Source organism: Eublepharis macularius, chromosome 3, assembly GCF_028583425.1.
Source record: "Eublepharis macularius isolate TG4126 chromosome 3, MPM_Emac_v1.0, whole genome shotgun sequence".
In the NCBI taxonomy this organism is placed as follows: Eukaryota; Metazoa; Chordata; class Lepidosauria; order Squamata; family Eublepharidae; genus Eublepharis; species Eublepharis macularius.
In genome coordinates, this window is record NC_072792.1 from 24153181 (window position 1) to 24266214 (window position 113034).

At 43.0% G+C, this 113034-nt stretch overlaps 1 protein-coding gene across 5 annotated transcripts; it reads left to right on the plus strand.

The window, feature by feature from the left end:
* The first annotated feature begins 21730 nt into the window (after positions 1-21730).
* On the plus strand, positions 21731-103849 carry SCEL (sciellin). 5 transcript variants are annotated; one of them, XM_054974300.1, is made up of 25 exons: positions 21731-21858; positions 41321-41386; positions 48795-48912; positions 52928-52990; positions 55481-55549; positions 57273-57341; positions 58928-58987; positions 60425-60493; positions 67088-67144; positions 68283-68321; positions 69529-69597; positions 77194-77262; positions 80965-81024; positions 82085-82138; positions 83236-83295; positions 84403-84456; positions 85485-85538; positions 89871-89927; positions 91251-91313; positions 93483-93569; positions 95501-95569; positions 97473-97547; positions 98364-98472; positions 100350-100452; positions 101279-103849. In XM_054974300.1, exons 2-25 carry the CDS (start codon positions 41344-41346, stop codon positions 101293-101295), a joined length of 1587 nt encoding a protein of 528 aa, XP_054830275.1. In that variant the 5' UTR covers positions 21731-21858; positions 41321-41343; the 3' UTR covers positions 101296-103849. The 5 variants fall into 5 exon arrangements, with proteins under 5 accessions (XP_054830275.1, XP_054830277.1, XP_054830276.1 ...); XM_054974302.1 differs by having other exon boundaries at positions 83239-83295; XM_054974301.1 differs by having other exon boundaries at positions 80968-81024.
* Positions 103850-113034: the final 9185 nt, after the last annotated feature.

Below are 113034 nucleotides of genomic sequence, written 5' to 3' on the forward strand. Positions count from 1 at the left end.
TCATTGTTTGGGTTCTACCTTTAGCTGGCTTTCTTTGCAAGAGTTAGGTTAGATTGGAGATGGTATTAGATAACAATGTCCTGCTTGCATAAGGTGTAACTTAGAGGTTAAAAATCTTGCAATGTCTTTGAAATATAAAACCAGTTCTCACTGTAATAGAAAAAAAATTGAGACTAAGGCCTGAAGGCTTGGCTCATTTTCTGTCCAGTCTTCTGTTGGAATTTGGCCACACGACTTCAATGTCACTTTGCCTAAATGGTGGTAAACCAGAAACTAAAGGGATGGTTGGCTTGTTTTTTTGGTACTCAAGTCCAATGTTACTGAGAAGATTTCCACTGAAAATACCTCGGATATTATCCAGCCAAATAAAAGCAAGTTTAGGTTTATTTCTGGTTCAAGTTCAGCCAAATTCTCCGGTTCCGTTTTGTTCAGCTACTAATTCTAATTCTAATTCTAAAAAGTGATTCAGACATTCTGAATCAGTTTCAGACTGGCTTAGGCGTGCTTCATGAAAAATGAAGTATAACTGCAAAATGGGCAGGAAAAGGGAGCTGTATTTTAAACTGGATGGGGGAATCCTATTTAGTAGTATTCAGCAATTCTAACTTGCTTTATTAAACAATTATTATTATTATTATTTTATTTCATGTAATATTTTTACCAGGGAAATGGAGATGCTATGTGAATTTTCTGCCCTGGCTACCAAAATGTCTTGAGCTGCCTTTGTCCTATAGATTGTGTCTGGGGTATCTTTTTCATTCTGATGTGTGTGTGTATGTGTGTTTTGGCAAGATGTCAGTCAGTAGCACTGGTGTAATATCAAGTTCTGTTCATTCCAGCTGTGAAGGATGAGTCATATTTAATCAGCGCCTGCCAGTTAAGTACTCTGGGTAGTGCCTTCCCCCTCCTCCATGCTAGCTGGTCTGAATTCAAAGCAATGACTGCCCCTCCCTTACCCTCCCCTTCCAGGGCTTTTCACCTGTTTAAAATTTAGCTTTCCTGTCAGAACCAATTATTCAGTTAATCAATTGAAGCTTTACATCATTTTTAATAAAGATTATATTTAATAAGAACATATAAGCAAAAGATTTTTTTGAAAATTGACAGAGAGGGAGTCGTCTGCATGCACAGTCAGACACAAAGAGTTATTTTTTTTCCCGTGTTTTAAGTACATTAGTAAGAAACCCATAATCAGGGCTAGGCAAGTGCCGAAACCCTTGCAATGGCTGCCTGTGAAGATGTTGGCATGCTAGCAAATAAAATGTGAGCAGGAAGATAGAGGTCGTTTCTACACGTCCTTAAAGGGACAGCCCACTCACTGAATGTTGGTGGTTTTTCTCCTTCGCTTCACATGCCTCTGATATCAAAGCGGCAGCATGCTGTTTGGCTTCCATTTTTTCTGTGCCTTTTTGGCAATGCAGGAATGTGTGGGAAATTGCGTTCTCAGAAAAGGCGCCAAAAATGGAAGCCAAATAGCCTGCTAACGCTTTGGTATTGAAGGCATGTGAAGTGAAGGAGAAAAACCACCCGTGTTCAGTGAGTTGGCTGTTACTTTAAGGATGTGTGGAAATGGCCAGACACTCTGCGACAATCTGAGCCCCAGAGGCACTGCCCGAATCTCAGGGGCTCATCTTGTTCCTTGAGTGGAGAACTGGCCCTGTGTCCCAAGCAAAATGGTGTGACAGGCTCTGCTTGGTGTATGTGGTGGGGTACTTACTTCTACTGTAAGTAAAGAAATATCTCTGGGCACACAGAGACGGCCATTTGCCAGGTGGTAGCATAGACCAAAGGACTCCAACCTTTTAAATTTTGAGGACAGATCCTGAGCACTACCACAAAATTACTGACTAGGTGGGAGGAGGTAAGACCAGTCACAAAGTTAATGCCGTGAAGGGTGAGTCCAATTACATAATGTTGGGAAGTTCCACAACAGTAAGGAGGCTCCAAGCCAAGTGTCCATCTACGATGGAGGCAATTTGTTTCCAAAATGGGTGTTCCTTGCAGACACAAAGAACCCCTCCTGGGTTCTTCTGAAGCCTCTTCTACTCCAATGAAGTATAAGAGAGCTAAGTTTGGCTCTTTTCTTTGGGGAAGACACAAGTGGGTCCCTATTCATCCAGGAGCCCACAGGCATCATGTTGAGGATCCCTGGCATATACACAGAACCATGCGGTCAGTTGGCCTGCCAGATGATGAGGACATTCTTACTGTCTCCCTGCTTCCTTGGATTTTTGATCAAGTGGAGAACTGTGATATGATTCTCCATGCTACTTGGCACTAGGGATGCCCACTGCAGATTGCAGAATTTCTGAAGAGGTGGCGGAGTCAGCGGGGATGTGATGCCGTACAGTCTACCTTCTAAATTTGCCATTTCCTCCAAGGAAACTGTAGTCTGGAAACCGGTTGTAATTCTGGGAGGATTCCATGCCACAACGGGAGATTGGCAACCCTGCTTTGCACAACGATACAGGCTTACAAAGTAGTCACATGCACATTGGGTGAAATTAGCATTGAACAAACAGTTCTCGTATTTTAAACAAACAAAAGGAATTCACCTTTTAAATCTGATAGCAATGTTTCAGTGGTTGTTTTTCATGAATCCATTATTTAAGAAACATTTACTTCCATCCCATGTTTTGTCTTAGTCCAGGTACAAGATAGCAACTCCCTAGGGAACGGCGTGCTTCTTTCAATTGCCTCCAATATGCTTTTGATCTTGAACAAATGCCATTTTTGCAGTGCTTATTGAAAGGATGGATTGGAAAAGGGAGGGTGGGGGACTGATGTCATCAAAACAGTGTGCTCAGAATCGTTATGTTGGTACTGCGCTCATTCTCAAGAGAAAAGGGTCAGCCTGCAGAGAAAGTGCCTCATTAGCTGACAATGAAGAAATGCCTGCAGCAGTTGGCCAGCGTATTCAGACTGCCGACTCCTACCAGCCATTTAAAATCCCATGTGATTCTCAAATGCTATTTTAAGAGAGGGTTTTCTGAGATCTTAAACTCGCGCATTAGGAGGAGACTCAGCCTTAATATTCTGGAAGTTTTTAAAAAACAGAGCTTGTAGGGCTTAAGCTGTTACCTGGCATTGATACAGAAAGAATCAAAATCAGCATAGCATAACAACAGATAAGAGAGATGCTTTAGCAGACCAATGGCCCAACTAGTACCACATCTTTTTTCCCCCATGGCAGCCAATCAGTTTCCCTGGAAATGATATCATCAGCAGCGCACCTTTGTTCAGACAGACACCGCCTTCCAACATTGAAGCTCTTTTAGCCATGATAGCTAACAGTCTAATCTCAGTTTAAAGCCATCACTATATCCTGTGGCAGTGAGTTCCACAAGATAAGTGATTGTGCACTGTGGTTATGAGTGCTGATTATGAATTAACAAGCAACAAAGCCCCTTGTGGGAAAAAATACAATGGGCTCTAGAAAGGGGAGGGCAGGCAGGTGGGCATTCCCGCCTCCTCTGTCACTGATCCCATCCAGATGAAGGTGGGCGGGTGGGCATGGCCACCTCCTCTGTGCCTGATCCTGGCCAGGTGAATGGGGTGCAGGCATTGCCACCTGCTTTGCTTCTGATCCCAGCTTGGTGAAGGTGGAGGGCAGGTATTGCCCCCTGCTCCACACTTGATCCCAGCTGGATGAAAGGTGGGCAGGCATTGCAATCTGCTCCGTTCCTGATCCCAGCTGGGTGAATGTGGTGGGCAGGCATTACCACCTGCTTTGCTCCTGATCTGAGCTGGGTGAAGGGCAGGCGAGCTTTGCCACCTGGTGTGCTCCAGATCCCAGCTGGATGAAGGTGGGGTGTGGGCATTGCCACCTATTCCGCTCTTGATCCCAGCAGGGTGAAGGTGGGAGGTGGGCATTGCCACCTGCTCCACTCCTGATTGCAGCTGAGTGAAGGTGGAGGATGGGCACTGCCACTTGCTTTGCTCCTGATCCCAGCTGGGTGAAGGTGGAGGACAGGCATTGCCACCTGCTCCACTACTTATCCCACCTGGGTGATGGTGGGGTGTGGGCATTGCCACCTGCTTTGCTTCTGATCTGAACTGGGTGAAGCCAGGGGAGCGGGCATTGCCACCTGGTCTGCACTTAATCCCAGCAGGGTGAAGGCTGGGGCTGGGCATTGCCACCTGCTTTGCTCCTGATCCCAGCTGGGTGAAGGTGGATGGCAGGAATTTCCCCCTGCTCCACTCCTGTTCCCAGGTGGTGAAGGCAAGGGGCAGGCATTGCCATCTGCTCTGCTCCTGATCCCAGCTGGGTCAATGTGGGGAGTAGGCATTGCCACCTGCTCCACAACTCATGGACTTCCTGCCATGGTGCATTCTCTGGATTTCTGGCCGCCTAATCTGGGCTTCCCTTGACCCGTGTGGCGATGTCACTTCCTGAGGACAGCCTCCACAAAGTAAGTGCTAGGCTCCCAGTCTCCCGCCAGGGGACTCAAGGGACCTGGGAACCCTACTTTCAGCTGTGCATTTCAACAGTGGCAACGTTCTTTGTTTCTTTACATTTCTTAAAGCAGTTTAATGCTGTTTCTGTGCCTCTGTCTTGTTTTGTTATTGACAATTCTTAAACTGTTGTTTTTTATGGCTTTATGACTTGAGAAATTCCTGAAGATTCAGGGGTGATGCCTGAGGAAAGTGGAGTTAGGGAGGGGACAGAACTCAACGGGGATGTGATGTAACGGAATCTGCCCTCCAAAGCTGCCATTTCTTCCAGTGGAACTGATCTCTGTAGCCGGGAGATCGGCTGTAATTCTGGAGAAATCCAGACCCCACCAGGAGGTTGGCAATACTCATTGTTTTTACTTTGTGAGGCATCTAGAGCAGATCTCTGGACAGGCACCATATAAAGATTCCAAATAAATCCATAAACAATCTCCAGAAAGCTCAGGGTCTCTTGTGGCTGTAATATGATAACAATATATTATAAAATATCAAAATTGGGGCTGCTAAATGGCCATAAAAATTGGCCTGGACTGTTCTTGTGCCTTTTACAATATATGCAGGAATTAGAATACTATGACATACATCTGCTAGTTGCTGCAAATTAAACACCTGTTAAATTAAGGGATAGTTCGAAAGCTGACAACCCTAATTGAAAAACAAACAAGGAGTGACTTACAGTCCAAACTGTCCAATCTTAAGCAGTTACACCCTTCTAAGTCCACTGAAGTCTTAGAAAGGTGTCACTGGATTGCACTGCTAAAAAAAGCCTAGTCCAAATATCTAAAGGAAGATTCATGTAATTATCACTGCATTAATGGTAATTAAAGAAAAATAACACCTTTTTTGTAGGGAACATCCTGGATTTTAAAACCAGCACAAAATCCCTTAATTAATAGCTCCTCCCTGTCATTAATAGATTCCGTGGCTGAGCAAAGCACCCAATTTCATTTCCAGAAGCTGCTAAAGAGGTTTCCTGGTGATGAGGAACCATGAGTAAGAAAGGATTTTATTTTTCTTCCTTTGCTTCCATCTAGTGGTTTAGTTAGTAAATTATACTAAGTGGTGACTCATGTAGTTTGTATGAATCTGAGAAACAATGATATTGTTGCTGTTTTGTTGACATTGTCTCCTTTCATCAATAACTTTTGATTTATAAGTAGAGGTGTTCAAAAACAATCTATCTTTAGCAGACCACAATTCAAGTTCTGGTCAGGAGGGAATAATTCCATGGTAATAACAGAGTCCTAGAATTGAAAGATTCTGCAGTCCGACACGCTAGTCTAGGGGTGGGTGGTTCCCCAGTGTGGTGCCAGTTGGTGCCATGACACCTTTCCTGGCATCTTCCAAGTGGTTCTAGAAAGTTTACAAAGCCACGTGCGGCTTTTTGAATTTTCTGAAGTTTGTGACATAATGCAGTCAGTGGTTTTATGTAAAGTACTTTGCCTGTGCAAATGGGAGGGTGAAATTCTAAAAACACAAGGGGGTTGAATTTTGACTAAACACAATTGTGCTGCATGGCTAAAACACTTAATGCATCTAATTGGAACTTCTATTGAAGTTGTCAGATCTTTCCGGTTTACATGTATTTTTATAACAATAACATCACTACTATGGATGTATGCTTCGGGTTTCCAATTCAGGTTTTTAACCCAAATCAGGCCCGATTTGGAAAGATTTGGGATTCCCGAATCAGCCCCAGCATTGCTGAGTCAATTCGGGAATCCTGAAGCAAAGCTTTCTGAAGCGATTCGTATTGCTTTGGGAAGCTTTGGGCAAAGCGGCAGCAGAAGCACCCACAGCACTTTTCTAGAAAAGTTTCAAACTTCCTCCTCTGCCATTTTTTCTCCCAATGGGAGGGGGAGGAGGCAACCCCCTCCTCCCCCTCCCATCAGGTGAAAAAAGCAGCAGGGCAGGAAGTTTAAAGTTACAGTTTTCTTGCTGTTTGCAAGCCATCAGGTGAAAAAAAGTGGCAGGGTGAGAAGTCTGAGCTTTGAAAGCTACACTTGCAAGCACCAAGAAAAGTGTTCCTTTGAGCTTCAGTGTGCTCCATAAAGATTCCCAAATCTTTACGGCGCATACTGAAGCAGTTTAAACACCCGAATCGGGTTAATCCGAATTGTTTTCCTGCTTCAGGTAAACCCAAAGCAGGAAACCCGAATCTTTTTCGGTTGCTCACCCCTAATCACTATATTGAATTTTTCTTCACTTTTCAAAAATCATTTTATGTTCCTATACAAATCGGGCCAGAATCACTCTCTAACTGTACATTTGTGCAAGGAGCTCTTGCTGTCAGCTCTTCAGCACCAGCTGTCTTTGTGACAACTGATATAGTGCACGTTAAAAATGGCTGGGCTCACGAGAGGGCTCATATAAAGGAGAAGGATTCACCCCCTTTTTTGTAAGTGTGTTAGATACCTGAAAAATGAAAGTAGATACTGCCAGAGAAGGGTTTCTTAGCTAGCTCAATAAGTATACTTATTTTATGTGTACGCAAAAAACTTTTTGTAAACAATATGATACTTTTAAAAGGCACCCTGTTAAAACAGAGCTTCTGCTTGAAATGTTGAAGATCTACTATCAGAGTTCATACAGATGAAGCTGCTTTATACCAGATTAGACCACTGGTCTATCAAAGTCATTACTGTCTACTCGGACTGGCAACGGCTCTCCACGGTTTCAGGTTACGGTCTTTTTATCACCTTTTTAACTGAAGATGCCAGGGATTGAACTTGTGACCTTCTGCATGCAAAGAAGACACTCTTTCACTGAGCCACAGACCCTTCCCACATAACCTCACTCCCTGATATTTTGTGGTTGGCTCAGTGTCTGCTAGCAGCCATTTTGTGGTTGGCTTCGCCTCCCATGGCAGCCATTTTGGGGTTGAGCCCCTACCAACCAGTGTCAGAATTCCAAAGGTGCCTGGAAGCTGGTAAAGGTTGGGGACCCTTGTCATAAGCAATCCAGGAAATCCAAAGCTGGAACATCCCTGACAGAGGGCTGTCCATTCTCTCCTTAAAGACCGCCAGCAAGGGAAAGACCAATCCCATCCCAGGTAATTGGTTCTATTGTTGAACCTCTCTAACCATTAGGAAATCATGTTCAGTGAAAATCTATTGTTACAACTTTTAGTGCATTCCAAAGCAGAGTTATGCCCTTCTAAGCCTATTGAAGTAAATGGGCTTAAAAGGGTGTAACTCCACCTTAGGGAGATGTTATTATGACAGGTTTAGGTCCTCACTGCAGGTTATGTTTTTCCTGGGGTTGTCTCCAGATTGGTTTGCGGGACCAATTTTCTGACCTGAAATGGCCTCAGGAAACTGTTATTTGCTGCACTGGACAAACAGAATATGTAACAGCCTGTCAGTACTTGTGGAGCCTCCAGTGGGGCAAATAGTGGCTCCCTGAGGGTGTTTCAGGTAGGCAATATGGCACGGGCAGTGGTCTAAACTCCCGATCCCTGTGTGCCATGGTCCCAATCCATATTGGGTCCACATGTACCTGGGAAGTATGGAACTCCAGCATGTGTCTCTTGGGTGAATTAGGTATGTTCCCAGAGAAAACACAACATGTAGTTAGAGAATAGTCTTGCCCATAGGGCCAGAGAACATGGCTGTTTTCACATGCGCCCCAGGAGATCACACAAACTCACAGCATGAAGCGTCTTCCTCGCATGATCTCCCAGCACGATCCCCTTTAATGGCCCGATGACATCAGAAAAAGTGCCATTAAACAGGATTGTGTCGGGAAATCGCGCTAGGAAGAGACACTTTTATGCCATGAGTTTCGTGCGATCTTCTGGGCACGTGGCCATGTGAAAACGGCCCATGTCTTCTTCCATGTAACAGCAGTTCAGGTATCTGAAAATCTTAGTTACCTGTCCTCTAAATGTAATTCCTTCAACTTGTGGGATTTCATTTAGCATACTGTATCAAGAAAGCTAGGCTGCTCCCCGTTTTACAAAGGCGCCTCTGGATCTTGTCCTGGTGACCTCCCTGGTGTTTTCTTTCTTGGAGGCTGTTACTTTTGCTGGTAATTCACAAGCGACAAGTCATTCAACATATGACAGACAAGTTAATTTTTAGTGTTACAAGTCTAACACTGTGAGTTGCATAGCTGCCAATTTGCTTCTGGGCTAAATTCAGAGTGCTGATTATTACCTTTAACATGGTTTATGCCACTGGCCTGTCTAGGATACCAGAGGGTGCGACTTCTTTCATATGTATCTTCCCACTCATTCAGAATTGCATGTAAGGACAGGTATGATATCTCAATGGTGGCCTGCAGGCCTTGGGAGCAGCGGCCCATTGAGATCTGGAAGGCCCATAAAAAAAAGTCCCCCCCCCCCCTAAAGTTTATTCAGCCTTTGGAGGAGATTTATTTTGTGTACAGGTGACCATAATTTTGGCTCAGTTGTGGTTTTCCTGTTTATGGTTATTAGTATCTAGGGTCTTTTAAACTGTGACTGCATTCTTGATTTAATGTTCTCTTGTTTTATAATATACCTTGGGAATACTGTAGAAATTCTCTAAAAAAGAATGAAACATCATTGCTCGAGTTGCTGTCCAGTGTTATTCTCCAAAATTCTCTTCTATTTGGTGGAAGCATTACCTTCTTTCATTTGGTTGAAGCATAAAATGTCTGTGCTGCCAGGTCTGGTTTCAGTAAGTAACTGTACCTAACATTCATTTTATCCCAAAAACTGACATTCAGGCTGATTCCGCACACATTGGATAATGCACTTCCAATCCTCTTTAGAGATCATTTGGAACTGAATTTTTCAAGTATGAAACAAAAAATCCACTTCCAAACGATAGCTAAAGTGCATTGAAAGTGCATTATCCAACGTGTGTGGAATCAGCCTCAGTTTAATCTTCTGCACAGTGGTCCTTGTCCCTCCAATAAAGAGTTGATGAAAAATATGGGATTGTTCCTAAGGAACAAGTGATTATTTCCCTTGGAGAGGAATATTATAAGAACTGGCCAGTTGCAGCAGTCTACTCTTTAAATGCAAAATATTGTTTTCAAAAGTAAATTTCATTGCACCGAGGTGTAACGAAAGACTAATATCCGGTGTATGTGCTAAACTTCAAGAGTATCAAGCTATTAGATGAAAGAAGCAGTTTGGAATACATGTTTCCTGGTAACAGAGAATTATACAACAGTGGCTCATTCTAAAGTAAAATGCAGGTGTGGGCAAGACACAGTTCATTTCATTGGCATTCATAGTTGTTTTATGTGGGGAGTAGGAGAAAATGAATTAAACGTTGTGTCTTAAGCTTGACAGTAAAATGCACTTGAACCTGTTTTACCCCTCCCAATTTTTACCACTCCCTGAGAAACACGCACCACTAATAGCAAGCTGAAAATCAAGAAAAACCAATCCGGGTGATTTATCCTACAACATGCTGCGGGGATTTCAATACACACCCAAGCCAGTCATGTCATTAAGCTACCGAGGATGAGATTTTTCTCGTCATCCAATCTAAAACAGAAGGTTGATTAAGCACTCAAGAACAACTTAGGAGGAAGCTTTTGAGAACAAACTGAGAGTTAAGGGTCTTTTCACGTGGCCGTCCGCTGCTTCAGATCAGCTCCAAACAAGATCTAACCTTTGTGCAATGTGGATTCAGCAATGTGGCAAGATGGCAATCAAACACTGCACTCTCTGCAGAAGCCTGAAATTATTTCTCATGACTGCATATACCCAACTGCTGTATTGCCGTAAGTTTGCTGAGTGGGGTGATGGTGTTTTGATTTGGAACGGGTCACAATAAACCAAACGATCCCTCCTTCCCGCTGGAAAACAGCTTGTTTCTCTCTCCCCTATACCAAGACCAGTTCTAAAATTTGGAGCACATCGTATGCCCAATGCTGTCTTCAGAAGCGTGACAAGATGAAAATCCCTCACCAATCCCCTTGAGAATCCCTGGACCCTGCTTCATCTCATAGAATCATAGAATCACAGAGTTGGAAGGGGCCATACAGACCATCTAGTCCAACCTTCTGCCCAGTGCAGGATCAGCCTAAAGCATCTCTGACAAGTATTCATCCAGCCTCTTCTTGAAAACTGCCAATGAGAGTGAGCTCACCACCTCCCTAGGCATCTCAGTCCCCCGCCATTCCAATTCATTCCATTCCATTCTTGCAAGGGGCTGTGGCTCATTGGTAGTGTGCCTGCCATAAGGTCCCAGATCCATTCCCTGGCATCTCCAGGTAAAGGACTTTGGGTAGAAGATGTTGGGAAAGATCCTTCCATGTTTGAGATTGTAGAGAGAGACTGCCAGTTAGAACGTTGAAGAAGATCTTGTCCCTTTAATAGAAGTGGTCTTCATACATAACTTGCTATAGCAGCAGTGGCAGTAGCAGCACAGAAATCTCTCTGAAGGCTGCCATATGAGGCCTCCATCCCTCCTTCCCCAGTGCTGTGGACCCTGACACGTGTATTTTTCCCTGGTCTCACCAGAGTTGTTACTACAGGACGAACACTGGAGAAACACCATTTCCCAGGGCCCCTCTCTGCCATAACCACTGCTGCCATCACAGCCAGATAAGCAGGGAGGCAGACAAGCAGGAGTTTTTCTGCCAGTGCAGATTGCCATCTGAGCCTGCAAAGAACTCTTGGGGCTGTAACGCTCACCTTAAATTGGAACTGCTGTAGCCTGGTAATTGCAGACTTCCATAGCTCTATGAGTATAGAGAGCACATTTCCACTGGGGCGTAGTTCACCCAAGCAAAATACACTTTGAGGACATAAACACAGCTGTATTCATTTCAAGGTAATGTTCGGACTCGTACTGCAGGCTTTGAACATGTAACCGGAAGATAGAGGATTAACAATGAGACATTGGGAATTCAATGTCTTTGAAAAATTGGGACTGTGATGGGATTTAAGCCACCCTCCCCAGCCATTTCCCCAATATGAAATGGTGCCACGGATGCTGCTATTTGCCTCACTGGGATATGCAGATACTAATGCGGGCACCTGTATGCTTGCTCAGTGGGGCGAATAGCAGATCCTTGGGGCTGTTTCACATTGGGAAAATGGCACAGGGGAAAGACTCAGACCTCTCTCCCTTGGTGACCTGTGTAGTTTGGTGTAGTAGTTAAGAGCAGCAGGACTCTAATCTGGAGAGCCGGGTTTGATCCCCCACTCCTCCGCTTGAAGACAGCTGGGTGACCTTAGGTCAGTCACAGCTCTCTGAGAGCTCTCTCAGCCCCACCCACCTCACAGGATGATTGTTGTGGGGATAATAATAACACTCACTTTATAAACCACTCTGAGTGGGCGTTAAGTTGTCCTGAAGGGTGGTATATAAATCAAATGTTATTATTATACGTAGTTTTTCAAGAAAACAAATCTCTGGGAGCTCTGTTCACAGAATTACCGGTGTCATTTCTTGTGGAGTCTTCAGGCGAGTATTCAGCCTGGGTACCACCATCCAGCTCTGGCTAAAGCAGAGTAGTTCAGGAAGACCACCCACAGAAGTGAGCAGGTGGGCAGGCAAGACTGTCACATCCAAGAGGCCAGACCCAGAACTAGAGAACTGGATCTGAGTCAAAAGATCATATAGGGTTAGGAATAAGAGGCAACAGAGTAGCAGGTAACAGGAACAAAAAGTGAAGGATTCTCAGAATCTGGAATTTGCTGTCATGCCAAATAATTGATTAGTTGGATAAAAATCTGGGGCCTTGTATTAACCCAGTTGGTAAGGAAGAAGAGAAGGTAGATACAGATGAATATGGTCATACATCCTACTATATAAAAGGCAAGCTGTATTGGCGACAACTCACTTTTTATCCTTGCGCAGGCACATTGCTGACTACTTTGGCCTTGAGGCTGCTGCAAAGTGCCCGCTTGCTGCCAGGCGGGGGCCCACTGAATCAGCTGCCTAAACATTCCTCCTGTCTCCCTTCAGTGCCCTCCTGCTCCGGCCTCCAGGCTGCTGAGAAGCACCTGCTTGCCACCAGGAGGAGGCCTGCTGTATCAGTTTTCTATAGCCTGTTGTATTTTTTTCACAAAACAGGCATTGTGTCTGGTATAAGATATTAAGATATGGATAATCTGGGGTTGGTGTCCCAATTCTCTTTCTTCTCACAGTTAACCTAGAGTTAAACTGCCACCCTAGGCATTGACAAGTTGGCTCAAGCAGCATCCTATAGTATTACTACAGGGAGAGCTACAGCAGCAACATGGGATGCCAAAGAGAAGACATTCAATAAGCTTTGCTGATTTCTCTTACATTAAAGTGTACTTATGGACTCCTCTGAAAAATCAGGCTATGAATTACTCTACTAAAAAAAATTATTACAGGGTTAAACCATTCCTTAACGTACCGGTGGGCTTACTTCTTGTACACTGCAGGTGAGGTAGAAAGCTCCCATCATGTTAAAAAAAAACTCCCTATTAATAGAATATTAGATATCAGGGAGAATTATTCTAGCCCCCCCCCCCAAGTTAACAGTGAATAAGAATTATTTTTGTAAGGGAGTATACAGATGTGTGAAGCTTCCTATTGGCAGTCCCACAGACCTGGTATATTTACTAATGATTGGCTTTTGCGTAAACTGGCTGTATACATGTATGCATTTCTGTTCAGGAAGAGATATTTCCCAGCATTATGTTAGATATTTTGGTACTTTCCAGTTTTAGAACAACCCAGGGAATATTCCAATTATGAACCCACCTGATTTTAGGAGTCTTGATTTCTGAAAATGTCCAAAACCAACTTTCTCATGAAATGGATGCCTACAAAACTATTCATGAGATAGGGAAGTGCATGCATAACAGATAAAAGTTGGCTCTGTGCACTAATTTGTTCCATTAAAAAGTCATTTGTATAAACCCACCCTATATTTTGATGCCTAAATCTAGATTTGGGTGTAGCAGGTTAGACAAAGCCATTTTGAACTATGTTCTGCAAAAGCAGTAATCAAAATGGCAGTGTCTGGATATCCTCATCACTGTATGTGCATATTCATTTTGGCATATGCTAAGAAATGGCAGTACTTAATTATTTAACCCAGTTTTCTAATTGTCTATGAATTAATAAAAATGATTTACATCTCTGTTTGACTGAGGGAAGTCCTCCTTACTCCCTTAACTTGTGTCCTGTATAAACAAAGGGTTGGATGCAGAGATACATGAGTGGAATAGAGATTGTTTATTTATTTATTTATTTATTTGCTATTTTTTATCCCAACCTTCCTCCACGGAAATCATGATGGCATATATCAGTCTCCCTCCCCCATTTTACCCACACAACAATACTGTGAGGTAGATCAAGATGGGTAGCCGTGTTAGTCTGTCCAGAGCAGTAGAAAAGGGCAAGAGTCCACCAGTACCTATAAGACTGGCAAAATTTGTGGTAGGATATGAGTACTGATTCACAAAAGCTCACACCCTATCACAAATTCTGTTAATCTTATAGGTGCTACTGGACTCTTGCTCTTTTCTGCTGTGAGGTAGGTTAGGGTGAGAGAGTATGACTGGCCCAAAGTCATCCAGCAAGCTTCCATGGAAGAATGGGCAGGCAATAGCTCAAGGGCTGAAGCAACACATAGGGCTCCGATAGAATCTTTAATAAACTAATAATGTGTATAAACAGTGATAGAATGTTCAACAGATAGTTTGCATAAATTCATTTAAGGCTGTTTCCATACGCCCTTAAAGGGACGGCACACAAATGGAATGCTGGCAACGTCTCCGTTTGCAAAACAGATGTGGGCCGTTTGGCTTCCATTTTTTGGCGTCTTCTCTGGGACTGTGGAAAGTGCATCCCCCCCAAAACAGCGCTGAAAAAATGGAAGCCAAACAGCCCACAATAGTTTTGCAAACAGAGATGTCTGGATTCATGAGGAAAAGCCACCAGCATTCGGTGAGTGGGCCATCCCTTTAAAGGCCTGTGGAAATGGCCTAACTTGGGTTTTAAGTTGTAGCAGAAGAAATACTACGCCCTATGAATACAGAACAGATACGCTTTCACTTAGCGGAAGCAGACGGTGAAAAATAATTTTAGCTCTTTCATTTGCTCAATGTCTGTTGCGTACTCTGAAATCTCCCCTGGCTTCCAATACATTGACATGAGTGTCAGCAAAATACTTAAATGTCCGGCTGATTTGTCCCCCCCACCCCACCCCGCTTTCCATTATCAGGGCTATTTGCTGAAACGGAGGCATTCGAATGCTATCTTGCAATTCTCAAAAAGACTCGAAATTCCTGCTGCCTCTGAACTAAGGCCAGTTGAATTTGATGTATTAGCATGGATTCCCTGGAGTTTTGCTGCACACAAGCATTTCCACCTGTGGTGCAAGACTTTTTTGTTTTCTCCCTCTTGTGGCAGCCAGAAATGTCTCCCCAAATTTTATTCTAGGGAACAGGGAGCCTTCAAGAAGAGGATTTCATGGGGCATTTCAGTCTGTTGTGGGAGGGGGGAGGTGAGAAATGCATGCCCTGCAGGTGGAAGGCTTTGCAAAACTCCAGAGGGTCCAAGCCAAGAGCTGCTATAAAAATTCAACAAATTTCAACAAATATCTGGGGTTCAGTGAGCACGGATAGCAGCCACAGCAAACATATCACTCCAGCTTACTGTTTTCAGTACTCAGTACGTGAACTTTGCTGCAACTTGTGGGAATAGTATGCATTGCCAAATGCCTTTTGACTGTCTCTCAAGGCTTTCTTGGCATCTGAGGTATGTGTTTGCCAAACTGCAGCCACTCTCTCTCTGTTCTCTCTTGTATGTACTAAGGTGTGGCTGTGATCATGCCATTGCTGCATACCTGAAACTAAAAGGCTAGCATACCTCTCTCAAGACAGCGCTGCAGAAAATAAATTAGTTCCTAGGATGAAGCAGCAGGCTCCAAACTTTTGCTAATCATAGGCTTCACTCAGGATTGGTTTGGAATTGATGAGCTTTCTCACTAAGCATCCAGAGAAAGTGTGTCTATTTCCTGACAGTTCTGACCCAACTTGTAAAGTTAGTTTGCACTAGAGATGGGCATGAACCAGAAAAAACCCGAATTTCATGAACCACGAACCACGAACTTTCACAGACCTGCCCTTGGTTCACGAACCAGTTCGGTTGGTTCATGAAAACATCACATCCAGGTCAGAAAATAATCACTTCCAGGCCAGAAAAAGGTCACTTCTGGGCCAGCAGAAGGTATTCAGGAAGTCTATCCCCTGTTGCCTAGGAAACTGATTGATTGGAACCAGGCTGTCTGCAGTGACGAACCAAAAAACGAACCAAACGAACCAGCCTAAAGTTCATGGCGGTTTGTGAGAAATGGGATCTGATGAACCGCTGGTTCATAAACCATGAACCGACCTGGTTCATGCTTAATTTTGGTTCGTATTTCAGTTTGTGCCCATCTCTAGTTTGCACACACTAATAGTGCTATAGTGTATGTGAATGTTAGGTGTATTGCTACCTGGAAACTGAAGGTTTGGTTTCAGCTGCCCCCCCAATCACCCCTGAGGGCCAAACTAGATGTGCAGGTTTTTAAAGAGCTGGGTCTGGGTTCCTCAGATGTAATTTGGGTTCCCTACAGCCACACAACAGCTGTGAGGAATGGCTCTAAAAAATAAAGGTGACCCCATTTGGCCTCAGAATACTGCCATGGGGGGGAGGGCTCCTCTCCCCCCCAGCCATTTTCCATTGCTGAAATAGTGCAGGGGGGGGAAAGCTATTTTCTTATTTTTGCTGCTCCATGTGCACAGAATACTCCATGCCTAGTTTGGCCATTAGCATCAGCTGCAGCAGAAAGCCAGGTGGAAACTGAAACATAGAATCCTAGATTTGAGAGGAGATTTACAGGCCACTTAGTCTAATCCCTTGCTCAGTGCACAAAGTCCAAATGACAATATTCCCAATAGATGGCTGTCCACTCCAGACTGCTTGGAAAATCTCCAGCAAGGGAGGTTGCACAGCTCCCCTAGGTAATTGGTTTCATTCTCAAACTGTTCTTACTGTTAGGAAGTTCCTCAGACAAAATCTATCCTCTTATGACTTCCTTTAGATCTAGCGATTCCCTCCCTCAAATAAACTCTCCAGGAAAAAAAAAACGAATGGAGTTTTAAATATGGATGTGAAACAATAACTGTATTTGCAAGGAACAATCCAGACTCAAGTAGTGACAACAGTCTCCAAATAAAAGACTACTTGGCCAGTGGTCTGATGAAAGCAATCAACAAGAGTAGCATTAAAAACTTAAAAAAAATATGCACCTAAAAAACACATAATTTTGGACTTCAGCTCATTTCACAGCAATTAACTGGTCTTTTGTCGAGAGTAAGGGCTGCACATTAAAGAATTTCTGTGCATGCATCTACAGAACGTTGGATGCTTGGTCTACTGAACACTGGCTGTGCTTACTCAGTAGTCTCCTTGAATGTTCTGAAACAGAAACGCTGCTCATGTTCAGCGACAGCGTTCAGTTTGTAATCCCGCTGAACATTACTGACTGATCAAATTTGTGTCCTTGGCCAGGTAATTATCCATTTCAGCAACATCACTCTTTGGAAAAAGGTAAACAACACGCTTTTATTTACTGAACTTGAGTTAATTCACAATTCAGAATAGACCCCTAACCCCCTGGGCTGAATACAGACATGGAATTCTTATCTCACGACAGATGCTAATTTTTTGCGTTTTCTCCCCTACTTTACAAAAGCTGGTTACATTTATATTGTACCTTTCCATCCTGACTCCCTTCTTTGCAACACCCTTCTCACCTGATTGGGATATAAGGGTTCAGGGATGTCCTCTCCTACGTGTGTCTGACAAAGGAATGTCGACTTTCTAAAGCTTTTATGCTGGAATTTTGGCGGGTCTTTAAGGTGCCCTGCCACAAACCCACGCCCAACTCAGGCTTAGGCTGACCTTCCCCTACCCTGAGGTAAAACTTCTCCTCTTTAAGCCTGTGAAGCTGTATACTGGGCTGGGAAGCCTCTGGTAGCATGGTTGATGTTAAGCTTCAACTTTCCTTCTTGTCCCACCCTTAAGGATTATTAAAAATGGTTACCCAGCCAAGTCTTACTAGGGGGCAGATCAGGGGTTTGCGCTTCCCTTTAGCAGAAACTGGCACACAATGCTTGGGGAGGTTCAAAAGGTAACAGAAGGTTTATTTACAGAAGGTTAAAATCAAAAGGCAGGTAAGCAGGTGTTTGAATTGAAGAAACAGAAAGGTTTTTGTACAGGAACTTCACTGGTGTGAGGGACAAAACACTTGGTTTAACACTAGATTGCTGACTTCTTTCAGAGGTTGACACTGCTTCACAGATGTTCTACTTTCAAAGCACAGACACAGCACGACTTTCCCTCCTCTCCAGACTTAAGAGTGCTCCACTGAGACAAACCCTTGCTAGATACTGGGCAGACATAACCCTGTTCCTGGCACTGAAGGGGAGACCCCTCTCTACCCACTTCCTTGGCCCTCTGTAATTCCCAGATCTCTCAAGTCTAAGCAGGAGTTAGTGCTGGCTTTCCCCACTTTAGTCCTAGGACTAAAAGTGTTTCACAAACATTACTTCCTCTCACAGAGGATTCTCTGGCTGACCCTCTCTGGTCTAAAGCCAGGCTCCAACTCCCTTCCACTCTCTTGTTTACCCTCCAACTCCAACTGGCAGCTTCCCCAACATTCCATCCCCAACTGCCAGTTCAGGCTAGCCCCATGGGGGACGGGAAAGGAAACGTCAATCATACTTTCACTTCTGGAAATCTCAGCATCTGAAGCTGAGTCCATCACATGCCCCTAGACTAAGATCTTGCTCTTCTACTGCAGATCAACATGGCCACTTACCTGAAACGCTTTTATTTACTGCTGCTTTTTCAGTTCTGCTAATTGTTCGTAGCTTCTTAGCATCCTATCATCATTCCAAGAATATAGTCGGAGTATTTATTATTCCCTTTGTATCCTGCCAGATCTGCCAGTCCCCTGAAGAACTTAGGGCAAAATACATTCCTTCCCCCCTCTCCATTTTAGCTTCACATATACTCTGTGAAATAGATTAGGTTGAAAAATAGTGATGATTTAAAGTCATCCAATGACTCCACACGCTGTTCTCCTGTCCTGAAATGGTCCATGTTGGGAAAAGCCATGTATCCAACTGGCAGAACAAAGACCTCCCCTCCAGACCTTTGCTGATCAGGAAAACAGCACTGAGGAAGGATTAAGCCTCTTCTCCATAATTCAAACTGAGTATTGCAGACATGTGAATCGAGGAAAACCTACATCTCATGCACCACTGTTATTCAAAGATGGGGACCCCGGATCCAATCTGTGATCTCTGTAACGTGCGAATCCCTGTTTGCATATGGGAAGGCTGAAGTTCTGCCTCTAGATGACATCTGCAGTTACATGACAATGAACAACAATCATTGTTTGCTCAACTCAGCCCAACAGATCCATCATGGAAGAGGAAGAAAGGAAGCGCAACACAAAAGACCAAAGAATGTCAAAATAATTTTAAAAATATTAGACAAAAACCCAGGTAGAGTTCATGACAAAGATCCACATGTCCTCTGGCACATGATGTTTTATCTAAGGCCTGGTTCATGCATGAAGAACAAGGTGGTAGAACAGAGCGCACTACTGTAGGTGGAGAATCATATTGGGGTACAGCATTTCTCCTCGCTGTGCTGATTTTATATGTAGATTCAATTGAGCCTTCGGAGCTGGAATCCATCACCTGCAGTCTGAAATGCTGTGGCCCATGTGACCAGCTCAGAGTTTGGACACCTCTCTGACGTTGCATTCTTTTTCATGCTTGAACCAGGGCCGTTTCCACACTACTTACCTTCATCCAGAACGCTGCGGAACATCGCGAAAAAACACGGAAGATAGCGTCTTCTCGCGTGAGTTTTGCGTGATGTCATGCAAAACTCACACGAGAAGACACTATCTTCCACTTTTTTTTGCGACGTTCTGCAGCGTTCCAGATGAAGGTAAGTAGTGTGGAAATGGCCCAGGTATCAATTGATATCCTGATAATGAGAAAAGGGAATTTTTGCCATTTGTGGCTTTGGTTATCTTTGTAGCATGGTGACCTGGTGGCTTTAGGAGGAAATGATGGCCAGAACGTCTCAGAGAGGGGGAATCCTGCATTTCACATATTTATTTGAACAGAGGCGGTCTTAGTCAATGGATAATAGAGGTAGTTGTACCGGGCCCCATTCTTGGGGAAAGGGGGCTCGATTGCCCAAAGCCCCACCCTCAGTCAAGAGTAAGCAATAGTTCGGTACACAGTTGCAAAGTAGCTCTGCTGTGAAGCCTCAGGCAAGACATTCTATCACAGTGTCAAGTTTCCATTTATAATATGGGGATAATTATGCTGACCTGGATAACAAAGTTGTTGTAATGGTCACTGATATAAAGTATGTGAAGTGTTTGGAATAGTTAAGAAAAGAGCAACAAAAGTTCTCAGTATTTGTTCTTTATATATAGCGACTGCAACTCTCAAGTTTTATTTATTTTTTAGTTTTCTTTGTTCTATAGGGTCAGGATAGGAAAGATCCCATTTGGTTTTCAAAACTTACTCTGTGAGGTAAGTTAGGGCTAGTGACTTCTCAAGGCCACTCCATGAGCTTCATAGTTGAGCAGGAATTTGAACCTGGCTTTCCCACATTCAGTTTCTTCTGGAGCTTTTCCATCTGCTTTCAAGAAGACTACAACAAACATACTTTAATACTGTATTTTAGAGTGAATTTTCCTTCACAATTTCTCTTACTCCTGCTCAGGGCTTTTTTTCTGGGAAAAGAGGTGGTGGAACTCAGTGGGTTGCCCTCAGAGAAAATGGTCACATGGCTGGTGGCCCCGCCCCCTGATCTCCAGACAGAGGGGAGTTTAGATTGCCCTCGAGAGCAATCTCAACTCCCCTCTGTCTGGAGATCAGGGGGCGGGGCCACCAGCCATGTGACCATTTTCAAGAGGTTCCGGAACTCCGTTCCCCCACATTCCCCCTGAAAAAAAGCCCTGCTCCTGCTTGATTTCAGTGCTGAGCTGAAACTGAAGGCAGTGCAGTTGGTGAACATGTTCAGTACCTGTAAAATTTGCTCCTGGTATTCCCCCCACCTCGGGGGGGGGTCACAATATAAGGCAGGAGGAGGAGTGTCCCAACACTGCAATTAGGGTTGCCAACTCCAGCTTGAGAAATGCCTAGAGATTTGGGGCTGGAGCCAGTGGGGAGGTCCAAATCTGGGGAGGGGGAGAGAACTCAGCAGGGATTGAAGCCATGCCCTCCAAAGTTGCCATTTCCCTCGTCTTTCTCTTTTAATAACTGATATCAGATGGGCTACATGATAACATCATGGGTGCCAGGAAGAAGATGGCTGATTTTGAAACAAAATGGGGCTGACCCTGCAGGTTACTGAAGTAAACTGGTAGGAAAAAAGCAAGGAGTATTTGGGGGAAGCAGAATATTTCAGGAGCTAATGAAAGCCCCACTTTTTGTTTTACACCCAAAATATTTTTCCTCAGTCTTGCAGTTTAGGCCTAGTCTAGACCTGTAGTAGGATGATGTGACAAGGGAGGTGGTACAATGGACTGTACCACTTCAGACTGTATGAGAGACTTCATTTTTCCAAACTCCTTGATGTTAATAATTCCATTTAAGTGGAAAGCTGGTACTAAAAGGGTTGGCTAAAGGCTTTCTCTCTGATGTCACATTTATTTGTAGGGATTTTGTTTTACATGAGGGGGACATTAACTGGACAGGACCAAAAAAGATCTTGTCCCTTTAACAGAAATGAAATGAGTGGAGATAAATAGGCTTTTCATGGCATGAAGTTAAATAACATCCCTTGGTAATTGCTTGCAGATCAAACTGATACTAAAAGGGCAGCTAGAGGGACCGGTTTAAAAGCTGGCTACCCTAGGGAGCATTAAGGTGTTCTTTCCACCCCGAAGTGGTATAGCACATTCCATCACCTAAAGATTCTACCACTCCATTCTGTTGCACCTTTAGACTAGAAATTAGACGTACCTATCCTTTAAAAAACGCACTATACATATTAAAGCCAGAAGGCAAGCATATCGCACAATGACTGTTCTAGGGTCAGACATGTTTTGCAAAACATATTTTTTTAAAAAAGATGACAACCTGTTCCTTTTTCTTTGTTGTCGTTCTCTCTGCCCCATTCTGGCTGTGTATTATAAGAAAGATATGAAGCAAGTACCAGAGTACAAAAAAACTTGCAAGTGGATTTTAACTGAATTGGTATGTGTGGAAGGTGAACTCCCTCTTCCACACCTCCCTTCTCCTCCCTGAGTGACTCAGCCTCTGGTGAAGAAGCTGGGAAGCTGTTAAGACTCTCAGATGGAGAACGATATCACACTCCTGTAAGCTGAACTGCACAGCTGAAATACCAGGGGCCAGTTTCTAGAGTTTCTCATTCATGGTATAAAAAGGTAAGCACTGACAATACATGTTGGGAATATTTATATGAAAAATGATTCCGAAGTCATATTTTTATCTACAGGAACAAACTCGAAACATTGGAGGGAGGGGGCGTTTTAACTTTATGATTTTCTCAGTGTTCTGTTTTATATACCACACTTGTGGGAGGGAGCATACATTCTGAAAAACTTTCAAAAAGAGCATTGTAAATCACAATTGACTTTTGAGAAACTTGTTTGTATAATTCAGTTAGCTTTGTCTTAAATTACTTCCCTAGAAGTATTTGAGGGGTGTTTAAAAAAATTAAATAATAGTCTTAAGGTTCATTCAGCTTAGAAGGAGAAGCGTGTACAGATATACCGAGGAGGGGCTCCCCTGCTTATGGGCCAATTTTTTAAAAACCCAGTAGTCATTTAAAAAAATGTATGTGAAACAAAGGAAGCAAAACTATTTGGGAATGGACTGTTGTTATGATGTTGTTAACTGTTGTTATGATGTTGTTGCAATAAACAACATGTATTTTAATAAGGAGGTGTTTCTTTGTTAATAATTAAGAATTGTACCAAAATTGCACTGTGCAATTAACTTTTGTTTAGTGTTTAAGGGAAAAGAGAATTTGCACTGATCAAAACTGCAACAGAACAACTCTCTGGTTCCATACTACTACTGACAATTTTAGCTATTAATTTGTTTGAAAAGAATCTTCTCCACCCTAAACCTGAAAAACTAGTTCTAGCAGATTGCAGTCAGTGCTATGAATAGATAAGTGATTTTAAGTTTTACACATTTGTGCTCAGTAGTCGAAGCTTCTGTTTTGTATTTGTGATCTTCACCTACGAATGGGATATGAAAGGGCTAACTTGTCCCACAGAAGTAACTGCAGAATCAAAATACAATGCCAATCTGGAAAAATACCATTTATATCACTGAAAGCCTTTTTTCTTCTATTTCTCTGCTCCTTTTATTGGGGCTTTTAATCTCATTGATAAAATAAAAAATACTTTAAAAAAGAAAGCTTGTAAAACTGGATTGACCCCTGAGGATCTGTTTCGGTTTTGAAATATGAACCAAAGGGGGAGAGGGCACCAGAAGAAAATAATGGTCAGCTAGTAAGGTACAATGTTTATTTAATAGAAAATTCTCAGTACATTTCATTGATTATCTTCTGGGACAATTTATTTAACAGTTAAATAAACACAAATTGTATTTCCTTCTAGTAAGACCTAGAGGAGCTTTGCCTCTAGAAGTAACACATGTCTGTTTAATTTTTAAAATAAATCTCCCTGAAGATCAGTGAATTGCCTTTGGCATTTTATATAAAATAACCATTATACATTACTGGCTCTGCCGTTTGGGTATATTTTTATTATTCTAAAATATGCACCGGATACCATTTAAATATTGTTTTGACCAATGCACAATGAGGATTTTAAAATTCTGTTCACTGGACCAAGGAAGATGGGAGAGGCTTAGACCTGTGTGTCCAGCCTAGGTCACTGCTGATTATTTATAAAATTGGATGGAGGACAACAACAGGAGAGAGCTTGATAGCAGAGGGAATGCTGAACTTTTCCACTACTTTTGAGCACCCCAGCCTGCTGCCAGCCCCTCCCCATGTTCTCCTCCTAGTTGATCTCTGAGATCAGAAGGCATTTCAGCTGGGAGAAAAACAGCTGGGAAACAGCAATTTCAGGGGACTGCGTGGGTAGGGAAAAGATACAGTAACCCACTGGAATCTCTGCCTTGATGTGCTAAGTCACCCTGTAATTTGGCCCTCTTTCTACAATGGGAGATTTGGGACCAACAAGAATATCACAAACCAGCATGTAAGCTTTTGAGCTCTCCAGAACTCTTCATCAGATTGAGTTCCACCCCCCCCCCCAAAAAAAATGGTGGGGCCGGGATAAGCTTTTTCAGGTTAAGGTGGAAAGACCACAGCTCTGTAGCTTAGAGTCTTAAAATGAAAGGCCTGGGGACCTTTCTGGCATTTCTTAAAAAATCTCATGCTTTCATTAAAAAAACTGAACAAGTGAGCTGTAGCTCACAAAAGCTCATACCCTACCGCAAATTCTGTTAGTTTTATAGGTGCTACTGGACTCTTGCTCTTTTCTATTGCTGCAGGCAGACTAACACAGCTACCCATCTTGATCTGCTTTCATAAAACTGACCCCCCCATCCCATATAAAATTTTGTTGATGCTGAACATTGAACCTGATGAGGAGTTATGGAGAACTTGAAAGCTTGCAGATGGTTCTGTGTTATTTTCATTGGTCCTAATAAGAGGCATTACATTTGATTTTGGAATTTTTCTTTGGGTAAGGTTGCCAATTGGCCAGGAGAGAGATCTCCTGTCCTTTTAAATGAGTCTTAATATGTGGAAATGAAGCTTTTCATGGTATGGAGGAAAATATCAAATGGTAAATAATGTCGCATTAATCCTATATTAAAGGGACAGGACTTTTTTTTTACTTCCTGACAGTGAGCAATCATAAATTACTATTTGAGTTTTTTTTTTTAAAGAAAGCATTTCTCAGGAATATGGCTGACTTTTGTATTAAGTACTCTAACTAATTTGGTAAGAATAGTCCCCAATCAAGCATATTTTTGAGGAACCATCACCAAAAAATGACAAAAAGTATATTGCACTACTGCACTTTTCAAAGTGTTGTCATTTCCAGCCTTAGGTAGCTGGTGGGCTGGGCAGAATGCAAAAACAGCTCTGTATTTGCTTAAGCCCACCCTCCCCAGCTTTACAGAAAGTTGCCTCTCAGGAGCGAAAGTGGCTGCTTTCCCTTCTCTCTCAAAAGGATCTGTTGGTAGCAGGTGAGAGAAGTTGTGCAAAAAGGCATGAAGTCTGTAGTAAGCGTACCCAGTGCCCATTTCTGTCCTGCTGGGTCCTTTCATTGGCAGAAATGCAGCCCTCTATCATCCATAAAGACATCTGAGAGTAGAGGAAATGTTGGTCTAAGGATATCCCCAAAGATCCTTTCAGCAGGAAAGGCAAATTGGACTCTTGGAGACAAATCCTCTCTGCCCCACAGCAACTATTTCAATGGCCAAGCACACAAGGGGGCGTGGGGTTAGCATGGGGGTCATATTCTATAGCATCTAATGGAAGAGAAAATCCAATAATCTCCTAAATGGTTACATATTTTTGAACCATTAGGTTTGGTCCTCATAAATGAAAATGTACTTTTGTATATGGCACCATTTCTAACAGCTTCCAGTACAGGTTTTATAAATTTTACGTAATCACCACCAAGGCTATGTGCCACTGTAACCAGATCTTATCTCTAGCAGCTTGATTTTTCCACTAGTTTGGCCTGTAGTGCTTGACCTGAGCTGACTTTACCTGCTCCAAGTTCATGGTGAACCCTAATTCCATATACCTGTCACCATGAGCTAAATATCTGCTTTTGGCACCTCATTACAAAATGCCTTAAATGTGTTTTTGATTACTAAGTTTTGCAGATAGCTTTTTGCAGATAAGTTTCTCCTTTCCTCTACATTTTCTTACAAGTCAGTACATAGTTGCTGCTCCCATATTGCTGTATGGTACCATCAGGGGCGGTGCAAGGGTTTGCGGTGCTCACGGCCAGCTGGGCGCCCCCCCCGCACCAGCCTGCGTGATGACGTCACATGTGACATCACACGTGACGTCATCATGGGAGCGTGCACGTGCGCGCACACGCCGCCACCGCTGGCCCGATCACTGCAGCGGGAGGCCTCCAAGCTCTCCCGCTTGGTTGCCTGTGCCACCGCAGATGCCTGCCTGCGGTGGCTGCACCCGGCTGGGGGCTTGTGCTGGCGGTGGCGGCGCAGGGCAGGAGGGATAGGAGGCTGCTGCTTTGTGGTGCACATTCCCGCTCCCACCCCCCGCGTCTCCTCCGGCGCTCCCTCCAGCACCCCACGCCTGAGGCCACCGCCTACCTGGCCTCTATGAGCACTCCGGCCCTGGGTACCATCTACAAACAATCAAAATACTGACATAATACTGGCCGTTTCCACACAGCTTACCTTTTGCCGGAACACAGCGTCTTCATGCACAAAATCGCGCCAGGAAGACACTGTTATCGCACAATTTCGCACGAGAACATGTTGTTATCACGCAATTTTGCACGAGAGCACGCTGTGTTCCGGCAAAAAGTAAACCATGTGGAAACAGCCACTGTCTATACTGATAAGAACTGGGATAAGGTATTAGCAAGATTCGGGTCCAGCAGCATTGGTGATTTCAGGTGCCTGCTGGTGGAAGGCAATCTCCTGGTGGTTTAACTGCTTGCCTCCCTGTTGCTGGCAGTTTTAGGCCACACAGAGATTTCCCACCACCGGCAGGCACCCTGGGAACATGCACGGTGCATGCGCTCCCTATGGCCGTGACAACACCACTTCTGGAAGTGACATTGTTGTGCTGTCTGCAGGAGTGCTCCTGTGCTTTGTGTGCTCCTGAGATTCTTTGAAAATCAGCCCCACAGAGAGTGCGGGAGCACTCCCATGGCCGGCATGATGACATCACTTCCCAGAAGTGACATCATCACACAAGTGCCAAGAAAGCACACACACTTTGCAAGCATGTGAAACTAAGCACACGGAAGGCACGAGATAAGTACCAGGTCTGCACTCCCCTCTGCTGGGAGGGTAAGGGGACCTGGCAAGCCTAAGTAGCACCTTAAAGACCAACTACATTTCCAAGGTGTACGTCAAAGCTCTTGAAATAGGAGAAAATAGGGGATGGTATTTTTACTTTGGTCAGTGTGCATTGGAGGACAGGAATCCTGTATGTTTAATAGCTGTGTAGAAGAGGGAATTATATTGCAGAGGTGGGAAAAGCTGCACCTGCTGAAATCCCCCTTTTAGGGTTGCCAAACTCCAGGAGGTGGCTGGAGATTGCACCTGATCTTCAGGCCACAGAGATCAGTTCCCCCTGAGAAAATGGCTGCTCTGGAGGGTGGACTCTATGGCAATTGCACCCTGCTGAGGTCCCTCCCCTCCCCAAGCCCCACCCTCTCCAGGCTTTACCTGGATACTAATACACAAACGCCTTTCATGCACAAGCACGCATGACAGTAACTGCTCCTTTATACTTTGTGATTGCTCTAAGCCCATAAGAAAGGTCCTGTTATTTCTATTTCCAATTAGATTATTGGCATATAGGTTGCAAGAGCCATAATGCCCCCCTGGCTACACCTCCATAGAAACCTTAGGCCAACAATGTATATTGTAACAAAAAAGTATCATTGAAGAAACTGCATTAGCACGAGACTTCAGTCATAGATGTTCTCCATGATTACTGACTCAATATTGACCTTGCTGTAAAACGGTTGCATCCAATGGGAATAACTAGTCAAGAATAATAATTATTATATTCGATAGTAAGCGGATGGCTCATGCCAATTGCAAAAGCAACAAAACCGGGACATCCTCAGTCAAAGTTTTCCATATGCTCAGGTTGAATTGAAATCTTGCCCTCAAGTCATAGTTAACTTATGGCGACCCCTGGTGGGGTTTTCATGGCAAGAGACTAACAGAGGTGGGTTGCCAGTGCCACTGCCTGGCTCTGCAACCCTGGTCTTCGTTCGAGGTCTCCCATCGAATTACTAACCAACACTGACCCGGCTTAGCTTCTGATATCTGATGAGATCAGGCTCTCCTGGGATATCCAGGTCAAGGCTTAGATTACTCTGCAGAAAATGTAACTTTGTAAATTGCCTCCCCCCAATCTCCTGCCCCTAAATCTTGATGAGGACTGAACATTCTCTAGGACAGAGGTCTCCAACCTTTGTGAGCCTGCAGATAATTTCGGAATTTTGAGAGAGGGTGGTGAGCGTCACCCCAAAATGGCTGCCACAGGAAGTGAAGTCAAACCCAAATGACTGCCACAGGAGGTGGAGCCAAATATAATGCCTCCCTCCTCACTTTGCAAAAGAATCACAGGAGGGGAATAAAAAGAAATGAAGGGAAAGGAAAGAGAAAGAGAAGAGGGGAATAAAAAGAAGGAAAGCCAGAAGGGGGAATGGAACCACAAGCCTGGATGACTCGTTAGGCTTCCCAGGTGTCCTCTAGTGGTGGGCAAACACCCAAAAGTTTGCTCCTTTGCCTGCCAACAGCTGGCAATCAGCAGGAGGTGCAAGCCATGTGGCGATCACCCACCACCAGCATGTGGAACATGCTCTCCGGGCAGGGCGTGATGATGTCACTTCCTCAGGTGTTGACCATAGGAATGCTCCTGCTCTTCACGGGAGGGCTATTTTGGTCACAAACAGGCTGATTCTCAAAGAATTGGCCCTGTGCAGTGTGGGAACATTCCACAGCTAGTGTGATGATGTTGTTGCACAGTGGCCAGGAGTATGTGCGTGTAAAGCACATGCAAAGGACAAAGCCCAGTAAGGGTACCCCTTCTCTCACTGGTTGCCAGGGCGACCTGGCAAGGCTATTCCTACTCTTCTTGATCCTCCAATGACTGCTGCTGCTATTGTATCCATGGAAAGCGCTTTCGTTTGAATTAGGGCAGCCAATAACAGAGGCCATGCCCACTTTCTGAAAAGCATGAGGGTTCAGGGGGAAGAACTGGCAGGTGCCACAGCATCCATAGGCTCCACATTGGAGAATGATGCCCTATGCAGTACAAAATACTGAAAGCAGTTGCAAGACAGAGACAGGAAAGCAGTGGGAGACAAGAAAATTAACTTGCTCAAGCTCTTGAGAGTTTATAAAATCCTTGAAAGGGAGAATTGAGCTTCTGTAAGAAAATTGCCTAATTGTTTATTTCCAACCTGTCCTCGATTTCTGGTGGACCTCCAACCTGTTCCTACTAATAGCAAAGTTGATGGTCTGTCATGAAGACATTGTAATTACAGAATTGATACGAGTTTATACATATTAAGGGAATTCCTCAGGAATGTAAAAAAGCATTTGTAACCACCACCACCCCTCAAGTCCTCATGAACTTGCTCCGTGGTCTCTAGGAGCCCTGGAACGCTAAGGGCAGTTGAGCATTTAAAGAAAAAAGAGAGGGATGGGAGACGGAAACGCAACCCATCTCCTAAAAGCTAGCAGGATCCTTAGAGAGGAGATCTGGGTTGAAGAAATGTCCCAATCCTGATTCCTCACAGAGCCTCAGATTGTAAAAAAAATAAATTTTGTAGGGAAAAGAGCCTTCATAAACAGAATATCTGGCCTCAGACAAAGAAGGAACTAGTCTTTCTGTGATTTGCACATTTGTAGAAACATTCACAAATGCAGGGCTTTTTTTTCTGGGGAAACAGGTAGTGGAATTCAGGGTAGCGGTTGCCAGCACCTGGGGCAACTCCCCACAGGAGGTGGCTACCCTCTTGGGACTGCGTGATGATGTCACTTCTGTAAAGTGGCATCATCGTGCAGGGTTCCACAGACAAGGGCTCTTTAAATTTTAAACCCCCGTGCTTCAGCTGCATGGCAGGGACTTCCCACCCAGACAGCCCAAGCAAACTGGTATGGCAAGCTGAGGCAAGCCGGTGGGGTTTAAATACGGTGCAGCAGCATGGAAAGAGGAATTTAAACCCCAGCTTCAGCTGCTTGGGGGGGACTTCCCACCCAGACAGCCCAAGCTGCGCAGTGGCACAGAAAGGGGCATTTAAACTCCGGCTTCAGCAGCTTGGTGGGGACTTCTCTGCCAGGCAGCCCAACCAAGCTGGGGGGGGGGGGTTTAAGGGTGCCTTTCTGTGCCGCTTCAAAGCAGCATGGAAAGGGGCATTTAAACCCTGGCTTTTTTTCCGCCTCGGGTTTCCCGAAGCATGTGATTATTTTGGAGAGGTGCCGGAATGCCATTCCACTGCGTTCTGGCTGAAAAAAAGCCATGCTGTAATGGCTAAACCAGAAATACACACTTCCTGGGGATTTGTATATCTTGTTACCTTTAAAAAGCTGGATCAGCTCCACATGATTGCAGTGAGAGCACTAGCGCTACACCAGTGTTTCTTGCAGCAAACATGAAGCATGTGGGTGCTATATATATATGTGTGCTAGTATATCCATCTACATACGGGAACATGTGCCTAAACAGCTCTTGCAGACCCATTTACATGGGTGATGGAGATGTGTGTACACCAGTGTAAGGACCCTAAATATTGCATGCTTAATGCAGAAAACATTGATGTGACACCAGTATTGATTAATGCCTGCAATTGTTTCTGTTTCAAGTTCAGTAATTTATAAATGGAGATCACTGTTATGATTCCTTTCTTTGTTCGGGGGCTCCTGCCAATGCACTCTACAGTGTCCTAAATCTGCAAGGGACTGAACTCTGTCTGAACTCCTTCTGCCTTTCCTTCTGGCTTTAACCCTTCAAAGTATTTCCAGCAGAGTCCTGTTTTTGCCACTGTGAAGAGAAAATGACAGCCAACAGGGAGACCTGTGGATCATGCCTTTCCCGGGGTGCAATCTCTCTGAAACTTGGGGGTCTTCAGAGAACAGCGAGGATTATGTCCCCTGCAAATTTGATGGGTATTGGACATTGGGACGGTCAGTTGGTAACCCCTCAAAGTAGCTGCCAGCAGACACTGCTGTTTTTGCCAGGACAGGGCCCTTTAAACTATCAGCTGGCAGGCGGCAGGGGGGAATCCTAAAGGGCCAGGTAAGTGGGTTTGAGGGGAGGGGGCTAAGTGGGGTTGGGGTTGGGGGTGGTTCTGACCCCCACGAACAACGAACAATGAACACGTCTGGGAACAGTTCATGTTCGTCCGCGTTCATTGTTCATTGTCCGTGGATGGCAACGAACGACGAACAGGGTGTTCAGGGTTTTTTTTTCTGTTCATGCCCATGTCTAGCATTGACTCAACCACTGCTTCTTCCTGCAAATTGGCAGCAGTGTGGGAAGAGACAAATTGGTGAGCTGGTACCAATTAGCACTGCCAATGAAAGATCTGAGCCAAGCAGCACCTGAGGCACTGGCAAAGTTTCTGGGACTTGGCTTGGCTTGCTCCTGACCAGGGGAGAACTGGGAGCAAAAACAGTCCACGAAAAGGACCCCACCATCCCAAGGAGGGAGGGAGAAAGAACAGCCTGTCTGCCCAGCCTGCCCCATGCTGTGTGCGTCTTGCCCAGGTGCTGCCTTCCTGCATGGGGCTCAGGTGCCACCTTCCCCATGCTGCCCTTCTCACCACCGGGCTGGCCTAGCTCAGGTACGGGTGGCAGGCCTTCGGTCCACCTGGCATGTCCCGGTGCCCATAATGGCCAGGCTGTCCTTGCTCTTGACCACTAGTAGCCTTTTGGAGCAGGGAAACTTATACAGGAAGTTTCCCTGTATAAGTTACTTGGCCATTCTGTCAATGTGAGGTGAAAATATGGTATGCTTGCCTGGCATCCTGCTATATCAGGAGGCCTCCCCCTGGCAAGCTCTCTTTCCCGCCACTGCTCAGAGTGGTGGCTGGAGAAAATTTTTAATAAACTGCAACACCACTGACGATGCTATATCATTTCCAAGTAAAACCCCAAAGGGACAAAGGGTGGCTCTAGGAATCTCCGGAAACTCACTGGTAACATCATCAACATCTGCACTCCGCATGTCCCCAACCCACCTCTCCCACTGCACAACATGCACAGCATGAAGGAAAAGCATGAAGGAGATGTGGAACTGTGGCAGCCCCATGTCTCTGCTAATGTCTTGTTCTGCCCCTTGGCATCTATGTTTTCAAAGGCTTTAGCAAATTAATAATAAAGGTTGGATTTAAAAGCCACCTCAGAGGAAGGGCAGATAAAAATGTGATAGGTAGACAGAAATATTCTGCAAATGCCGAAACCTGACCAGATCTATCCCACTGATGAAAGAGCAGGAGTAAAGTGCAGGAAAAGGTTACTCCCAGAACAAACAGGTTTTTAACCTGGGATGCAGACAAAGTTCTGGTCTAGCAAGTCCAAAACACTCAAGGAAAGTTTAGGAACCGTGCAGAATATATAAAGAGTAAGAGAGGGGGCACAAGAGACAGGATGGGAGAGGGGATTAAGAAAAATACTGAAGGAAGTCTGCAAGACACTACGAAGGTTAGGATGTCTAGACTGTTTGAGGACTAAAAAATATGTACGTATATGGGGCCTGTTCAGATTAGGGTTGGAGGGGACCTCAGCAGGGTATACTGTAGGCTTGCTTGGTCCCTTTACCCTCCCAGTGGGAGGGGGGGCCCAGCACTCACCTTTTAATCCTCCTCAGGTACACACTCACACTCCCAGCCCGGCAATGTCATTTCTGGGAGACATATCATTGTGCGGGCCTCGGGAGTGTTAAAGCAGGTACTCTGGGCCTGTCATTCCCCACCCCCACCCCCGCCAGACGATGAGTTGGTGTCATCATTCCTGTACATCCTCTACTTTCCCATAAAACCCATTCAGTTCCCTGGTTTAAACTCAGCAGTCTTTTCCATTCTTAACTCCATTTCAGAGGCAGGTACTTGGTTAAAACATCTACAAAATACTCCTGCAATCTGAGTGCAAGTTTGGGCAAATACATAGTGAAACTGGTTCAAGTTATGGGAGAAAAAGTATGTCCGTAAATATCTGGGACATCTTTGTAAAGAGTAGCACCATTTCCTGCTAAGTGTAGCTGTAAAAGAATTTTAAGATGCAAACAAATTACTCCTGTATTCTTAAATATGATAAGTTAAAACTGCAGTATAAAATGTTGGAAACATTTAAAAGATGGGCCAAATTATCCTCCAGATTTGGTGGATGTACCTTTATCTGCTAAGAAATTTTGTAGCAATATTCAGTGGCTGAATGAATTTAGTCTAGATCCACTGCTTTGTCTGTAACCCACATTAACCCACATTAATGGTGCAAGTCGGAGATGATCCCGAATCAAAGGAGGGCGGGTTTTCCCTGGGAGAGCCTGGTTCTGAAGTATAGCTAGGAACCAGTGAGGTAGCCACGTTCGGGAGGCTTTCTTGTTAGCTCCTGCCCGTTTTGCCCTGCTTGTTGGGAACATACCCTGTGTTAGATCTGCCTGTTTGCAACTGTTTTTCTCCATCTCTTTGACTATTCCCATATTTTGTTAATAAAACCCATTGCTTTATCCTGCTTGGGTCCTCACGCCATGAGTTTGGTTCTATGTTTGGCAGTGACCTGCCAGTAAAGAGTGTTAAAGCGGGTACTCTGGGCCCACCTTCATCAAGACCACTTGAACCAGTATGGAGGCAACTGGAAAGGCATTTGCCTGCTCTGGGGACTGTTGGGAGTGGATGTGGTGGGTAGAGCAGGAAGGCTTCTTGGAGGGGTTGCCCCAATCATGACAACCCCCTTTATGGGTCCTTCCCTCTATCAAGTGCACAGAAAACACACAAAAAGCACAGGGGAGAAATGGTACAGTAAGCCATACCGTGTTAGGGGTGGAATATTTGGGTGTTACATTTGGGGGGAGAAATCTCAACATAAGATTCATCTCATTATGATGTTGTACGCCCTTCATTTCAGGGCACAAGTGAAGGGTGAACTTGATAGTTTTAGTGTTATAGTGAAGAGGTAAATTTGTTTAAACTGGAGTTGTTTTAAAATAAGAGATGCTGATTGCAAATCTGTGCCTATAGTGGTCAAGTTGGAGTCCATCTTTAGCTGTCCAATCAACTGGGACTCGTATCATAAAAATGTATGAGCTTCTGTTGGTTGTGTTAAAGGACAGAATAAAATACTACCATATATAATTAGCAACTGATTTCAGATATCCCAAGATTTAGAAGTGGCAAATATGTGTAAGAATGTCCTGAAGGCTTAAAAAAAGTTTGGAAGAGGGCCTTTTTTGATTGAGGAAGGGCTAGGGAGGAAGGCGGTGTTTAATCCTTTGCCACAAGCTGTTTTGTTCTCCAAATTTCTCCTCAAGCGACTTTCTCTCTTATGAGGTTCCAGATATTTGTAGAACTGATGTTTAGAACTGACGAGAAAACATCAAGAAGAGCAATATTGTAAATAGTTGAAAGTTGTTTTGTGTGTTTTGTTTAAAAACTTGAAAATTTAAAATTTGTAAAATGTATCATCGTAACTTATCAATAAGTATCTTGTAACTTATCGATAAAGTTCTTTGAAAAAATGAACAGATGAGAAAAAAAGATTGTGGGGCGACGGAACAAAATGGTTAGAGAGGAGAAGATTAAATGCTGTTTTTTTTCCTGCTGCTTCTCTAGTATAAATCCCTCCCTCTCCTACCAAGACTTCTTTTCATTCTACCAAGACTTCTTTTCATTCTACCAAGACTTCTTTTCATTCTAAAAAAACCTGGCTTTGAGACATTTTAACGTGCATTTGGATGTAATGTGTATCTTGTCCCTGATTCTTCCTTGCACTTCACAAGGCATACATGCCCATTGGGCTCAATGAATTTCCCAGGAATCAGTTGTGTAATCTGAGATTATGCGTTTTGGACAGGGCAAATATACCAGATGGGGAGGGAAAGTATAGTCCTCTCTTCCCCAGCTTTTTCCCACACCTGAGGAAGTGACGGAGAGTTGTCTCATCCCTGGGTCAGTTACAGTCATTTCCAGCTTTCTTCACATTCAACTTGCCATCCAAAGGGCAAATGTACACCCCATTTTTTTTCCATTACTGGCTCATTCATCAGAATATGAAAATTGTTATGTTACTTCTACATGACTCAAGAAAATGAAATTTAGTTCTGGACACCCTGATAACTACATAAATCTGAACCAGGGACTTTCGTCTTTAAGATACCACGGGAATCTTGTTTTGTGATGTGGACATCTGTATATCTCTTCCTCCAAACATGGGATTGAAAGTGTACCCCAAAAATGTATAATGTGTTTCTACACTATGTAGAAAGTTCAGATTTGATACACGTGTTGTCCAAGAATCATAGGTCTGAACACTCTATTTATGTATTTATTTATTTACACAATTTATAATCTGCCTTTTTGTCCAGTTAAGGACACCAAAGCAGGATCGCCCTTACACAGAGAGGGGTCAGCTCCTTTCCTGTTCTCCTTCCCACATGTGTACATTGTAAAAAGGTCTTAACAAATCTGGGTATTGGGTTCTGGCAGCAACAGCCTGCTAGACAGAGATGCCATGTGCCTACTAATACCGGGCAATCTCCTAGCAATCTCTTCCTTTGCCCACTGATCACCAGTTGATCAGTAGGAAGAGTCAGGCCCAGAAAATGGGGAGTTGAGTGCTCTGCAGTGCCCCACAATGATGTCATTTCCAGTGCGACCCAGAAGCAACAGTGTCATATTGGAGCTGATTCTTTAGGAATCAGCCCAAAACATTCCACAGGAAGTGACATCATTGCAGGGTGCCACGGGGTGTGTAAATGACCCAGCGACCCCTCCCCCATCCCAACACTCACCACTACTAAGGTCCTGCTCTACATTACACCATGCCAATGAATGGTTTGTATTCAAAAATAAATGAAAAGGACAAGAATGCTGTAAATGTTTATATTGGCCGTTTCCAGACAGCTTACCTGCACCTGGGACGTCGCGCCACGTTTCGGATCGTGCTGGGGAAAATGCGAAATATCGCGTTTTCTTGCACGAGTTTTGCACGACGTCATGCAAAACTCGCACGAGAAAACGTGATATTTCGCGTTTTCCCCGGCACGATCCAAAACGTGGCGCGACGTCCCGGGTGCAGGTAAGCCGTCTGGAAACAGCCATTGTCAGCAGACTGAGTTCTCAAGTTTGTATAGACCCAATTCAAATCGGTTTGGAAACTCTAAGATTTTTGAACTTCAATCTGATTTTGCTGTCAAAGTAAACCAGGTCTGTACAACCTGTAATCCATTTATGCTAATACAACCATCTTACAACATCTGGCGGATTTCTGGATGCTTGAAAAACCTCGTGTTTTGCTGCTCACGGCTGGTTTATTCTGCTGTCATGGTCCCTCATGCATAGGGTCTTTTCACAGGAAGGTTTTCCCATGGTTTGGATGCTGACCTGCCCAGGTTTTTCTTCAAGCTTCCTCACATCCTTGTTTTTCATTGGTTCTCTTTCCATATTTCTTTTGTCATTTCTTCATATATATGAAAAAGCACAGAAGGACAAGAAAGGGAAAACAAGGATGAGGAAGCTTGGAGGAGAAAAAAGGGGTATCAAGGAAAACCTCCATGTGAAGAGATGGTAGCTGGTGAACAGTATTGGCCTTTGTGGGTGGCAAATCATTCCAGCCCGTTTTAACCAGTGCCTTGGTTGTTACAGTCATTGCGATAGCAGATCATCTAAGGTTTCTCTTTTCTTTTAGAAGATACATTTTTTTAAATTGGTGGAGGAATTTATCCTCATGCCACATTATTGTGCTAAGTTGCTGCCAGGATCCTTTTGAAATTGCCCACAGCAATGAGGAGGCTTCTAGCCAGCTCACCCGTACTTAGTTACTGACTCAACACTGGTTTTGTGGAATGTCACTTTGCTGTCCAACAATATGGGCTGTTGACAAAGGGAGTATGGGAGGATTTTGCCTTGGTTAATTCCTTACATAGAGAACGAATTAGCAACACACAAATAGTCTGTGGTATATACCTGACAGCTTGCTTTAGTACAAAACCGGAAGTTCCAAAAGTAGTACCTGAATTTCAACAGCGTCGGTCGCTGTTTGGCAGGGCTTCTGTCATAAATCAGATGATGGGTGTCACTGGACTTAAACCAGAATCCCTGTCCTGTTTTTATGGAGTAGCTGTGCCAAGCCACAATTGTTTACTAGCTCTGGAAAATTTCGTTACTTAAGTTTACATTTATTTAACCAGCTACAGGGTCATCCATTATTATTTTTTTGCTTCAGCTGCTAGGAAGATCAGAGCAAAGGAATCAGCCATTGATTCACTGTGATTGCTTTTAGAAGGTTTTATTAATTTTAAAGTTTTTTTTCAGTGGGGCATTTTATGTGGTTTTGAAGTGTTTGATTACCTGATCATTTTGACTATGTATTATACTGACATTCGAGAGTGTTTTGATATTGTGAAGGTCAATGGCCATATACAATAAAATGAATCTGATGATTATTATTTTCTGTATTATTTTGGCAGCCTCCCAGATTTCTTCATGCATGACCATCAAATTTTTGGTTATGGCTGCCGTGGTGTAGGAGGCAATAATATGCCCCTTGTACTATATTTCTTGCTGTTTGGCCAGGAATCAGGCAGCCATTGATTTCTGACCAGGAAAAAGCAAAATCTTCCAGAGGAAATGAGAAATCTTGCTTTCAAAAACCTCCTGAAGATACTAAAGAGGCTTGGCTGGTGCTAGACAGCAGCTCCTCCTGGAACCTTCTCCTCTCTGAAAAGTCTGGATGAGGTACTGGTAAGCCAGGCCCAAAGTTTCTCTATAGCAACAGATTGATCTGTATGTTATATAAGACTAGCTATGCTGGATTAGATCAAGAGGGGCCTGCAGACAAGGACCCTCCCCGCTGACTGACCCAGCATCTGAATGCGGAGGCTCCATTTGACTATCATAACAATAAGCCTCCATAAATCTGCCCAACACCCTTTCAAATCAATTTAAGCCAGTGGCCCTCACCACAAGTTCCACAAGTCAACAACCCAACTGAAGAGCAGCACTTACTTTCCTTTGCATTGAATCCACTGCTAGTCATAATATGACCCTGAGTTCTAGTCTAGTGGACAGAATTCTCTGTCTGCTCTTTCTCTACACCGTGAGTAGGGTTGCTACAACCCAGCTGGGGGCAGGGGATCCCCTTGTTGGTAGCAAGCAAACACCCCAGGGTTTGCTCCTTTGCCCACCGATCCACCTCCTGGGCACCTTGGGATCATGTGCGGTGCGTGCAATCCCGGGAGGTGCAACATCAGTTCCTGAAGTGACATCATTGCGCTGGCCCTGAGCATGCTCCCATGCTTTGCTGGGGCCAGTTTTAGCCCCAAATGGGCCAGCATTAGTCCCATGCAAAGCACGAGAGCATGTCCATGGCCGGCATGATGATATTACTTCCCGGAAGTGACATCATCGCGCAAGCTAGGAACATGCATGCACTTTGTATGCACTCAAATGTAGACGCATAGAAGGCAGCAGGTAAGTGCCAGGACCACCCTCCCACGGGGAGGGTAAGGGGACCTGGAAACACTACCTGGCCACTAGCTTCCATTTCCTACCACTGTGGCTGGCAGTATTAGAAGATTTGTATCATTTGTGGGGAAGACCATGTGGGTGTAGGAGCCTTTGCATGGCTGGTGTGTGTGAGAGAGAGAAAACTACAAACACTCAGAGCCATGGTTAATGTTTAGGAACTCCATACTTGATAGGAAAGAGGAGAGATAGATCTCTATCTGTCTGTTAAATCTAAGGATGGCACTGGATGGCAAAATGAGTCCTACATCCATCATGGGAGATGGTGAGGAGAGGAGGAGATTGTGACAAAGAGAGGAAGAAGAAGTGTCACGAGGAGGAAGTCCTGAGAATAGCAACATCAAATGATAGTTCAGAGCAATAAAGAGTAAACAGGTCCCTGACCTTTCTATAATTCTAATTTTCGGGTTTGTCCCCCTCCTAAAGTTGAGGAACAGACAGCATTATTCTTCCTCTTCCAATGGGGAGGACAAAATTAATCTTAAAAAAATGGCCATTGGGTGATAGTGTGGTTAAATCTGGAAAAACTCAGAAGTGACATCAGTCCTCTCAAGGAATTAGGACTTCCAAGTTCCCACTGTGTTGGGGGATTCTCCACTCCCAGTAGACCCTTCCTACAATCACTCAACTGGGCAGCGAGAGGAAAATAAGGGGAAAATGGGGGGTGAAGGCCAGTGTCACAATGTCACAATGCACTGACATCTGATGTAACCAGAAATGATATCACCATGTTTCCAGCTATGTCATTATGTCTCTGACAAGAGCCCCCCCTCAAGCATGAGTTTCCCAGTGGTTGCCAGAATTATGCTGGCAACCCTCCTAGGAATCACCAGAAACTATGATTTTGTCCAGAAGTGGCAACAAGCTGTTGCCGATGGCACCCCTCCATGTCCCCTCCTTCCCGGTTTCTTGCTGACTGCCCAGCTGTGCCTACACCAGTACTGTACTGGCATTTTCATTCTCAGTCCCTTTCCTGATGAACCCTAGCATGGAATTTATCTTTTTTCATCACTGCTGAAAAATGACCTGACATTTTCAGTGAGATATCCGCCACATCCCTAAGGTCTTTTTTTTCTGATCTGTCATTGCCAGCTCAGATCTCATCAACTTATTCATGAAATTGGGATTGGGTTGCCCTGACTTGTATCACTTTGCACTTTCATTGAAATTCATCTGCCATTGTGTTGTTCCTTCCACTAGTTTGCAGAGGCCCTTTTGGAGCACCTCACAATCCCATTGTGTTTTCATCATCTGGGCCAATTCAGTATCATCCATATACTTTAGTACGTCATTGTTCACCCCCCAGTTCCAGGTCAATTATAAATCAAATAGCATCGGCCCCAACACAGATCCTCAGAAGACCCTACTGACCACTCCTTCCCCTGTGAAAACTATCCATTTATTTTGACCCTCTGCTTCGTTTTTTAGCCAGTTTCCATTTCAATGACTAGTCTTCTTCCCCCATGACTATCTTGTTTACACAGAAGCCTTTGGCAAGGGTTTTTGGATGTCCCAAATAGAGATGGGCAAACCATGTGGTTTGTAGTTCGTCAAATTTCACGAACCACGAACCACGAACCATGAACCACGAACCATGAACTTTCATGAACCTGCCCCTGGTTCGCGAACTGGTTCATTTGGTTCGTGAAAATGTCACATCTGGGTCAGAAAATCATCACATTTGGGTCAGCAGAAGGCCACTTCTGGGTCAGAAGAAGGTCACTTCCGGGTCAGCAGAAGGTCTGCAGGAAGTCCATCTCCAGTTGCCTAGGAAACTGATTGATTGGCACCAGGCTGTCTGCAGTCACGAACCAAAAAACGAACCAAACAAATCAGCCTAAATTTCATGGCGGTTCGTCAGAAATGGGATCTTATGAACTGTGGTTCGCGAACCACGAACCGGCCTGGTTTGTGCTTAATTTTGGTTCATATTTCAGTTTGTGCCCATCTCTAGTCCCAAATATAAAAAGTCTGCCAAGTTATCCCAGTCTTCAAGGTTGTTGCCACAGATGATTCTAAGATATTGGTGAGGCAGGACTTCCTGTTACAGAAATCACACTAATTTGTTTTTCAGCAAGGCTCATTCCTCTATATGTTCGACCATTCTTCCTTTATTAACAAAGGGGTGTATTTAATCACCCACAAACTTTATAGAGCAGGGCAGGACTTCTCTCTTATGCTGCAGTCTGTCGAGCCCCTTGGAATGTTGTTCCTGGGGATCAGTAGATGTTCAGAAACAACATGGGCAAGTAGATTAAAGGTCTGCAGAGGAATAGAGAATTGGTGGGAATTGCTATCCCATCTTCCAAAGACTTAAGTGGAAATACATTTTTGGGACTGCTTAGTTGGATACATGCCACCTTCTGCCAATTTGCCCTGGGCAGTTAGTAAGCTAACTCATCTATAGTTTCCCTAGATCCACTTCTAACAGTCAGCACAGAGGCTAATATTAATTAGGGTAAAAGAAGTCCCCTGTGCAAGCATCAAGTCATTGCTGACCCATGGCAGCATGTCGCATCACATTTTCTTGGCAGACTTTTTATGGGGTGGTTTGCCATTGCCTTCCCTAACCATCTACATTTTACCCCCAGAAAACTGGGTACTCATTTTACCGACCTCGGAGGGATGGAAGGCTGAGTCAAATTTGAGCTGGCTACTTGACCCCAGCTTCCACTGGAATCAAACTTAGGTCGAGAGTAGAGCTTGGGCTGCAGTACTGCCACTTACCACTCTGCACCACGGGGCTCTAGATGTTAATTACAAATTTTTAAAAAACGTTAATTGCAAATGATATATTTTTGTTAGAAGAGCAATTTCATTTTTTTGTTCTTTAAGTACTCTTGCCTATATACCATCTGGATCCCCAGTGATTTATTCATTTCTGATTTGTTAATTAGCCCTTCAGTTTCTTTGGACTCCTCTATTTGGCTCAATTGTTTACATGTCTTTTCTTGAAATTTTGTTTATCAGACAGGTATCTTTCCAACATGAAGACAGAGGCAAAATATTTATTCAATTCTTCTGCAGTTTCCCTATCCCCCTTCCGTAATCCTCTCATATCTAATAGCTGTCTCTGGTGGCTTTCTGCTTTCTATGAAATAAAAAAAAGATCTTTGTCTTACTGATTCTAGTGATGTACTCCTAATTTATGCTACCTTATTTTTTTTCTCACACGGGCTACATTTGTTGATGGATGGAAGGGAGATTCCCTCCTAGACAGCTGAGCAAAGTGTGAGTCAAGTCTTAAATGACTACTAGAAAGAGCTGTATTGGATTATTTTTTACTAAAGCTGAAAATTGGGGAGTAAGGAATATCTACGTTCTCATTAACCTGCTGTTTCCAGGTTTTGCCAAATAAAAAACGCTTTCCCTAGACTGATGCTTACTCTCTGTATTTTCCCCCATTTTTTTCCCGCAGAAGATAACAAGCCTGTGAACAAGATGGCAACATTCACCATTGCAAAATCATCTCCCAACAAAAGTGGTAATGTTAATACTCTTCCTATTCTGCTTCTCTTCAGCCGGTCAAGCGACAGAGGAAGTCATGTAGTTCTTACTATAAATGTGATGTGCAGAGTTACTAGCCAGGGTTTCTGGCGCCTGAGGCCAGGTGGGGGGGAGCTTCAGGACTGCTCCTGGCCCCGTGCGCGCACATGTGCAGCATGCATGTGCTCGCACCCAGACTGCAGGGCAGCTGGGCGGGAGGGCTGGGAGGCTGCCGGCCCAGCTAGGCATGGTGAGTGGCTGAGGAGGCATGCGTGCGTCCTCCCAGCCCTCCTGCTCTGTTGCTCTGCACGCCGTCCCAGACGCCTGCTGCACCTGGCCCATGGCTGCTGCTCCTGGCTGGGGGCATGTGTTGGCAGCAGCAGCAGCGCAGGAGAGCTGGGAGGCTGCAATAGCTGTGGGCCAGGTGCGGCAGGTGGCTGGGGTGGTGCGTGGGCAGCTTCCCATCCCTCCTGGTCAGCCACCCGCATGCTGCTGCTACCAGCTTTGCTGCATGTGCTGCTGCTCCTGGCCCCGGTGGCCCCTCTAGTGCCAGCTCTAGAGGCGGTCGCCGGGCTTGCCTCAATGGAGGTGCCGGCCCTGGTTGGTAATGCCTAAATTAAATTTTCTGTTGAGAAATTTCCAATATATATCTCACATTTGCCAGGCTGGCAAAAATAAGTTTATTTGAGCTGGTAAGAGAGTTAGAGTGACATATGAGATCTTGCAGAAAGAGAGGAGGATGGGAGGGTTATTATGTCCGAATTTAAAAGTGTACTATTTTTCTGCCATCTTAAAATCCATTACTAAAAGGATGCCTGCCAGTAGTAAAGCAAGCACCATGGTATGGTGTAGAAGCCATGGGCTTAGACTGGAGTAACTTTCCTTAGGATTTCACCCTTAGTCCTCGAATTTCTCCACTACAATTCCCCCCCCCCCATGTGCTATGTTCCACCTGGATTCTGGCGAATAATACACAGACAACTCCGTTTTGATTGGAACGGCCACAACTTTATTGATTACGACAGATTGGAGCGTTGGCCAGGCATATGGGCAACGGATCCTCCATTGGCATCGAAAGGTCCCATGCTGTTTGATGCATAACACTCCAGCCATGCTGGCATACCACTGCAGCCCAGTGCTGGCCCCATGGGACAGCAAGCCGTGTTCCGCCACCAACCATGCTGGTCTGCCCTTGCCTCCCTTTTCCGCCGGGGTGAGCCACCCGACTGCTGCACTCACCCTTTAAGGATCACGCCCAATGCCTCAAAACCACCAAACCCTTAAAGTTGTGATAGGCCCACGGCTGCCCTAGTTGAGCAGTGGGTGGGCGGGAAAGTGTCCTGCTCCCACCAGAGTATCTCTGGAATGGAGCCAACCACGTTGCACCCCACTCTTTGTAAGAGGCCTCCTGCGTTCCTCCCCTTCCTCCTCTGACCGCGTCTCCACTTCAGCCTTGCCCTTGGTGGCACTCTGCCCGCAGTGAGTCTGAGAGCTTCTGTTATATATAATGCAGATTTTTGGATAATGATGCCATGGAAAGGATGGGTGGATATAAATTGCATAAGGCTGGTTGACATTATGTTGGACAGGACCCGTCTCGTCCCCTCTCTTAAATGGTTTCAATATTTTCACTTATGAAATTTTGTGTATGATAGGAAAGCTTCAGGTCAACTACAAATAGAATTAACGTCCTTTGGAAAACATATTTATGAATCTAAAAAGTCAAACGGACTTTCTTCAGCACTTTATAAGATCTTAAATCACAGTTCCGTCTTGGACTACTCTTGGTTTAACAAAAAATGGCAAGGAATAGTAGGTAATATTTCTGATGAGCAATGGCAATTTATTTTTAAGTCTAAGTTAACAGCACTTACAAATGTTCATTTGAGGGAAAATCATTATAAGATTATATATCAATGTCATCTGACTCCTCGTAGGTTAAATTGAATCTACGGAACTAACTGATACGTATGCTGGAAATACGGCTTCTGTGCAGCTGATGTTAAACACAAGTGGTTGAGCTGCACTACAGTAAAAATGTTTTGGAAAGGAGTGTTGAGTGAAATACGTTGAATGGTTGGTTTTTATTTACCTGAGGATTCTAAGATAGGATTATTAGGGCTGTTAAGAGCTCATGTTCCCGTTAAACACAGATCTATGGTATGGCATATGCTTACTGCTGCTAAGATAATGATTGCAAGCAGCTGGAAATCCTCCAAAGGATTAAATGTTAAAACTTGAATTACTAAAGTATGGCAGATGACAAAACTACTCATATTAAGATAATTGGTACAATTAAAAGATGGAATGTTAAAGAAACTCTATTTTTTAGATGAGTAGCAAACCTTTTACAACTACTGGAGTGAATAGCTACACTTTGATATAGATTTGTATAAATGTGCTATTTTTCTTTGAGAAATATGCTCTAAAGGCATGGGCAGAAAAGTACTGTTTGAATAATTTTTGGGTAGAAGAGGCTAAACGAAACAAGAAAACTGCATTTGCAGGTGATAATGTGTAGAAGAAAAGATAGGTGTTGAGGTAAGGTAAAATAGGTATTATTCCCCAAGTTAATGATGACTGAGATGAGAAAAGAGGAGATTATCATGTAATTGTTGTATAACTATGTTTTACTGTCAGCTTGTCTCACTGAGTAAACTAACGTTAAATTATCTCATTTATGGATAATTATTTATAATCTATCTGTCTCACTGAGTAATGTTGTATTATGATAGACCATTGTTTACAGTCCTCTCAACTCACTGTGATGTGTTTGTATTTTATATATAAAACAAATTTATAATAAAATATATATTTTTTAAAATGAAGACTTATTTGGGGGACAGAGACAGCAATGATGATTAAGTTTCATTAGCAGCCACCCGCACTGCCTTTTGCCTTTCCCGCAGGACAAGCGGTGGCCGTCTTGCTGCGCTCCCCTTGTCCTGAGGAAAGGCGAACGGCGCGGGTGGCCTCCCAGCCACCCGCACTGCCTTTTGCCTACCTCGGGAGGCTGGGAGGCCACCCGCACCATTCGCCTCCCCCCCCGCCCCCATGGCAAGCCGGCTGTCCCGGCGCGCCGCGGACCTGGCAGAGGCGGCGGCAGCGCGAGTGGCTCAGAGGCCGCCAGCGCTGTTCGCCTTTTCTCAGGACAAGGGGTGCACAGCAAGCTGGCTGCCCCTTGTCCTGTGGGAAAGGCAAAAGGCAGCGTGGGTGGCTGGGAGGCCATCCGCGCCGTTCACCTTTCCCCAGGACAAGGGGAGCACGGCAAGCCGGCCGCCCCTTGTCCTGCGGGGCAGGTGAACAGCGCGGGCAGCCTCCGAGCCACTTGCGCTGCCGCCGCTGCTAACTCCATGGTGCGCCAGGACAGCCGGCTTGCCGCGGGGGGGGGGGGGGGTGCCCAGCATGATGATGTCACGGGAGTGATGTCATCACGCAGCACCAGGAGCGCTCATGCAACAAGCCTGACTACGGTTGCCCTGGGCACTGGCAACCGTAGATCCGGCCCTGGTTGTATCCAAGAAATTGCAAGCAGAGAGAAACCCACGGACTCCAACTTTCCTACTTCTGCCCTCCTGCTGCACCCTCCTGAGCCTCCCCCTGCCCTGCACAATTCTGCTCCTAGTGACTGGGGGCAAAACAAGGGTCTACAGAGAGAAAGTATCGGTGAAAATCACACACACACACCCGCTCCACCAATGGAAGTGCCCTTCTGATGGCTTACCCATCCCATTCTTATTCCCAGTCATCCACACATAGATCGACCTGAAAAATTAAATAGATGCTAAAACAGATAATAGTCTTATTATAAATAAAATAAAATAAACAAATGGCCAAATTTCACTAGTTAGTAAAAATGCTGAGTAAACAGATATGCTGCTGTTAGAAAATAAATGCACTGAGACCAAAAAATAGAACACAGAGAATGATCTCGCTAAAGATAAGTATTTCTAGAAAAGCTAAGATTAACACTCTCGTTTTAAAAACAATAGAATGTAGAAGCCCTTAGCTTTTGCAGCGTTGTACCTGCAGATTTTCCCTACTATTTAAAGCCTGACTTTCCCCCCAGAACAGAGTCTTGTATTTTCTGCATTATTCTCTTTCCTTTACAGTTGTTTTAAGATGATCAATATAGAAAGAAAAACTGTGCCGGGAGCAACGTAGATACAAGTGATGTTTTATTTAACTTGGTCAAAGTTCTTTAATTTGACCATGGTGAATTTTTAGTTTCAAAGTTATGGAGAGAAACCAGTGCTTTATTGTAAATCTTTTGGTTGCATCTGGCAAAGAATGCAATGCCAGGGTATATTTGGGAGAACATTTTTTCTAATAAAAAGAATAATCGTTTCTGTTTCATTTGGGTTATCTATTGCATAATAAACCATTGCAGTGGACTGAGTCTCATATGTTATAGATTCCCAAATAATCTGTTTTTCTTCAAAATTTTGTATTTCCATATGCAAACCATTTTTTCATTTCCCTGGAATCTACCCTTGACCTCACAGAGGGGGCAAACTTGTGTGTAGGCTGTATGTCCAGAGTCAACTTGGGTGCCTGCCTCCAATGGTAATCTCCCTGCTCCTGCACACTGGGGCATGGCCGCTTGGAGCTATGATGTCCTGGCAGAACCAGGCCCCTAGCCCAATGAGGCATTGTTAGCTGAGCTGCTCGTTCAGCATTGGGCACTGGAGGGATCCGGTTCTAGCAAGCGGAGGGTGGGGAGCCATGCTATCTCCACAGGGAAATTCCCAAGAGACGGGATGGTCGTGCAGGATCAGGACAGGGCTGCCAGGAGCTTTTTAAGTTCCCCAACCAGAGGTAAAGGGGGACAACCCGGGCTGACTCTTGACCCCAGGGCCGACACCCAGAGATACAGGGGAGCGAAAGGAGCAACCCGATGAAAGGAGGTAGGGTTGCCGGCCTCCAGGTGGGGCCTGGTGATCTCTCAGAATTATAACTGATCTCTGGATGACAGAGATCAATTCCCCTGGAGAAAATGGCAGCTTTGGAGGGTGGACCGTTTGGCATCAGAGCCCTGTTGAGGCCCCTCCCTCTCCAAACCCTACCCTCCTCGGGCTCCACCCCCCAAATCTCCAGGAATTTACCAACTTGGCATTGGCAAACTTAGGGAGAGAAGATGGATAAAGCTGAACCCTCTCCCAACTTCATGCCTCTGGGGGAGGAGAGGAGAACGGGACTGTAGGCTATGCACTCCAAGTGCTCAGTGTAACAATTTTTTACTTCAGGTGGAGTTGGCATAGTTCAGTGTCCCAAATTAATAATAATAATTGTTGTCGGGTCTCGAAGGACATGACAACGCTTCATGGGGTTCTGAGGCAAGACATGAGCAGAGACGGATTGGCATTCCCTTTCTCTGCATAACAAACCCAGTCTTGCTTGGTGGTCTCCCATCCAAGTATTGACCAGGGACAACTCTGCTTAGCTTCCAAGCTCTGACAAGCTCCAGATAGTCTGGGCTATTATATACAAGAAGGGTATTTTTTATTTGGGAAACTGGCATGGCAGTGAAAGAGTTAAGGTATAATCCTTGATATCTAGTCTGCTTTCAGATGTCAGAAGAAATCATGGTTTATGCAACAATCTTTGGTTAGACTGTCAGATGAACAAATCCTAGTTTGTGTGGAGGCCTTTTGCTAACACAGAGGGCAGGTGAAATAAAATCTGCCATTTAGACAAAATGAAGTTGGATCAGCTTGGCCAACTTTAAGGTAGCCATCACTGAAGCCTAGGGTTGTTTTCCACTTCTGCACATGACATCCAGAAAGCTCTGGATTATCGGGCATCTTCGTTTAGAGGCCACACCTAATGGGGTTTGATGAAATCACTGTTTATATACCAGTTTATTGTTACGTCTGAACGCATTCCCAGTTGTCTATGCACAGGGAATCCTTTTTTATGGAGGAGCATATATACTATAATGAGGTCAGTAACAATCGCTAAAACCACAAGAGAACAGTTAACCCCCCCTTGTCCCTTGCACCCTGACTTCCGTTCTAAGTTAATTTCCAATGTGGTTATTATTTCCTTTTAAAAGCCTTGGGAAGATTTGGGATTTTTTTCCTGCAAGAAAGAGATTATTTGTATACCTAATGCTCATAAAATACATTTGCAAAATAAATATGTTATGTTTGATTAGAGTGCAATGGCAAAGCATTTATGGTCTGGAATGTCAGGTATTGAACAGATGCTTGAAAATAGTTGGTGATCAGTCTTGATTGTCCAAATTCATATTCTGGGATTGCGTACCAATGAGCACTGTGTTAAGATGAGCAATAGGTTAAACTGTTAGTATATTCATGGAACATACAAAACATTTGAGAGATGAAATGGGAATGCCCCAGAGATTAACTAGTACATTGAGGCATGACGAACTCTGGTATTGGTAACCCTAGGGGGCAAGCTAGAGTTAAGAGCTATTTGTCCTTTAGGCAGTAAGCTACCATCCTGATTTCAGTGGTGCCTGGTGACTTTTCCCTTGGAAGGGAAATGAAAAGCTTTCCTAATTTCCACACCCTCCTTGCAGCATGTGTACACACGTCTGGACTAAAGATAATTGCATAGGTTAAAAGGGAGCACTTAATTACTATTTTAGATGGAGATTTTATTAGAAACAATGGCACATGATTATTTTGGCATGCTGTCCATGTGTTGCAAGGAAACTCCCTAGGGAACAATGCTGTAGCTCTTCGGAGCCTGTGGTTTGATGCTGAGTGTTTCCAGTTAAGGGAACTGATCGCAGAGCACTGATAGGCCAGTGCCTGAGGACCTACATGATTCTCTATCTTCATGTATACTTATGGCACTTGTAAGTATTGTGTTTGTTTGTGAAAGCACATCTTCACATTGCCCCTCTTCTTTGCCATGTTTCCTCTGATTTCCCATGCTCCTTTTATTAGTGTGGCTGCACACTTGTGTGCAGCACTTGTATAACTCACTGAGACAGCAGTGCTGAGCACCAATAGTAGGCTGGGTTTACCCATATGCACAGGAAACCTCTCAACTGTGTGTACATCATCCTGATACATGCAGTCACCATGTTGTCTAAACAGGGGCAATGTGTGTTTTTTGTCTACGTACAGCTTCGGTACCCACAAACTAACCAATGGATTTTTTTAGGGGTCTTGTTTGCTTGTACCAAAGCTGTACTTGCATGTACATAAATATATGTGTCAGTCCTGTTCAGGCAGTATGGCAACCACAAATATTGAGAGAATTGCACACTTCAATACATTTGGTTGCTGGGCTCCATCTGCAATGGACTTTTAGGATGTATGAGTGTAACACAAATAATGCAGCGAGTGAATTCAGGGCTGGCCTAGGGGAACATGGACATACTGAATGTTTTTGATGTGCAGCTTCCGATATTCCTGTCTTTGCATTAACAGATGTCAAGAATGCTTCTCTTGCAATGAAGAGCAGACAGCAAGTTATTAATGAGGTCAACAAGCGAAGGACACTCTTGCAAGATAACAGCTGGATAAAAAAGCAACCAGAAGAGGAAACGTAAGGAAAGAACACATTTTGGCTTTTGCCAAGGAGATTGTTGTCAGCGGCATCACATGGGGTTCTTCGCTTATTCCATAAGTCTAGACTTCTGGCTCGTTTTGTGTTGGCTAATCTCTTGCAAATGCAGATTTCATTAGCCGAGTTTCCCTTGTGAACCCTTGAAGGAAAGTTTGCACAACTTTTAACTTACCGAGGAAAAGCCAGCCAAGAAGCCATGAATTATGGCCTACTGAGAGAGGGGGCTTTGCTTATTTATTTGTTTAATAATCCCCTCGCTTTGGAACCTTGCAGAGGCAGCAAAAACAGGGAACTTATTGAACCCCAGGGTGGGGGCATGACGCATAGCGGGTGTGCTGTCTTCAGCATGTTGTACAGTCCTACATTAAGAAGGTTTTCTGAGCTTGCGGCATGTTTTTCACTCCATAAACCTACTGGCAGATGCATCCTCTTCACAAAGCCTTCTTTTAATGGAAAGCAGGATTAAAATGTGAACACATTTGCCACTCCTTTGCGTGTTCATGGGCCTTAGAGGTTACAGCCCAGCCCTGGACATTAAGCCCACAGGGTACCCCTGGTCCAACTCCACAGAGGAGCACGCCTGCCTCATCTGAGGGCCAAACTACAAGTGACAAATGACACTTGAACAGCAAGTGGATCAAGTGGAGAGCAAGTGGAGGGCAAGTGAACAGGGAGGAATACACTTGTCGTTCAAGTGTCATTCGTCACTTGTAGTTTGGCCCTGAGCTGCATGCTGCCTTTGGCTGACTCTGTGAATGGAGGATGTTTCTTCACATCTCTGAGCCAAACTACAAGTGACGTCTTACACAGGTTGGACACTAGTCGGCTTCCCTCAAGTTTTGATGGGAAATGTAGGCATCCTGGTCTTGCAGCTGTAATGGAGAGCCAAGCTGTAATACCAGGGCGCCTACATTTCCCATCAAAACTTGAGAGAAGCTGACAAGTGTCCAACCTGTGTAAGGCGTCACTTGTAGTTTGGCTCTCTGTTTCCAGACAGCCTCCCTGCTTTGCTTTACCAGGGATGCTCCAAGACTTTTTAGCTGCATCTCTGGTCCTCCTGCCTCTTTTTAGCCTGGCATGGAAGGGCAGTGATTCCTCATGATTCTGGGGCCCTGAGCAAATGTCAGAAATGGGGCCCTAGAATCACTGCATGCAGCAAGTGGGATGGCTTCGGGGCAGTGGCTTGAGATTCAGTTAGCTCAGCTGCAGGTGGCCAGGGGACTTTCCCCTGCCCTACATCTGATCACGCAGGCTGCTACCTGGGAGAGGCCCCATGCCGTTGTTATTTATGTAGCCATGATAGTGGCAGAGGGGGAAGCCAGGCAGCTCAGCAGTTGGGGGCACCTCCAGTCCAGGGGCTTAGGGAAGCTGCCTCATAGCTGAGTGCACCTATGCTACAAAGAGTACCTTACCAGGCATTGTCCAGGCTTGAATACTTCTCTGTACCTCCTTAAAACAGGCAGCTCTATCTGATGCTCTTGGATCTCTCCACATTGATGTCACTTCCTGTATATGCCACTGCACTTCTAGTTGATGGGGCAGTTGCTCAGGCAGCTTTGCTGGGGCTCTTGACAGTGGTGTGGGACAATCTTGTTTCAGCATTTTATTAAACATGGGCTGTTTCCACACAGCTTACCTTGTTCCGGAAAACAGTGAAATCTCGCGCGAAATCTCACAAGAAGACGCTGTTTTCGCGTGAGAACAGCGTCTTCTCGCGCAATTTCGTGCACGATTTTGCTGTTTTCTGGAACAAGGTAAGCCATGCAGAAATGGCCACAGACACAGTTCATTTATCATTTAAAAGCAAAGCCATTAAGCACATAAGAAGAATCCTGCCAGATCAAGCTACCAGCCAGATGCCCCCTACCACCACTGGTTGTATCTAGAATGAGGTTGCAATTATTAATTGTCCCATTTAGCTACCATGAGTCATAGCCATTAAAAAACCAAGCCTTGGAGACTGATCTAACAAAGACACAGTCCTCTTTTGTTTGGTTATATGGGCTTCTTTGGGATTTGAATCCAGAATCCAAAGATCAAATCATGTTCCTAGATCAATAAGCCCTTCATTAAATAAAGCATCAAAGATTAAGGAAGTAGAGTGATTGGGTAACCTTCATTCTTCAACCAAAGGCTCCTGCTTCCGCTTGCTTCTCTTGATAAAACCAATAGCTTCAAACAGAAGAGGGGCGGGAGGCAGGTCACAAGATGTGCATGTGTGCTCATGCACACTTTTGTGTGTAATATTAATGGGAGTTCTCCCAGGAGAATGCACTGAAGATCAAAAGAGATCAAAGTACTGCAGGAAAAGGTTTAAATTAGCCACAGATAACTCGAGCAATTGGATGTTCAACATTGCTTCAGAGAGAGCTTGCAATGTGAAGTATTTTGCAAGACATGCAGACCACAGGATTTCACTGCAGATGGCAGATTGCTTGTAAAAAAGTATAAAGAAAATGTAGATCTGGCAGGCATCTGTTCATTCTCTCATACCCAGGAAGCTTCTGTGATACCCAATCTGTTTCTCGTAATAGTTCTTCCAGAAAGATTTCTTCGGAAACTTATTAAGGGTTCCTCAATGAGAAGATAAGTGAAGATAGGCCTACCAAAAAGGCATACCTTAATAACTGATCTTTCCTTACAATGTATGGTCATAGGGGAGCATTCTTCTTAGCTTGTGTTCATGCATTGTGACTATGAGGCCCATCAGGCCTAGCCCATGTGAACTGAGAGTGTGTGAACACCCCCCCCCCCAGAATTAGGGTTGCCAGGTCCCCTTATCCTCCTGGCAGGAGGAGGGAACCCAGTGCTTATCTTCGTGCTACCCTGATAGTGTTCCTCATGTGCTCAAAGCGTGCACATGCTCCCTTGCCTAGGTGATGGCATGGGACTGTGTGTGTGCTTTGCAGCGGGATGATTTGGGCCCCAAATAGGACCAATTCGGCCCATTTGGGGCCCAAATCAGTCCACTGCAAAGCGCAGAGTGAGGTCATTGTGCTGCCCCAGAAGTGCGCCTGGGAGGCCTGTTCCTCTGCCCCCCCCAGCCAGGTGAGTGGTGGCAGGGGGCTGAGGATTGGAGCGGGGGATCCCCCATCCCCACTGAAGAACCTGGGATTCCTACCCAGAATCTTCAACACTGAGGAATTCCATTCTGGATCTCTCAAGATGCAAGTGGTTCCCCGTCTGTTTTAATATTACAGATTATAATAGCCATAAAGAGGGAAATGGAGATATCAAATATTGTTATTTGTACACCCACATATCACCTTTCTTCCAACATGGAGCTCATAGGGTTTACATCATGTGGTCTCCTGTCACGGACAAATAATGTGCCAGAGGCATTGTTGAACTATGGAAAAACTTTGACGAAACCCTTCAGGGCTCAAGTACACAAGGCATACTGCACATGTTGGAACGGAGTACTTCCATATTAACAGCCTTAATAACATAATCTGTTGTGCGTTGGCATCTGTTTGTTGTACATTAACAATTATAAGGCCAACAAAACTGAAATGCAGCTGCAGAATTCCAGCTTCCAAGAAGCCAAATTATTGGTCCTATAAAGTCAGAGTGTATTGTCTCGTGTTTTAAGGTCCAGTGTGCGCACCAAAAGCATTACAGCATTTCACACCCCACGAGAGGCTCCATATGTACTCATAAAATGTGCAAAAGTGCCCTTTGGGAGACCAGTATGTAAACATCTGCCCAATGCTTTAATATACTGCAATGAATTTAGAATAGATGAGAAAAACATATTAGAGGAATAAATTTCTTTCTTTTTGTTTTCAAAACGACATGAAAGTTTTATTCCTTGAATATTTTCCACTCTAGCTTTTCCCCCTCCTTTCCCCCTTTTGTTCCATCTCTTCTCACTTCTTGGGGTTTTAGAGTAGAAACATGCAATCAGAGCCATGGTTGTAGTGTATAAACACGATGTAGATGATGATGACGATGGTATTGATGATGATGAAGTCATATGTGTCTTCTAATGCAGTGTTGATGAAAACTATGGAAGAGCTGTCCTTAACCAGTACAAGTCACAAGACAGCTTGCACAGGTATAGTAACACTTTAGCTGGTTAAAAACAAAGAAACTAAAAAGTGTGTTGTGTGTGCACGCTAACCTCTGCATTAAGAAGTAAATCCTTTTAAAATTATTTTTGTAAACAACAGCGTTGCAACGTTGCAACCTTGGTGCATTTTTAAAAAGCCTTGCAAGTTTCCTCAGCCCATCAAGTGAGGAAACTGAGGAGTCTTGAGCTCATCAGTTGCTGAAACGGATGTGTCCTTAGCTGATCATCTGACAAGTCCTCAGCCTATGAACTGACCCCAAAAAAGCCCACAGCAGAAATATGGAGTTTTTCAAGTGCAGACAGAATAAACACACCACATCAGTAAGTGCAGAATTACAGAATCTCAAAGCAGATCCGATCCTTGTGGATCAAATAGCCAGAAAACCCGATAGAAGTGTGCATGCAAAAAACACCACAAGGAAACAACTTACAAGGTGCTTACCTTACATTGCTTTCTAACTACCCTTTCCTGCCCTCGGCAGGGTCTTCCTCTCTTCTTTTGCACACCAAATATTGCTTTCTCCATCAGAGGTGCCCTGGCCTCAGAACTTGCAGGCCTTCAAAGGTCAAACGCAGCAATTTGTACTGGGCTCTGGCAGCCAGTGAAGATGTTACAAAATTGGAGTAAATTGTTCCATCTAGATAGCATTCTTGCTTTCCACATTATATATCAGTTGTACTTTTCAAACAGTCCTCAAATTAGGCAAATAAAGAACATGTTAGACACGTGTTGCCTGGATGCTGTAAAAGTACCAATGGCACTGGCCGGATCTTTTTAACCAGGAAAGGGCATTACTGACACTTCTAGCCACTCCCACCTCTTGGACATCCAGCCTTGTTCCAGAAGAATCCCTCAGCTGTGAATCTGCTCCTCGAGTTCTGGCTGAACGCTTGTTTCACTTGCTCATCCAGCCATCAGTGCCCATATGTTGTCTGTTTGGCGTTTATATTATTTACCCTCATTCAGTCTGTCACTCAACTGAAACCCTAGTAAAGTACCCCAATGACCACTATGCCATTGTTCAGCAAGCTGCCTGAATGAATTCAGGAGTTTGGTTTTATGCAGATTTTTCTGTTTGACTTCAAAGTAGTACTTGGTGAGCCTATTAAGACATAGCCGCAAAATCTAATAGACGTATTCATGGCCTAGTTCTACATTGCAGGCTAATATTAGGCCTGCACCACATACTGCTCTTTGAGGGGAGCTGAGAAACTGAGGGCCAAGCTACACATGACGAATGACACTTGAACGGCAAGTGGATTTAGTGGAGGGCAAGTGAACAGGGAGAAATACACTTGCCGTTCAAGTGTCATTCGTCATGTGTAGCTTGGCCCTAAGGCAGTTTTCACACGTCTTACCGGCTCCAGTATGTCACACAAAGCTCCCGCAAGGACAGCGTCTTCCTGGCGCTCTTTTGGGATGGAAATAACTTTGGCTGTTCTGGTGTACAATCGCCATTTATATCCGGGAAAGGGTAGTGTATCTCTCTTGATCCTATTGAATCTCTTGCATTTGACACTGTTGATTATCTTATTAGAACATTCTGTTGAACATATTATGCCTCACTTGGAACATCTTCGTGGATTTCCAAATTCCATTTACTGTTTTATGATTTTAAACTGTAATTTATTTTATTTATTGTATATATATTTTTTGAATTGTGGTTTTATGATGTGACCCCTCTGAGCCCGCTTGCAGGGAGGGCGGGATAAAAATCCAACAAATAATTAAATAAGGTGCTGCTTTTGAGTTTCCAAGTCTTATAGGACCTGAGCCCTCCATATCTGAAGAATTTCCTCTTCCAATGTAAATGTATGATTCAGTTAGCTTCTGCTTAATTCACTTCCCCCTAGAGTTGTTCAATCTGTCCCTGCCCATGTGTGCACTTTTTCAGTCACTGCACCCTACCTGAAGAATTAAGAGGACACTAATACTCCTTGGAAAGAGATGTGCAGCATCTGTATTTCACAAGGCATTTTATTTATGTTATCAATTTAGGGAGCATGGTTTATTTTGAGTTTTGTCTATCTCTTGTTGTGGTTATTGGTTATACTTTATTTTACTGGTTATTAAGCTGCCAATAATACAATGAAAACTCAAAAATAAAATATTGTATTTGCATTAGGGATCTATCATCATGCTTAAATGTGTGCACATTCAAATCGGTTAAGATGGCTTGGACAACCAGGATATGACTGTGTGCAAATTTGATGATTTTGTGGAAGTGTGAAGACAGTTTCCAATTAGTCATTTATTCATAATACTTAGTCAAGAAAAGCTATAACATTTATTAAATATCCTCAAACAATCACCTCAACTAAGATAGTGTACTATTTTAATATATTCATTAAAATCAACATATCAGAGGTCAATCAGCTGGCAGATTCATTTGTTTATTGTGGCGGTTGAAAGTCATCTTTAATGTCTTTAAAATCCCTCTGTTATGATAATTAACTAATCTTTCTTAATGACAGGAATGCTGGTGAAAAGGAAGATCAGAAAGCTTTGCTTAGCCGGTATAGATCGGATACTACTTTAGATAGGTATTGGACTTACAGGCACTGCTTTATTGCCTTGCATTTGGTGGTCTGCATTATCTTGATTGAATGTAATGGTGCTCTTGGATGGCTAAAAAAAGGCTATGCTTGTTATTTCATTCACACTGTATACTTGTGGTGTGAGGATGCCCGATACGGTACAGCAGTTTTCATTTTGACAGGTTAGACCTGAAGTTCAATCTGCATTCATTCATGAAGCTCCCTAGATGACTGTAGGGTAAATTATTGTGTCTCATCGTAGCAGTGCAATAGAATTACATCCCGATAAGCCCAATGGACTTGAAAGGGTGTAACTCTGCTTTGATTGAACCAGGGCTTTTTTTGAGCTGGAATGCGGTGGAACGGAGTCCCGGAACCTCTTGAAAATGGTCACGTGGCTGGTGGCCCAGCCCCCTGATCTCCAGACAGAGGGGAGTTTAGAGTGCCCTCTGCGCCGCTTGGCGGTACGGAGGGCAATCTAAACTCCCCTCTGTCTGGAGATCAGGGGGCAGGGCCACCAGACATGCGACCATTTTCTCCTAGGGCAACCCACTGAGTTCCACCACCTCTTTTCCCAGAAAAAAAGCCCTGGGTTGAACCGTAACTTACTCTGCAGTGGTGTTTTGATGATATAATGGAATAAACCCATGTGTGAAGTACTGAGCTCCCTGGAGAATGGGTACGACAGAGATGTGAATAATAAATGCCTTACAAATATATTTTGTAATGCTCTGCATTGTGTTTTTGAGTAAGATGGTGGCAGAGCAACTTCAAGGTTTTCTGAATGACGACCCTGCAGGACTCATTTCAGTTTGATTTCAGGCCTAGGTTGGGGAAGAAATGGCAGAAAGTGATGTCATGTGTCATGTGATGTCATGTGCCAGTTCACTGCTGGTGCACTACGCCGTGACCCCTTATTTTTCTCCTGCAGCCTTTGAGGTGCTGGTGGGCAACCGAAAGAATCCCTGGCATACCTAGTTGTGTGTGTATTGTACTGCAGACAGTTATTTTTAATTGTAAATCACCTACAATACCATGACACCAGGAACTTGATAACTGAGCCATTTCAATGGAAGTCAGGAAAAGGTTTTTCAACAGTGATATAAAATCTATAAAGGCCAGGAAAGGGCATGTGCCTTTTCTTTAATGTAAATCTAATGGCTTAATGAAATCAATGTTGAGCACAGGGACTCCAGATACCTTGGTTTGATGTTACGGCCATAAACTCCTCAACAGTGTTCCACAAAGAATCATATGTGAAGGGCCTCTTCAGATCATATTGAACTCCAGACATCACTGCGGGGGGAAATTATATCCCATATGGAGCAATGAGGGATTGCTTTGATTGCAAAGGAAATTTAAATCTTCATTAAAGGACTTGTCAAAAGTATTTGATATGGCTTCCTATCACACAAGGCTTGCTTAGAGAGAAGTGTATAATGATACTGGGACATTGAATTATTCATTGTTTTTTAATATAAAAAACTTAATTAGAATAACTCAGAAAGGCTAGCAAATGTTTTCAAACAAATAAGCAATAACATTGCATCGAGTCAGCTATTATTCTAGTCCATTCTCATTATCACTGTAAATAGCGTGCTGCAGTTACGGCAAGCTTTTTCTGCTTTGCTAGGAAATATTTGAAGTTGACATTTTAATTCAGGCATTTTTTTAAAGATAGTTTCTATTTTTCAGTAAAAACTTAATGTTGCTACTTCTTTTTATTTAGAATTTCTGACAGGAATAATGTGGACAAAACCAATAAGCTTCCCACCTTGGATAGCAGACAAAATAATGGGTATGTACGAGCATGGCTTCAGAGACTTTGACTTAAACAACTTCACCAGGTTTTGGCCTATATAGTCACTGGGTACTTCCTGTGTAACCATCTCTCCTTCATGGCGGCCATTGTTGCTTTTAATGGAAGTACCACATGTTGTAGTCACCCTTCTGGATGAAGAACGTTCAGGTATTATTGATATGGTCCGGAAGCTAGCCAGGGGGGTGGAACCAGTGCTGTGCAATAACATGAGAAACAGACCTCAGTGAGGGATTGGCAAGTTTGAACCAAGCCTAGTATGAAAGCAATAACTCTTGAATTTGGCATTACTTACTTTGAATAAGAACTATAGCATCTCTTGGATCATCTAATTGCAGCTAATAGAGCTGCAAGCAACCTTTCACTACAAATAGACAGGGCTTTTTTCAGCGGGAACGTGGTGGAACGAAGTTCTGGGACCTCTTGAAAATGGTCACATGGCCAGTGGCCCCGCCCCCTGATCTCCAGACAGAGGGGAGTTTAGATTGACCTCCATGCCAAGTGGCATGGAGGGCAATCTAAACTCCCCTCTGCCTTGAGATCAGGAGGCGGGGCCACCGGCCATGTGACCATTTTCGCCAAGAGCAATTTAAACTTTAAAAAACTCCCCCCTTGTTCCAGCTGAACCAAAGTGACGTCATTGTGCGGTCCTGAGTTCCACCACCTCTTTTCCCAGAAAAAAGGCCCTGCAAATAGATATAAATATTACGTAAGTAATCTATGCTTTAAAAAAATGTTTAGCTCACTCATAGCATGATTCGTCTCTTCATGGGGATGCAGAGGGATCTGCATAGGCCTCGACGCAGCCCATTCCCGCCATCAGTGTACACCCAGTTAAGAAGGGTCTTGATGGAGATATGAAATGAATGCATCAGCTGCTGGTAACAGCTTAGTATGCTGCGACATGCACACTCCAAGAGGTAGGGAGAAAAGACCAAGAACCCTGTTAAATCCTACGCAACTACATATACGCTGGTGGATGACTTGTGCCTTGATTAATATTTATAGCAAGTAGAGCTTGCGAGTACAGATGTACCTGTCTTGGGTCAGTAAGATAGCACAGCCTTCCTCTACCCCATTACCGATGCACAGTTCCTGAAGTTCAAATTGGTCATATTTGGCATTGCTACTGATATTTATTCTGCAGATCAAAAGCCGGCATGCAGGCTGTAGTCAGTGAGGGATTCCGCCAAAGAGAGCATTTGGTTCATGATATTTAGAAGCTCTTTGTGCAGCTTAGCCATCAGGATGGTCTTCCTCAGTAGATTTGAAGAACATATTTTATTCTTCGAGAGACTATTTAAGTTGCTTTAATAGTAACAGTTATTATCACTATTGTTATTAACAAATAATCAGCCAGCTGCAGAATTAATATATGGGTGTGGGATACGAGTCCAACAATGTTAAATTTGGCAGTATTATAATAAAATGAAGAACATTTAATATCTATTCGAAAAACCCAACTAGGAAGGTAAAGGAGGGGCTAATCTTGTCGGAGGCAATGTTATTATCGTTCTGTGATCTTAAATTCCGTCTGAAAGCACTCCACTGTGCTATTCTCTTAGCAAAGAACTTGTCGTATCTGGGAACATGGACAGTGCCACATCTCCTGTGAAGAAGAAAAGGTATTTAAAGACTTCTTCAGTCTTTCTGCTGTGGAAAAGACACGGTGTATAAGTGAACATAAATGTTTTTGTACTGAAGCTGAGCCAGTGAGACCAAATATTAAGTGGTGCAGAAGAATTTCTCCTTATACAGAAGGGGCAAAAGGGCCTCCCAAAGTCTTGGTGGGGTGGGGGGCCCTTATTAATGCTTAAAATAATTTGGGTTAGCAGCACACTATCTTGGTTTTAATCCATTGCAGCAAAAAACTTTTTTGTGGGCTTCAAATGCAGGAAGCCACCAGGCTTCTGACCAAACGAGCTCTGGAATGAGAAGTTCATGCTATCATAAAAATGTGTTCGCCTCCGGGTGTTTTTGTTTTCATGCAATACATGTGGCATGGTTCACCTTTTGTAGGTTTAAAGAGGATTTTTTCCCCCCTCTGGGCGTACAGAATTGCATGTTGTGGAATCTGCAGAGATCTCCAGTGTTACGATAAAACTCGAGAGAATCCCTGAAACCTCTGCTACCTCAGGCAATGGCTCTTCCCAGCCTCCCCATCCTGAAATTCTTAAACGGGAGATGTCAGAGATTGTATTTGTGGCCCTGCGCTGCACAGTTCCAAAGACTGAAGGTCCCTTTTATAAGGGTGGCAATTTCTGTCAGTTTCCTAGTCCAACTTTAGACCCAACCCCTTTCCTCTTTATTCCCATCCTGAGGATCCCAGGAATATTATTGGGGAGGAATTAGTGGGCTGCAGTGGGGAAGGGGGAGTGAGAAAATCCCCCTTGGCAAGCGCTGCATCTTGAGAGATGACATTGGATTCAACCATCTGATTCTCTCTGAAATCATAATACTGTTTTTATCTGTATTTTATCTGTTTTTATCATTGATTTTAAGCTGTATTTTAATCCATGTTGTACCTCGCCCTGAACCCACTTGCGGGGAGGGCGGGTTAAAAACAAACAAACAAACAAACAAACAAACAAACAAACAAACAAACAAACAAACAAACAAACAAACAAACAAACAAACAAACAAACAAACAAACAAACAAACAAACAAACAAACAAACAAACAAACAAACAAACAACAATAGGTTTTAAAAAACCAAAACCCTCAACAATAGTTGTGAGGTTTTCTCTCCTTTGGGGAGAACTGGCAGCTTTAGTCCTGAGGTAGATCTACTAGTGGCCTTAGAATGATATTTACTCTCTGAATATTTTTTTTAATTGGGAGGGGAAAACAGCTGAAGTACCTGATGTCAAGACTTGAATCATGTTTAAATAAAAAACCAAAATCGGTGCGATCCGGCAAATGTTAAACACTTTTAAGTCACATTAATGGGAGAGTTTAAGTGGGACTTAAATTGATCCGCAGGCTGCAAAATGTCTTAGATTTTGTTCTTCCAAATATGAAAGGCATTGCAAAACAAGCAATTGTCCATTAATTCTTAACAGGCAATCATGGATGCCTCCCCCAGTCCCAGGCCAGAAGCCCACCGCTGACTATATGGAACAGAATAAAAGGTAAGGACTATAATTTTTTTTACCAAAGTTTATGTTGGATTCTAAAATGTCAAATGCTTGAAAACAGTTTGTGCTCAGGTTGCTTGGAAACAATTTGGGCTCAGGTTACTTTAACAACTTCTGTTCCACTGTTTGAAATCTTGTGGCTTCATCTCTGACCAACAAATACAGAACAACTGTTCTAATTTTTGATCCAGGCTTGAAGAATCAGGGTATTTTTTTTTGCAAGTTTGTAAATCACAACAGGAGCACCTGCATGATATGAATGTTGTGAGGTAAAAATGTAAAAGTGTGTAAACAACAAATGTTACCTGCAGTTCAGCCACAGTCATATTGATTTCAGCAAGTGTTAATTAAAATCCCAATATGTTTGATTTTGGCTGGACAGTGCCCAATATTTTTATTTTGCATTGAGTCAGACAATTGGCAATAAAAATAAGTGGAAGTCTCACGCCAGCACACAAACAGTCCTAAGAAAAGTTACACCCTTCTAAATCCATTGACTTCAATGAACTTAGGAGGGTGTAACTTGCTTACAACTGCAATGCAACACTCTTGGATGGGCAATAAAGTTAATGATTGAGGGGCGTAGCATTTAAATACTTACTATTAGGACTGTCAACCAATTAAAAAAAAACCATCATGCCAAAAATTGAATGTAGGTGCGTTTTTGCGATGCTGAAGAGGGTGGCAAGATAACTTATAATTTAGTAAACGAAGACGAAGTAAAACCAACATCCAGTGGCGCCTTAAAGACTAATAACATTAATTCCTGCACGAGCTTTTGTGAGTCAGAGAGTCAGGTGTAAATTAGAGAGCACTGGAAGAAGTGCCGACTCCAGGTTGGGAAATTCCTGGAGATTTGGAGACAAGGTCTGAGGAGGGTGGAGTTTGGAGAGGGGAGGGAGATCACAGGGATGTCTTGCAGTAGAGACACTCTCCAAAGCTGCCATTTTCTTCACGGGAGCTGACTAAGGTTGCCAGTTCCAGGTTGGAAAATTCCCGGAGATTTTGGGGATGGAGCCTGGAGAGGGAGGGGTTTGGGGAGGGAAGGGACCTCAGCATGGTAGAATACCATAGAGTCCACCCTCCAAAGCAGCCATTTTCTCCATGGGAACTGACCTCTAGGGCCCGGAGATCAGTTGTAATTCTGGGAGATCTCCAGCCACCACCTGGAGGCTGGCATCTCTAGAACTGACCTCTGTAGATTGCAGATCAGCTGTAATTCCCCACCTGGAGGCTGGCAGTCCCAGCATCGACTGGCAGTCCCTTGCATCTGATGAAGAGAACTGTGATTCTCGAAAGCTTATGCTACAGCAAAGTTGGTTAGTCTTAAAGGTGCTACTGGACTCTTTTCGATTTTGCTACTACAGGCTAACACAGCTAACTCCTCTGGATTGAGTCCCAGCATTGACTCGCAAAAGCTTGTTCTGGTATAAATGTTGTCAGTCTTTAAGCTGCCCCTGGATTTCTGTTTTGCTCATGACCTGAGTTTGATCCTGGCGGAAGCCGGGTTCAGGTAGCTGGCTTAAGGTTGACTCAGCCTTCCATCCTTCTGGGGCTGGTAAAATGAGTACCCAGTTTCCTGGGGGTGAAGTGTAAATGACTGGGGAAGGCAATGGCAAACCACCCCATAAAAAAGTCTGCCAAGAAAACGTTGTGATGCATCATCCCCCCATGGGTCAGTAATGACTCGGTGCTTGCACAAGGGACTACCTTTACCTTTACCTATGGCACTGTTTAATTCTCTGTTGTATTAATACTCCAAAATCAACAAACTCTTACCTCTCAGCTCTTTTAATCCCCCTGATTATATTTTAATAGATTAATCTACCAATTAAACCAGTTTAATTATTATTTTTATTACAGTAGTAAGAGGAACTGTACTTCAGAGAGATGCACAAATGTTTTCTACAATCCCGTGACAGTAAATTCTTGTTTCTGCTAATCTGAAATCAGGCGCTGTATCACAATGTTTTCTTTAAAAAGAAACACTAAAAAAGGCTGTGGAGAGAGACAGGGCCATGACAGAAGCTTGTGATGAGCTTTCTTGTAGATAATGCTTTTTAAAGCCATGCAGATTGACTTATGGAAAGGTTAGAGTGGTTCAAAGAAAGAACTCTTCAGTGACTTCAAAGGCTGAGCTACTTTTCTTTCTCTCCCAATCTTTTTTATCCCATTTGAATGCTATTGTAAAATTGCCAGTGTCTGTATGTCCTTCAGCAAAGGACAGGAAAGCTCACACTTGTTGCCTGCAGAAGGTTCCAGATTCAGTCCTCACCAGTCTCAAAAGATCCCAGTTAGAGCTAAGCTACAAGAGACAAATTACCTGAGGACACGCACTTGAAGAGAGTTGCAATGTTAGTCAGGAAGCTGAGTTTTAAGAGATCGGAAGGCTTTGTCAATTTCCCCTCTCTACAGAGCCCAGAGAGATCCTTCCTCAGAGGGTTTGTTAATTTCCTCTTTGCCTCCTGAAGGCTCTGTCAGTTTCACCTCCCCTTCTAGGAGGCAAAGAGGAAATTAACAAACCCTCTGATCTCCCCTTGGCTCTGTAGAGAGGAGAAATTGACAAAGCCTTCCGATCTCTTTTAAAACTCAGCTTCCCAGCGAACACTGCAACTCCCTTCACGTGTGCGAACTCATGTAATTCGTCTCTCGTAGCTTAGCTCTCAGTCATTCTAAGGAAAAATTCTTCTCTACCCAAGACCCTGTAGAGCAGAAGTTCAGTCTCACAAATAGCTAGACCACTATGAATCATCAGACCAATAGACCGGACCGTCTAATGTGATTGGCAGAAAATCTTCAAGCTTTTGGGAGAATCATCTAATGCTGCTATTCAAGACATTTCAGCTCCAAACGGGCAGGATTGCTTGCAAATGGCGATTTTACTTACCCAAATGCTTCTGCTTGGGGTGAATCTGAGTCACATAACCTTGAAAGTAAACGCTGAAATGTTAGTTGCTGTGAGTAGAGGTGTGAGGTGAAGTAATCCTGTGTTTTCCTTTTGTTTTAACAACAAATCTGAGTCATGACTTTTCAGTGTGGGTGGGTGAACATTTTATTTGATACATATTCAGGAATATCTGGGAGTCACATTTTAAAGATGGCAGCAGCTTGCTTCCCCCTTCCTTGTAGGGAGGCAGCATTTCTGTATGTGTGTCTGTGTCAGTGTTGCTTGCTTGCCAGATGCCACTGCCAGGTCTGGCTGGCTGCCTTGGTAGTACTTGGCTTGCCAGTTCAGGTGATGAGATTCTCTGGTTTGATTCTGTTGGGCTTGCATTGACCCTGGGCTCTGCCTGGCATCTGTGAGTGACACTGGTTCTGTTGGGCTTGTAACAATGCCCCTTGCTTCAGTTTTGATCTGTTGGGAGTGTCTGGTTTGGCATTGGTTCTGCTGAGATTCTCTGGTTTGACACTTGTTCTGTTAGGCTTTGTTGGTTCTGCTCTCAGTGGAAGGCTCGACCAGTGTGGTTGTTCTTGTGTGTTAGGCTTAGGCTCTTATTTAGGATCATGTCTTTGACCTTGAGGAAGGATTGGATAATGTCCCCCCCCCCAGGAAATAATAGAGAGTGGCCATTTCAGGAACCCATAGAACTGGACCCTTTGACCCAATAGTCTTGAAACTTTGAGGAGCTTTAGTGAAGAGGCAGGACTAGATTTGCTTCACTTCTGGTGTCATTTGCTTGAAATAAAACCTGAATCCGAATCCTATATTGGTATTTTTGGTCCTGAATATTGAGAATACCTAATATATATGGTATCCTGGAAACCTGAATCCAAAAAATATTGATTCTTTTTAGCATGTGTCCCTAGTGCAGCCTTAAATAGCCTTCTAAGCCCATTGAATCAATGGCTTTAGAAGGGTGTACCTGTTTAGGATTACAGTGTAATTCCAGCATACATTTTAGTGAGTCAAAGCTCACTTCTTCAGATGCAAATTAAACCTGAGATGTGGTGAGCCCTGATTCATGGAAGCTTATATGGGAATCAATCTTGTTAGTCTTTAAAGTGCTACTGGTCTCTTCTTTGATTTTGCTGCAGTAGACTAACAGGGCTACCCCTCCGGTAATAAATCTTTCTTCCCAATGGTTTTTGAGACTTAATGAATACAGATTTTAAAGTGCATTCGTAATGCTACATGTGTGTTTCAGATATAGGTATCTATGTCATTATTTAATTAAAGGAATAGCAATATACAAACAAAAGGTTTTCAGTGAACTTGTCACATAAAACGTCCAAATAAGGCTTCAGGGAGAATTGTTTTCCCCACATCCAACAACATGAGGGCTATGCTCCCCCACGTGAGTCTTTGGACATGTTGATTGTATGTAATTCACACTGGATTTTTTTAAAAAATGTATCCTGAAACCCTAGCAGTCCCTGTGCTTTCCTCAGGGCTAATCTAATCAATGAAATAGTGATGCTGGGTTTTAAGACGTTGGAATGATTTTCAAGAAGACTTCTGCACTGGCAAGTAGTGGCTGAGAAACTTTGCCAATGCCGTGAGCTTTTCCTAGTATAAATAAATTACACGTTTTGCATCCTCAACCTTTTTTTGTAGCATGGAGTATAAAAACTCAGCTTATAAAACAACCTGTATTTAAATTTCAAATTACTCCCCTGATTTGTCCAAAGGAGTGGGGTGTATGTAACCGTGTAACCATATATAAGTGCTGTACAATTAGCGTAGGAGAATGTCTAAAGCAATGGTCTCCGACCAATGGGTCAAGACCCTCAGGTGGGTTTCAGGGCCCCATCTGCTGAGCCATCAGCCCTCCCATAAATGCTTTTTTTGTACTTTTTGGAATGAGCTGCTGCTAAGGCCTGTCTATAGAGAGCAAGGGGTGCCTCATACCTTTTTGCATGTTCTGAGAGTAGCCCTGAGACAGCAAGGCATCATTCAGTAGTGGAAAAGTTTCCTTTTTTGCATAGACAGGTGCAGAGAGACTGGTTCATCCTCTTCTTGTCACATGACTGTGATGTCACACACTTATAACTTAGAGCCAAGCTACACGTGACGCCTGGCACAGGTTGGACACTTGTCAGCTTCCCTCAAGTTTTGATGGGAAATGTAGGCATCCTGGTCCTGCAGCTTGACTTTGCAACTGTCACTTGTCCAACATTCCACCAAACTGCCTACATTTCCCATCAAAGCTTGAGGGAAGCTGACAAGTGTCCAACCTGTGCCAGGCATCACTTGTAGCTTGGCTCTAAGTTTACAGTAAAGGAATACACGCAAAGCCAGGAGTGGTTTATATTGTATGGCATTTATTTTTTGAAATGTAGATATAGCTGGTTGCCCCTGAGGAAGTCCTTATGGACGAAGAACTATAAGAAAATCTGCCGGTCTTAGTTCCGGCCACTGCTGGGCTTTCCAACTTTCATCTCTGGACCAGCCACGTACCTTTCCATCTTGGCTTCTGAAAAAATAAAAAAAAGAAAAAAAGTTAAAGAAGATACGTTATTTTGAGTCAAAGACTTTTTCTGTTGCATTGCCGTCACACCCTCAGGTCCTCTAGCAGAGGACTTTTGTTTTTGTGTATAATGAATGATAAAAATGTTGAAAAATGATATGTAATATGATGTAATTATGCATTATTGTTAAAATCACTTGAAAAGGGTTATACACTGTTGCACTATAGTATTGCAGAATCTTTCTTCCCAATGGTCCTTTGACCACCTCTATTTAGTGACTGAAATCGGGAACAGCCTTATCTTTTGGCGTCACTTGTAGTTTGGCTCTCAGGAGGGGTACCCGATGCTACCTGGGGGTTAAAGGTGGCACTGAGTCTGGAAAGGTTGGTAGCCATGAGTCTAATGAGCCAAGATGTAAACTAGAAAGTTCCCACTTCAGATTTTTGCCTCTAACATGAACTGGATGACTTTATTCAAACTAGGGTCACAGATCCAGAGGAGTTAGCCGTGTTAGTCTGACAAAGAGAACTGTGGTTCTCAAAAGCTTATGATACAGTAAAGTTGGTTAGTCTTCAAGGTGCTACTGGACTCTTTGCCATTTTATTTAAACTAATATCTCTTGCTTCCATACATGTCAGATAATGCACTTTTAATGCATTTTAGCAATCATTTGCAACTTGGATACAACTGCAAAAGTGCATTGAAAGTGTATTTTCTAACATGTATGAAAGCATTATAGCTTCAGCCCTTCTGTATTGTAGGGATGCATTACTTACAAGGCTGCTGAAAGAATTGCTGATATAATAAAGTTCCTTCAACACCTTAAAGTGTTATCTATGCAAATTGCTAAGTATTATGTATGACCATATAGGCTTATGGTTTATTGTATTTTTATCGTGCTTTTGAATGCAACAGTGGCTCCCAAAGTGGTTAACAGCAAATGAAATACAATGCAAATATCAATTAAAATGCAATGCAAAATGGCACTGCGGGAGGAGGTTCTCATCAGGGGCTGAGTTCTTGGATGGAAAGTCCCCGGCTGCTGCCTTCCCTCCCTCTGATGGCCTTGGGGTGTGTCTAAAGAACACATATGCACAATATTTCATAATCCTTTGCATTTCTTCTGAAATATATTCATGTGTTCAGTGTGTAAATCAATGCTTCTGTTTCTTTTTGTAGGCAATCCTGTCCTCCACACAATACAGCTGCAGCAGTCATCATAAACGATATTAAACTGTAAGAATGGATATGACACTTATTTGTGTTTATTTTTTTAAAAAAATACTTCAAATATCACGTTTTTAAGAGTACACAAAAAGTTATTTTAAGTGTACACATAAAATATGAATGAAACACAACTGGATATTGTGTACAGGTATCTTTGTTAGGGATCCCTGATTCGGTGGCTGCATTTTGTTACTGAGGGTACACTTGGGGCAAATCCTTTAGTATGTGAAATGAATCACAGATAGATTCGGAGTGATTGTGGGTATTCATGATATTTGTAAGTAAAGGAACAGTAAGCAAGTCAAGAAGATAACCATTTTTTCAGAAAAGATAAACAGGCTTTGCCCAGCTATGAGCTAAGTCGACGATGGAGTTGTTTGGGGCGGGTGCTGCCTGTACTGAATGCGGTATTGCTGGTCTCTTTCTCACCAAATATCCTCTCTGACTTTAAAAATAATCACCCCAAACTTCCTCTCTACTGCAGATGAAGGGAAGAAGTCCTTTTGATGCCCAGAAATACTTTATAATTTTGTGTGCATTGGAAGTATATAATTACGAGATGTTGCTCTAGATTAAAGAAGAAGAAGCTGCTCTGGGGTTTGTGTTTGACAGCCCAACAGGAGCCCGTCCAGATTGCCGTTGGTGTGGGGCTCAGCCCTACAATGAGGGAAACTCAAATTGCTCTTGTTTAACTCCTTTTATTAATTACATGGTTTTTGTTAGCTATGTGTTTTTAATTAATTTTTAAAACTATATCTATTGTTGTCACTTCCTCGGGCATTGACTGTCTCATGAGAAAGGTGGGGTATGTCAGTGTTCTAAAACAAATTATGTTGCGAGTATTGAGAACTACTTTGGGGCATTTGAAAATGCGACTGAAATATTGATTATTCAGTACTGAAATATTGAATGCCGTGCTAGCTGTGGCTGAAGAAGTGAGCTGTGACTCACGAAAGCTCATACCCTACCACAAATTTTGTTAGTCTAATAGGCGCTACTGGATTCCTGCTCTTTTCTACTGCTGCAGACAGACTAACTCAGCTACCTATCTTAATCAATATCAATGATTGATTAACTGTTGATAATTGATTAAATATGTATTATTGATAAACTAGTTTTAATCAGTCTTCTTTCTTCCTTTCTTCAGAGTGCCCTCTACTTCAGACAAACCAGGAGGGCCAAAGATGTATGTGTTTTATTTCATAGTATTTCCACTTCTTTGAAATTATGTGGATCTTTTCCAGTCTGGATTCTGACCTGGTCTATACCAATCTGCTAAAAGGGAAGAGTGTGCCCCTGTGGGACCTCCTGGATCCCTCTGTGATATCATTTGATATCATCAACCATGTGCTATCCATCTGGATTGCCTGGCAGGATTAGGTTTCAGTACTTTTGTTCTGTGTTGATTTTATGTCTTTCTGGAAGGGCAAATTCTAGAAGGTGTTACAAGCACGCCCGCTTGCAGGGAGAGCAGTTTTTAAATTTAATAAAATAGAAAATAAATAAAATAAAGCATGTAACAGTTTGGGGAAGAATATCTCACAGCTCTGATGAGACCACTGAGAAAGCTCTGTCCTGCAGACTGCTAGTTTTGACTTCCTGAAGTAATAGCAACTGGAGCAAGTTCACCACCCTAGTTGACAAGGCACAGGGAGGTTCATAGAGAAGGAAACATTCACACTTGTTACTGAAGCCCAGGTCACATTAATTGTACAGTTGTGCTGTTGCTTATGGAATCTTTGGCACTGGACCTTGAAAATATACCAGTGGTATTGGGAGTGCTATTATTTGACAAGGAAGCTTCCAAAAACAGAAGCGATGCTAAAATGGTAATCCCGGATGCAAGGTCAAACCGGGCCTTGTTCAGTGTTAGAATACCTGTTAATGGAAGGCTGGAACTATACCACAAAGGAAGCTGCTTATTTATTTAAAACAGGAAGTGATGTCGAGGTACATGTGAAATTGCCTTGCACCATGTCATATTATTGGTTGCTCTAGATCCGCATTTTCTACTCTGGCTGGCAGTGAAAGATCTCAGAAAGAGGTAGTTCCCCATCCAGATGCCTTGGAAACCAGCTGGACCTAGCAGGAGCTCCACGTTGAATTTGCTCTTGGATGCCGCAATTCCTACCAGAGTAGGAGATGTTAAGTTGAAGGCATCTTTAAACATCGCTGTTCTGAAAACAGTCAGTTTTATTCTGGATGTTCATAGTGATGCCAAGACTTTTAAGATATTCAGGAACAGTCAATGAAATATTTAACCAGTTTTTTATGTGTACAAATGCAGTCCAAGGAACCTGCCCCTCAGCAATAAGACTACTTTTGAATAAGTAATATAACTGATAAGTAAATGTTATTCCTGCATTAAGCAACTGTTCAACTTCCTTCTACAGGACCGTATCCTCATCAGACCCCATGACATCTCCAAAGCCAAATAATGTGAACGACCAACTCAGAACGAGGTAACACAAACTGCTATAACTAATGATTAGTGCTTTATGGAGTAATATAATAGCCATGACTCGGCCTAAATTAAGCACTAAAAGATTTCAGCATGCGAAGTTGAAGCTAGGAGAATTTTAATGACACTAGTGAAGTTTCCCAGAAGAGTTTTATATCCCTTGTGATTTGTGGCCTAAAAATCAGGGGCCCAACTGCTGTTGCTTCTAGATAAAGGCCATTTCCACACACGTTGAATAATGCACTTTCAATGCACTTTAGCAATCCTTTGGAAGTGGATTTTTTGTTCCACACATGGAAAAGCAGATTCAAATGTTCACTAAAGAGTATTGAAAGTGGATTATCCAATGTGTGTGGAAGCAGCCAAAGCTTCTTTGGGAGGGAATACCTAGCCCTTCCCTCACATTGCTTTTCTACTGCAATTCTCCCTGACTACCCCCAATCCCCGCCACATTTCTTGTACTACAAACTGGAACCCCATGTTGTTTGGCTCTCAGCTCAGAAGAAAAGTTAAATTATTCCTTCACCACGAACCTGATTCTGCAAAAACTTACCACTGAGCAAGAAGGGCAGATAATCACAGTCAGCTGTGTTAGTGTTAGGTCTTGTTTTACGCATGAACCATCATTATACAGTTTCTGTATATTATGCATACATTTGAGTAGGAAAAAATTTAATATGAAATGCAGCACACCCCTCCTCTTGTCCAGGCAACCAGAGATCCTCAGGAGGAAGGCGGGCTTATGAATATTGTAAATAAATTCGCAAATAGGAATAAAGATTAGGAGGAAGAGCCTCCACACGAGATGGACCAACATCTAACAACAACTTTTAATTTATATACCACCCTTCAGGACAACTTAACGCTCACTTGGAGCAGTTTACAAAGTGTGTTATTATTATTATACTTGTGACAATCACCCTGTGGTGTAAGTGGGGCTGAGAGAGCTCTGCAAGAGCTCTGACTGACCCAAGGTCACCCAGCTGCCTTCAAGTGGAGGAGTGGGGAATCAAAACTGGCTCTCCAGATTAGAGTCCTGCCACTCTTAACCACTACATCAAACTGGCTCTCTAAGAAGATTTCAGCTCTGACTTTGGGCCAATTCACACATTACAAAGTCTTTGTGTCCCCTGCAAGGCCTTTGGATCACATGAGCATCTGAAGTTCTGTACTTGGAACTTAATTCCCCAGTGCATGCATGCCTCATTCTGATTGGGACTGTGACATAGGGAGAGAGGGTGCTTAAGTGCCCCCCCCCCCATTTTCCTGGTCTGCAAAGACCTAAGGAGCTGTTATTTACCCCACTGGAGAATTGTACAGAACCATCAGGCCACATCTGTCAATCCAACACGAGGGCAATGTGAAGATTTGTGAACTGGCCCTTATATACAGTGGTTAAATTGATTGGCAAAAATCAAGATAATTTTGAATATATAATAGATGTTGACATTTGATATCCATTAGTTTTATTTAGAAATAATACAATTACTGATAAAACAAAGGACAAAGATTTCTTTTGCTTCCTTTGGAGATTGCCACCAGGAGTATTTACCAATTATTCTTAAATCTGCTGCTGAAGCAAACTGGGAGAAGAAGCCATTGGATTCTCCTGTTTGTTTTCCTCCCTTGGTCCTGTTTGCTTGACACCCCGGCCTGCCGTAACAAGTAGGAAATCTGGGTGTGTCATAAAAACAGGCAGGTGAAGAAGGTAGATGACAGGATTCAGGCAGGAACAGGAGTCCTCATTTCCTAATTCAGCATCATTTTTAAATGGAGGGCGGGGAGAAGAGACTCTGGGTTGCAGCCTGCCAATCCTAGTCACAGCCATGTAATTTTTGGGGATGTGTTTCTTCCGCATCTTTGTATCTGAGGCTGTTCTAATAAATCCCACAGCATAAATTGGAGCGCTTTAGAATAATGAAGGCACGTCCCCTGCCCCCATTCCACTCCTTTACAGACTTGGCACTATGCACTATTTTAGGAAGGAAACCTTGTGTGGCTGTCCCATTTCTGTTGTCAGATTCAGAGATCTTAGAGAATAAAATACCAGGGCACTAAATGGGAAAGCTACCTGCCTTCTTACAAAGGCTTCTTTAAATCCTTTCCTAATCCCCTCCCTCATTAATTTCAGATTCACCCTCCCCAGTGGTTCTTATTATCATATTGGGCCTTCCCTTTCAGTTTCACCAGAGCTATAGTAGCAGCCTCTGACTGAGCTACAAGTTGCTATGGTAACCTTGCTATACGGCTATTTCCTGACAGTATCGCCTCTATAAGCAGCTTGAAAAGCTTAATTGGGCCAATTCTTTACCCTGAAACAGTATCTTTGGATTTGGTCCTGGAGCCAAATCTGGCACCTGGAGAGTTCAGAGTCTATGAATTACTCTGGAATGATAGACCCCTGTAAAAACGAATGTCAAAAGAAACCTGTCTTTTTTAAAAAACCCACTTATATTAAGAGCATTATTATATATTTTAATGAATGGAGAAGGGGGAAGTGGTTTTTGCATTTGCACAAAAGGAGCGTGAAATGTAGTTTTGTGAAATTAATCCCAATAGTTCAGTCTTAATTTTGCAAATACTAGCAAGGAATCATTCGCATACCATGGTTGCCTGGTAGGACAGCACAGTGCTCACCTGAACGCTCCGTGTTAGCTATCAGTCCAAATCTGCTGTCAAAATAGTTCCCTGTTTCATCTCAGCCTATCTATTGTTGTTAGTGGAGAATTAACAATGTCAGCACTAGAAAAATTTTGGGGTAGAGGGAAAATGAAGCAAAGTATGCTCTGAAAATGCAAACTTTTCCTTGGACATGCCTGCTCTTAAGAAAATTGATGCTGTGTAGAGAGGACCACTATCTTTATGCACAGACGTGGTTAGAAACCGCAATCCAAAATAATGGATTTATGAAGTGTTTGAGACAAATAAGTATACCAATTGGAAATTAGCTCTCAGAAGCATTGTTGGCCAAAGAAGCCAAGTTAACAAGATACAATAATCTGAGAAGATGGCATGTCCAGAGTGTTGCTTGCTACAATCAGCCGGAGGGAAAGATGGGTTAAGCAATCTCGAAGCAGGGCCACTTCGTACATTTTAGTTGCCTCCAGATTCTTAAAGTGGCAGGTGAAGCACCAAAGTCTGAAACTGGTATCTGGTTTGAAATGGTGCTCCAGGCACAATGTGATGTGGAGCTGCTGCTACCTGGGCTTGGTCTTCTCCGGCGTCTAGGGTCAGCTAGATCTGTCGAAACCAGCAGGTGACACCATTTGTAGTACAGTGATCAGGATTCTTGGCTGCTAATGTACATAGATCAAACCGCTATTGTAATGGGGCAGGGACTATTGTAATAGATGACAGCTCGTGGGCTGCTGCTGAGAAAAAATGTAAACCAAAACATCTGGCTGTATAGATGCATTTTATTTACATGATACTCTGGTTTGTCATGACCCATGTCATTAATTACAGTGAAATCCTAAACAGAGTTAATCCAGTCTAAGCTCGTTTAAATCAATAGGTTTAGAGTGGAGTAACTCTGCTTAAAATTTCACCGTTAGTTAGTTTGGAATGTTAGGAATAGTGTGGAATCACTGCTTTTCACTTTAACCTCTTTTTAAAGAGTTGGAATATTAATCCATTAACATTCTTGGTCTGGGAAGAATTGGAAGGCAACTCTGTTCTCTAGACATGTTCGCTGAAAATGTCAGACCACCATGAGTTCAGACTGATAAAATCCTAAGTAACTTCACCAATCAGTCTTTTCTCTCTCATTTATTGTGCCTGTGTCAATTCTTACTGGTTGTTAAATTAATTATGAATTTGATTCTATGTATACCAATGGTACATTCTGGGGCAGCCTTAATTATTCTGATCCCTGGTGTTGAAATATAATTACATATACAGAGATTTTGAAGCTCTAGTGGAAAACTTTAGAGATGCTGAAGTTAAAAAGACGTTAAATGGCATCTGGATAATGCCATGTTTTTAAATACTGACAATACTGGATATGTTGTAGATAGCGGTCAACTGTAGATAATACTCTCAATTCTTTGGCCTTGCTCTCAATTCTTTGGCACTGCACCGGCCAGCAATTCATGAAACATTGTAGTTCATTGCAAAGAGCATTAGGAAACTACAGATTACCACATACTTACCTGTGTTTTTACCAATATATGGTAAAAATGGTTTCTTGCTAAAAGAAAATTAGTATATGAAAGCTGCTTATTATTAGCTACATATACATCTTATTAGCTACTTTTACATCTGTCTTTCATGGAAATGTTGCTAATGGCTATGAAGACATAGCTATAAAGACTGCATATATTTTTGGTCCTGCAGATAAATAATTCCTGTCCTTCAGGCTGCGTTCCAAAACAAGGAAAGGGAGGCTGCATTGATCTGACAATATGTGGAAAGAAAACTTTTGAACAGCTTTCTTCCTAGCCATTTACTGTTGCCATCTGGTTCCATTTTCAGCCAAACCTTCTAGCATCATCTCTTTTTTCGGTTCAAGTAATCTACTCGTTTCTATTTTGTCGAACTATTCAGGAATATGCAAGCGGGCTTATTTGTTGTAAAGTCAATAGTGAGTTTAGGAGACTATTTTTATACTGAAAGCACAACTGAGCAAGTTGGCATTCCTTTCCCAGAAATTCTTTGCTCAACATCCTGAAAGACCGCTCCTTCTCCACCATTTAATTCCCAAAATCACTGTACTCAGCAGTTCAGAATATTTTTGGCAGATTGCAAAAATTCTTTCATGGCTGGGTACAGAGCTCTTTAGTTTCTTATTTATGGTCTAAATTTCAGTGAGTTGAATTTAAATAAACCTGGCACTAACTGGTCAGTGCCTTGGCAGAGAATGAAGCTGTGTCCTAAATCAGAACAAATGCGGTTCCTGTCTGAACTTCATTTACTGGCTAGCTTACAAATCACCCATTTGTGTGCTGACCTGAGCCAAAATAGCCCTAGACTAGCCAATAGAAGCCAGGCAATCTTGACATACTTGATGACACAGTATTTGAATGCAGTTCTCGTTTACTAAGGTTTGGTTCCAGGTTTCCATGAAGAGATATTGGTCTTTTTGTTGCCAATCATCCACCACAAGAAAAAGAGATGTTGCTTTTTGTTGTTGTTGTTGTTGCTTATGTTAATTCATGTATACAAATTTTTTGTCGCCTAGCATTTAGAAGGCTAACAAATGCTAATAAAAATTGTCATAGCTCCAGAGGAGTTAGCCGTGTTAGTCTGTAGTAGCAAAATAAAAAAGAGTCCAGTAGCACCTTTAAGACTAACCAATTTTATTGTAGCGCAAGCTTTCGAGAATCACGTTCTCTTCGTCAGATGCATGGAGAGGCCCTCCATGCATCTGACGAAGAGAACGTGATTCTCGAAAGCTTATGCTACAATAAAATTGGTTAGTCTTAAAGGTGCTACTGGACTTTTTTTTAATAAAAATTGTGTGGTTCATTGGGATGCACACATGAAACTGCTTGTGTCATCGAAGAAAACTGGAGAGCCTTGTATGCATGAGAACTTCAGCACACACCCATACGCAAAAGGAGTCTCAGGGTGATGCTGACTATTTGTTGTGTCTCTAGATATGTTGACTGGCAACACAACACCTGGATTAAGTGGAAGATATAGCATACAATTATTATTTTATTCATACTGTGCCATGAACGTACATGGCACAAGAGTTTCATAAGCAGAAAACCCGTCTGTGCCCTTAAGAAATTTACAATTTAAATTTGTGGAGGAGCGAGAAAGAGAAAGGTATAAATATGCAAGCAAATGCAGTTACACTTCCTTAAGCCTGATCCGGGCTTGAGGGACACTCACAGTGCAATCCTATGGAGAGTTACTCCAGTCTAAGGCCATTGACTTCAATGGGCTTAGACTGGAGTAACTCTGCATAGGATTGCACTGTCAGTGTGTTAAGCCAGAAATGGATTAATTGATGCTTGCAGACTTTTGTCAGAGGATTTTAGATTAGACAAAAGAATGACTAAGGGAAGATACGATAAGAGTTTTATAAAGTTACAAATGGTGTGGAGGCAAAGATAATTTTGTTGCACTCAGTCATAACACTAGAAGTCAGGGGTCATTTGCTGAAATTAATAGTTGTTCATCGCACCTTATGCAGGCACCCAATGCATAATTAACATGGAATTCAATGCCACAATATTTGTTGAAGGCTACTGACCTAAATGGCTTTTAAAAAGGATTAACTCAAGTTACAAAGGATACATATATCAGTGATTATTAACTGTGATAACTAAATGAAACCTTCAGATTTAAAGGCAGTATCATCAGCATTATCAGCACTTTAACTTGGGGGGCTCCCTGAGTATGCAAAAAAAGAGTTGTAAATAAATCAAAAGACACACACTTGCTGTCGAAAGAACAAGTGCAATGAGAATGGAATGTACTCTAGGAGAAAACTGAGAGTAGATGAGAATCAGTTAAAGGGGGAAAGGCAAGCTAAATTTGTGCTGTGCAGGTCAGCAATTCTTATAATTGCATGCTTTTTCATGGGATTTTATGCAAAAGGGACACACAATCTAATTTTTTTATTGAACACTTGAGGGACATTGTTATTCCATAATTCTCACAGTTCTTTCTCTTACACAGAGAGAGAGACACACACAGACAGACACACTTCAATGAAGATGTTCTAAAGAACAACTATGTTCTGCAAAATTTCAGATAAATACAACGTCCTATACACAGTCAGTGTGCCAGTTTGCCTAGGTTCTCTCTGAAGGGAGGGCGGAATGTTCAGGACAACCGTTGGGAGTGACAGTTGGCCCATCTATTTTTCCTGAGTAGTTTTACCTGAAGGGTTTTATCTGAGGAGTACTGAAGACTGAGGGAGTACACTCAGTTTCTATGGCATGGGTGAGAAAGATTTTGTATGTGAACAAAGATAAGTGGTATCACCTCGGAAGGACTGGATGCACATCCATTTTGGAAAAAAAAAAGTGAATTGCCTGAATCTTAAAAACAGGTTTAGACCAACTTAGTCAGGGCATGAAATAATATATATATCATAATTATATTCTTCATTCATCTGTGGAGATTACACCTTTATGGATGAGAACATTCTCGTGCCATTTGGTTGATTTTTTAGTATTTATTTTATCATATTTCTTTGTTCATTTAAAGACTTAAGGATTATAAATCAGGGGAGATTTAAGTTATTAAAGGGTAATAATGATGTTTAAATATTAATTCAGATAGTTTAGTTTGATAATATGCATGTGTATGTATTCTCCTGTGAAATTCTCCTGTGAATTATGTGTTTTTATTTTTGCTTTTGTCTAAAGAGAAAGTTTTTTAAAACCTGTCAGACTTGGGTAATTATGCCATATAATTAAACTCATGCTGCCTTGCTACAACTTATCATATAGCATTTGTGCTGCACATAATTAAATTCCTGGAGTTTGAGAATTTCCTTATTTCTTGCTGTAGACAAAACATAGCTGCCAAGACCATTCTGTCTAGATTATCTAGAAGATTTTTACAATTGAGGTCTGTCTGTTGCTCTCATCTAGGTAAGAACAGCTATTTACATGAGACAATATTGTTTGTTTTGTAGGCAAGTGTCTCCCACAAAACCCAGTGGATCTCATGTTGACAGAAACACTACTACAGAGACGACTAGAAGGTAGGACCAATAGGACTGAATATTACAGAGATTAACTGAATTCTCCCTGGATGGTTTAATACTTCAAGTGACATCTACTCAATAAGTATGAACTAGGTCCTCAGTATCTCTAATAGTTGTTCTGAGGTAGAAAGAAAATTTTGTGGTGAGGGGGTATAAGAGTTCACTGGGTTCCCAGCATTCCAAGCACTGAGACTATACGCAGCATCAGTAACCACTAATAATTGTCTTCCTACTTTTCCTATGCTAATTTAACAGCCTTAACATTCCCTGCTCTCAACAAAGTGCTAAGTGAATACAACCGAGTCTCATACTTCTTAGTTATCAGCAAACCATAGTTCGTGGTTTTCTCCAAACTGTCAAACTGTATTTTGTTGTTCCCCTCCAAACCAGAATTGCAAGCCAACATCAATCATAGTTTACAGTTTTGTTTTGGAGAAGAATTGCAAATTTGCTGATTTTGATAGAAGGGCCAACAATTGCTTACTAACCATCAGGCGGTATGGGAGAGCATCTTATATGCTCAAAAATGGAAGTGCAAGGAGCTACCTGTATTGGAAGATTGGACTGGAAAGATGATGGACTTAGCTAAGATGGCCAAACTTACAGTGTTAATTAGAAATAAAACATTCTCTATATTCATGGCAAATTGGAAACCCTTTATGGATTATCTGTGAGAGCCAAATTAAAATGAATTGATTTGTGGTTTTGATTTTTAAAAATAAGATTCTGAGATATCAAGAAGAGACACAGAAAAAAAGATATTAATGAGACCACAAGCAGATTGATAATAAAGAGGGAAGTGTTGTGTAGGCAAAAAACTGTAATGGATTAATAATATGCCTATTACATTTCTTACTGTTTTGACTTTGTAGATGATTTGCAAGCCTTTCATGGCCCTTTGTAGTTGTCTTCTTGTTATGTTCCACTTTTTTTCTCTTGTTCTATCTTTTAACTTTTCTACAATAAAAAAAATATTTTTTAAAAAAAGGAGGTATGAGAGAGCATGAAAGGAGGAGGGAGTATGAATGCCAGTCTTGGCCATATAACCCCAACCCACGATGTCTAGTACGACACTAATTATTAAGGCTGATGAGCATTTTCTTAAGGAAAAAAAATTAGTCTAATTTAACTATTCAATTGATTTGAAAATCCAGGAACTTCCATTATAAAGATTCTGCATGGCTTCTTTGCTTTGAACATCAAGTGAATAATTTAGGTAACTGACAGTTGCTGATAAAATAGCATAAATACGCTCTGGCCTTAATGCTGTCTGTAATATAGGAAAGGTGGAAGAAATGTTTAATACTCTGTCTGCTTCTCTTATGGCACATTTGTGATGGATATTGACAGGATCCTGGCATCTGTGAAGGCCTTGGATCTTGTGCCTTGGATCCTTGCCCCTCTTGGCTGCTAAAATCACATAAAGACCACATAAGTAAGTTCTTGATATCCATCATAAATCAGTCAATATCTCAAGGTGCCTTTTTTTGGCCACTCAAAGAAGTGGTTATCCATCCACTATTTAAAACACCATCCCTAGACAAAAATGATGTGGCCAATTATTGCCCAATATCCAGGGCTTTTTTTCAGCAGGAACGCAGTGGAATGGAGTTCCGACACCTCTTCAAAATACTCGGCAATAGTGCATGAAAATAATATTATTTCAAACAGGGCTTTTTTCTGGGAAAAGAGGTGGTGGAACTCAGGACCGCACAATGACGTCACTTTGGGTCAGTTGGAACAAGGGGGGAGTTTTTTAAAGTTTAGATTGCCCTCGGTGAAAATGGTCACATGGCCAATGGCCCCGCCCCCTGATCTCCAGACAGAGGGGAGTTTAGATTGCCCTCTGTCTGGAGATCCGGGGGGGGGGGCACCAGCTATGTGACCATTTTCAAGAGGTGCCAGATCTCCATTCCACCGTGTTCCCACTTTAAAAAAGCCCTGATTTCAAAGAATCCCGTGTGTTTCATCCTCATTTCCCTCTTGAGAGTTCCACCACCTCCTTTCCCAGAAAAAAACCCTGCCAATATCTAATCTGCAAAGTGATTGGAGAGAGCAGTAGCAGACCAATACGAGGTCTTCTCGGATAACTCTGGTGGTCTGGACCCTTTTCAGTCTGGTTTCAGAACAGGCTATGGGACAGTGATGGCTCTAGTGGCTCTAGTTGATGACCTCCATCTGAATGTAAACAAAATCCAAAATCCTCCTGGAGCTATCTGCGGCCTTTGATACAGTAGATCATGTCATCCTGTTGAGGAGTTTGGAGGCAGAAGTAGGTATCACAGGATGTGCCTTGGACTGGTTTAAATCATTCCTCATAGAACGGACTCGAAGTGTTGCTGTTGGAGACAAGCAGATATCTTCAGTGTGGGAATTATCTTGTGGGGTTCCACAGACACAGTCTTATCCCCCATATTATTCAACATCTATGTAAAACCTTGAAGAGAAATCATTCGTAACTTTGGAACTGGATGTCATCAATAGACAGATGATACCCAGCTTTTTAACTCGCTACCCAAATCCCCTGGTGATGCAGTAAAGCCTTAAGCTGCTGCCTGACAGCTGTGGCCAAGTGGCTGAAAGCAAACAAATTGAAACTGACCCCAGACAAGACAGAGGTGATGCAGGTTGGGATGGTGGAGATATTGAAGGACATTGTTCTCCCCACTTTGAATGGGGTTCAGTTGACCCTTGCAGACTCAGCTAAGAGCCTAGGGGTTATACCGGTTCCAATACTCCTGCTAGAGAAGCAAGTTAAGGCAGCTGCAAAAAATACCTTCCCCAAAGTCAGTTGAACCTGGAGGGTGGCCCCCTACCTTGACACAACCAATCTGGCCATCTGGATCCATGCCATGGTAACATCGAGACTAGACTACTGCAATAACACTCTACATAGGTCTCCCCTCAAAGTCAGTTTGGAGACACCAGTTGGTGCAGAATGCCTCAGCTTGATTATTATCAGGAGCTAGGCGGATCATGAACATTACTCCAATTCTGCAGTTGCTCCATCCATTACTGGGCTCAGTTCAGGGTTTCAAAGCCTTTCATGGCCTTGGTGCCTCATATCTGTAGGGCCACGTCTCTCCCTATGTCCTACCATCGCAGCTTCGTTCATCTGAATAGGGCCTTCTGCAGATACCGCCCTGCAATCAGGCAAAATCAACAGCTGCCCATACTCAAGCATTCTCTATGGTGGCCCCCACCTTACAGAACAGCCTGCTTGAAGGGGTCAGAAATGCTCCCACTCTCCTCACTTTCCATAAACTAGGCAAAACTGGATTATTCAGGAGGGCTTTTTTACACAGTTAATAGGACTGTGCTGTTAGGAAATGGTTCAGAGAGATGCGCTGGAAAGGGACAGGGACTGTAGACTAGACTACTGGTTACTGTCTGTTGCTGTAAGTACGCTGCTACTGGACATTTCCATGTCATGTAGTAAGTACGTCAGTTTGCTTATGTTTCATTTCAGCGTCGTTTCATCTCTTACTAGATTTCTGCTTGTTTTCAAATTTCCGCAATCCTTGCCCTACAGTATTGTTAGCTGAACATTTTTTATAATGTCCCAGCGGTTTGATGTGTTGACCTACACTGGGTAATCTGCCTTGAGTCTCAGTCAGAAAGGTGGGATATAAATGGCACAAAAATGAAATAAATAAATATGTTTTCCCGCACTCCGCTGATGATGTTTTGTCTCCCAAGAAGTCAAGACCTGGACAATCTCATCCAAGTCAATGCTGCAGGAGATAAAAGTGAAAAAAGGTAAGTCTCCGAAGGCTCATTCATCTCATTCAATTGCAGTTGCATGATCATAGAACTCTAGAGAGGGCAAAGACTTGGACTCCTAGAATGAGTTCATTTCCAGTGTAATCACTCGGGATGGGAAAAGGATGCCATAAAAAGCATCAGGTTAGGAAACCCTGGATCTGTTCAAGCACCAGTTCTCTGTCCTCCTCCCCTTCCTTCCTGGAGGCAATAGCACGGTGACATCGGGACCAGATCGTGGGTCTACAGGCTACCCCCCCCACACACACACACACTAAACTTCTATGTGGTGGAATTTTGTTAGTTTTTAATTAACCCTCCTAGCCAATCAAGTGAATACATCATTTTTATTTGGATTATTATATGCATTTGTGGTTTTATTGTCCTCCCTTTAAAAATCGATAAGACAAACTTGTCCTCCCTTGCACAGTTAATCATTTGAAAAACATTGATTACAATTTTGAAACTTTCCAGTTGGTGTGATTGACAGTAGCATCATTCATGACTATTAATTTTATGAAACGGTGCCTCCTTAGGAATAGGAATTTTGTCCATGGACAAATAAAGCACTGAACATTTTTCCACCCACAGCTCTGGTACTGGGATATCCTAAGTTCATATGAACATAAATCTTTCGTTCATGCTGGGATTTGTTTGTGGACCAGTCTGGGTGTATGTGAAATGTTTGTGTTGCAAAAGTAAGCCAACATGTTATGTGCGGCAAGTGGAATAGAGCAGCTTTTGATCTTACAACTTTTCTAGTCCCCCTTTGCTCTACTTTCTTAGGGCCAAGCTAAAAGTGACAAATGACACTTGAACAGCAAGTGGATTGAGTGGAGGGCAAGTGAACAGGGAGAAATACACTTGCCGTTCAAGAGTCATTTGTCACTTGTAGCTTGGCCCTCAGTCATGCAAATTTGCCCTAGTGCTCAAAAAATGCAGTTGATCTCAGAGCCATTATTATGCTAGGAGTATGAAACTCCTTTCCCTCCTTGCTTATCTAATAAATAAGGTCAGGTGTACTACATGTAACTCTCTCCCTTCTCATTCTTTGAAGAAACCTGAATGAGCTGATCAAAGTGAAACCTTCATCGAATGGACATAGCAAAGGGTAAGTCTTGCAAAGGAGGAGCCCATCTGTGTTACAAACGTGATCTAGTTTTGAAACACTCTTCACTTTATATTCCACTCATTTGTAATCCATTCTCTAGTCAGGGAACTCAACATGCAATTAAAACACCAATAAACACCAATAAACCTATCCAAGCAAGATGTCTTATACTGTTAAAACGGTTAAGTTTTTTAATCAGCCTTGAGTCTCAGCAAGAAAGGCGGGTGATAGATAAAGTAGATAAAGAGATAATGCAGGAAAAGAACAACTACAGCAGGCAGTTACTAGGTTGCCACCTAGTAATTATGTTGGAACTTGCAGTTCTGTCCCTCTACAGTTTGCTTCGCTAAGCTTACACTGGAGTTCCTCCCAGGTTTGCCAAGCCCTTCTGGTGGTAGAGGGCTCCCGGCCACCAACAGATGCTTCTTGCTGCCTCTCGACTGGCCTGCAAGGGGGGGGGGGGATGGCAGGAAATGGGAGGGGTGTCAGCTGCATCCCGACATGCTGACGTCACTTCCTGTGTGCAGGCAAGTGATGTAAGTGGTGGTTATTCCTCTTCCTGTTATCCTTGAGAGTTCTCCAGAGAAAAGCATTGAAAGCAGGTTTCCCCCTGTCCCTTAGACATCCTTCCTTGGTCTAGGGAGCATGGGAGTCAGAGCTGCTGGAGGGAGGGAGGGTGCAAGTCAGAGCCCCAAGCCAATGCATGTCTGAGCCATACCACAGTGTTCAGGGCAAGGCAGTGGGAGGCTCATCATTAAGGAAGATTAGCATTTGTATTGGTCAGTAAAATCAAACTCTCATCAGATCTCAGAAGCTAAGCAGGGTCGGCCTTCGCTAGTAATTTGATGGGAGATCTCCAATGAAGACCAGGGCTGCAGAGGCAGGGAATGGCAAACCACCTCTGTTCATTTCTTTGTCTTGGAAACTCCAGCAGGGTTGGCCATAAGTCAGCTGTGAATATACAGTGCTTTCCACTGCCACCACAGTTTATTTGCTTTTAATATAAAATTAATAATTTTATAAAGTTAATAATTTTAACTATTTGACAGTTTTATTTTTCCATTTTTATTTTCACTGATAATGTTTCATCTCCAAAGAAGCCAGGACCTGGACAATCTCATCCAAGGCAAGCCTGCAGATGCCAATAGTCAAAGGGGGTAAGATTGAGGAGGTTCTTTCATGTCATTCACTTCCAGTTGGTGGGTGAAGATCAGGGCTCATTTTGAGTGGGAATGCACAGGAACGCAGTTCCAGCAGTTCCCCAAAGAGGTCACATGTCAGCTGGCCCCGTCCACCTGACTCTTGGCCATTTGGGGCCTGTTTCAGCCTGGATTGGGGCCAAAACAGCCCAGATCGGGCCTCTGACAGATGGTGGATCACTCTCCCACTCAGCAGTGGCCTGATCCTGACCATTTTGGGCCCCTTTTCCGCCATTTTCAGCCCTTTTTGCCATTTTGGGCCCAATTTCAGCCCTGAATGGCCAGGATTGGGTCCAAAACAGCCAGGATAGGCGATGTCAGGGGGTGTGGCATATGCTAATGAGTTATGCTAATAAGTTATGCTAATGAGTTCCTCCAGCTCTTTTCCTACAAAATGACCCCTGGTGAAGACAGGAAGAGAAGACAGGAGAAGACAGGAACTTGCAATGCAGTCCTAAGCAGAGTTACACCCTTCTAAAGCCATTGAAGTCTGATTAGGATTGCATTGTTGGGAACCTAAGAGTTCCCAGTGTAGACAGTTGGTAAGAAACACATGAAGCCAAGAAAAGCGTGGTTGGGAACCCTGGGCCTATTTAGACCATACTCTTCTCCTTCCTCCCCTTCCTTCCTGGACCCTGTAGCATGTTGACATAAGGACCAAGAGCTGGGATTCCAGGCTTCCTTCCCTACCAATCTTCCACATGGCGCCTAGAATATTACCATTGCATTTCGAGATCCTATTGTCTATGTAAACATTTCTCTCCGAGTCTGTGATCCAAGCTCGTCTTCCAAGATGGGGTTGCGTTGTCGAGCAGTCCGTTCACAGTAGTTGTGTTTGTTGCAAAATAAAGCGACCTATTATGCAAAGCAATTGGGACAGATCCGCTCTTGATTTTATAATTCTACCAGTCCTGTTTTGCTACACTTCCTCACTCGTGCAAATTTGCTCGGATACTAGAAAAACGGAGCTGATCTGTTTTGATTCCTCCCTCGCCCCAGCCTCTGTATCCAAAATACAAGTTCGGATGTACTAACTGCAACCTTTCTTCCTGCTTCCTCTTGAAGAGACTTGGATGACCTCATCAAAGCGAAACCTGCATCTAACGGATGTCACAAGGGGTAAGTCGAGGGACGCATCTGTGCCCCAAGCTGAATCCAGTTTTGAAACCAGCATCACCTTGTTTTTGTAAGAGTCCAGTAGCACCTATAAGACTAACAAAATATTTTGTTAGTCTTATAAGTGCTACTGGACTCTTGCTTTTTCCCACTGCTACAGACAAACACGGCTACGCATCTTGATTTATTTATGTAGTGTTTATAATCTTCCTTTTATCCAACAATTCTCAGTTCTCAGGAAACACAAAATACAATTAATACATCAATAGAACTGTCTGAAAGAATTTTGGTGGGAAAAGAACAAATACAGCAGCCAATTAAGGCAAAGAAGTTAACCATTAAAAACTTTGTCTAAACAACTGTTTTCCTCTGTTTGCGGAGCCGGTGCTTTCCCACAAGGGTCCCCATTATAACTTAACAGGGTAATGTCAAACGAAGTCGCTATCTGGTGCTTGACCCAGCATGCTAGTGGCACAAAGCTGATTAGAACTAGCATTTGAAATCCAGAGTCCAGTGACACCTTAAGAGACCAACAAGAATTTCAGGGGATAAGCTTTTGAGAGTCAGAGCAAGTATTAAATAAAAGGGAAAAAATGTTCACACACTTTTAAGCACCAAAGCAAACAAGGGAACTCAAAGTAAATAGATAAAAACGTGATTCCTCTGTCCCTCCCTCTGTACATGCCTGTTTCTGTTAAGGCAGACTCTCTGACTTAGAAAGTTCCAACTTACTGAGAAATCCTCACACCTTTCAGGGTTCAGGTCTCTAGCCTCCACATATACCTGACTTTTATCCACATTATTTATAATACTCCTGTGGCAGACAGACATTCCTTTCCCTCTGTGGCTTTATTTCTGATTTCAGAAGTTGTTAGGGCAGTCAATTTCTCATGCAAATTTGCTAGAATAATGAAACTGATCTCAAGGTAATTCATATGCTGGGTACAGACTGGTTCCTTCCCCTTTTAATCTAAAAAAAAAAAATCAGGTGCACTGACTGCAACTGCTTTTGTTTCTATTTCAAACTTTAGAACCCTCGATGATCTCATCAAAGTGAATCCTTCACCCAACGGATATAACAAAGGGTAAGTCTCGCAATCAAGGATCACATTTGTGTTACTAATTTAATCTAGGTTGAAAACCGACATTATTTTATTTATTTTGAGAATGTATTACCACCTTTCAAAGTTCTCAAAGCGGGGAACTCAAAATACAGTTAAAATACGGATAAAACATTCTGAAAGCTACCGAGTTAAGCATATAAAGCTGCCTAAAGAAAAAAGTTTCCCAAATACGATACAATTAATAGAGAAAAGGCCTTGAACATGGCAGATCTAACTGGGCAATTTCCATTGTATCCTATGAAGAGGCTTCTGAATATTTTTTTTGGCAAGGGTATTAAGGCAATTCCTAGGTCCTTTATTAAACTCCAGATCCCAGGGTTCCTTGGCTAGCAACCAAAATAGATTACAAGATCTGAAGCAGGTTAAATTCTCAGTAAACAAATTCAAAGACCAATGGCAGAATTAAAAGATCATACACAGCTCTGTTTCTATATTGGTGTGAATTTATTTTTAGAAGTAAAAGAAAGGGCTTTAGAAACAATAGCTTTCGTTTTTCTGTTGGCTGTTGGCAAATTAATGCGTTGTTGAGTGGGATAAATAGCATAATTAGATATGTGTTGTAAGGAGAACTACACAACTACAGCATTGTAGAAGATTATTAGATTTTGGAAGCAATGTGGGTCAGAAGCACCTACAGCTTGAAACACTTATTTGGTATATTTCTATTTGCTCCTCCTATTGGACTTATTCTTCCTTGATAAACATGGAAATGGATATGCAAGCATGTCTCAGTATATCATTTTGATGAATGAGAGCGGAACTACAAGTGACAAAAGGCACAGATTGGACACTTGTCAGCTTCCCTCAAGTTTTGATGGGAAATGTAGGCATCCTGGTCTTGCAGCTTGGTTCTCCATCTGCTGTCCAATGGACTTTCCAACTGTCACTTGTCCAACTTTCCACCAAGCTGCCTACATTTCCCATCAAAACTTGAGGGAAGCTGACAAGTGTCCAACCTGTGCCTTTTGTCACTTGTGGTTCCGCTCTGAGACAACTCTGAGACACTTTTGTCACAACAAAACAAAGCTATCACACAAATAGTTCACAAAGAACTATTCCAAGCCTATACACTCACTGCACAGAGGTCAAAAAAGTAAATCCAAATATTGACATTATGAGCTCATAGGCTAATCCTTGATGAAATACTGATTTTTCCCCATTCAACATATGACAGCTTGCTCATTATTACAAAGAATCAGAGACTGAATTAATTTTGGAAAGCAAGAGCAAACCAACTAAAAAGAAATCCTTACTTGAAATTCCGTGTCTTGTCCACCTGTGCTCCACAAATCAACCTACATAAGGTAAATAAGAGCCTCTCTACACAAGACCTCTTACACGAGGATGCTCATGTGAAGGGAGACACAATGTTAGCCGGGAAGCATAGTTTAAAAAGACCGAGCCTTTGACTCTGTCAGTTTCACCTCTCTAGAGCTGGCAGAGGTGACTCCTCAGAGGGTTTGTTTATTTCATCTTTGCCTCCCCAAAGGTTCTGTCAATTTCACCTCCCCTTCTTTTTTAACGTTTTAAACTACCCTTCCCAGCTAACATTGCGTCTCCCTTCACTTGAGCGTCCTCGTGTAAGAGGCCTCGTGTAGAGAGACTCTAAGGAGCAGTTCAGTGTCGAAATTTGTCAGCAGGGCAGATCGTCTTGCTGTATTTTCACATGGATATCTGTTCCGTATCCTGAAAGTCAGTGGTCACTGAAGGTGTAATTAATGTTCTATTTGTATACCTTTCTGCCTGAATTTTCTATCCCTGCACTTTCTGTTGCACTAATGAAGGGGGAAACCATGTGTCTTTTAAGTCTGTTTGAGCTGTTCATGTGGACAATTTTGTCTCTGTGCGTTGCTCCCTGAGGATGGGCGGTTTATAAATAATAATAATAATAATAATAATAATAATAATAATTCAGTGGAAGTCATACCAGATACACAGCCACTGCTTCTCAATAGCAATTTCACTGGCACAACCACAATTAGACAATTCTTCTGAGAGGCGTTGGCTGTATTCATGGAAATCCTGATTTATACAAGACCTCCATTCTTGGTGACACTTGAGGAACATGAGAAAGAGACAGAAACTGACTGTGTGAACCATCTCTTCGTGGTGTGTATACAGTATTTATGGGGCATGTAGGTTTCACAATATTATAGCTTCATCAAAAGTTGCTTTTCTGGTGAGAATGGCTGTATGGAACAGCGGTAGCAAGCCTCTGGCCCATCCATACCTTCCTAGTTGAATATGACCCAGATTGCACCATGGTTAGCACAGGTTGTCCCTGACTTTGCAGTCCCATCCCTAGACTGAAAGAGGGGTACAGATTATGGAGTCATGGAGACCCCACATGTGGATAAATGTGCATAGCCCCGTTTAAAAGTTGCAATCTTTACAAGGTAAGGGAGATACAGGAGGTGCCCTGCAAGCCTGAGATTTTGCAGGGGAGGGAGAATGCTGCCATGTTTGCTGTTGTCTCAGAAAAAGTCATGTTCCACCATCCCTAGAATTGTACTCTTAACTACTGTACCTATACTAGGTCCCTACCAACTACTTGTTCCTTTAAGAACAGAGAACCAAAAAAGGGCCCGTTTAATGAAGAGCCTTGGGGAATAATTGAAGCAGGAAACAAGGTTACATATGACACTGAGGAATGGTCAAAACAATATTTAGGCAAGGACTAGTAGCAGGATTTTCCAGTTCTATCTACAACGGTTCTGAAAGGCTGTCAGTGTTACTACAAAAAGGCTGGGCTCTCAAATAAGCTGCAGAGCCATCTATGTGACTCTGAGGTCCACATCTGCCAGGGATTATGTATTTGGCATCCATTTTCAAGGTTCCTGAAAGTAGGTGAGAATTCATCACTATTTTTGCTATAAGCCGCATGTCCAGTAATAGTTTATATTATTATTATTTATATCAGTGTCAAGAAGTTGGTTGGGTGTCTTCGGGCCACAGTCTCTCAGCACAGCCTACCTCATAGGGTTGTATGAGAATTCAGCTGGGAAGAGAGATCCATGTATGCCCACCTTGGACTCCTTGGAAAAAGGAGGGGATAAAAATGTACTATTGTGTTGAATATATTATGATTATATAAGGATTTTAAGACACTGTTGATCACATTTATATCCTGCCTTTCCACTAATTATACTTATTTATTAGGAGAACTTATATCTTGCATTCTGATAAGTCACTCATTACTTTCTTCCCAAGGGTAAGAATGTGCATGCACCCAAGAGTCTTGTATCAGGTTCAGAATTCTGCCCAGAATATAACAACTGAAAAGGCCAGAGACAGGAAAAGATATGGAAGTTATTTTTCATAGTTACAGCGTAGCTCTTGCCATTGGCCCCTACTCTAGAAGCAGAAACGTCGAATCTAATCCACTGCAATACCACATTAGCTTGAGGCAAGGCTGTTTTCATAGCAACCTGGTATTTCACCCCATCACTGGCTAAGGACTGATGGAGGCTAAGGACAAAGGGTCTACCCAATCAGAAGACCACACCCATGTCTTATAATTGGGTAAAAAACACTAATGAACCCTTGTGGGTTAATATGCTGGTATCAAACTTTCAGAAATCTTTGGTTTTTGCCATGACACTGAATCAGGGGTCGTTTTCACACTGCTTGCCGGCCACGGAACATCGTGCCGAGCTCCCGGAACGACAGCATCTTCCTGGTGCAATTTCGCGTGAGAACTACCGTTCTCGTGCAAAATTGCGCCAGGAAGACGCTGTCATTTTGGGAGCTCGGCGTGATGTTCCATGGCCAGTAAGCAGTGTGAAGACAGCCAGGGAAAGAGAAACCATTCAAAAGAGTTAATATATTCAAATATTGGAAGAGTAAAATATTGTTGGAGTTATTAGCAGTTACATAGGCCATTTCCAGATGGCTTACCTTCCCTTGGAATGACCCGGAACATCGTGCAAAAACCGTGGAAGATCACATTTTCTCACGCAAGATTTGCGCGACGTCGCGCAAATCTTGTGCAAGAAAACGCGATCTTCTGTGTTTTTTGCTCGATGTTCTGGGTCATTCCAAGGGAAGGTAAGCCGTGTGGAAATGGCCATAATCTATAAGAATATTCTTACAGTACTTAAAATATAAATCCCTTTGCAGACTAGGGATAACTTCTCAGTAGCTGGCAAATATGTGACCTGTGGTTCTACCAGTGATTCTTTCCTGGGTATGTGTGCAGTCAGCTCTCTCTCTCTCTCTCTCCCTCTCCCCCCTCCCCCCAAAGAAGCCATACTTACCATCATTCTGATGCTTATCTTCTTGTTTTTCTCACAGGGGACAAGATCTCGATGACTTCATTGATGTAAATAACACTGCACCACAAAACAAAAGGTAGTGCCTTTAACTCTCTTTCTTATGCATCATGCAAGCCTGCCTAAGGGTAGGTATTACTTGTGCTTTTACATATTCCTTTGAGCTAAAAAGATGTACCAGTACCCCTAAGTGCAGCCATGGGTGCAAGGTGCTTCTGAATATGATGCCACCCCCATTCACTTCCGTACCACAGCCGGGTTCCGGCAAAAAAAATGCATGCAAAAAAAAATGCATATCCCCTTCCTCTCCAGGAGTGAAGGTGAAGGGAGCTTGTGGACAGGAACGTCTGTTGTGTCAAGGCACAGCTATCTTGGGGAAGGGGTTACCAGGTGGGGTGTGGAGTTTTCCTGGAATTACCACAGATCTCCAGACTACAGAGATCAGTTCCCCTGGAGGAAATGCCTGCTTTGGAGGGTAGACTGCCTGCTGAGGTTTCTTCCCAGTCCTCACCCCCAAATCTCCAGGAATTCCCCAACTCACAATTGGCAACCCTAGCACATACAGGCTATTGTTGTGTGTTTTCTCTATCTGTACTTCCCTCCCATCAAGGAGGAAATGGCACCTTTTGAGGGTGGACTCTGTGGTGTCATATCCTCATGGAGCTTTCTCCTCGACCTTTGCTTTCCTCAGGCACTGCCCCAAATCTCCAGGAATTTTCCAAACCTGAGTTGGAAACCCTAGTTCAAACTCCGAATACAATTTTCATGCCCTGCCCTAACTGCAAGGAAACTTCCACTTCCTTGTTTCTGGAGTTTGGGCTTGGTAGATTTGTACCCATGGTGGTTAGGATGGAATGATTATAAAGATGTGGTGGAGTGGTGTTGGAGAGTGCCATCAAGTCATAGCCAACTTGGCATGGCAAGAGACTATCAGAGGTGGTTTGCCATTGCCTGCCTTTGCAGCCCTGGTCTTCGTTGGAGGTCTCCCATCCAATTACTAACCAAGACTGACCCTGCTTTGCTTCTGAGATCTGATGAGATCAAGCTCACCTGGGCTATCCAGGTGAGGATGATTATAAACATACTTCTCAATAATCTTGGAATTACTTTTACAGAATGCATTCGAGATTAGATATTAGCTGACTTGGGCTGCAATCCTGTGAAGCAAACCCCACAGAATACATAAATATTAACTTTGAAGACAACCCCACAGAATACAGTGGCACTTACTTCCAAGTGGATGTTAGCCGTTAGCTATTAAGAAGAAACATTGTTAAAATTACTTGAAAGAAATGGTGTTTCGATCAAGCTGTAATCCCCTCTCCCTTAATAATATCAGTCCCAATATCCAATAAAAGAATGTTTGGGGGTTTCATGCAAGGATATCTTCTATCTTTAACAGAAGCCAACAACTTGATGATCTCATTGTAATCAAATCATCTACTGTGGATCAAAATAAAAAGTGGTGAGTCTGAAATCTAATTTCTTTCAGCAAGTATAGTCTTGGACTATCTGCTATCCATGACCTATTGAAAACAATGCATCTTATGTTTAAAAAAGCTAGGTAGCTCTCCAACCATGTTGTTCATAGTTGTTTTCTCACCCACTATAATTGCACTCCTTCCCAAATGTTCTCTGGTTCAATTTCTGTGTATGAGGAAGTAGGGAGGGCTCCCTCACTGGTGACCTTTCAAAAGAAATGCAAAGCAAAGCTGGTTATCAGGGCTGTTTTGGAGATGTTTTGGAGAATTGGCACTGGGTGGTTGAAGGGAGACTCAGTGTTTGTGGGGTACAGTGGAGTTGTTTTTCTGGAGTGGATTAAGCGCATTTTATGGCTGCTGGGATTACTTGATTGTGCTTTGATGGTTGTTATGGATACTACTGAGTATTCTTTTTTGGAGTCGTCTTGAGTTCCATGACAGAAGGAATAACAATATGGTAAATAAATAAATAAGTACAAAATGTATGTTGTTAAAAGGGCGGATGTATTTGTTATATGTTCTGTAATGCAAGGAATTAAGAGCATGTTCTACTACTACTCCTTGCCCTGTGTGCATTTTGCTGGCACGATTCTTATGCAAGCATGGCTCTGTACATGTGGGACAGAAACCCACAGGAGAAGAACGCTGACATTAGGGGAATCTCTTGTGCAGAACAACATGAGCAATGGATGTGCATGGATCATGGGGGATTGGATTGTACATTAACTTTGGAAAGCCTATTGATATTTGCCAAGGCATCATGCTAATGCCTTTGATGTAGGGCTGCAAGTCCCCCGGTGGGGGTGGGGATCCCCTGGTTTATGCCCCTACTCTGCCAGCAGGGGGGAAATCTGCAGGAAACGGGCCCAGGAGGCAAGGAACCTCCCAGGCAAGCATGCAGCAGATATGCTCCCGCTGGCCACAATGATGTCACTTCCTGAAGTGACATCATCATGCGTGGAGAAGGTCATGTGCCTGTACTTCTCAGGGGCTAGTTTGCACCCCCAACAGGCTGAATTAACCCCCATGCAAAGCATGGGAGCATGCCTGCTGTTGACGTGATGATGGCACTTCCTGGAAGTGATGTCATTGTGCCAGTGTCGGTATTGCACACTCTTTGCACGTGCATGGGATTTACCCTCAAGGTAAGTTCCAGGTCCCCCGTCTCCCCTGCCAGGAGGGTATAGGGATCTGGCAACCTTAATTTGATGGCAACCCACAAGCAACTTATCAGTTCTACTGAATTCTATGGAGACAGTGGTTTGTAAATAGTAATCAAGGTATACATGGTGGTTCTATGTTCATCTAGACATGTTCTTTGCGCAACCCATGTCCTGAGCATGTTTACAAAAGAATAAGGCCTACTGTGCTCTATGGGGTTTATTTCCATATGAAAATGCAAAGATCTTCAGTGTTAGTGATCATTAGAGTATGATAATTTGTGTTAATTAAGTTCAATAAGACCTGAAACACACACGGAGAGACACACACTCTGGTATTGCACGCCAGAGATCTATAGCTCTTGCAAATCCTTTGTTGGCATGCTTTTGCCTCTTCAGTTTTCTGTTTAAATGAGACTGAAGAGAGAACCCTCTGTTCCAGTTTCCTACCCCTCCATTTCCTTTCACCTGCGGTGCCCTCCAGCACGGCTGCCTGCTTCCCTTGTCCACAGTAGGCCCTTTAGACAGTAGACTGTTTGAAAGAATGAGGCCGTCGGAGGAGCACTTGCATTGTGGCTATAAAATCTCTTCTACTTCAGAGCGAGTCACCTCAAACCACGAGTAGGAATGTTGCCAAAGATGTATACAAAGAATGGTCTTCATTCTTGGCTCTCAGATGAGCTTCGCTGCGCTAGACTGGAGGAACAGTGAAGAGACTTAGTTCAGAGTACACACAGTGCATATAAAATAGTGGTTGGCACTGAGAATCATTCACTGAGTGGAGCGTAAGGTCTGAGCCCCAAACAACAGTCCTCCAAGACATAGTAGCCAGTGTCAAAGTTTGTGGTGACCACATGCTCTTGGGGAATTTCCCCCTAAGTTTTTCCCCTGTCTCCTTTACATGCTTTTTAAAATTGTATGTGTAGCATAAGAAGGCAAAAATAATGAATACTCTTTTCTGTGTTTTCTTACTTCAATTCCCCCCCTCCCCAGGACTCTCGAACAAGACTGTGAATCTGTCAGTGTCCCAGACAAACAGGTGGACACAAACCATTCATACCAGGTTACACGAGGATCCAGGTAACATAGTTTAAATTAATAAATGGACTGTTTGAATTTTCCCATAGTGGCAAAATGCTGACTCTAGCCTAAATACACAGAGATTGTGCAGAGAAAGTCCATTTTGCCATCTAGCTACTCCTTATGGGTACTGGAGCTCTAACAGACAAAAGGAGTACCTCCTCCTGTAAGATTTTGCCCACTTGTTTCAAAAGTCACACACAGAACTTCCCTCTCCTTTTAAATGAATAGAGAGAATGTTTGTGGTGATATGCTGCATATGCGTTGGAGAACACACACCTTTGGACTGGTTGCCAGTTCTCATCTTGCCAAACGGTGAAAAACATTTTAAGACTCCTCTCTGCTCCACTAGAATTCCAGGTTGAATGTGCCCCCCCCCACACACACACCTTCATACAGAGAATGTATGGCCCCAAGGAAGCCATCCTACAGAAGAAGGGATATGAATTAGAGTACTGATTTTATGACAAAGACGCAGGGCTTTTTTTCAGCTGGGACGCGGTGGAACGGAGTTCCAGAACCTCTTGAAAATGGTCACATGGCTGGTGGCCTCGTCCCCTGATCTCCAGACAGAGGGGAGTTTAGATTGCCCCCTGCGCTGCTGAGCGGCGCGGAGGGCAATCTAAACTCCCCTCTGTCTGGAGATCAGGGGGTGGGGCCACCAGCCATGTGACCATTTTCCCCAAGGGCAACCCACTGAGTTCCACCACCTCTTTTTCCAGAAAAAAGCTCTGCAAAGACCCATCTGATTATCAATATCTATGTAGTTTCTGTTTTCATACATCCCCACCCCACCCCCACAGCATGGTATTGTATGAAGGGGATCTATGTCAGTCGTTTACCATCTTGTCATTTGCGGAGTACAGGCATCCATTCAATAAACCTGTTAGCTGTATTAGCGAAAACAGTGTGATGATACACACCTGTAAGAACAGATCATAAAAAAAGGACAAGTAAAATACTCCAAACCACTTGGAGAGACAACACAGGCAACCAGACTCCCAAGTAACACAAACAAAGTTGGTAAGTTTTGATTCAATACTCGACTTACCCCCCCAGCAAAGTAGGAGGTTTTGTAGTAAGACCTCTTCCTGCACTGCTGGAGTAACGTGAAAAGCCTAGGCAGTGTGGCAAGACCTCAACCTACAGCTTCTCTTCAAGAAGAGGGGTTAATGGTGGCCTGAGGGGGAGTCACCGGACTAGCTCCTCTCTAGTAGCCCCAGGCTTCTCCTGGTACCCATGGGCATGGGAAGGAGCGGAGATGCTGGTCCAGCAACATAAGAACATGTCTTTAGTCAATGGTCTTCTGGCTGGGTCTTCCCGACCAAGATGGTAGAAATCTGAGGTGCTACAGGGGTCTCTGCCACTTCAGCCTGTGATTAGGAATAATGTTTTTGAAAGCCTCCTGGGATTAAAATGCTTGCAGGAGAAGAAGAACATTCCAGCCAAGCCCTATTCCTTGCTGCCCTAGTCTTCTACTTGCAGGATCTTTTTTTAATACAGGCCATCAGAACTTGACCCTCCTGCAGAACGGGCGTAGTTGATTATTTCCCAGGCCCATTTGACCAACCCAGCCAGCTCAACACCAACAACCATGAAGTGTAGACATAGCAGGCCGCGCGTAGGTCAAGTGTAGACATAGCGGGCTGCACATTTTATTCCCATCTCATTCTGCTTCATGGTATACACATGGTATATGTATTTACCCCAATCATATTCTTCTCACCAGTACAGATTTCTGAGTGGTTATATGCATATTGTGCCAATCCAGTTATTTAAAAAAGGAGTTCTGTTCAGGCAAAAGTGGGACCTAAAATGAGTAATGAATCCTGGTTTAGGAAGTAATGCTATTATGGTGGCTTCTCTTCTGATCATTTACGTGTATTTATTTTTAGAGAATGAAGTTCTCTACATTTTTGTGTGTATTTCAGCTATAATGCCTCAAGCGGTTGCTATCATCCAAAGGAAACTATTGTGTACACAAGAACATATGAGAATAGGTACCTGAAAAATACTCGCAGTATTTTCCCCAAATATTTCCTTATATACTAATTTCAAAAATAACTGTTTAAACGAAACCGTTTAAACATAAGCAATGTTATTTTTCAGCTGTGGCTTGGCTAACCTGAAGCTTCTGATTTCTTCAGTGTGCAGAAACCTTTGACTAAAGGCTTTGAAATGTTTTGATATGTCAGGCTAAAGAATAAAAGCTAAGTGCATACCAGGAGAAATTAGGGAGATCAATATTTAGAGGCTATGGCCACAGTGCAACATAGTGTGAAGTAATGGGTCTCTATGTGCCAAATGCCTAATTTAGGCTTGCCGTTTCCCCACCAGGGGCGGGGGATCCCCTGCTCCCACCTCCCACCCCCACTTACCAGGCCAGTGGGGGGCGCCCCCTTGGGCACCCCCCAGGTAGCACGGCGTGTTCCCATGCCCCACAGCGGCACACTCCCGCGCCCTGCAGGGGGGCCGTTTTGGGCTGAATCAGGCCCCGTGGGAGGGCAATTCAGGTCTTTGTGAGTGCGGGAGTGCTCCCGGGCAGCCCTTTGACCCACGCAATGATGTCACTGCCTGGAAGTGACATCATCATGCCATCTGGGAGCGAAGAAGAAGGGGAGGTAAGAGCCAGCGTCCCAATCTCCAGCCGGGGGAGTAAAGGCCCCTACGAAGTTCATGGCTGGATTAGGCCTGGGAAGTTCCAGTTTAAGCTCCTAGTTGCTATCTTACATGTCTTACAAAAGGAGTTTAAGAAGGTATTTTGTTTCCCTGGAGGCCAAAGGGCCAAACTAGCTGTTAATTGTGTTTGTTTCCAATTCTTTCTGCTTAGAACATGTATTTGGAACTCCACAGAGGGAGGGGGGCTGCTTGTAGGGACAATTTGTAACAGAAAATAACAGAAATGATTACTCTCTCTGACTGACTGCTGTGTTTCTGTTCTGAATCAGCCCTCCAGAGTGGCTTTTCCTATTTTTAAAGGGCTGTGCGGTTAATATTGTTCATGTTGGGTTGGAGTTGCTGTAGCATAGTGGTTAAGTGGTTGGGTTGTGAGTCAGCACTCTGCTGGTTTGACTCCCACTCCTGCCATGAACTCTGCAGGTGGCCTTGAATAAGCCGCTCCTCTCAGCCCCAGCTCCCCAGCTGTATTGTGGGGATAATAATAGCACTGACTTATTCACCACTCTGAGTGGGGCACTAATGTATCTACAACAGCAGTATATAAACACAGTTATTGTTGTGGTTGTTATGATTTTATACTCCTGTATGTAATGTCTGGTTAGGATTCAAAATGGTAGAGGACAGAAAATGTCTTTATGTTCTCCTATTCGGCTGAATGGGAACACTCTATTTATTGCTTCTCAAATTCTAAATAATGCATAGGGGACAAAGACAAAAGTACAGCATGTTCAGGCTGACTCTTCTACGTGGCATAGTCCTCACATGAAATTGTACCAACTCAGTTTCATATAGGGAGGCCTTAAATATATGTGTGGCACCTCACTTGCCTAATTCAATATTGATCTTCCTTCCATCTTTGCATCGGTTTGTCACCGATGTGTGTATCGAGCAGGCAGTGATTGCTGCCCTTGTATGGACTGACATCTGATCATGCAATAGACAGTCAGAGGAATAATGAAGTATGTTGCAAAGCATAAAACAGTGCATTTTATGTTTTCTTACATTGTGCTGTCTTGCTTTGTTCTACCATGCTTTATTTTTTTCTCAAATGGACTTTTTAGAGGGATGTTAAAATATACTTTTTCTATGTTAGTGTATTGTTTCAGCCAGCCCTTTGGTTTGCATCGATGGCTTTTATGTTGATGGATGATATTCTCTCTCAAGTGCAAAACTGAAAAGTGAAAATGAGTGTTCCTCACTTGGCACATGTTTGTTATATTGCAGCAAATTTCCCTGTGATGCTTATGAAGACAACGTCCATGGAAAATCCATTCAAACTGTTTACTCAACTTCTGACAGGTAGGATATAGAGAGAGAATGTGCATGCATGCGCATGTCTGTTATCACTGGAGGGGCGGGGGAGATAAAAGCACTTTGCAAATTGACCTTGAGGCTTTGTCCAGGTTTCCACGTACATGATTTCTGCTCGGTGGAATACTTGATGATTGACAGGAGAATACAAGAATTGATCCAGGGATATGAAAGTTTGGCCTTTGCTGTTAAGTACGTGCAGTTCATTCACACATACAACTCGTTGCCCAGTATGAACATGCATGTGTGATACGGCACTTCAGCTAGACTTGCTTCTAAGGTGAAAGTGATTAAAGGGATTCTTTGGGGGAAGGATGGATGGATAGAAGGAAGGAAATGTAAAACCATAATCTTCCCCTTTGGCGCTTCACTGATTGCCTACAAAATTAGCAACAATGTTTCAAAGCGATCATTTCTCCAGCAGTGTAACAAAATATTGACCCACCGAGCCAGAAATTGACATGTAGAGTTGATCTGCACTGTGGCCCCAATCCACCTGGAAGCCCTCCTGAACATAATGTGTTGAAATGGAGGGAGACCGAGCAGGAGCCAGTTAACGCAGTATCCCATTCATTTCAATGGACCGTGTTCAAAAGAATTCCCAAGTGGATTGTGCCTCTCAGTGGCGTCAGACGGTTCTGTTTCAGAGCATCCATGCAAGCCCCAACTTCACAGGCACAGCGATGAGTGGCGTGAGATGGAGGGGGGTAGGGTGGGAATACTAATGTCATCCCTCATCAATGAAGCCCCCAATGCTTCCGGCCTTTCTGTGCAATATGCGCCATAAATTCTGTTCTTACACAGGGCCGTTATTGAAAAGGAAATGTGCACCTACTGCCGGAAGCCCTTGGGCACAGACACCAAGATGATCCTTGATGCCTTGCAGATCTGCTGTCATGCAACTTGCTTCCAGGTATAAAAGATAAAATAGTCATGGCTGTGCATTATTAAGATGGTGAACTGTTAGCACATAACTTGACCCATATGGACATATGTGGTCCCTGATCTAGCATGGGAAAATGTGGCAGTATTTGGGCTTTCAGGCACTATAGTCATTTGACTAGCTAATAAGGATGGATGTGTAGAGCGTTGTTTTTTTTTTTTTGCAAGAATAAGAATTGAGGTTCAAAACTTGGGATTTCTAGCTCAAGGAATCCATGTAGCAGGGCTCAGAAATACCTCTGCTGAGACCTTGCTAATCAGAAGTACTGGGCTAGAATGTAGAAATGCAGGCAGTTGCAGCAGAGGCGGAGCAGCAGCAAGTGAGATGGGCAGTGGTGTGAAGCAGAGGCTAGCTCTGCTGCATGGCAGGAAAGAGGCATGAGGCCAGGGGAGGACAGGAGGCAGCAGGTGGATTCCTATCTCACCCCTCTTCCCAAGCTCCAAAAGAGCCCTTCAAGCTGCTGCCCCCTTTTTAAATTCTGTGGCTCCATCAAGCTTCACCCCCCTTGCTTCAGTTTGGGATTCTTCCATTTGATATTGGGGTTCTCTGGTTTGACATTACCTTGCAGTAGTTTGGTTACGTTGGACTTTGTTAGCAAAACTTGCATTAGCAGTGGGATTTGCACTGGACCTGGTTTTTGTCCAGGGGCTGCCTTTGTTTAAAGTTTCTCTTTGCCTGGAAATCCTTGGAAATGTTTCCCACATAGGAAATATGTGGGAAACATGTGTTTTTTCTTGTGCACACCTCTAATTGGCATATCCTGGTACAAGCCAAACAGTGGTTCAGCTGTTTGTCTTGCTCTTCCTCCTTTCAAATGGCTTTTTCAAAAAAGTAGTGTTTCTCATATGGATCTTCCAGTAGACTCCCATCCAGATAACTGACAAAGTTAGTTATCTATATAGTTGTCTAGTTAGTAGTTAAGGTGAAGAGCACAAGTTTATAATACCTAGTGTTTAGTGTATATTTTCCTTTTTACTTAGTGTGATATGACTGTAGAGTCTGACCAGTGGGGATCCCTTATTTTCTGTCCTATTGTATTTATTTATTTATCTATTCATTTTCTTCTTTCTCTTTTATTGTATGCCACTAAAAGTAATTGAATTAATTGATTGATGGAATCTCACAAAGACTGTAATCCTAAAGATGCTTTCCTGGGAGCAAATCCCATTGAATCATATGGGTCTTAATTCCAAGTAGACCTGATTAGGATTGCTCCATTAGTTTCAACAATTGCTGAAGACTCAGGTGTGTTCCATACAGTGGACTCTGCCTCCCCCCCCATGCTTATTTGCTTCTCCTTCAGTTTGTTTTTTAAAAAATTAGACAGTTGCACTATGATATTTGCAATATTAGCTCTAGGAACTTGGGAAAGAATGTTGGTGGCACGACAAGCTGCAGCCAGTTGGCCTCCTCCATAACCAGGTTTTTCCAGGTTCTAACTGAACCCCACTGTGAACTCACGGAACCAGTTTTTCAGAGTTTGCTCTGGGAAAGGGAAAGCTGTTTTTAAAAATAACGCATTAAGCATACTTCCAAATCACTGCTCTGACAATATTACGTGCATTTACCCCAAGAATCATGATATAATGGAATGCAGTAAAAGTAGAGTGGGTAAGAAAGAATTTGGGAATGATTTTAACTGATTCTATATGACAGTCCAGTAATAAGGAAAAAAATATTTATGCAGGACTGCATTTGTCCAACAGCTCTTGTTCTGTCATACCAAAATTCTACTGAGACTTCTGCATTCCGTGCATCATAGTCATATATTAAAGATGCCTCTGCACCGGGCATTTCTCCTCAACAGACTTTTATAACTAAAGGTTTGTGTTTGTGTGTGTTTCAAGTGCGAAGTCTGCAAAGGCCCTCTGGAAAACCTGAAGGCAGGAGACAGTATTTGGATTCACAAGAACACAGTGCATTGTGAGCCCTGCTATTCTAAAGTTAAAGGTAAATTTCACAGAGGGGAAGACGCCTTCTTGTAAGTGAAGGGGCTGATAAATAGGAGAAGGAAACAACCAATGAAGGCCAACATTTGGTGACTGTGGACGTCTACAAGTGCGTATTAGCAGTCCCTGATGGACTTCATAAATATCTGGAAATAAACACATACACAGACTGGAAGTGGTTAACGGGTCAAAATCTCAGTTGTTTTGTTTCCTTCTATTGGTTGATAAATTTTATTTGTTTTTATGCCCGTCCACAGCCCTCCGGGTAGTTTCCCCCACTGGGAATAATGGCCAAATAAATTTGGGATGGAAGCTGCTGTAGCATAGTGGTCAAGTGGCTGGGCTCCAAGTCAGCACTCTGCTGGTTTGAATCCCACCACTGCCATGAGCTTAGCCTTGGGTAAGCCACTCCTCTCAGCTCCAGCTCCCCAGTTGTCTTGTGGGGATAATAGTAACGCTGAACGTACTCACTGCTCTGAGTGGGACAAAAGCACAGTTGTTGATGTTGTTAAGGGTTTGGTTTTTTTTAAAAATTGTTGTTCCTTGCTTTGAGAACATTCGTTTTGTAAAGTGAATAAAACATTTTCTAAATAAATCTCCTCGACTTACTTGACCATAACACTTGGCAGTTGCATCTAGATTATTGTAAATTGGTATAATCCTGAATTTTTGTAACTTTGCAAAGTTTCCATGGGATTATCAATGCCAACATTTTGTTGTCAACATTCAGAAGAACATACATAAATCCATTGCCATCAACTTATTTTTTTAGAAAGTTACAAAGATGCTCACATTGACCTTCTGATTTCTCTTTTCTTGTCTTACAGCATCATGGATCTACTAATTTTGACTTATTTGGTTTGGTGTAATCTCTTATGATTAGCTACGTGCATTTATCTTTGAAAATCATACACTTTCCGGGAGGGGATAACTGATGTATCCTACAAGCAAAAACTGTAGACGCTTGTAGAGAAGGAAAAAATGAAATTATATCAAAATTTTAAAAGATAAGAAAATATATGGTGGCACTGTGTAAGAAGATATCTGCAGTCTCTGCAAGAAGAAGATGTCTTAAGTGTATTCTAAGAAGATACCTGATTAGCTCTGAAGAATTTGTATTCTGTTTTCTATTCATTCGAGGATGGTTCATACTTACATGATGGCTGTCACGTGGAACCGGTGCTTTTCAGAGGAGAACAGTTCATCCTTTCTTCCGCCACACTATATACCAGATCCCTTTAAGAGCTCTCCTTCACACTGTGGCTGCTTAACAGGGAGTGCTAGCGGCAGTCCAGTTGCTAGAGAGGTGGTGAAACAAAGCTCTCTGCTTCTCCACCCCACTGTCTTTTTGTTTTACACATGGGCAATCCCAAGAGATTGCTGTCAAAGACCTTCTGAGGGCATGAGCACTCAGGAGCGTTCGTCCCTCCCCTTTCAGCTCTTCGGCATTGAACTTGAAATGAAAGAAACAACATGGCTTGGGGGAGGGCAAGATCTGATGGGGCCCGGATATCTGTACATGAGTAGCACCCTTTCTTTGGCTGGACTGTACCAGTCATGATTTTTCTGCATCTTTATTCTGGACTGGTGATAGATTGACATGGGCTACGTGATATGGCTGACTATCATACTGGACATATTGGCTTGTGAGCAGGGCCAGCCCAAAGTATTATTGCTGTTCTTTTATATGATGCTTAAAATTTGGTCTCCAAGGCGGTGCCTCACTTACTTAAAGGAATAGCCAGTCCTGATTTTCAGGTAATTATACTCTTCAATGAGGAACATAATATTCATATGCATACACAAACTTCACTCCTCCATTCGTATCCTCTTTCCCAAACCCTTAACAGATCCCCTCCCCCCAAAAAACAGGAGGAGTGGGAGCAAGCAACGGCTCTGACAGTGCAGTCTGCAGGGTCATGGTGGTGGGGGAGAGTGCCATCAAGTCATAGCTAACTTACTGTGACCCCTGCTGGGGTTTTCATGGCAAGAGACTAACAGAGGTGGTTTGCCGTTGCCTGCCTCTGCAACCCTTGTTTTCCTTGGAGGTCTCCCGTTCGATTATTAACCAAGGTTGCCCCTGCTTAGCTTCCAAGATCTGACAAGATCTGACGAGATGGCTGAGGTGGTGGTGGTGGTGGTGGTGAGAATGAAAACAAAGGGTGAATATGAGCTAGCCGTTATGGAGAGCCAGGAGTGGAGGTTGAACTGTATGTATGTTTTGGGAGTGTCACTATATGGAGATTTTGATATGCAGTTCTTTTTGCATCCTAATGTCTAAAGAATACAGCAAGAGGATTGAACCTGCAAGTGCATAAGTGATTCTTCTGATGCTAGTGATAAATGTTCTAAAAATCAGGGCCCTACAACTACTATTGCATATTGTATGTTTTGAAATGTATGGTTTTACAGTTGTCAACTCATAAATATAAACGTCAACCTATTTTTACTCTTTCTTAAATCTAACTGTATGCAAACAGCTTAGCACCGTAGAGAGCATAGAAATATGGAGAAATATATTAAATGTATAAAAGATAACATTAAAATGTAAGAGACTAAAACAACAGTTTAGTGTATTTTAAAGCATATCTTTATGGAAATAATCACAGACTTAAAAGCATATCTACAGTGATTCTAGATGTGTAGTTGCGTTAGTCTGAAGCAGCAAAATAAAACAAGAGTCCAGCGGCTCCTTAAACGAGTACCAAACTTCATTCCAGCAGAAGCTCCCGTAAGCCTCAGCTCCATTGACTCAATAACTTATTGTGGAATAAATTTTATTACTGTGTCATTAATTTTATTAATGTGTCACTGTACTCCTGTGGAATAATGAGTGATTCCGCACATGTTGGATAATGCACTTCCAATCCTCTTTATAGATCATTTGGAACGGGTTTTTTTGTGTGTGGAACAAAAAATCACCTCAAACGACTGATAAAGTGCATTGAAAGTGCATTATCCAACGTGTGCGGAGTGAACCTACAGTGCCATCCTAAGCAAAGTTACACTCTTCTCTTGAAGTCAGTGATCTTTGAATGATATAACTCAGCTTAGGATGGGATTGTTAACCAGTGACATTAAACAAAGGTGGCTGTCCAGCATGTTGCTTGAGCACTTAAATCAGTAATGTCATTTGAAGTTGATTTCTGCCCTTCCCAGATCATGTTAATAAAGGACCAACCCTGTATGAAAATGGAAGAGTCCACTTTGTTTTTTAAAGGAGATGAAAATTAAAAGCATGAAAATAATAGCCTGGTAATCAGTGTTTATATGAGATTTTCTAGGTGAAGAAACCAGTTAAGTAGTTTGTATGTTATATTTCTTTTTTGTTTGCTGTCTTGGGTTTTTCGGCTGAAAAGGAAATGAAAGATATAAATATAATAAATGAATGAATACAACGTCTGGCGTGGAATGAAAAATAATAGTAAACAAGGCAGACCAAAACATTCTGAATCAGCAAAATTGTGTTTTAAAGGGACACTCACTGAATTTATGCGTTCCACTAAGAGAATACAGTCCATGAGGCACATATTGTAACCTGCTGAGCACGACTGTCTTGTTAGGATTCTCAGTAATAAAAAAATGGGATATGACACAAGGAAGTGTTCCATGGAATGAGGAAGTAAAATATGTATTCAAACACATATTTTCAGAAATAGTGTATGCTATTCCTATAGTAAGCTGTCCATTCAAATTCATCTTTGGATAAATGAAACTGGAATGGAGTCGGGGCGGGGTGGGTCGCAGATCATGTAATTCCTCAGAAGTTCCTATATTCTTGGCATTCTGGTTCTACCAACTGCATTGCCAAAGAATAGCCCTATCAGTCTACAGTCTATAGCAACAATTGAGTAACTATGGTTGAAAACCATTTGAAATGGTCAAAGGGTGACCAAAGACCAAACCTAAACATAACAGTTGCAGCAACGCTTGTTAACATGTCTGCTTAGCTGAACCTGCCCCATCCCCATCTAACCCTCACCTTCGGTGCTGTTTCTCCCAGCCTGGTTTTGATATTATATTTTATTTACACTTCCCCACTCATGTATAAACAAATATGGCCGCCTCATCGTATCCTGTTTGGTCTTCCATTTCCCAAGAACAGCAAGGCATAAACAATAAGGAGGAGTTCTGTGTTGCTGAGCAGCTGTGGCAATTGTAGCGGGTGTTTCTCCGCTCTCATTATAGGTTATTGAAAGAATGAGGCAGGGAAGAATGCTTTTACGGATTTGGGAATGTAGCACACCAAAGGCTGGGGCAGTGATACTCTCTTAATTCTTAAAAAATTAACATTTCAAAGCTGATTAGATTTTTAATTTTTTTTGCATTTTGCTAGAATTGGGTGTTTTCTTTCTTTTGACGGGTGCTTCACAGAAACATCTAAACGAGCATTTTTGCTGTGGCAGCTGTTTTATTGAAAGGGCTTGTCTTCAATAATGCATTAATTTGGAGCGAGAGCTGCATTGACGCTCCCGTAAATTATAGGGATATCTGTGACTCATCAAATCCATTTTTCCAACCACATAATGAAACCACTTCATTTTACATATCAGCGGCACACTATAAAAAGGAAAGGAACCAACTGGAACCGGAACAAGCCATCCAGTCTGCCCCTAGATCATCAGGGCATCTGTGGTGTGGTGAGGAGAGAAAATCAGTCTGGTTGCTCTAAACTTGCAAAGCATCCTTAATTTTTGAAATGGGCATTACACAATGATTGATTTTTGCAATTTCAGCCTGCTGTTGTCACACATCTTTTTGGCTCACCACGAACCACCTTACATCTCCATTGACTACATTTGAATCTTCCCTTACCTCTAAACAACTCAGGGTATCGTTATCCAATTCTGCCATTACAAGTATCCAAGGAGGTAAGCTAGGCTGAGAAACAACCAGTGGTCAAAGCTTCCCAATGAGTGTTAGTATGGCTGAGCAGGAATCTGAACGAAAGCTTAATAGTTCTGCTATAGGAGATTTCTTTCATTAGTGCTAGCTATGACCATTTGGAAAACGGCATTAAATTCAGTTAAGGAAATAGCAAGTTGCAGAACAGCCGGGGACCCACTCGGATGTCTGTGGAGCTATGTGCAAAAAGCGATACCTGTACATAGGCAAGAAAAAAGAGAATACCGAATCAAACAGCAGCAGCTGTCACTGCTGCCGCTAGAATGGTTTGGGCGAAATATTCAGGACTGCTGATGCGTTTCAATAAAAACAGTGGTTAGATAGGTCTCTGATTCATAGACTCAGTTGCGAGTGCATCGTGAATATTTCATCTACCATGATAATAGTGCTGCACGCTTTCCATTTCCCAGTGGGGAGAAGTTCTAGGGTCAGTTCTTACCAGCCTTGGTTTCCTACCTAACGGTATCACTGTAATATTTATTTCATTTAAAATATTCAGAAACGATTGGAAACGATCAGGTACTCCTGCGGAGGAAGCATATCCTCAGAGAACAACTTATACCTTCTCCTCCAAGGCCATGATCCTAGTTCAAGCTAACTGCAACCAGGAACTTTCAGCTCCCACTTCCTGCCTCTGTCTCCTGTGCAAATGGCTGTTTCTCCCATAAAACTGCACAGATTCTGCAGTGTGCTACTCTGAGGGTCTATTCCTGTGAGTGAATTGTCCATCCAGGAAAAATGCACAGCCGTTCAATGTTGTTTTGTTGAGTCCCTGACTGCTTATCAAGCAAAACTTTATGCAAACCTTTAACGACAGATCTGTTCACCCTAATCAGGCTGCCAATATGTACTGTTTAAAGATTACCTAATATATGCATCTGCTTTAATTTTTTGTTACGATATAGTCATATAAGTAAATAATCCGGAGGCCTCCCTGTTTCTCTCAGGGAATGTCCACTGTGTCTGAAATCTTATTCCCAGAAAGAAGCAAAAGTGGGTATGTTTGAGCATTCATGCAGCCTTCAGTTGCAAGCTCTCTGAATTCATGGAGGCAGGGGTGGCCCATTCACTCGGTGGTCCTAGGCAGTCACCTGGGGTGCCAGCCAGAAGTGGAAGGGTGCCAGTCAGATTGGCCTGCCAGAAGCATCAGGAGGCATCTCCCAGCCCCAGTGGAAGTTAGTAAGGAACCTGCTCCCTCTTTTCCTCCCTCTGCCAGTGAAGTGGAGATGGGACAGGCCCCCTTCCTCCTTCCCTTTGCCATGCCTCGCTAGCTCACCTCGTCTGACCATGGGGGTCAAGGAGGCAGGCGATGACTTTGTGCTATCCCTTCCCTCGTGGGCTGAGGACAGGGGGCACTGCCATGCCCCACCACCAGGCTTCACCCTGCAGCTGCAGAGTGAGAAGGACAGGCGGCAGCTCCTCACCGGATCTCAGCAAGGGTCGGGGAGTGGTCAGGGGAGCAGGAGGGCTAGTGCTGTCTTTCCACATCCCTGTGGTGCAGAGGGGGGCAGATTGGGCATGCTAGCATAGGATTCTCAAAATCCTTGGGCCAGCATGGATGAATTCATGGAGGATTCCCCTGGGACCTTGCAATTTAGCATCAGTGCCCCAGAAACTCCGCACCTCAGAACCAGGTATATATTTCCTAACCTAGAGCGAAGGCAGCCATGTTGGCCTGTGGGGAAAGCAACAGGGACTGTAAAAAACTAACGTATGTATTTCTGACATGAACTTTCAAATAAGCAGTCTAAGGGTTCATGCATATGAAAAGATTATGTGGTTTCTTTAACCCTTCAACCTCTGCTCAGTTTTGCTATTCGTAATCATAAATTGCTGTTTTGTGTTAGCAATTTAAAGAGAGGAGACACTTATTTTTAAATAGAGGCTGGGATCCAGTTTCAAACAGCAAATACAGGTAGAAGGTTAAAACCTTCCTTCCTTCCGTGCACAGTGCAAGGCAAACAGACGCAGCATGAACCTGCAATTTGTATTTTAGGTATGCAATGAGATGCATGAACTTTGTGTATTTCAGTGTATTTACAGTTTGTGTTGGTTCACAAATTACATATTTCAGCGTATTTACACTGAAATATGCAATTTGTGAACCAACACTCACAAACTCATTTCAATTAAGTCAGTTCCTCAAATAGCTGCCAGGGCCCCCAGAGCAAAGTTTCAAAATTAGAATTCAGGAACAGGCAGTAGCATTTCAAATTCAGTCAAGAAGTAAAATTGCTGGATGTGTTTCAAAAGATATCTGAAGTTAGGGCTGGAAGGTTATATGAAGTCCAAGATGTTTTTTAAAATGACATCTTCTGGAAATATTTAGCTGTTAAATATGAGCTGTTAAATTTCTGACTGTAAAAAGAAGAAATCTTAATTTAGAAGATAGTTTGATTCACGTTGCAACCTTGTAAGTTGCAATAAAAAAATACTCCAAAACAGTGGTATGATTCAATTACTGTTGGGTGCGTTCCTTTACAAAGAGGGTCTGCCACAGGCCTCAGTGGAGCTTTGTGCCCCCCACCCCCAAACTCTGGCATTTGTGCAAGCAGGCTTTTACGGGTGAGACAGAACATGAGTAGAATCGCATTCTAAAGCAGTGTATATCTGTGCTTTTAGTCTACGATTGAATTGTTTTTTCCACTCTAACATCTAATGCAAACTATATTGGATTTTCATCCTAGAGATGCCAAAGGACGCAGCGATGCCACTCGGCAGTCCTTAGCAGATCAGTGTTAGTTGACTGGTTTGGATGCCTGGGCCATTTCAAAGGTATTTAAGTATAGCAACAGAATGTCTTGGCATTATCCACAGCAGACAGCAAGAGAAAGAACACACGTGGGAGGCATGAGAAGGAAAATCCATCTAAAAGCAGGACTTGGGGCAGAGGGAGAGGCACAATTTCTTCCTGATTAGTTTGTTCCGCACGTGCAACGGAGTCATGTGAAGCAGAAATTATTTTTGTCCATCTTTTCCCTGTGCACATTCCGCAATTTTTTTAAGCCACTGCCCAGTCACTGCTGGTGCGTATTATGTCCATGCAGAATCAAAAACTCCCGTTCTGCTTGGTCTGATTAGTCTGTCCACTGGTAACTTCTTCCATTCTCCTTAGCTCTCTGAACAACTTTTCCGCCATTTTTTCAGTAAAGGGAGGTAAGGGTCATAAGGTTGCTTCTCCGTTTATTTTCTTCAGCCCCGGGTATGCATATACTCTTTTTTTTTTTTTTTTTGCAAAACCAGGAACGAGTCCTAACATTACTGCTTATTCCCTGTTGGCTTTAAAAGCTAGGAAAGGGTTAAATGGCTGCTTTTCCCTTCCTCCCTCAGGGGTATGCACAAGCACTCATTTATTTTTTTGGATGCCAGGAATGAGTTGTAACATTACTGCTCATTCCTCCTGGCTTTAAACCCAGGAAAGAGGCTGCTTTTCCCTCCTGGCCTGTCACACAGCCCTTTGTGAAACAAAGTGGCAGGCAAGCCGGGAGGGCATGAAGCAGCAGCATTTTAACCCTTTCCTGGTTTGGCTTTAAAAAAATAAATTAGAGTGGAATAAGCATGAAAAGTACATGTTTACCCCCAGAACTCTACCACCAATTGTCTCTCCAGTGGGCAGAGGACAGCCCAATCAATCAATCAATCAATCAATCAATCAATCAATCAATCAATCAATCAATCAATCAATCAATCAATCAATCAATCAATCAATCAATCAATCAATCAATCAATCAATCAATTCAATTCAATTCAATTCAATTCAATTCAATTCAATTCAATTCAATTACCTTTATTGGTATACAATAAAAAGGGAAAGAAGAAAATAGGTAGATAAATAAATAAATACAATAAGACAGAAAAATAAGGGATTCTCACTGGTCAGAACCCACATTAAAATCACACTAAATAAAAATAAAAATGTACAATAAAAACTAAGTATTATAAACTCATGCTCTCAGCTTGCATACATGTGCTAGGAACTCGGCAACAGATGCAGTGGTTTCGGGGGACTTGTCGGATAGCAAGAAATTAGTTTCATTAGCTATCGTGGTCTTTGCAGAGAGCAGAAGGGGGCAGATCAGGTAGAAACGCAGAGAGGAGTACTGAGGACAGCGAAGAAGAGTATGTGGCACAGTCGACGGCCCAATCAGCAAATACAGGGGGGAGAGGGGGATGGATTCCAACACTGCAGCATTATGATGCAGGCGGAAAATTTTTAAAAACAATGACATCAGCTCCAGTCCCCACAAAATGTGGCTCCAGACACATCTCAACTTGTCAGCAGACACCAAATCATCTTGAGGTTGTGCAGTGTGGAATGATGGGACCCCATGCCGTTTCAGTACCAATTGGCGTGAATGCTCAGCATCGCTGGCTTAAAGTGTGCCATACAGAATGGGCCATGATCTAGGGCCCACATAGATGAATGCCCACCTCTTCCCTCATGTCCCTGTGTTGTAGTTCCAATCTTCCCAACCAAGGGCAGTCTTAGTGATTCTGGGGCCCTGGGCAAAAGTCCAGGATAGGGCCCCAGAATCACTGGCACTGCCATGACCCCATGGGGGCCACTCCCCTGCCGAGGCCAGCCCAGCCCAAAGTGAGAGGTGGCCTCTGCAACTGAAGTGGGCAGGTAGCCCAAGCCCTGGATATGGTGGCTACAAGCAGCCGCTGCCATGAACAGGCACATGGTAAAGGCAACCACAGTTGTGAATGCGTCAGTAGGCAGGTGGAGCAGTCACCATCAGTGCGCAGGCGGGTATACGTATGTTTTAATTTTAGTATGTATGTTTAAATTTGTTAGCCACTTTTGTTGTGGCCCTTATGAGGACAGAAAGATGGGATATAAATTTTGTTAAATAAATAAATATAAAAATATTTTGAACAAATAATAGGGGGAAACTATTACACTATCTATAATAAAGAGCATGAACAACACATAGTACCTATAATAGTATCTATAATAAACAGTAGAGTCTTTAGCACTGTTTCCCAACCTGTAGGAATCCCTAAAATATTTTTTTTTAATCCTAAGGAACTATGAAACCTATGAAAACGTTTACAGGCCAGAAAAAGTAAGTGGCAGGGAGCGCAATTCAATTACTGCTCAATTATTGTCAAGACATTTTATTTATAAAGAGCTGCTAAATATATGTATCTCAGCTTGCATCATAAGAAGCCTTTTTTGTATTATATATATATATATATTTAAATATCAAAATATCAAATCAAAATAAAGTTTTGTAAACATCAAAATAAAATTCATATCCAAGGTTTACTTTCAGTGTGATATTTAGGCTTGTTTATTTTTGCACAAATGTTGAATTCTTGGCCAATTACTTTTGGAACTACTGACAATGTCTGGCAGAACCCCAAGGCTCTATCTAATCCATGTCCCTGTTTATTTCATTTCAAATCTTCTCCCTTGAAATCTGAAAGCAACCTGAAAATGAAATTTTCTTTGTCTACGATAGATTAATCTTTGCATGTTAATTCATATGAATTAAGAGAAAACCTCCCCCTGCCCCAGTTACTGGGTAAAGGAAACACATGTGCAGTTCTCATTTAGGCAATCAGTTGTTTAAGCAATCAACCTACTCGGTTAGTTGCATTTCCGCAAGGTGGAATTTGCATAATTACAACCCTGAAATTAACAGTTTCAGTCTCTAATGATATGGTTTGTTATCATTTTTTAAAGGGATGTCATTCTGGAAGCACCCTAACTCAGAATTGGACACAATCTACCTTTTTGTGTTGTGTTCAAAGCACAGAAAGAGAATTTCATGTCTGGAGGATCTAGAAGGCGGTCAAGGCTTTTGGTCTTCAACACATGGGTTGGGACCCTCAGGTGGGTCATTCACAAAGCCATTCCTGTTGAGTCAAAAGAGTGGGCACATTTTTTACCGCTTCTGGAAAGGCCGCTTCACGGAGCACAAGGGTGTCAAAGTTCCTGCTTCTCTTTGCATACATACTGAGAAGAGTAGCAGAACAGGGAGTGAGATCACTTACTGGTGCCAAGGATTCCTCCACGGCTCTAACCCTTGGTTTTTTGCTCCCAATGTTCCACCTCCTGGTGCTCGGCTTGTGTTTCCTGACCCCTGGTTACTTTGATCTGCTGCTCATGACCCTTGCTTTACACTGATGGTTTCATAACTACTTTCTTCCTGTCACATGACCCTGATGTCACATGACTTCCTATCACATGCTTGCAGTTCAGTGCGTTGTTTGGAAAAGTGGAGGACCAGTCCAGGAGGCTGAGCCAAGAAATCCCCAGCATTCCAAATTCATTGGCCTACAGTGGAAGAGGGAAAGCAAGGCTACGCATGTATGCCTTGCTGTCAAATTCCTGTAAAATTCTGTTGGTATTTATTAATTTAGAAAGTGTATACAGAAAATGTATATGCCACCTCCTCAGATACCTGCTCAAAGCATGTATGTCTGGTCTATACCTTTATCTCTTTTTGACAGGTGTTTTTGAAGCAGCCTGGGACCAATGGAAAATAAGCCACATTCAGTTATTTATTCTGGATAAAAATGAAGATATGTGGGCGGGGAATGGAAAGAATCACATCTGTACCTGCTAGCCCCGTCCTGATCTCTCTACATTCATAATCTGTTTTTGCAGAAGAGCTGATGTTATCTGTGCTCTTTATTTTTTCCCTAATGTACAGATTACACATATGCTTTATACATGCATTCAGGGGGCCATAGGTAGGCTCTTACACAAAAGGAATGGTGAATATGCAGCGGTCAGGGGAAGAAACTGTAAGGTCAATTTTGAATTGCCTTCTCCAAATGGGTATTTAAATATGGAATGAGTGGTCAGGATTGTGGTCATCCAGATAATGAAATACACTACTGATATTGTTTCATGTCTGCATGTCCTCAAGGAAAATAGAATGCTCTGGAGATCAGACCTCTATGGGGTCAGCTCTCTTGCAATGAGAAAGTACAGGAAAAATGTGCAAGCTATAAGATGGATTTTGCCAAACTTGAATGGAGGATGCTTGTGGATATGGATTCGTCGTCTTCCCCTTCCCCCAGGATCTACCTGTGACCCCCACAAAAATCTGGTGCTGGGGATTGGGGGAAACTTAGCCAAAAACGCTATGGGGCATGGAGGGAGAATCAGGTGTGTGGGGGGCAATTTTTGCCGGTTGCTACTCATCACTGCAGCCCCCCTCCCCCCATGTCTGTGGCATTTTGGGGGGTTCACAGGGAACTCCACTGGTAGATGGGAAAGATCTGTATTTGTGAGCACCTTTAATGAATGCAATCCAACCCCTAGATCCAAATCTCAAAGGCTAAGGGGTTGCAGATTCTTGTGCCTCTCCATAGCAATCAGAAGTACACACCAGATTCTAAAAAATTTGCAGAATTATGCAAAAGAAGAAAATGGATTACATTTGCTCCATTTGCATAACGTATACAGAATTCAGCACTTGTTGCCAGAAATTTTGGATTATCCTGATGCAGACATCTGGTTGGTTTTTAGCACAAGTAGAAAAAGATGTACAGCATTTTGGGGCCAAGCAAAAACAAGAACAAAATCCATGCAATATCTGTTATTGTAGCAATCAAATTAGCACGAAACACTGTGCAAGCTTTCAAGCCACCAAGATTCTTCATCAGGCTTGATGATACAAGAAGAGAGAGCCTTGTAGCGTGAGACAAAGCACAGTCT

Coding starts and splice junctions, on each gene's coding strand:
- SCEL (XM_054974300.1), top strand. CDS start 41,344: ATGGCAACATTCACCATTGCAAAATCATCTCCCAACAAAAGTG. Junction 58,988..60,424: donor TCTCCTGTGAAGAAGAAAAG/GTATTTAAAGAC, acceptor AATTCTTAACAG/GCAATCATGGATGCCTCCCC. Junction 82,139..83,235: donor TCGAATGGACATAGCAAAGG/GTAAGTCTTGCA, acceptor TCATCTCCAAAG/AAGCCAGGACCTGGACAATC.